The sequence below is a fragment of the Hibiscus syriacus genome, unplaced genomic scaffold (assembly GCF_006381635.1).
Source record: "Hibiscus syriacus cultivar Baekdansim isolate YM2019G1 unplaced genomic scaffold, ASM638163v2 tig00012483_pilon, whole genome shotgun sequence".
NCBI classification, from domain to species: domain Eukaryota; kingdom Viridiplantae; phylum Streptophyta; class Magnoliopsida; order Malvales; family Malvaceae; genus Hibiscus; species Hibiscus syriacus.
In genome coordinates this window covers 1-106,607 of record NW_024062281.1, presented here as the reverse complement: position 1 = coordinate 106,607, position 106,607 = coordinate 1, and the positions used below count along the sequence as shown (strand labels likewise).

The following is a 106,607-nucleotide window of genomic DNA, read 5'->3' as shown; positions in this document are numbered from 1 at the left end:
CATTACGCACACAGAATTTTAGCCTTGTATCTCTCACTCCCTCCCATTGCACAAAAGGAAGCACCATACAGAAACAGAAATACTGATGTAACAATTGAAAAAGCATCATATTTTCATATGTAATCAGAGTCGAAAATACGACAACATAAAGAAATGCTTGAAGGAAAATAAAGCATCATATACGCAATATTTATGTGGTATTACCCACCAAGTTTCTCTTGTTGACATAATTTATGATCTTCCCTGGTGGTGCTGAAATAGTAAGCTTTAAATTCCCTTCACCAACTTCAATGGCTGGTTTTTCACCCATCTGAAATTTGTATATAGATGATTTGGTTGATCCAGCTCCTGAAATCAGACAGAAACAGATTGCAACAATCTATTTGCATATTTAATAGCATCCATACTAGTTTAACTAGATAAGGAAAAGCTATATGAGTAAACCTGTCTGTTTAGAAATAGAGATGGTGTAAGTGCTGAAGCCAAGAGGTGGCACAGAGACTGTGAATGCAAGCCAATAATTAGGTACAGCATTTGGGTTGCTACCTAAATATGCCCTAGCATAATAGTTCCTTAGATCCACATAGGCATCAACTATTGGAACAAGCTGTGATTCAATTTTTCTTCCCTCAGAATCACGAACAATAACATCTTCATTAACAACCTACAGCAAACCAGAAAAACGAACGTGATTTCCTAAAAGCAACAAAGCCATATAGTCAAATAGAGATCTCACTAACATTTTCGTTGGTCCACTTTGATCACCTAATTAAATAAGATGCATGCCAAACAACAAGTCTGGCTGCTTTATTAGCAAATGGTTTTAGACATAAAGTTACCTGCATTTGAAGCAATGCTGCTCCACTTCAGTTATGAATGTTGGATATGGATGAATGTCCATCACGGATCTATTCAATTTTATAAGGTTTTTCCTTACCCTCATAACCATGTCCATCACGGATCTATTCAATTTTATAAGTTTTTTTTTCCTTACCATCACAAACATGACCACTTTGATTTCCAAAACTGGTACTTCATGAAAAATAAAGGGCTGAAGCAATAGAGATTTTAAGTATCACACAATTAAATTTACAAAGTTTCATGAATAGATAACATGTGTCAACAGAATATTATGCTACGAGCTCCTTAATTTGACGGAGGAGAAGGAGAGAGGAGTGCAAGGCAAATAGAAACGGAGGTACTTACAGGAAAACGTACTACATCCTCTCTTTTCCATCCCAAAGAATTGTAGATCACAACAATCTGTCAACGGAAAGAACATAAAACCTTATTTATCTAAGAATTATTTATGAGATTAAACAACATAAGACATGGAATATTCCTTCTTACCAAGTTCTTTCCATGAGACAGGTCAGTCTCTGATGCAGGGCAGTAAGTTATATTCAGAAGTGGGCACTAGCAAAAGATTAAAGAGGGTGATAAAAAGGCACATCTCACATGTAAATTTCATATCATAATTTAGATTGAAAATCAACTGTCTTACTCATGAAACTAAATTCCATCAGTCATAACAATTACCTGCTGAAAATTGGTGGTTGAGTCCCCACATCCCATGGATGACTTCGAATCAGTTAAGCAAGCAAGTGATGATGCAACAACGCTCTCAGCCTTAACAAAGATAATAAACAAGTTTACAAATTCAGACCAAAGTGAAAAGAAACAATATCCAAGAAAATTGTAAGGACCAAGTTCAGACCTCTTTGTAGCCTATTGATAGCCTTTTTGCATAATCATAGGCCACGTGCTGCTTCTCAGTACCTGTAACAGCATCATGATGTTGAGCAATAGCCAAAGCATCTGCCAATGAGTCCGTATTTTGCCGTGAATTATTCCTCCCTTTGAAAAATTCAAGTTGCCTTGCTGCCTGATCATATATTCACATATATGAACTGTGTATATGAAAAGATTAATTGAACTATAACATATTAAAATGGAAAAAGAATAGTACCAGATAGTAGCCACTCATTATTCTAACATAGAATTTTAAAGCTGGTCTACTTGTAAAGTATCCTGTCCAGTAAGCATTCACACGATCTGCATAACTGGTAAGAAGTACATTTTAATTTCTTAGAAAATACAAACCATGAGAACGAGGATTCTGAGATTCTCAAGGAAAAAACTCACGGAAAGTAGTCATCAATTTTGAGCGGCCAAGATTTACTTGTAGCATATTTAGCGTCAGTATACATGGAAGGAGTGGAGTAGAGAGCATTGACACGTCCATCCTGCAAGTGTTCATTAAAAACCACTTGAAATAATGGTTCGGACCAATAGTATGACAACCAAAGAGGACAAAAACATACCAGGTAAGGCATGCTTAAAATCCAGTCACCAGAAAAATGAAAGAAACTAGAGATTCTCACCTTATTCACATAATGAATAAGCTTGTCCAAGTTCCGGAACCAAGTATGTGCATACTGATACTTAAAATCTGTACCCATGGTCCACATTATGTGGTTTGTTCTGGTTATGTTTGCCTGCAGATGAAATATAAGCTTTTACAATAAGTATTAAATGAATGCTTTCAGGATCAATATGGACAATTAAATCAAAGATAGGATTCTTGAAGTTAAAAGACAACATAGTTTCCAGATATCTTAAGAATACACCAGCCATTCTGTGGCAGACTAGTAACTAAGGAAGATTATATAAAATAATGTTTAGTTTTAAATGGATAAAGATTAGGATACTTATTCCTCAAAAAAAAAAGATACTTCTCACAGCAGAAAACAGATTTTTGGTGCAACCAGTACTAGGGTGGGTACTTCTAAGTGAGGTCAAACTTAATACTTATAATGGCCATCTTCATGATTAAAACTAATAGCAGAAACTTTGCTAGAACAGATATTTGTCATCTCATAAACTAGACCTATAATTTCAACATTGCCATAGTATTAAAAAGGAGAAAGAAAAAAGGAAATATTTTACCAAGGAAAAAGATATCCTATGATTATCAAGACGAAATAGCATGAGAAGCAAAAGCAAAAACCTTAAGAGAGTTCCTTACAAAACCAAATTTCAATCAAATAGACAGCAAGGAAACCAAGACAGAAAATTCTTCATGCGGTAATTTAATTTCATTTACCTGTGCTATAGCAGCCGCAACAAAGTCATTAACTCTGTCTTGGACATTGTAATCAAACAGATCGACATTATCCTACATCAGATGCAACCATATTTACACTAGAACCAACTACATACTCAAGAGCCAAGAAACTGCCTAAACGAACATAATTCTATGAAGCTTACTTGAACAACAGGGGAATCAGCATTAACTTCAAAGTAGAAACCTGATGGAGGTTCATAATTTTCAGGGAATGCTCCAGCAAAAATCTGCACCACATCTAAGTGAATATTAACTGAAGAATAATGGAATTATGACATACACCCCCAGCCACATTTTGAAAGGTAAATAAATCAGTAAATGCAAAGTTTAAGTACAAGAAGTGACATCCGAAACTAATCATGTATACCCAAATAGAAGAAAACCAAATAATGAGTTTCACCTGAGCAGATGAGCCCAGGCTCTTAGAACCCCGCCAAATAACTTCGAGACTCTTCTCTTTTTTTCGCTTAATCCTGTCTTGGTAGTCTATGCGGCCAAAGAAAAATGAGTCGAACCCAACCTACAAAAATAAAAACACAATATCTAAACTATGCTGCTTGAAAGTGGGAAACACTAGCTAGAAGCAATAGTTATGGGGTAGACTTACATCTGCGCCCAATAAGTAAGCCTGTACTGCAGAATGTCCAAAAGGATCAATTTGCCATCCAATTCTTGGAGTGATACCAAACTCCTCTTTAAGGAACCGATGTCCAAGAGTTGTTTGATCAATCATATCTATATAATGTGGTACTGCCTCATCATGCATGCACATGCCCCCATTTCTGAAGAATCAGAGGAAGAGAATGTGGGGAAGTACGAACTCATTGGGATATGATAGAAAATAATGGGATTTTAGACATGCAACTTAGGGGGTTAAAAAAGGGTTTATGTCACGAATTACATGAACTCCAGTTGACCCGAGCTGACAAGTTTCTTGACTATACTCTGAGTTTGCTCACTCTGATCTCTCCACCACCGCTGAAAAAATGCCTGCACAAATCAAGTAAGACAATCACAACACGAACATGGCATGTGACACATGCAACCACATATCTCTTGCTAGTGCAGTCCGGCATAACCTTCAACTTTGTAATGAAGCGTTGTAGACAAGGAATACGAGAATAGAAGGTTGGGCTTCGAGGAAAAATTTATACTAAGATCAGAAAGATTTCATTTTTCATACATGCCTTTGGCAACCACATGCCACTCAATTGAAGAGAGAATAACCACCACCACCACACACAAAAAGAAAAAAACGTAAACTCTTGCCTGCTCAACATAAATGAATTTCCGGTTTTTGTCAGCCAACAGTGCCGGCACTAGAGAATCCAACACATTCTGCACACAAGCCCCCTAAAAAAGAGTAAAAAGAGAAAAATATTTATAAACAAATTGATAAATATATAATCTTCAAGAGAGAAACATAGAGTGGAAGGAGAAAGATCCCACCTGGATGGAATTGTTAGAGCCAACATAATATTGATCAACGGTTTTTAACCAACCGACATCGTCATGGGTGTGAGGAACCAAATGAACATTGATTTTCCCAGCATCTATTCCTGCTGAAGTGTTATAAACCATGTACTTGGATTCTGCACATAAAACCCCCAATAACAGCACCAGGCCGATCAACTCGACCATACCCATTTTTTGTAGTTTAGTTCTGAGTGGGTTCTTTGAGATTTTAGCAGTTTTCAGCCGCTGGTTTGAGTTAGGAGAATGGAAACAAGTTTTGGCTTCAAGTGTCAGGTGCTTTAGGCTTTAGACGTCATAAAGCTAAATGAAATGGAAAGCAACGATTTTCAGCAAACACTGGCTTTCCTGTAAGAAAGGGGGAAAAGCCTAGCAGGTGAAGACTCACACAAACATTTGTAAAGAAGATGGAACTGCCATTGTTTTCACTATTTTGTTTTGACTTCACTTCTTCATTAACATTAGCTGCACCGCAGTTATTTAATATTCAGGGTAAACTAAATATGTAGTATTTTATTTTATTTTTCATTCTGTTAAAATATTAATAGAATTTTAACAGTTTTTATCTTTTTAATAATAATATGTTATTATTTTACTATGACACATTAACATATAATTAATTTTATTAACAGTGAGTGACTAAAATAAAATTAAATATTAAATATAATTTAAAAAATAATTAAAAAATTCAAAATAAAATAAAAGTGATAATTGACCTACTAAATATATAATTTACTCTATTATTTATTATCTTATTATATGAACAATACCAGTGGTTCAGTGTGCTTCTTCCTATCCAAACCTATATTTTAAAAAATACTAACTAAATATATATTTTAAGATTTGAATTAAATATTTTTAATTAAATATTTAATTTTTGGATTGATTCTAATTTAATACTTGAATTTAAATTAATATCTTAATTTTATTTTTTTTCTAAACTAATACTTATGATAAATGATATATATATATATATATTAATTTAAATCCTAAAATTAAATTGAAGTATAATTAAAAGTATTCTAGAGGATGAGTATATATATATATGTGTGTGTGTGTGTGAACACACTACTAAGGAAAGATGTTAGGATGTGATAAGTATATTCATATTAGACTTGTTAAAAATATTATTTTTATAAAAAATTATAATAAATATATATATTTGAATATATATATATATATAAAGTTGTATAAATGTCATATGGAATAACCATACTTGTCATGGAAGAAGCATTTTAATTTATCGATTCAAGCACGAACCAAGTTACTTAAGTGGTTAAAAAATAGTTGTTATTTTTAGAGGTATGAAGTTTAAGCACCAACGTCAACAAGGATGTTGAGCATTCACTGTCAAATGGTTGAGAGTATTTATAACATATATCATCTTGTAATCATCTTAGTTTAATAAAAAATTATTTATTCAATAACTTAATTAATTTAATAATTTAGGCTAAATGGCCAGTGTTGCCCCTGTAGTAAACCAAATTTATCAATTTTCCCCTTATTTTTGCATCAATGTAGCTTTTGAAGTTGTTTCATTGCATCAAATTATACCGTTGACCATCTTTACTAACGAAACCGTTAGCTTCTGCTTATGCGGACGCCAGATGTTTCCACGTCAGCCAGTTTTACTGATGTGGCTTGAAGATGACATGACATTTATTAAAAATAAAAAATAAAAAGGATCAGTGTTGGCCCTGTAGTAAACCCAAATTATCAATTTTTCCCCTATCGTATTTTCGCATCAATTTAACCCTCGAAGTTATTTAGTTGTATTAAATTATATCGTTGATCGTTTTGCTCCATCGGTCAGTCACCAGCCACCTTCGAGCATCAGTGACCATTGCTCTGGCTAACGTCGCTGACCACCGTTCGAGACCCAAAATACATCATCAAAACTGGCTCACGCTCCATGTCATGGATCCAACCTTTAATCACTCAAATACATCGTTGATCATCGTAGATCTAGCAACAACCAATCGATTTTCTCTATAAAAAAGGCTTCCTCTCATCACCAGAAACCGTCTGATGGAGCCATCTTCACATCATGTTGCTCATCGATGTCATTCCAACCTTTTCACCGCACGGATCTTCCAACCGACGTCTAGATCGTCGAAAAATGACAAACTCACCCTATTGACTTCTCTATTTCTCTTATTCTTGCTTCGATTGGTGTTGATTTTATGATTATTACTTTTGCATATCGCTACATGAAAGATAAGGGTAGCTATGGTCGTTGTTGTTGTCATCCGTCGAGGGTGATACTGTTGCTAAGGAGGCCATCAACTACCTGCCATAGTTGTTAGTTTGGTGGTAGTTTACTGAGAGTTTAGGTAGATGAGTATTTAGTTGTAGGTCGTTGAACCATCGATTGGGTTAGTCAAGACAGTCAACGATATAATTTGATGCAATTAAATAACTTCGAGGCATAAATTGATGCGAAAATACGATAGGGACAAAATTAATAGATTGAGTTTACTACAGGGGCAACATAAACATTTTTATTTTATTTTTTTAATAAATGCCATATCATCATCAAGCCATGTTAGCAATATTAGGAAACAATTGGCGTCCACATAAATAGAAGCTAACGGTTCCATTAGGCAAGACGATTAATGGTATAATTTGACGTAATTAAACAACTTCGATGGCTAAATTGATGCAAAAATGCGATAAGGACGAAATTGATAAATTGAGTTTATACATGGGCAACACTGACCCTTTAGTCAATAATTTAATAGTCGATACTCAATAAAACAATACATTATAGTCGAAAAATCATTTTATAAATTTTAATAGTCGAATAATGATGAATTTGTATTTTATCCTTAATTATTACAATTATGTGAAGTAAAAGGCACACAAGGTCTGGGTTTTGACCTTTGCGTGTCGAATGAGCGAACTCTCGCATTGAATTGCTTAAATTAACTTGAGCAATTATATTGTTGGATAAATTATTAGTGTACCTATCTATGACTATGATTATGTTATGCTCTTTTTTATGGATTGAACTCTAAGTAAAATAATATAAAAATATGTTATGAAATTTTCAATTTACAACGTGTGAACCATCCTTGTATCCTTCCCCTTTAAAAAATGTTACTTTTCATCTCTCCTTTCATTTTCCTTCACCTTTTGCTACTTCCCACCGACCACTAAGAAAAGCACTTCATGAAGATAGAAATACTACACATTTTACTACTTTTGCCAATACCGCCTCTTCTCGGATGCTTTAATATCAAAAGTGGATACGATCATAAATGTATGAAGGATGGAAATGGGTTAAATCGGGTTAAGTCTTATTTTTTGCCCACCTAAATTTAATCTTAAAATTAAAATAATTTACACGTACGTATTCGATCTAACTCGAGTTTAGAAGGGGCTTCATCCAACACAAAATCCTTAGGTTTAAACATGCACCCGACCTATACATATATATAATTTTTATTAGGTGAAATAGACACCTAAATAAAAACAAAAATGAATATTATTATAATTATTATTAAATATATAAAAAATAATTATGATATTATGTTGAATCAAATCGAGTCAATTTTTTTACCTTAAACTCAAACTTGACCTGACTTGACCACACCCTAAAAGAATCCAACTTGGCCTAAACTTGAATTTTCAAAATAAAAAATTGACATTATCGAATCGAGACCCATATAAAATTGCCCTTCCCTAAATGTACCCTCGATCCCTTTTAACTATATTAGTCTATACGTACAACAATATTAAGAAAACAAATTCTCTCTTTCAACCACCAAAGATTTGTGTAATCACCTATTTTATCCCCTTCTATTATAATTATTATTATAAAAACCTTTATTAAAATATATAACCAAATATCCATTAAAAGCCTGGTTGCAAATCAAAACCTAAGTTTTTACCCATGACATAAAACCCAAGTGGCCCCAACGGTTAAAGCCCCACAGTAGTGGCCCATATGATTTAGATCCAAAAGATAAGGATTTTGTGATTTTCTCCCAGTCGTACAAATCACAACTGATGGATAAAGGACGGATCCAACGGTTCAGAACATTAAAAGATAGATCTGAAAGAACTCCTAATAGATGAAGTTGTAGTCGCCGCCATAACATTCTAAATCTATTTTTCGAAATTATCTTACTTTAACATTTAAATTATTTCCTAATAATAACCCTATACAAAAATAGGTGTCTACAACATAACATTCTAAATCTATTTTTCAAACTTATTTCACCTTAGCATTTAAATTGTTTCCTAAATTGTTTCTTTTAACCTCAAAATATTTTAAATTTAGTTGTATTTTTATATTTATATTTTATATTTTACATTTTTAAATTTCATTTTTAATTTATGTAATTTGGATTTATAAATTTTATGTTTAGATTATATATTATGGACTTTTAAGTTTTATATTTTATGCTTTTTTCATGTGTTTTTTAATACTATAAATTAAAGAAATAAAATAAAATAAATATTAATTGGGTATCTGGGACTCGAAAATGCGGGTATTCGGGTTTTACAGGTACCTACCTATTACGAGCTAGGATACATGTCGAGTTTTTGAGACCCGAAAGTTTCAGGTACCTGACATTTTAGGTACCCAAAATGAGGGTATTCGAATATAAACACCCCTACATATAAAAATATAATTTGGCCTAACAATTTTATCAACAAGATATGTGATTAGCATATATGTATAGTTTAGGGTAAAATTGAAATATTCAAAAAGTTTGAGGACCAATTTCAAATGATAGTCATAGTTTAAGGATAAAATTAAAATATTTAAAAGTTTAAGGACAAATAAAAAACAAAGATCATACTTTGAGGATATGTGATGAAATTAACTCTTTTTATAATATTCTAAAACCCGTGTCTGCACAATAAAAGCACCAATAAATCAGGCCAATTGACAAAGGAAGGTTCAAGGAAATGGTAGTTGGAGAATCTTTAAACCCCAAAAATAAATAAATAAATAAATAAATAAAATCATAGGTTTGCTCTCTCTTTGCAGTTATCTTTATTACTGGGAGGGAATAGGCTCCTCAACCACAAGTGTTGAGGCATAATAATATATATCTAAGTAGTACAATTCGTTACAAATAAAAGCAATCATACTAATATGGCGTCTCACCATGTGTTTAAATTAAACAATGAAAGTGGTAATACTAATACTATACAAGCAGCATGCCTTCCTGATTCATGCTGATGCATAATAACACAATTTAAAATGTTAATAAACTACTATTGCCTCTATCTGACTTCTTTGCTTTTCATTTTATTAATTATTTCAGTTGAACCGCCCAAAACCCGGTTTCTCTTGTCCCGCGTCAAAACCGTGGGAATATCTATTTATTAAGGGTATATTGTATATTTAATACCTAAACTATTACTTTTATTCCGTTTTAGTACTTAAACTTCATTTTTTTTCTCAAAACAAAGCTTAACGTCTAGTTCAAGTTTCATTTTTGTACTCCGTCATTAAAATATTAACGATGATATTGACGTGACACCATAATTTAATGTCACATCATCATTAAAAATTAAAAATATTACTTCAATAATTCTGTTAAATTTTCAACGACGAGTATCATAAACTAAATGTTAGGTACGATTTTGAGAAAAAAATCAAGTTTAGGTACCAAAATATAATAAAAGTAATAGTTTAGATATTAAGCGTATAGTTTACCCATTTGTTAATTATTCACGCAAATTGTTCTTGTCTTCCAACCATAAGTATCACAATGCAACAACAACAACAATATGCTTTTAGGATTAGGAGTAAGGCCATCCACTCTTCCGTTCCTTGAAAAGTCAATCATCCCCATCGTACGGTCAAGAAATTTACTTTAATAAATAATCTAAGCATTATTATTAAAACAATTCCAGCAATACAATTATGATTTTAACACTAATATATTCTACGCTCAACAAATTTATTAACATATTAAAATCGCACGATACTTTGAACCCACAAATAATAAAATTGAAAAATAAAATTTCTCTAATGAATTATTCAAAAATAAATTAAAATACTATAAGCAATTAATAACAATAACATAATTATTTTGCGCTGATTAACTTAAATTCAATTTCAAGATGTACAGATTATAAAATGGAATAAGAGGGGAATTCAATGCAAGATAAATAAATATAGAGCGATAAAAAAACGTTAACATTTAATGCCTAATTACCCTTTTAATCATTTTGTTTTTCATTGCTTACTGCTTAGCTGCCTCAATTCTATTATTTTAGGGGATAATGTTTTATTGGCAGGGTAAATTACAAATTTACTGATTTAACTTTTTTCTCTCTCCTATTTCACTCATTGTACTTTTAATTTTTTTCAATTTACTCATTGAACTTTCGATTTACTTATGTTTTTGTCATTATAATTTTTTTTTAGTATTTTGGTATGGCATGACATTTTTATTACTATCTAATAACAAATAATTTAAAATATAAAATTAAACTCAAATGTTTGTCATCCACTGTTCATCTTTGTTGGATGCTACCATTGAAAATTGTAGATGGTGGTCGTTCGGTCTCAAGTTTCATCAACTGCTTCGTCTTGCCCCCTTGAGTCCAAATATGACATTCATTTTATTGAAATGTGATTTGAAGTCCACAATTAAGGGATCAAAAGAAATTAAACGTTTCAATCAAGAATCACGTGTTTTGGGATATTTTCCGGTGAAATAACCACCAAATTCGGACCTTGTGTGTCAACGTGAGTCTCCCGATAAAATTTGGTATCAAACGACCATCGATACTAAAGGCCAAAGGTGGTCAACGATGACGATAAATGACAGTAATTATTTTAAATATTTTTAATTTTAATAATAAAAATTTATTTTATTATTTATTTTAAATTATTTTTATATTTAATAATATTTAGAAAAATATCATGTAATAAAAAATAATAAAATAATATACAGGGACAAAAATGTTCAATAAATAAAGTTCAGTAAGTAAATTGATAAAATTAAAAGTACAATTAGTGAAATAGGAGAGAGAGAGTAAAGTGAGTAAATTTGTAATTTACCCTAATTAGTATTGTATAGATATGAAAATTTTAAGGGTAAATTATATGTTTATTATCCCAACTATCACTTTTGTTTCGTTTTGATAACCCAACTATTTTTTAAATCATACATAATGTTTAATTTTGGTCACCCGCTGTTAAAAAATTAACAGAGATGTTGATGTGTCACCATAAGATAATATCATGTTATCATTAAAAATAAAAAAAATGTCACATCAATAATTCTATTAATTTTTTAACGACAAGTGACCAAAATATACGAAAATGTAATGTCATGTATGATTTAAAAAAGAAGAAGTTAATTGATCAAAATGGAACGACAGTGATAGTTGGAGTGCTAAATGTGTAGTTTACCTAAATTTTAATTTGGTCTTAGTCTCATAGAATAGATGAATAATTGAAGAAAAATATATAAGACAAAGCATTATCATAATATATATATATATAGGAGGACATTATCATAACAAATAAAGACCAGAAATACATAAGCAATTTTAGATTTACATGGAAGGTATGCGCATCAGTTTATTAGAATAATACCTGCAGGATTTGTTGGCTGGAGGAATGGGAGTGGGAAATTGAGATTTGTGTTTGGAAGTCGATAGTAGAATTCAGCACTCTATTTTCATTCATTAAGTTATAGAAGAACCCAAGACTCCTTCACTCCGAGTCTACTACTTTCAATGGAGCCAGAATCTGGAATCTCGATTCCTTCTCCTCCTCGAAATCCTTCCCCGGTTAGTCTTCACTTATTTATCTATTTCTTTGATTTTGAATCTTGTTCTTCCTTGTTTTTTTTAATTTGTTATCTGCTTGATGCATCTCGCTTAGCTTAGCTTTGCCTATCTGCTTCTTCTTAATCCCGCCAACACTTTCAATTCACTTTAGGTCGTAGCTTCCTTCTTTATTTTAGTCGGCTGTTTGATTGAGTTAGCATAGATTCTTATCAACGATTTACACACTATAAGTCTTTTTTTTTACTAACCTAACTTCTGCTCCTTTTCACCTTACTTTGCTTTCCATGTGATATGTTTTCTTTCTTTTTAATATAACATGTATTTAAGTTTGGAATATTTTAAACACCCCTCATGGATTGCCGCTTGATTATAGGAAAGGTTAAAAAAATCAGTTTTGTCCATCTTCTGTATTCCAGTTCAATTCTGTGGCAAAATTGAGAAACTCAAATGCCATGTTTTGTCTGGAGAACGGTGGAAAAGTTTAATAGTTGAGAAATGGGATTCATAAACAGATCACTTATCCCCAAAAAAAAAATTGTAAACAGATTGTAATTTGTTGCTCAACCCTTGTGTTTTAATTTTTTTTCCTTTCCTTCCCTTTTTCATTTCTACCAAATGGGGTGTAACTGTTTTATGGGATAAAATTTCAACTTTGACTATTTTCATATGCTATTGTGTTTTTTAAACCTCTTTTGGCTTCCTTCTCTTTATGCCACTGACAGCTCCTCTCCCCTTATATTTTCTAAGCTTCGAATTACACAAGTTTTGACCTGCTTCCTGAGGACATGAACAATTATTCTACAGAATCAGTGTGTCCTGTTCCTACTTCAACCATGCCATTAATTACATGTTAATCACTGCAACAAAAGTATCGATCTAATGTCTACTGTTGAAAACAACTTTTTGGAAATCAATATGAGGGCATAGTTACAATTTGCAATATGCATATGATAAATTTGGCTTTAATTCCTAATATTAGAATTCTTTCGTGATTTTTTTTCTACTCAATATTTTCTATTTGACCACTGCTTGAGTTGGAGTCTATGGTTTAGGTATGCTTTGGCATAAATCATGGCATTAACATTTTTTTTGAAACCGTAAGTTGTTAAGTACCTTTATCACTTTGCAGCTTTCGTGGGTCAATCTCTCCAGGAACCTAATATTAGCATATCAGAGCTTGGGGGTGGTGTATGGAGACCTGAGCACTTCACCTCTTTATGTTTACCGTAGCACGTTCATAGGGAAGTTGCAGAGTCATCAGAATGAAGATGCAATATTTGGAGCATTTTCCTTGATTTTTTGGACCCTTACACTGATACCCCTTCTCAAATATGTGTTTATTGTGCTGAGTGCTGATGATAACAGAGAAGGTGTGGTGAACCATTAAACTTCACAGTGGATATTACTCTCTTATAAAACTTTGGCTAAACATTCACAAGCTTATTTATATGAATTCTTATCAGGTGGCAGTTTTGCTCTCTACTCGCTGCTTTGTAGGCATGCTAAGTTTAGCTTGCTTCCCAATCAGCAAGCAGCTGATGAAGAGCTCTCTGCTTACAAATATGGGCCCTCAGCACAGGCCACTGGTTCTCCATTGAAGCGATTTTTGGAGAAGCATAAAAGGCTAAGGACAGCACTTCTTGTTGTCGTACTCTTTGGTGCTGCTATGGTCATAGGTGACGGCGTGCTCACTCCAGCAATATCAGGTAGTTATTAATATGACTAACTAAAATTGAATATTGCAAATTCTTAGGTTACTATCTTTGTGGCTGTGCATTACAAAGTTTTAATACTTTTTCTTTCCTGGAATTTTTCTTTAACATATGTGGCTCGTAAGTATAAAAAAATTATTGATGCTAGCTTTTATTATGTTAATATGATTGTGATTGAAGTTTCTCATCTTGAGAAGAAATTTTGATGAAGAGCTCTGCAGATATTTTGCATATAAAAAAACAAGAGGTTTCTATTAGTAACTTTGCTGATACTTCACCTTTCATAGACATAGTTCTAAAAGTTGACCCAAAACTAGAGGAGATGGTTTAGCGAATCCTTTCCCTCGAATTTGCTTGTCTGAACTGTGAATTTACTGAAAAAGAGGAGAAAGTTTACTGGAAGAGAAAATTTCTCTTCTCTTCATTCTGGTAATGCAAGTAAACAGCCTTGTTAATATAGGTTGTGTATACAAGAGTAGAGTCCTATTTAGATTAGTTCTACTAAGTTACATCTTTATCTAAAAGTCTTATCTTAGTAGATATTTATCTTATATCCTAACTAGATAAACCTAATCATAAAATACATATTAAATTCGGATTCATTCTACATGATCCATTTACTAAACCACCCAATCGATGTGGCTTGCATGCCTTATTAGAATTTTTACAGCTATGTTGATACATTCGGTGTGCATATTTCTCAATAGGACATAGTTGACCTCCAATGATTTAGTTTTGGGGGACCCTCGTCAGAAATACTTTCATGACCATATCAGTGCAATTGTGGACTTCCATAGTTGCACTTGTCAATAGGTTGCATGAATTCTACTGCCTATAATTTATTGTTTGCAGTAGATGCTATTTGACATTTTCAGATTCTGAGATTCCAATGATTTTGTTGCTGTACATGTATGTGTTCCTTTTCATCCTTAATTGGCTCTGCTAATGATTTCTCTCTCAATGGTTAAGGGGTTAAATGTTTTTACATATGCAGTTCTGTCATCAGTTTCTGGACTTGAAGTTACTGAAAGCAAATTAACCAAGGGTAATTCAACTCTCAATTTTGATCTTTTTTCCCTCTATTATTTCTATTAAGTCTAGGGTTCAACAATTTGTCTTGACATTTTCTTTTTCCCATAGAACTTAATAGCTTGGATTTATTTTTGAACCTAGGTGCACTTGTCGTGCTTGCTTGTGTCATACTGGTCGGCCTATTTGCTCTGCAGCATGTTGGTACTCACAGGGTAGCTTTTATGTTTGCACCAATTGTGATTATCTGGCTGGTTTCAATTTTTTCCATTGGCTTTTACAACATAATTTATTGGAACCCGAAGATTGTTCATGCAATTTCTCCATATTATATTATCAAGTTCTTTAGGGAGACCGGTAAAGATGGCTGGATTTCTCTTGGAGGGATCCTTCTTTCAGTAACTGGTAAACGACTACAGCATGGCTTTTATTTTAATTGACTTGATGGTTGTTGATTTGAATTTGCAATCATGTTCAATTTTTGGGTCTCACCAGGCACTGAAGCTATGTTTGCAGACATTGGTCATTTCACTGCCTTATCGATCAGGGTAAGAGTAATTCCTTCTTTGTTCGTATTATTTTTTCGCTCCTGACATGTGGTAGCAAACAGTGGATTGAATGTAAAAGTGTTCCATACCCTTGCCATGTAATCTTAACCCTCTTGCCATTTTAATCTCCGCTTTGGAATTTAATAATGAAGTAATGAACCTTTGACTGATATATTAGACTTGATAATTATCCTGATTGTGCAGCTTGCATTTGCATTTTTGGTATACCCATGTTTGGTTGTTCAATACATGGGTCAAGCTGCCTTCTTGTCAAGAAACCTGCAAAAGATTCCTAACAGTTTTTATGACTCAATTCCTGGTTAGTGCAATCTGTCATCAGCCGTTTTGCTTCTAAACATTGTTATAACATCCAAGTTTGTGTAATTTTTCATTTTATCATTGCAGGTCCTGTTTATTGGCCTGTCTTTGTAATTGCCACCCTTGCAACTATTGTTGGGAGTCAGGCCATTATAACTGCCACTTTTTCGATAATTAAACAATGCCATGCCCTTGGATGCTTCCCTCGAGTTAAAGTTGTTCACACCTCAAAACATATATTTGGCCAGATCTACATCCCAGAAATAAATTGGATACTCATGATACTTACTCTTGCCATAACTGTTGGATTCCAAGATACAACTTTAATTGGAAATGCTTATGGTAATTCATTCTCTAATAGCTTCTCCCATTCTCAAAATTCTTGATAAAAATATGATAAAATAATAAATAAACTTGTGCACTTAACTATTCGGTAAATTTATTATGGCTTACATAGAGTGTGAGTACTGTTAGTGGTCACATAGTTCAGATTCTAGAGATTGTTACTAACTTGCATCGACTCGGCTGTTGTACTTGTCTTTGGAAATGATGTTTCTTATTTGATCTTGGTTTTCAGGACTTGCTTGCATCACGGTGATGTTCATTACAACATTTCTCATGTCTCTTGTGGTAATCTTTGTTTGGCAGAAAAGTGTTTTGCTTGCTGCAGTGTTCCTTGTATTCTTCTGGTTTTGTGAAGGGGTTTACTTATCAGCAGCACTCACGAAAGCGCCTCAAGGTGGATGGGTGCCTCTTGTGCTGTCAGTCATCTTTATGATGGTTATGTACATATGGCACTACGGGACTCGCAAGAAATACAACTTTGACTTGCACAACAAAGTACCGCTGAAATGGTTGCTCGGGTTGGGTCCTAGCCTCGGTATCATGCGTGTGCCTGGGATAGGCCTTATTTACTCTGAACTGGCTACGGGAGTCCCTGCAATCTTCTCCCACTTTGTCACAAACCTTCCAGCGTTCCATAAGGTGTTAGTTTTCATTTGTGTAAAATCAGTTCCAGTCCCATATGTTTCACCAGAAGAGCGCTTTCTTATCGGCCGGGTGTGCCCTAGGCCATATCGTATGTATAGGTGTATTGTTAGGTATGGGTACAAAGATATCCAGCGAGACGATGGGGATTTCGAGGACCGTCTTATACAAAGCATAGCAGAGTTCATCCAGATGGAAGCTGGAGAACCACAGGTATGCAGTTCTGAGAGTTCATCGAATGATGGCAGGCTGGCCGTTATAAGTAGCAGGACCGTCCAATCAAGCTCGAGTTTGATAGTTACTGAGAATGAGGATTATGGTGGTATCGAGTCCATACAAAGCAGCAAATCCCAAACGTTACAGAGCTTGCGAAGTGCTTACCCTGATGATGAGAATCAAACAGTGCGGAGGAGGTGTGTGAGGTTCGAAGTAGCATCGAGTCCAGGTATGGATACGAGTGTGAGAGAAGAGCTGATAGATTTGATAGAGGCAAAGGAAGCAGGGGTAGCATATATAATGGGACATTCGTATGTGAAAGCGAGGAGAAGTTCATCGTATTTGAAAAAGGCGGTGGTAGACATGGGGTATTCATTTCTCAGAAAGAACTGCAGGGGGCCTGCGGTAGCACTAAATATTCCTCACACCAATCTGATTGAAGTTGGAATGATATATTATGTGTAGTTTAGTGTATAATGCAATCTAGTTAGTGCTGTGTAGCGTGCTGATTATTAGAAGAAGAAAAATCAGAAATTGTTGGTTAACATTATTATTGTTATTATTAGCCTTAATATAAAAATAAGTGTCCACATTATATTATTTTTTTTAAATTGTGGTTAAATTTTTTTAGTCAATTCAGGTGTCTAACGTTACAAACTTTACTACTTTAGATGTATTATTTGCAACGGCCGTTTAAAAACTTCGTTAAGTGACACGTGTTGAGTTTAGATAATTTAATATATATATATATATATATATACATATATATATATAACTGAAAAAAAAACTCTTAAAAATATTTTCTATTAAAAAAGCCAATTTTTTAGAAATATTTAAAAAAACCTAAAACTTTGAAAAACCTAATTCCAATCTCAATACTCACGTTCCCTTTTGTTGTCATTGTCGTTAGTCAAACCTTCGGTTGATTGAACTCCATCGATGACCAAGCCATCGGACGACCCAGTCACCCGATGAACCCCCACTCAACGAATCAAACACGATAAATCCCTAATTGAGACAATTCGACGACAATCACGAAAGCTCAAGCGACGATAGTTGACAAGGTAGATGGCAAGGGCATCGGCGTTGTGGTTGGCAAGAGAGAAGGTAAGTTTAAGGTTAGGGATTTTTGGAGATTTGAGTTTTTTGTTGTTGTAATTTTAGAAAAATTAGAGTTTTTTTTTAAATATAATAATATTTTTATTTTTTTAAAAAAAGAATTTAAAATTGTTTGAATGTGGCATGTGTCAACTAACAGTGGAATTTAACGTCCGTTACGAATTAGACACCTAGAGTAGTAACGTTTTTAACGTTAGGCATCTGGACTAACAAAAAAAAAGTTTAGACACCACTAAAAAGAGTATAATTTGAGTATTTTTTTTGTTAAGCCTTATTATTAGTTAATGCACTATATCTTATGAATACCACGTTGATCAATATTCATTTGTACAGTTCTCAAAAGTAGGGTGAACGTTCAAATAGACTCGAGTCGAGTTAAAATTTTTTGAGTTATTTGAGTTGTTGAGTCTCATTTTATAATTCAAATTTGATTTGAAGTTTTTTCGAGTTTATAAATTCAAGTCAAATTGAGTCGAGTTTCTGTTTAAATTTAATAGTAAATATTTATGATATTATTTGATTCTAATTTAAATAGTCTTCTATTATATTATATATATATATATATATATATTTCTTCATATTTTTTCATGATTGATAAACATAGTAAAATCTAAAAATCCTCAATCTGAAACTATAAAATTGTGTTGTTAATCCGATTTCATTCATAGGGTGCTGAGTCAAAAGTCGATAGCCTCTCATCTTGTACATAGTCCACCCCATTGAAACGAACTATTTTAATTCTTTAATTGTAACATACATAATTCAACTAGTAGACTTATGTCTTTATATAGTCTTTAGAAATCTAATTCAACTTAAAGTAGACTTTATCAAATATATATTATTTTAAAATAAATATTTTTTTTTTAAAATATCATTAAAAGAGTTATCTCTTTTAAATATAAACAACATATTTCAATTCTAATTAAGTTCTATTATAATATATAAATAATATATATTTTTTTCAGTGAACATCTTCTAATTTTCGACTCTTAATCTCAACAATCTATTTGCACTCATCAAACAGTCCTCAATCTGTGTAAAACTAAAAAAGTTTTACATTGTATAACACTATCTTATCCCTATAGATATATATGATCCACTTACTTAATATAAATTTTCAGTATATTTTTTAAAATTTTTACATATATTTAGGATCATTTGATGAGTAAAAATAGAAGACTGAGATTAAATCTTTATTTTTTTTCCAACGAATATCTTCTCATTTTCTACTATCATCTCATATCTATTTTCATTTATGTAAAACTAAGAAGTTTTATACACTATAATTGGATCATATTCATATATATATATTTAAGACCGTTGAATGAGTGAAAATAAACGTTGAGATTAACAGTAGAAAATGAGAAGATATTCACTCTAATAAAAAACAATGAGTTAATCTGATCAATCTATTTTCACTTATTTAACAGTTCTAAATTTGTGTAAAACTAAAAGAGTTTTACGTTGTGTAAGTGAATCATAACCCATATATATAAAGTTTTTGGTGTCAACAAGTTAAGGGATAACCTAAAAGGTAAAGTACACAAATAGTTATCCGACTATAGGCGTTGCTTTGTTGAGTCTTTTGACTATTAAAAGTTACAAAATGATCATCTAACTATATAACGTTGCTTTGTTGAGTTTCTTAACTATTAAAAATTACAAAATAGTCATCAAACTATTTATATGTTCCAAACATATCATTTTTCAATAAAAATTGACAGTCATCTAAGATAGACGTTAACATGATGCTTAAAATATGATAGTCTTTTAAGATTATAAGATCATATTTTAACATATCTCAATGAGTAGTTTAACGTCTAGCTCATATTGCCGTTAATTTTTTTAACAAAAAAGGATGAGTTTAGAACATATAAATAGCTGGATGACAATTTTATCATTTTTAATAGTCGAGAGACTCAACAAAATAACGTCCTACAATTAAAGGACGAGTTTATAACTTTTAATAGTCGATAGACTCAACAAAACAACACCTTATAATCAGAAGACCATTTATATATTTAACCCTAATATAAAATCTATCATTGTCTACCAAGCAAGCACATAGCAGACATCCAAAAAAAAAGCACATAGCGCACAGACTAGAACCACTACCACATCGACTGCTATAAACTCAATTCGGAATCAACAACTGATTGTTGAATTATTAGCTTTTATATATCATTTAGTATAAGAAGAAGAAGAAAAAGAAGATGATGGGCGTTTGAAATTGAAACCCTAGCCCTATACAGATTTGATAAATGTTGAGGAGAATGAATGGCGTCGTCTCTGCTCGGCCTCTCTTCTTCCACTTCACTACTGCTACTCCCCTTCACACCCACCCTCCGATAGACTCAACAAAACAACATCTTATAATCAGAAGACCATTTATATATTTAACCCTAATATAAAATCTCTCATTGTCTACCAAGCAAGCACATAGCAGACATAAAAAAAAAAAGCACATAGCGCACAGACTAGAACCACTACCACATCGACTGCTACAAACTCAATTCAGAATCAACAACCGATAGTTGAATTGTAACCCCCTAGACCCAACCTATGCGTTTCAACTAAGTCTAGTGGATCACATTCATGATTCTTAAAGATATTTTTCCGAAACCATTATTCAATCAAGGTAAAATCACATTATAAATGATGTTTATGAAATTATAATAATTTATACTATAAAACACAACCCATAAATATAATAAAAAAACCAATTAATTTAAACATATCTTAAAAATCCAAATTTACGATAAACCAAATATAAATAGCAAAAGAGTAATCATTATAAAATCAATACTTTAAAATAAGGCCCATGTTACCAAAATAGTGTCATCTTAAAAGATAAAACATTACAATACGATATACTTCAAGAGATATGTCGATCCTCCAAGTGCTCGATCAGGTGAATCTAACCAACAATATCTGAAAGGAGAAAACATTTTCGAAAAGTGAGCTAGGCTCAGTGTGTCCCAACATTACTATAAAATCATGATAGGTACCCTAAACAAATCATAGTCCAGTAAATCTCATAAAAATTATACTGCAGTAAATCCCATAAAAGAGTTACCCTAAAGGAACATCTTAGGGCCTGAGAGCCTACCCAAGATAGATTTCGGGGCCATGGGGCCTACCTAAGAACACATCTTAGGGCCGCAGGGCCTACCCGAGAATGATCTCAGGGCCGCAGAGCCTACCTAAGAGTCATATTAGGTCCGTAAAATTTTCCAGCTTGATCAGAGCTGTACTTTATAAATTCGTATTCCAAAAATTCAATTGCACCGTGACATAAATTCCATAAATCCATAAACATGGTAATCATATACCATTTCAAAACAAAATCAGATAGCGGTCATAATCCATAAACCATTACATTAAATCGGTGCATCAATAAAACAGTAACCCAAAGAATTCGGTGTACCACATATTAAAACAAATAAAGCAGTTCAGTAATAAATATGGAACACACCTCGATAATAGGTTCAAGTAGTAGATCTACTGATTGCTGGTCTCATCACGCTCTGCTACAATTTTCGAACCTAATTTATAATAACACTATATTACTAATGGGTAACATAATTAATCTCTAAAATCATAAAATTTACGGGTCTTTCGGGTGAATACTGGCACACGTGGTTTAACTGATCTAGAAGAGCTAGGTCGAGCTGTCGAACGATCCGAAGAGTCTCTTGTACCTTCAAACAATAATAATTTATCAACCTCAAGTCTTACTTAATCTATCAAAGCTAAAATTCTTAAGTATATAAACATTTTCCGGGTTTGACTATTAATTTGGAGGATTTTGAGTCTGAATTTGACCAAACGGATTGCGGAATCAGAATCAGGACGTCGAAAAACATAAAGTATGACTTTTCGAAAATTCAAATTCTTGGTCAAAGTCAAAGTCAATGGGTTTGACTGATGATTTGGAGGTCTTCAGGTTCAAATTTGGCGAAACTGACTTCAGAAACGGATTCGACACGTCGAAAAATGTTAGAATAGGTATCCTCAAATAAAATCAAAGGTTGTTTAATGGCCGGTCAAAGTTATGGTCAAAGGTGTTCAATAGACCAGAGTCAAATATTACGAAAATATCATTTTTTTAATAATTACCAAAATATAACCGTTTTAAATATAATTACCAAAATATCATTGTTTTTAAATAATTACCAAAATATCACTATTTTTAAAATAATTACCAAAATATCACTGTTTTTAAATAATTATCAAAATATCACTGTTTTTTAAATAATTACCAAAATATCATTGTTTTAAAATAATTACCAAAATATCATTGTTTTAACAATAATTACCAAAATATCACTGTTTTTAAATAATTATCAAAATAGCACCCTTTTAAAAATAATTACGAAAATAACACTTTTAAAATATTTTCCGAAATAGCACCTAACATAAATTAATTACAAAACTAACACCCGAAGCTTTCAAATTTTCCTCTTATAAACCCATATTGTCAAATATATGAACTTGAATCCAAGATAATTCTCCTTGCAATAAGAAAGAAAAATGATTATTAAAAATTATTTAATAATTCAATAACCCAATTGATAAAACGAGCAAAGAAGTTTCACCAGCCGGTCAACAAAACCCGAAACACGCCTCATCACTGATCAACCCTTCGTTCATAAAAAAAGCACAGTAAACGATCATAGATATGTAGCAAGAACTAGATTGAGATGAAAAATATACCGCTTTAAAATATCCTTAAGAAGTTTTTGTTCTCGATTCGGCCAAACGGTGGTTGAATACGTGGAATTTAGGGTTGGGTTTTCGTCGTTGGATGACACCAGTTTGATTTTCGACGACGGAGCACAAAATCCACGGCTAAAACAGTGATGAAAAATGGTGACTTAAGTTTCTCCTATTTAGGAATTTGCTCTCAACGGGAAGGAATTTGCAATAATGGTTAATCATCCGATCTTTAAAATAAAACAACCACTTATTGTTTTAAATAAAACAAATAGCAACATGGCTTAGTGGTATATAAAAAATATAATATCATGGCTTAGTGGTTAGTCATTGTCTGCCACTTCATGGGATAAGAGTTCTAAACCCTATGACCACCATTACTTAATTATAGTGCTATAATATATTTATTTATAATATTGTGTCAATTTATAGGGTGTGACAATTCTCACCCTCTAAAAGAAATTTCGTCCTCGAAATTTACCTTATGAAATTAGATGAGGAAACTGAGCCTCCATTGACTTCAATGTCTCCCAAGTACCTTCTGAGGGGCCTCGATTACTCCATTGAACTTTGATCATTGGGATACGCCTATTCCGAAGAACTCACTCATCCCTTTCTAATATCTGAATGGGCTCCTCCTCATATGACAAATCAGGTCTCAACTCTACATCCTCAACCTTAATGATATGAACTGGATCTGGATGGTATCGCCTCAACATAGACACATGAAATATATTATGAATACAACTGAGTTGGGGAGGCAACTCAAGCTGATATGCAACAGGCCATACCATCTTCAAGATATTAAATGGACCAATAAATCTTGGACTCAATTTACCCTTACGCCCGAATCTCAATATTTTCTTCCACGGAGATACTTTTAGAAAGACATGATCTCCAACCTCAAACTGGATATGTTTCCTCCTCTGATATGCATAAGACTTTTGTCTATCAAATGCCTCTTTCAGACGGTCATGAATCAATTTGACTGTGTCCTCCGTCTCGCGTACTAACTCAGGTCCCAATGTCTTCCTTTCACGCAACTCAGTCCAACAAATCGGGGTGCGACATCTTCGCCCATAGAGTGCTTTGTAGGGTGCCATATGAATGCTGGTCTGATGACTGTTATTGTAAGAAAATTCAGCCAACAGCAAAAAGTTCTCCCAACTACCACGAAAATCAATTACGTAGCCCCGCAACATATCATTCAGAATCTGAATCACTCTCTCAGATTGACCATCAGTCTGTGGGTGAAAGGATGTACTATAATCCAATCTTGTTCCCAAATCCGCATGTAGCGCCTTCCAAAATCTCGAAGTAAATCTCGGATCTCGATCAGATATAATAGACAATGGAACACCATGCAATCTGACAATCTCTGAAATATACAATCTCACCAGCTTGTCCAAAGTATAATTTACCCGCACATGAATGAAGTGAGCTGACTTTGTAAGTCTGTCAACAATCACCCAAACTGAATCCTTTTTCGAATGAGTCATTGGTAAGCCAGTAAAAAAATCCATAGTAATACACTCCCATTTCCATTCAGGAATCTTGATAGGCTGTAACAAACCTGATGGATGTTGATGTTATGCTTTAACTTGCTGACAAGTCAAACACCTAGCCACAAAATCTGAGATGTCCTTCTTCATGCCGACCCAATGATACCTCTCTCTAAAATTCCGGTACATCTTATCTCCACCGGGGTGCATATCATATGGACTACTGTGAGCCTCATTAAGAATAATCTGCCTCAACTCAACATCATCAGGCACACAATATCGACCCTTAAAGCATAAAACTTCATCATGATCAAAGGCGTAATCTGAGCTTGTCCCCTGCTCTACTTGCTCAAATATGGATAGCAAAGAGCTATCAAGGGGCTGCTTAACTTTAATTTCATCAACCAAAGTCGGTTTAACTTGTAATTCTGCTAACAGAGTGCCATCGTCATATAAATTCATCTTGGCCATTAAAGACCTTAACACCAATACCGCATTTCGACTCAAAGCATCCACCAATATGTTAGCTTTACCAGGGTGATAATCAATCACGCAATCATAATCCTTTAGAAGCTCTAGCCAGCGTCGTTGTCTCAAATTAAGCTCCTTCTAGGTCAGAAGATACTTTAAGCTCTTATGATCAGTGAAAATATAACACTTTTTTCCGTAAAGATAGTGTCTCTAAATCTTCAAGGCAAAAATCACTACTGCTAACTCCAAATCATGAGTTGGATAATTACACTCATGTGGTCGCAGTTGACGGGACGCATAAGCCACCACCTTACCTTCCTGTATTAGAACACAGCCAAGTCCTGAGTGTGAAGCATCACTATACATTGTAAAATCCTTCCCAGACTCTGGTTGAAACAACACTGGTGCTTGAGTCAACACCGCCTTTAATTTCTCAAAGCTCTTCTGTTGTGCCTCGCCCCAGTCAAATGACACGTTCTTCCTTAACAACTTTGTCAAAGGAGCAGCAATGATCGAGAAGCCCTCGACAAAACGTCGATAATATCCAGCCAAGCCCAAGAAACTACGGATCTCAAAGACGTTCTTGGGTTGTTTCCAATTCACAATAGCCTCGATCTTGCTTGGATCGACCTGAATACCTCGAGCAGAAATAATATAGTCGATGCTCTCTCAAGGTCCGCAGAACAATATTCAAATGCTCATCATGCTCTGTTTCCGTCCGAGAATAAACCAGAATATCATCAATAAAGACAACCACAAATTGATCCAAATATGGTCGAAACACACTATTCATCAAATCCATGAAAGTTACGGGAGCGTTCATCAAACCAAAATGCATTACTAAGAATTCATAATGACCATATCTAGTGTGAATGGTCGTTTTTGCAACATCGGACCCCTTAACTTTCAATTGGTAATACCCCGAACGAAGATCAATCTTAGAGAATACAGTAGCTCCTCGCAACTGATCAAATAAGTCGTCAATCCTGGGTAATGGATACTTATTCTTGATCGTCATCTTGTTCAACTTCCGATAGTCAATACATAGCCTTAGCGATACATCCTTCTTTTTCACAAACAAAACTAGAGCTCCCCAGGGTGAGGTACTATGCCGAATAAATCCTCGATCGAATAATTCTTGCAATTGGACCTTCAACTCCTTAAGTTCCTTTGGAGCCATGCGATAAGGTGCCATAGAAATAGGTGAAGATCCCGGATAAGTCTCAATCTCGAACTCTACCTTTCTATCAGGAGGTAACCCAGGCAGCTCCTTCGGAAAGACATCAGAAAACTCGCTAACTGTACGAATCTCCTCGATCGTGGACAAGGAACCTTTAGTGTTCAGAATACAGGCAATGAAAGTCTCATATCCCTTCCTGATCATACGATCAATTTCCATAGCTGAAACTATATTGGAGAGATAGCCACGTCGTTCCCCAATTAACACAACAGTACGACCATCTGAAGTCTTCAGAGTAGCTCTTTTGTACTCGCAATCCGGATTTACCTTGTGTTTATTCAATCAATCCATCCCAAGAATTAGATCGAACTCCTCTAAAGGAAGCTCCATAAGATCAGCGAGAAAAATTTCTCCTTAAACCTCCAGAGGACAATGCCGAAATACTTTATTCACTAATACTGCCTGTCCTACTGGACTCGTAACCGTAACATTATTATCAGTGTTCTCGATCGGAATCTGAAGGTTTCGAGATACTGAGCTCGATACAAAGGAGTGGGTGGATCCATTGTCTAGTAATGCAAAGTATGTAATAGAATAAATAGTAAATGTATCTGCAATAACCTTAGGCTCATCTCTGTCATCCCGACGTCTAGTGGCGTAAACCAAAGCTGGCTGTCTAGCCTCAGAAACAGTTGGCCCTCTATTCTACTGAGGTCGGGCTCTACTTTCTGTCCTGGACGCTGAACCACGAGCCTTTACTTGGCTACGATCTCTAATTGGAGTATGTACTATAGTCTGTGAACGCACAAGAGTCTGGGTAGCGGTCCGCTCAGACGAAGCTAGCTGAGGACAATCCCTCCGAAAATGACCACTAGATCCACAATGAAAACATGCCCCGGTCTTCCTATAACACTCTCCCGTGTGCCGTTTACCACAAAAGTCACAATGAGTCATTTGAAACGGAACCGAAGAACCACCTCTACTAACAGCTGAAGGTGATGAAGCTACAGGCCTGAAGCGTGTATTGCTTATCTGAGGGGCTGAAGTACGAGTCCTCTTACCGGACTGTGCGGATGATTCAGTAGGGCCAAAAGATTTCCTAGATCGCTCCTGATCAACACGCTCTCTACTAGAAGCTAAAGCCTTCATCTCCTCAGCATCCTTGGTTTTGCTCACCACCACATCAAAAATCTCATCTTGAAGGTCTACCACCTGCCTACGTAGCTCGTATATGAGTCCGAGGGCAAATTTACGGCATCGATCTCTCTCGGTAGGCACCAGACTGATTCCATACTTTAACAATTTCAAGAACTCTATCTCATACTCTGAAACAGTCATATCGTCCTGAACCAAGTCCTGAAACTGTTGTCGTCTCTGGACTAAGTAACGCTCCCCCAAGAATCGACTCCGAAATCGCTCCTTAAAGAAATCCCATGTCAAACGATCGGTAGGAACACTACTGGTCACTGACTCCCACCAGGTGTGGGCATTGCCATCTAACATCGCTACTGCCCCTAAATATCTCTTAGTTGGGTCCAAACCCAACTGATCCATGTGTCTTTCTATATCTTGAAGCCAATCTTCTGCTTCAATAGGAATTCCTCCAAGCTGTCCTCCAAAAGTCCTGACCCCATTGGCGATCATAGTTTGAGAAATAGGCACCTCAGATCCAACACCAGCAGCTCTGACCGCTTCTTGAATCAACTGTAAAAATTGTCTACCAAAATTCTCATCAAATGCAACTCTGGTAGAATCAGACTCACTATCGGTCGCTCCCCTGATCGGTGTAGTCATGCCAATCCCAACAGCAGGAGGTAAATTTGTCGGGGTTGTAGGAGCAGAATCACTTGTCGGAGGTGGGGGATTTACTCGAATCTCGTCGATCGGATCTGTAAATCTAGCCACTCGACCTCGTCCTCGGCTAGTTCGACGTCCACATCTAGCACTCATTTTGGTAGATCTATAGTTTACTACAGAAGATAAAATTTAGGGTTAGATAAGCACTTGGAGTCTCAAACACAATTAAAATCTTAAAAACTTTGAGTCATGGCCTTAGCAACAGGTTTTGTAACATATTTCAAAACCATATTTTTAATTTGGACTCATACACAGTTCGAGGTTTAAAAACCAAAAACTTTGATACCAATTAAATGTAACCCCCTAGATCCAGCCTATGCGTTTCGACTAAGTCTAGTGGATCACATTCATGATTCTTAAAGATATTTTTCCGAAACCATTATTCAATCAAGGTAAAATCACATTATAAATGATGTTTATGAAATTATAATAATTTATACTATAAAACACAACTCATAAATATAATGAAAAAAACCAATTAATTTAAACATATCTTAAAAATCGAAATTTACGATAAACCAAATATAAATAGCAAAAGAGTAATCATTATAAAATCAATACTTTAAAATAAGGCACATGTTACCAAAATAGTGTCATCTTAAAAGATAAAACATTTCAATACGATATACTTCAAGAGATATGTCGATCCTCCAAGTGCTCGATCAGATGAATCTAACCAACAGTATCTGAAAGGGGAAAACATTTTCGAAAAGTGAGCTAGGCTCAGTGTGTCCCTACAGTACTATAAAATCATGATAGATACACTAAACAAATTATAGTCCAGTAAATCTCATAAAAATTATACTACAATAAATACCATAAAAGAGTTACCGTAAGGGAACATCTTAGGGCCTGAGAGCCTACCCAAGATAGATTTCGGCGCCGTGGGGCCTACCTAAGAACACATCTTAGAGTCGCAAGGCCTACCCGAGAATGATCTCAAGGCCACAAAGCCTACCTAAGAGTCACATTAGGTCTGTAAAATTTTACAGCTTGATCAGAGCTGTACTTTATAAATTCGTATTCCAAAAATTGAATTGTACCGTGATATAAATTCCATAAATCCATAAACATGGTAATCCTATACCATTTCAAAACAAAATCATATAGCGGTCATAATACATAAACCATCACATTAAATCGGTGCATCAATAAAACAACAACCCAAAGAATTCGATGTACCACATATTAAAACAAATAAAACAGTTCAGTAATAAATAGGGAACACACCTCGATAATAGGTTCAAGTAGTAGATCTACTGATTGCTGGTCTCACCACGCTCTGCTACAGTTTTCGAACCTAATTTATAATAACACTATATTACTAATGAGTAACATAATTAATCTCTAAAATCATAAAATTTACGGGTCTTACGGGTGAATACTGGCACATGTGGTTTAACTGATCTAGAAGAGCTGGGTCGAGCTGTCGAACGATCCAGAGAGTCTCCTGTACCTTCAAACAATAATAATTTATCAACCCCAAGTCTTACCTAATTGATCAAAGCTAAAATTCTTAAGTATATAAACATTTTCCGGGTTTGACTATTAATTTGGAGGATTTCGAGTCTGAATTTGACCAAACGGATTGCGGAATCGGAATCAAGACGTCGAAAAACATAAAGTATGACTTTTCAAAAATTCAAATTCTTGGTCAAAGTCAAAGTCAACGGGTTTGACTGATGATTTGGAGGCATTCAGATTCAAATTTAGCGAAACGAACTTCGGCACGTCGAAAAATATCAGAATAGGTATCCTCGAATAAAATCAAAGGTCGTTTAATGGTCGGTTAAAGCCGGTCAAAGTGAGTCAAATATTACGAAAATATCACTTTTTTAAAATAATTACCAAAATATCACTATTTTTTAAATAATTACCAAAATATCACTGTTTTTAAAATAATTACCAAAATATTATTGTTTTAACAATAATTACCAAAATATAACTATTTTTAAATAATTACCAAAATAGCACCCTTTTAAAAAGAATTACGAAAATAACACTTTTAAAAATATTTACCGAAATAGCACCTAACATAAATTAATTACAAAACTAACACCCGAAGCTTTCAAAATTTCCTCTTATAAACCCATATTGTCAAATATATGAACTCGAATCCAAGATAATTCTCCTTGCGATAAGAAAGAAAAATGATTATTAAAAATTATTTAATAATTCAATAACCCAATTGATAAAACGAGCAAAGAAGTTTCACCGGCCGGTCAACAAAACCCAAAACATGCCTCATCACTGATCAACCCTTCGTTCATAAAAAAAGCACAGTAAACGATCATAGATATGTAGCAAGAACTAGATTGAGATGAAAAACATACCGCTTTAAAATATCCTTAAGAAGTTTTTATTCTCGATTCGGCCAAACTGTGGTTGAATACGTGAAATTTAGGGTTGGGTTTTCATCGTTGGATGACACCAGTTTGATTTTCGACGACGGAGCACAAAATCCACGACTAAAACAGTGATGAAAAATGGTGACTTAAGTTTCTTCTATTTGGGAATTAACTCTCAACGGGGAATGAATTTGCAATAATAGTTAATCATCCAATCTTTAAAATAAAACAAGCACTTATTGTTTTAAATAAAACAAATAGCAACATGACTTAGTGGTATATAAAAAATATAATATCATGGTTTAGTGGTTAGTCATTGTCTATCACATCATGGGATAAGAGTTTTAAACCCTATGATCACCCTTACTTAATTATAGTGCTATAATATATTTATTTATAATATTGTGTCAATTTATGGGTGTGACATGAATTATTAGCTTTTATATATCATTTAGTATAAGAAGAAGAGGCAGAAGATGATGGGCGTTTGAAATTGAAACCCTAGCCCTATACAGATTTGATAAATCTTGAGGTGAATGAATGTCGTCGTCTCTGCTCGGCCTCTCTTCTTCCACTTCACTACTGCTACTCCCCTTCACACCCACCCTCGCTTCCCTCTCCGGCACCGCTTCGTGAGTTCCTTTTTCTCTCAATCTAGAGTTTCTGCTATTTTCCCCTTGATTTTCTAATAAAATCTTCGGAGCTAAAATCCGAGTTTTCCTTTATTCTAGCGATGTAATGTGGTGGAGCCGTTGAAGTTCGACAATGGAAAGCCGCTTTTTCCTCTCCTCACCATCGACCCTGCATTGCCAACCTTTTTGTCTCCGAACTCCCATTTCCAAAACGATATCAACAAAAACGATACTAGGCTCCGTTTCTTTTCTGGCACTGCTAACCCTGCTCTTGCTCAGGTTTTGTATTCAACTCAAACACTTTCTTTCTTTCTTTCTTTCTTTCAGATTGTTTAGATTATTTATCTGATAAGTATCTAGATATACAGGAATCTGAGTTGTGTAATTGCTGTTTCTATATTGGATAGGAAATAGCATGCTATATGGGTCTGGAGCTTGGGAAAATCAAGATAAAGCGTTTTGCCGACGGTGAGATTTATGTTCAGTTGCAAGAGAGTGTGAGAGGGTGTGACGTGTACCTGGTGCAACCCACTTGTCCCCCTGCCAATGAGAATCTTATGGAGCTTCTCATTATGGTTGATGCTTCTGCTAAGAACATTACTGCTGTCATTCCCTATTTTGGATATGCCAGGGCCGACAGAAAGGTAACTCACTACGCCCAATTACTGTGTTACCTTCAGTTCAAAACTCGTCTATACTATGAAATGCTTGATCAAATGGAATTAAGTTCCAGATTTTCATTTGAATTATTGTTTTAGGATTCTCTCTATTTTGGTTTAAATTGTAAAATTCTGTATCATTTCTTACCGTTCTAAACGATAGAAAGTAAATGCTGTTTGATTCATATTAATTTCAAAGATGCTAATTGTATTAAAGTAAGTACAGCATCACTTTGGTTGAATTATTTTCCTTGGTTTTGGTTCTTCAAGTACAACATATTGGCTTTTTTTAGAGTTTCCAAACATCCCGTTCAAACATTTTCTTGGATCTAAAAGAAAGTAAGAGAGAATTCCATTTCCAATCATGAAACTTCAAATATCCTTTAAATGAAAAGGCACATCTTGAGATGATAACTGCATATGCATTCTTCACTAGACGCATAGTGCTGCTTGATTGGTTATTTTATCCACTGTTCTTCCAGACTCAGGGGCTTGAATCTATTGCTTCCAAACTTGTAGCAAATTTGATTACTGAAGCAGGTGCAAATCGTGTTCTTGCTTGTGATCTTCATTCTGTGCAATCCATGGTTTACTTTGATATCCCAGTAGATCATGTTTATGGGCAGCTAATTTTTTCACATACTATCTATATAGCTTTGATGTTCTATGTTTAGAGGTACAAATAGATACTAACTTAAGTATTTAGCAAAATTACTGTACGAATCAAGAATCTAAACTTTAGTATTTATGAAAAGCTTAAATGCAATCCTTCTATGAGGAGTTGCTTTTATATTTGTATTCTTTTTTTGTGTCAACTTATGAATTTTTAATGCAAAAGCTTTATCTGCTCCTGTATCAGTTCTTGACACTGCCCTGTTCTATGCCAGCAACATGTTCTTTATGAACTTTTTGCTCATTGCAAAATATTTCTTTTCTGCAATTCCAGCCTGTGATTCTTGATTATCTTGCTAGCAAGACAATATCTTCTGATGATTTGGTGGTAGTCTCACCTGATGTTGGTGGTGTTGCTTGAGCACGTGCTTTTGCCTAAAAATTATCGGATGCGCCTCTTGCTATTGTTGATAAAAGGCGTCATGGGCATAATGTTGCAGAGGTGAGATCTAAGTTTTCAGAGTTGTTTTATGCTTAATCTCAATGGAATAACATTTTAAACAGTGTAATTTCGCGGCTCTGCACTTTTATGTGCATTGGAAATTTTAGGAAGTTATTATAATAACTATCTTTAGCCCAATATTTGCTTCTAATTTCAAGCTTCGCTTTCTCGTTTAAACTTTCTGTGCTGTAAAATTAATATGGTGCTATTCTCAAATTGAACTTGAAATTAACAAACAAATATGAACTTATAGGTAATGAATTTGATAGGTGATGTGAAGGGAAAGGTTGCAGTGATGGTGGATGACATGATTGACACTGCTGGTATTCTTCTCTTTATCTCTGGGGAAAAATGTGATTTCTGATGATATTTCTTTGTGCGACTGTATCCCAAAAATCAGAATATATTAGCCTTGCCATATATTATTTCTTCTTTATCAGCGTTAACATGAGAATGCTAGTTACTGAATCTTCATTAGCTGTTAATTATTGAATTGTGGGTTTCACAGGGACACTCGCCAAAGGCGCAGCTCTTTTACATCAAGAGGGGGCCCAGGAAGTTTATGCGTGCAGTACACATGCTGTTTTTAGGTATATGGTGCCTGGATCTTTATCAGTGTTTAAATATGCGCGTAGGACACAATATTTAAGCAGTTCCACAATTTGGACATCTCTTAAAAGTTTGAATTTGTTAGTACTCTTGGAGCAGCTTTAGAATCCCAAAACTGTTAAAAGTTTGGGATTTATTAATGAACTATGTATCAAATGCTATTTAGGTAATGATGGTTTAGTTTTGTATCAAACCTTTTTTGTTTGTGCGTTGTATGATAAAAATGCAAAGGGAAAATTTGTGTATCCCATCATATTAGTAACTGTGTTGATTCGTTTGCCTGGTTTCAGTCCTCCTGCAATAGATAGGTTGTCAAGTGGCCTTTTCCAAGAAGTAATCATAACAAACACCGTCCCAGTGTCAGAGCAGAACTATTTTCCTCAGTTGACAGTCCTGTCTGTGGCAAACCTTCTGGGAGGGACCATATGGCGTGTTCATGATGACTGCTCTGTAAGTAGCACCTTTTATCTAATAACATTAACAACCAAATTTTGTTCCTTACCATAGCCAAAGAAGCAGCTTGGGCCAACGTCTACTCTACAAACTTGCTATGGGAATCTCATCAAGACTTGATGGTATAGTGCATATGAATGTTCCCTTCCACCAGTTCATATCTAAATTGTGATGAAACAGTCTACCGGCTGCAGTCTGTGAATCACGGTCAGCTTCAATCTGATGTTTGGTGGCATCTTCATCTCTCTTCACGCAATGGAAGCTCCTTATATACCCCCAGTTCCAAGGCAACGAGAGCAGTAGCTGAGGCTACTATCACTACAATTTTTGCACCTGCACAAGTTCATTGAACCATTACCTACCACCATCCAATATGCAGTTGCTCTAATTGATATCTCAACATTTTGGTCATTCTCTGGGAAGGATGAACTTGGTTTGTCCTTCCTACAACAACATAACCAAAAATCAAAGAGGGACACAAATCACAACACAGAAGCATATGATGGTTGGAGCAATACAGCTGCTAAAAGAGAATCAGAAAAGCACGTTGAAAACTGTTTTTATTTACTTAAAAAACAGTCCCTACACAATCCCTATGCAGAGGAAAAGGAGACAGAAAGTCGTCTTCCATAACAATTATGGCAATCCACGCATGGTGGATCATTTGTGAGTTTGAAAGAACATAATAAACAAAAAATTGAAAAGAAAGAACAATATTTGATTCATTCTTTTTAATATTTAGACAACAATACAAACAAGTACACTCAACAATTACTCCCTTAAGTTCAACATCATGTTTCCTAATTTTTAATCTTGTAATATGTTTCACCACAAATTTAATAACAGTAATCATTTCAATCAACAAATATATACATAATTTCAGTATAGTAAAATATTTGAACAAAATCAACGGCAAATGTCACAATAAAAGTGTCATCATGTATTTGTATTCTATGAAGATGAATGTGAAAGCTTGATAAGTCATTAGAAACAAAGTGTGAGGGCAAATTAATTCTCTCTAAACCTTATCCTTGTAAGGTAATTAAGTTGTCCTCAATTCTCACGTCAAAGCTCAAAGTCTATCATTGATAAACTGCCTATTTTGTCATTCATCTATTCTCGCAGATTTATTTTGGTTACCCATATATATATATATTTTTCATAATCATACATAAACTTATGTTTTGGTTCCATTTTGTTCACCTATCGTTAAAAAATAAATGATGATGTTAATGTGTCATCATAAGGTAATGACACATCATCATCGAAAAAATAAAAAAATTACCACATCAATAGTTTTTTTTATTTTTGACGATGGGTAATCAAAACGGAACAAAATCATAAGCTTAAGTATCATTTTGAAAAAAAATAGTTAGCTGATTAAAATGAAGCCACTAAAATAACTGACCAAAAACTATCATTCAGATGTTGGGGTGGTTGAGGCTGAAGCACAAAAAACAATTCAAAAGAAGAAGAAACACTTGTCGGTTACCGACCACAGCATTAACATTGGGTAGTTGGAACAAATTAATTGTCTTTGAATAGTAAAGCCAACACAAATATGAATTATTCATCAGCCTACCATTTGCTATTTCTGCATTATCTCAGCTCCTCTTTCACCCTCATAAATATGCATTTATTATTCCTTTGTTTTATGATGAAACTTACAATTTTTGGGCAAATAATTCATAGATGTACACCCCATGTTGTCACAAGCTGTTCTATTCTGTTGCATATAAAAGTTTAACACTGCAGTTTCCAGCAACATTTGATCCATAAAAAGGGAAAAAGAAAGGGACTTGGGAGAATTAAATGAAGCTGGAACTGGCTTGCTAAAAAAATAACAATGTCCTAGTGATGAATTTTGCTACAAAGGTTGAGCAAAAAGGAAAGAAGTTGATTGTGTTGACGGCCGGAGGCAATCGAAACCTCGGTCCTGCAAAGAGGGCAAGTGGATCCATACTGTAACCACCCATCGATGCAATCAACATGGAAGCAGTGGTTGCATCGAGGCAGCCACCGGAGCCTCTCCCCTTCTCCGGCTTCATATAGACACACACAACAATAGGGTATATTTTCTGATGCACCTGCAGCTTTCGTTGTTGTGGGATAATATCTGTAAGGGAAGGTGAAGAACACATTGAAGTTGGAGTTGAGCAATACAATTATAAGAAGAATGGCGAAGAAGATGATGAAGACAAAGGTATTCTTCCTGCGGCAGCAGATACTTGTACAAACCATCCAACTGCATAACTCGCTAATCAGTTCCAACTCACTTCTCATGCCTACTGCCTATTCACCACGTGAACATGAATGGAATTGCATTGAATATTTATCGTGTTTCACTCCCATTCCTTCCTTCATTACATTTACTCGTGTTTTCCAATACCATATACCATGTGTGTATATAGAGGCAGATGTATATATGTCCCAAAATATTGTTAAACTACACTAACTGTACTTATGCAAGATTTGCATATTTTCTATGTGGCGTTCAAGCATAACACAGACATAGTTGAATAGGTTTAAGTTAGGTTTGTTTACGGAAGTTGCTGCTTAAATATTGCCTTGTGGATTAACAGGAACGTGAATTGAAGCAGCCAATGTTTTGGCAGAGAGTGGAAAGTATGCAGCCTTCCCAAGCCCAAATAATCAGCCAGACTCTTGGGGTAGAAAACAGGTGTACCAACAGCACCACTGCTTCGGCTTTGGGTTATCAAATTTCAACTTGTACGTTGTCAGTTGCGACACGTTCCACTTATTATATTAGAGGGTGAAAGCTATACTTTTGTAAACATACCGTGAGGGACAGAGTAAAGATTAAATTATGAGGGGACAAGTTTATTTTTAAAATAAATAAGATCTAAATATAATAAAATCATAAAAATTAAGTGATTAAGGATTTAATTTTATTAATTTTAAAATTTAAAGGTCTTAAAATGTAATTAAACTAGACAAATTTGGGGTCAAAATTTAATTTCATTAATTTTAAAATTGACATTGTCTAAAATTTTGAAAAGACAAGAGCTTAATTATAATGATTTCAGAACTATCAATGGCTTAAAATATAATTATATCATGAAAATTGGGAGCCATTGTCCCTCTCACCTAAAACATGACTCCGTCCCTACATACCATACCTTAAGATGATACACACATACATAAATAAAAACATACCATTAATTTGATTTGACAATTCAATACAAATGTTGCAAGTAACCATCATAATTGATATTTTTTTTTATTTGTCCTTCCAATATGACAATCCATTTCTAGGTTTAGTTCTTTTTATAGTAATATATATGAAATTTACAGTTCCATGCGGGAACCCAAAGCTTTCCCCTTTTCTTATTACTTTTCTTTATTTCTTTCTTTCTTTTTTTGTTGACCAACCCATGTGACACGTATATTCAACTTTCCTAGAACACACTTAGTAAAATTATTTGTTAAAAGGAAACTGAGATCGGAATCAGTTATTATTGAAACGACAAAATCCGATTTGGCAGCGAAGAATTGTCCTTGTAAGATGACATGAATCTTGAAGTAAAAACATGTTTCGATGATCCGAGGAATTTGAGGCGAAGTTGAAGTCTAAGGCTGCTTTCATAATAAGTTTTCTTTATCCCAATTTAGTTATTTTATTTAATTGTTTATTTAATTGTTTATTTGATCATACTTCTTTAAACAATTTAAAACCCATTTTTATTTATTATTATTAATATTTATTATTTTATTATTTTCTTTTTATTTATTATTATCTTTTTTTAATTAAATCTTTTTAATTTTACCTGAAATTCTATTGTTTCCTAAAATAAAGAAACTGTTTTACTAAATCACAAAAATCACAATTTCTGTGGATCGACCCTACTTCTCTATACTACCTTTTCCTTTCTATTTAATTAAGAAGCCGAAATTATCTTGATAGCAAAACGAGGGTTATCACCTCTTCTTCAAATGTCTGTATGTCTTAGGCTTTTATTCTCTCATTTTCATAAATATGTGTGAAATTTCCCCCTTGTAGTGATTATGTATATTATTATAAAATAATAAGTAAACGATGTAAGGGAACAAGATTAAAAAAAATCAAGATTTTATGTGAAAAATACTAAAAGGAAAATAAGTATAGATAAAAGAGAGAAATTTATTATCATGACAAAATTATAATAGGGTCTGCGATTATAATTTCTCATATGAATTATAAAACGTCTTTTGATTTACAATAATCATAATTATTATTAGGGTAAAGTATAATAATGGTCACTAAACTTTTCAAAAGCTTTCATTTAGGTCCCTCAACTTAAAGAGCAAGAAATCTAATATTACAGCTAGTCTTCTTTAATATGAATTCTTATTTTCAGTCAAAATTTAACCAAAAAAAGTATAATCTTATAGGTTCTCTATTTCTCTTCGAATTTATTTCTGCTATTAAACGAGTAGCTTTTTAAACTGGATTAAAAAATTCGGGTCACAAATTCATAAGACTTTGTACCTAACACATGAATTTACTTATAATGAATAATTTCTCTAAATTTGAGGTATAAAATTATTTACGAGTATAGTGTATGTTACATCTTTCTTTGTAAATCTTTATTATTTTTAATGAGTGGTAATTAATTATTATTTTACTTATATCTATTATCATAGTTATAAATTGACGTTACAATTCAATCATCGATAATAAAGATGTTGATCTTCATAACAATGAGATTTTATCTTTGATTTCCTTTGATAATTTGAATGTCTTAAACTTATTTACAGTTGTCAAAAATCCTTTTATATTTCTTCTGTTGGCGTAATATTTTATGTTATAAATGAGAGAATCTTACGCAAAGAGTTAAATTAAATTAATGTGATGATTAATTGTATATAAAAATAATCGAGATTATTTAAAATTGTTTGGGGAAAAATGGCTCAACCATGAACTAATGTGATGATTACTCATACGTAGAAGTCTTTATTGCAATATCTCAAAGTACTGCCAGAATAATGGGATGGGTGAATGATGAGACCATGTTTAATTAGCTAAGCTTTATTATCTGTTAAAGCGTTTAATGTATCAACGTGTTTTCCAGTTACAGCGTGTTTTCCAGCCTAGAGTATCAACGTAGGGTTTAATGTATTGAATTTATAGAAATCATTTCTATTTATAGCATTGCGTGTTTTCCAGCTTAGTTAATTTATACAACAAAAACTTCAATTATTTTTGCAGCCCAGTTCAACCCACATCGACACAGTTGGTTGCTTCCTCCCTCTTTCTTTTCTTCCTCCTCCAAGAAATAAACATAAAAAGAAGTCAATACTCATCTCCCTTCCTATATCTAATTCAAAGAAAATATATCCAAATTGCAAACATAAAGACAAAGAGTTCTTATTATATCACTTATGGGGAACTGCTTTGGAACTCAACAAGTTGATCACCATATCCAGTCCACGAAGAAACTAAAAGACAGCAAACAAAATGGATCACTGCCGGTGCCGGCACCGAAAACAAACAAAGAGAGCTGTGGCGCTGAAGGAAGAAACAAGGAGGGAGGAAAGGTGGCCGTGCCCGAAAGCGGAAAGATTCTGATGAGCACCACCATGAAATTATTCACTTTGGCAGAACTCGAGGCTGCCACCAGAAATTTCAAGCCGGCGACTGTGCTAGGTGAGAGCGGTTTCGGTAGAGTTTTCAAAGGTTGGGTCGATGAGAAAACCTATGCTCCTTCAAAAGTTGGCGTTGGCATGGCGGTCGCCGTCAAGAAATCAAATCCCGATAACTCCCAAGGCTTGCGAGAATGGCAGGTATTTCTCTTCTTTTTCTTTTTAAAGAAAATTTGCTTCCTTAGCAAATTAAATTAATTTAAGGAAATATATTTCATTTTATCTACCCTTAATAATAACGTTTGGAGGGGGTTAAAATATTAAAAAAATATGGTCAAAATGACTATTTAGTCAAGTTTTATATACCTTTTTGTTATAAAATGTAATATTGGGAGTTAAAACACCTTAAAAGAAGAATAAAAATTAAAGTAACTACTTAATCAAAAGTTTAAGAGATTTTTTAATATTACGTATTTTAAAGAATTTATAATTCAATTTGGAATCGAGGAGATTTGAGGTATGAAAATGATGTTGATTTTGACAGGCAGAGGTGAAATTTCTGGGCAAGTTCAGCCATCCAAACCTAGTAAAGTTGTTGGGATACTGTAGGGAGGAGAACCAGTTCCTCATTGTCTACGAATACATGCGAAAGGGCAGCCTGGAAAACCACCTCTTCAGATATAACTCATTTTCTCTGTCTTTTATTTTGAGATATTGCAGAAACTTAAAGCTGTTTTTTTATATACAAAACTCAAATTGCAGCAGGAGGAGCAGAGCCTCATACATGGGGAACGCGGCTTAAAATAGCCATGGGGCCTGCCCAAGCCTCCAATATTTTATTGGATGGGGTAAATTCAAAGCCACCATGGCTATTTTAAGCCGCGTTCCCCATGTATGAGGCTCTGCTCCTCCTGCTGCAATTTGAGTTTTGTATATAAAAAAAACAGCTTTAAGTTTATGCAATATCTCAAAATAAAAGATAGAGAAAATGAGTTACATTTGAAGAGGTGGTTTTCCAGGCTGCCCTTTCGCATGTATTCGTAGACAATAAGGAACTGGTTCTCCTCCCTACAGTATCCCAACAACTTTACTAGGTTTGGATGGCTGAACTTGCCCAAAAATTTCACCTCTGCCTGTCAAAATCAACATCATTTTCATACCTCAAATCTTCTCGATTCCAAATTGAATTATAAATTCTTTAAAATACGTAATATTAAAAAATCTCTTAAACTTTTGATTAAGTAGTTACTTTAATTTTTATTTTAACTCCCAATATTATATTTTATAACAAAAAGGTATATAAAACTTGACTAAATAGTCATTTTGATAATATTTTTTTTAATATTTTAACCCCTCCAAACGTTATTATTAAGGGTAGATAAAATGAAATATATTTCCTTAAATTAATTTAATTTGCTAAGGAAGCAAATTTTCTTTAAAAAGAAAAAGAAGAGAAATACCTGCCATTCTCGCAAGCCTTGGGAGCTATCGGGATTTGATTTCTTGACGGCTAGGTTTGGATGGCTGAACTTGCCCAAAAATTTCACCTCTGCCTGTCAAAATCAACATCATTTTCATACCTCAAATCTCCTCGATTTCAAATTGAATTATAAATTCTTTAAAATACGTAATATTAAAAAATCTCTTAAATTTTTGATTAAGTAGTTACTTTAATTTTTATTTTAACTCCCAATATTATATTTTATAACAAAAAGGTATATAAAACTTGACTAAATAGTCATTTTGATAATATTTTTTTTTAATATTTTAACCCCTCCAAACGTTATTATTAAGGGTAGATAAAATGAAATATATTTCCTTAAATTAATTTAATTTGCTAAGGAAGCAAATTTTCTTTAAAAAGAAAAAGAAGAGAAATACCTGCCATTCTCGCAAGCCTTGGGAGCTATCGGGATTTGATTTCTTGACGGCGACCGCCATGCCAACGCCAACTTTTGAAGGAGCATAGGTTTTCTCATCGACCCAACCTTTGAAAACTCTACCGAAACCGCTCTCACCTAGCACAGTCGCCGGCTTGAAATTTCTGGTGGCAGCCTCGAGTTCTGCCAAAGTGAATATTTTCATGGTGGTGCTCATCAGAATCTTTCCGCTTTCGGGCACGGCCACCTTTCCTCCCTCCTTGTTTCTTCCTTCAGCGCCACAGCTCTCTTTGTTTGTTTTCGGTGCCGGCACCGGCAGTGATCCATTTTGTTTGCTGTCTTTTAGTTTCTTCGTGGATTCTGCATATATATGTGTGTAATCAATCACAGATTAAAGTGAAAGTAGGGAGAAATCTGAACGTACTTGGGGTTGATGACTTTATGGTGGACTGGATATGGTGATCAACTTGTTGAGTTCCAAAGCAGTTCCCCATAACTGATATAATAAGAACTCTCTGTCTTTATGTTTGCAATTTGGATATATTTTCTTTGAATTAGATATAGGAAGGGAGATGAGTATTGACTTCTTTTTATGTTTATTTCTTGGAGGAGGAAGAAAAGAAAGAGGGAGAAAGCAACCAACTGTGTCGATGTAGGCGAACTCTCTTGGTTGCTTCCATAGCTAGAAAACACGCAATGTTACAAATAGAAATGATTTCTATAAATTCAATACAATAAACCTACGTTGCGTTGATACTCTAGACTGGAAAACACGCAATGCTGCAACTGAAGCTTTAACAGATAATAATGCTGCAACTTGGTTGCTTCTGTACGTGGATATACTACCTAAATTTGGGACAATTTTTAAAACGAAAGTAAAGACCGTCAAATTGGGCTGAATTTGCAGAAGCATTAAGGTTCAGTTCTGCAATAGCAGTTTTTCTTGCCGTTCTGTTTGTTGCCATCAGTTCTGTTATGGCAATAACTGCACTCTTTGAAGGGAAAACCGAAAGGCCGAGACTGTTGCCTTACTTGGACAATGGAGCCTCATTTTTCGAACTCTTCACCGCTGTTCCAGTCATTGTAACAGCCCGTCTCATCACTTTTTGATTCAAGATTTCACCAAAAATGATTTCCCTTGCAAACCGCTATGTGGGTTTGAATCATATAAACCGGTGGCGGTGCTGTCTTAGCATATTGGCTCAGTTTCTTGCTTAGCCCTATGTGGGGAATTCATCTTGAGTGCGTCGCAAGGCAAGGATATTATTGTGTGGCAACAGCCTGACTTGATGCAGTTCACAAAGTTTGGTGCAGGCGAGGGCTCAGTGAAGTCGGTCGTTGCCATCGGCAACAAGGTTTTCACCGCACATCAGGACCATAGGATCAGGGCTTGGAAGGTGTCAAGAAGCTCAGAGAACGTGTTCAAGCTTGTTGACACACTTCCTACTGCAAAGGAGTACCTGGGAAACCTCATGAAGCAAAGCAATTATGTAGAAACTCGGCGGCATCATAAGCATTTATGGATCGAGCATGCGGACACCATTTCTTGTTTGGCATTCTACAAAGTGTTGATTTATTCTGTTCATGGGACAAGACCCTTAAGTGTTTGGAATCAATTAAGGCTCATGATGATGCTATCAATAGCTTTGTAGCTCGGAATTGTCTACACAGCATCAGCGGATGGTAAGACCAAGGCTTGGAGAACACAAGGGAAGACCTCCCATTCTTTGTTGGGGGTTTTAGAGGGTCATAAGGATGTTTCATTGAACATGGTCATTATTTCCGACGATGTGAATTGGGTCTATGGAGGAGGTTCCGATGGATACGTTACCAGTTGGGAAGGGAATGATGATTCTTTTACATGGAAATGGATAGGTGAGACAAAAGCACACCAGATGGCAGTTTTGTGTATGTGCATGGTGGGAGAGGTTTTGTTCACTGGCTCAACTGATAAAACCATTGGTATCTGGAAACGAGAGGCCTATGGTAAACTATGTAAAGTTGGGGTCATAAATGGGCATGAAGGACCAGTCAAGTGCTTGCAGGCATCACCACAGTGTAATGTTGGTGCTGGTTTCATGCTCTATAGTGGAGGCCTTGACAGATCATTCAGAGTCTGGTGGGTGCCTAAAGACGAGGAAACCTCTTAAGCAGCAAGCACTGCTTCTTTCTTTTATTTGTTTGTAGTGCTTGCAAAATCATTTGGTTCAGTTTTTTTTTTTAATTAATCCCTTGTACCGACTAATATAGATTGGATTATGCAAAGGTCAGTTATGGGGGTGATCCTCCCTACTCATTTTGCTCGTAAATATCAGAATTTGGACTCCATACATTGTTTAAAAAATTTAGTCCCTCAACACACTAGTTCCGTGAACATAGGATAAAATTCTTCCTAGTGCTGTGTGATCAAATTTTCTTTTTCACTGGGATTCTTGTTAACTGTGAAGTGATTTGAAAGAAAGTTTCAAGCAATACATTTGTTTTATTATTTCATGTACATGATTGAGAATATAGCAGGTTTGTGTTGGTTAATGAAGAATCACGTGTTTGCTAATCAAAGACAAGCAAATCAGGTTAAGCATAATAGAGATTGTTGGGAATTACATTCCTTCTCAATTATAATTAAAATTTGATGGATTTGATCAATAAATCAAACTATAATTTATTGGTTTGTTGGGGACAGAGTGAGGATTAATCAAGTGATGGAGCTTTGTTGAAGGGCAGCTTAACATGGTTCTCACTAGCTCTTGTTAGGGATGACAAGCTAATCTAAAATTATTGAATTTCGATCCAACTCAAGATAATAGTATTACTTTTCATTCAAATTTATAAATAATTGCTATAATACTCATTTTTCTATAATTTTTAGTTAGGTTCTTATTTTACATCAAATCGGGTCAAATATTTATACTCTGAAAATTTCAATTGAATAAGATTTGAGTAAAGTAAATATGCTCTTTGGGGCGGATGGGATGATTGATATATATTTTACGGATCATGTTAAATTAAAGTGGCCTGTATATATTTTTTGGATTGAATAGAGTTGGCAATTAAAAAAAAAACCTCACCGGTTACTATCTTTAGCTCTTACACAAACATTTATCAAGGCAATAATAAAGGAATCGTTGCCTTAATTGTGTTGTCCAACTAGACTAAGTTTGTCGGATTAGTAGACATGTTTGTCCTTTAATAGGGACTAATCAAATCGAAAAACATTCATCTAGCCTAACAATTAAGTATAGATCAAAGGAAAAGAGAAAGAAAGAAAAGCATGAAAGAACGAATTTAGTAGGGAAGAGTTGAGTGGCGGATTTAAAAATTAAAAAATGAGAGTCTAAAATTTGCTGCCTAACCCAACAGTTTTTTAATAATCCCGATGATTTCAAGATAATATCAATTCAGATTTTTTTAATTAATAAAATATATAATTATTCGAACTCATAATCTTTTAAAACATAACATTTTATTTTATCATTGAAATCACATGTAAAGAAAACAAACATGAAAAATCACCACCATTGAGCAGCAGATCTCGAGGCATATGTACACAACTTCCATCTGTTTGAAAGACTTCTTTAGTCTTTGTTCTGGATCATTAATATGTTTATAATACCCAGCCCAATGAAACTAAGATTTGGCTTTCAATTAAACTCTATTTTTTTAATTAAGCATTGATATTTGATTTATTGGCTAATTAATTTAGATTGGGTTTTACAGAGGTTTATTATGGTATGGGCAACCCTCTCAACTTAATTTGTTCTATTCGTAAATGTCAATGTTAAAACCTCTAATCTGATTTAAAGAATCTAATATCTTATTCTATTAGACCAACTGATAATTGATAATTAAACTCTACTTTAATTTGGAATGCAATTGCTTTGACATGGAAATTGAGCGGAAATAACTGAAGCGGAAGCGTAGAAAACATATGGAATTTTATGAATTGATTATGGAAAGTTGTTGGTTTTACTTTCCTTACTAAATTATGGTAGATGTAGGGGTGAATTCAGAAATATTTTTTTGTGTGGATATATATATATATATTAATAATATAAATTTATTTATATGTAAAGTGTGCATAAATAAAATTTTAGGACGAATAAATAAAATAATAGATAAATTTTAAGAGAAATTTTAAATTCTAAGATAAACATGCCCAACCTCACGTAAATATGGCTCTGCCACTGTAGATGAATCATATAAGTTTAAGGCTAAACGATATTTTAGCCCTCCAACTCGTATAAATAGACTAATGGGTAAAGTACACAAATGATAATTTATGTTTGAGTATTTTTTTTCTACTAAAGTTTCAAAATTAACAATTTGATTATTAATATTATCAATTTATAACAAATTCATCACTCTACGTTAACAGACGTTAACATGGATGACGGAAAGCTTATCTTATGTGTTAACAGCTGACTTGGCCAATGACTTTCACACGCAATAGAGCCCGTTTGGAGCGACTGGTCACCCCTTTGAATAAAGGAAACCAAATTCCTAAAAACTAATTCATCCTTTTTGAGTTTCATCATCTATTTTGTAAAGAATTTACAATATTTTTCGATTAAAAGGAGGCCAGATTTAGAATCATGAGGTTGAATGGAGTTTATCGATAAATTTTCGGTGCGAACAACTATCATCGATAACGGTAATAACAACAATCGAACGACCGTAGCAAATGATGATGGCGATAGAGCTGACAAGATTATAGGATCAATCCAGATAGTACAGAAAATCGTGGAAGCGAGAGAAAAAAAATTAAAGAAGAAAAGAGATTTTATAGCAACATTTAAACGTCTGTCATTTTGATACGTATGGAGCATAGTGACTCACTCCAGCTGATACTCCAACTCGTGAAGCATGTCCAGTAGCTGATCATGCATTATAGTCATGGAAGGTTGCCCAATATTCTATTTTATTTTAAATTACTTATTTTTATATTTTCTTTTCTATTTTAGTTTATTTAATTTTTTTTACAGATCAATCCCTCAACATTGCCTGGATTATTATTTTTATATTTTCATTTATTTGTTTGTTATTTTCATTATTTATTTATTGTCATTGACATATCTTTTCTTTTTGTAATGTCATTTTTAGGAGGTGTGTATTTCTATCGTATTTTATTATTATTGTTGTTTTTATATATATCTTTCTTTTTCCTTTTGCAGTGTCGTTTAGATTTCTTCTCCTTTTTTAGACAACATAATTTTTTGAAAGTATCAATTTTAAGAGTCGATGAGGTGTTTTAATCTTCTTTACAGGTAACTGATTCTCGAATTTGATTATGATTTTGATGTTGACATATACCAAATTTTAAGGGTGTTCGGTCTTATCCAACCCAAAACGATTAATAAAGGATTCGACACACTCGAACTGTCGAAAGAGGACTTACTAATATTCTTATATTTCTCTCTTTCACTCTCTCCCCCTTCGACCATTCCTTCTTCTTTTAGCCGAGTATTCGAAAAGGCTTGCTGTACGCATTTCCTGCACTACATAATTGCTTCTTGAATCTCGGAGATACACTTCACCAACAAATATCATTACGAATAATATCTAATATACAGCTCAAGCAATTCAGAGACAGTGTACGTTTATGTTCTGGTTTTCTACTGTTGTGCTCTATTCTTTCTTTTATTCAAAGGGATAGTCTTCCCTTGTGTGCATAAGTTGTACCCTGTTTTCGTTTGCTTCGTGTGACTTATGAACATTTTCTTAATTAAATTGATGAAGTGAAAAAAAAAACAATTTCATGCCTCATATTAAAAAAAAAATACTTTTCTCATACCTAGAGATGGCAAATAGATCGGGTTAAGTTTTTGGTCAATTCGACCTGACCCAAAAACATGTACGCTTTTTTTGATCTTGATATGATCTCAATCCGTCAAAAATATGTACATTCTATTTAACATCGATCTAATCCGACTCGAATTTTTAAATTATAAATCCGGCCCTGCCCGACCTGATATAAAATAAAGTTCAAATAAAAAAACTATAGAGAGATAGAATATTATATCAATTATCCATAAATATAATAAAAATTTACACTGTTACTTCAGGTCGTCGGGTCGAAGGGTTTTTACTCTCCACTTGATCCGATTCGACCCGACCGCACACCTATATAAAATCCGGTCTAACCTCAAATTAAAAAAAATCAACTCTATCAAATTGAGTCAAATCAACGTCAATTTTGAGTTAAATTGCAATCCATACTCGTTTCTCTATTTTTCTTAATTTCGTTTCATAAAAAGTATCATTTCACTAATTTAACCCTAGGCCTTTTACCTTTTACCTTCTTTGTTTTAATAAAAAAATAGTTGCAACTATCTCATTCCTATTTCTATTCCCAACCAAGTAAATAAAATAAACAACTAAAATTATTCAAAAAGGAAAGTTAGTTGGAAACGAAACAGAAAAAACTGAAAATCAAACACTGTCGAGCCCCGCCATTTCGACCACCATGGCCAGCCACTGTCACCGCTCAGCTCCTCTGCCTCCCACCTCTCATTCATTCCTTTCCAAGCTTCTCCTCCTCCTAACAATCCTCCCTCTGTCTTTAGCTGCCTTGGCCTTCGTTCTCTAGTGGCGTGGTGGGGGCATATTTGATCCCACCTCCGTCGTTTCCCGATGGACGTGACAGGAAAATAATGATTAATTAGGTTACTTTTTGGGAAAATCGTTTGTTTTCCAGCCTAATTAATTTATACAATTACAAGTACAATTAATATTTCATATTTTCTACGAACTCAACGTGGTCTTTACTTTTGTTTTAAAAATTGTCCCAAATTTGGGTAGAGTATCCGCGTACGGAAGCAACCAAGTTGCAACATTATTATCTGTTAAAGCTTTAGTTGCAGCATTGCGTGTTTTCCAAATTAGTTAATTTATACAACTACAAGTTCAATTATTTTTGCAGTCCAGTTCAAGCATTGTTTGAAATTAGGGTATGTGGTCAGCGTATGGAAACAACCAAGAGAGTGCACCCACTTCATTTTTTCCACATGAAAAATAGAGATCGAAAAAGATAATATCAACTTAGGGTTTATTGTATTGAATTTATAGAAATCATTTCTTTTTGTAGCATTGCGTGTTTTCCAGCCTAGTTATTTTATACAACTACAATTTCAATTATTTTTGTAGCCCAGTTCAAGCATTGTTCGAAATTAGGGTATGGGGTCAGCGTATGGAAGCAACCAAGAGAGTTCATCCACTTCATTTTTTCCACATGAAAAATAGAGATCGAAAAGAACAATATCAACGTAGGGTTTACTGTATTGAATTTATAGAAATCATTTCTATCTGTAGCATTGTGTGTTTTCAACCTAGTTAATTTATACAACTACAAGTTCAATGTAACAACTCGGAAAAATGGGATAAAATATATATATAATTAAGTAATTTGGTGATTTCAGAGCTTTTGGTTTTAAACACTCGGACTGTGGATGAGTCCTAAACTCTGATTTTTAAGAATTTTGACCTGACATGAAAATAATTATTAATTGGGTGATTTTTCGAGAAAATCGCATGTTTTCCAACCTAGTTAATTTATACAACTACAAGTTCAATTAATATTTCATATTTTCCACGAACTCAATGTGGTCTTTACTTTCGTTTTAAAAATTGTCCCAAATTTGGGTAGGGTATCCGCGTACAGAAGCAACCAAGTTGCAACATTGTTATTTGTTAAAGCTTCAGTTGCAGCATTGCGTGTTTTCCAGCCTAGTTAATTTATACAACTACAAGTTCAATTATTTTTGCAACCCAGTTCAAGCATTGTCCGAAATTAGGGTATGAGGTCAATGTATGGAAGCAACCAAGAGAGTTCACCTACTTCATTTTTTCCAAATGAAAAATAGAGATCGAAAAGGACAATATCAACGTAAGGTTTACTGTATTGAATTTATAGAAATCATTTATATTTGTAGCATTATGTGTTTTCCAGCCCAGTTAATTTATACAACTACAAGTTTAATGTAACAACCCAGAAAAATGAGATAAAATATTCATAATTAAGTAATTTGGTGGTATCAGAGCTTTCAGTTTTAAGCACTCGGACTGTGGATGAGTCCTAAATACTGTATTTTTAAGAATTTTGACCTGACGGGTAAATAATGATTAATTAGGTGATTTTTCGGAAAAATCACCTGTTTACCAGCCTAGTTAATTTATACAACTACAAGTTCAATAATATTTCATATTTTCCACAACTCAATGTGGTCTTTATTTTCGTTTTAAAAATTGTCCTAAATTTGGGTAGGGTATCCGCGTACGGAAGCAACCATGTTACAACATTATTATTTGTTAAAGCTTCAATTGCAGCGTTGCATGTTTTCTAGCCTAGTTAATTTATACAACTACAAGTTCAATTATTTTTGCAGCCCAGTTCAAGCATTGTCCGAAATTAAGGCATGAGGTCAGCGTATGAAAGCAACCAAGAGAGTTCACCCACTTCATTTTTTCCACATGAAAAATAGAGATCGAAAATGACAATATCAATGTAGGGTTTATTGTATTGAATTTATAGAAATCATTTTTATTTGTAGCATTGCGTGTTTTTCAGCCTAGTTAATTTATACAACTACAAGTTCAATGTAACAACTCGAAAAAATGGGATAAAAAATATTTATAATTAAGTAATTTGGTGGTATCAGAGCTTTCAGTTTTAAACACTCGGACTGTGGATGAGTCTTAAACTCTGGATTTTTAAGAATTTTGACCTAACAGGGAAATAATGATTAATTTGGTAATTTTTCGGGAAAATCACTTGTTTTCCAACCTAGTTAATTTATACAATTATAAGTTCAATTAATATTTCATATTTTTCACGAACTCAACGTGGTATTTACTTTCGTTTTAAAAATTGTCCCAAATTTGGGTAGGGTGTCGGCGTATGGAAGCAACCAAGTTGCAACATTATTATCTGTTAAAGCTTCAGTTGCAGCATTGCGTGTTTTCCATCCTAGTTAATTTATACAACTACAAGTTCAATTATTTTTGCAGCCTAATTCAAGCATTGTCCGAAATTAGGGTATGAGTTCAGCGTATGGAAGCAACCAAGAGAGTTCACCCACTTCATTTTTTTCACATGAAAAATAGAGATCGAAAAGGACAATATCAACGTAGGGTTTACTGTATTGAATTTATAGAAATCATTTCTATTTGTAGCATTGCGTGTTTTCCAACCTAGTTAATTTATACAACTACAAGTTCAATATAACAACCCAAAAAAATGGGATAAAAATATTTATAATTAAGTAATTTGGTGGTATCAGAACTTTCGGTTTTAAACACTTTGACTGTGGATGAGTCCTAAACTCTGGATTTTTAAGAATTTTAACCTGACAGGGAAATAATGATTAATTGGGTGATTTTTCGGGAAAATCGTCTGTTTTCCAGCCTAGTTAATTTATACAACTATAAGTTCAATTAATATTTCATATTTTCCACGAACTCAACGTGGTCTTTACTTTCGTTTTAAAAATTTTCTCAGATTTGGGTAGGGTATTCGCGTACGGAAGCAACCATGTTGCAACATTATTATTTGTTAAAGCTTCAGTTGCAACATTGCGTGTTTTCCAGCCTAGTTAATTTATACAACTACAAGTTTAATTATTTTTGCAGCCCCGTTCAAGTATTGTCCGAAATTAGGGTATGAGGTCAGCGTATGGAAGCAACCAAGAGAGTTCACTCACTTCATTTTTTCCACATGAAAAATAGAGATCGAAAAAGATAAAATCAACGTAGGGTTTATTGTATTGAATTTATAGAAATCATTTCTTTTTGTAGCATTGTGTGTTTTTCAGTCTAGTTAATTTATACAACTACAAGTTCAATGTAACAATCCGGAAAATAGAATAAAAAATATTTATAATTAAGTAATTTGGTGGTATCAGAGCTTTCCGTTTTAAACACTCGGACCGTGGATGAGTCCTAAATTCTGGATTTTTAAGAATTTTGATATTATAAATATCACCAAATTACTTAAAAATCCGGAGTTTATGACTCATCCACGGTCCGAATGTTTAAAATCAAAAGCTCTGATAACACCAAATTACTTAATTATAAATATTCTTTATCCCATTTTTTCGAATTGTTACATTCAATTATTTTTGCAGCTCAGTTCAACAATTGTCCGAAATTAGGGTAGGGGTTAACGTATGGAAGCAACCAAGAGAGTTCGTCCACTTAATTTTTTCCACATGAAAAAACAGAGATCGAAAAGGACAGTATCAACGTAGGGTTTACTGTATTGAATTTATAGAAATCATTTCTATTTGTAGCATTGCGTGTTTTCCATACTAATGAATTTATATTTGATTTCTAAGTTGTTGAAAATTCATGGAAGCAACCAAGATGATTCATTCACTACCTGTTTTTTTTATTTTCACACGGAAAAGACTAAAGAGATATCATAATGGAGAAATCTGACTTGTTTTCTTTGTCTCTAAATCCCAAAAACAATCGAAAACGTGTTTATCATGCCTTCACCCAATCAAGAAAGTTTTTTTGATATCATCATTTTCAGAAACATGTATAGTTTTCATTTTCCTTTTTCTGCAATTTATTATATTTTTCTATGAATTTTGTTAAATATTCATTTTACTTAAAGAATCGAAAATGCGTTTATCATGCCTTCACTCAATCAATAAAGTTTTTTTGATATCATCATTTTCAGAAACACGTATAGTTTTCATTTTCCTCAATTTATTATATTTTTCTATGAATTTTGTTAAATAGTCATTTTACTTAAAGAATTGAAAATGCATTTATCAAGCTTCACCCAATCAAGAAAGTTGATTCAGCAAATAATTTATTAGTTGTCTGACCTTACCCTAGGCCTTTTACCTTTTACCTTGTTTGTTTTAATAAAAAAATAATTGCAACTATCTCATTCCTATTTTTATTCCCTGACCTAAAAATATGTACGCTTTTTTTTATCTTGATATGATCTCAATCCGTCGAAAATATGTACATTCTATTTAACCTCGATCTAATCCGACTCGAATTTTTAAATTATAAATCCAGCCTGACCCGATTTGATATAAAATAAAGATCTAATAAAAAAACTATAGAGAGATAGAATATTATATCAATTATCCATAAATATAATAAAAATTTACACTGTTACTCTAGGTCGGGTCGGGTCGAAGGTTTTTTACTCTCTACTTGATCCAATTCGACCCGACCGCACGCCTATATAAAATTCGATCCAACCTCAAATTAAAAAAATCAACTCTATCAAATTGAGTCAAATCAACGTCAATTTTGAGTTAAATTGCAATCCATACTCTTTTCTCTATTTTTCTTAATTTCGTTTCATAAAAAGTATCATTTCACTAATTTAACCCTAGGTCTTTTACCTTTTACCTTGTTTGTTTTAATAAAAAAATAGTTGCAACTATCTCATCCTATTTCTATTCCCAACCAAGTAAATAAAATAAATAACTAAAATTATTCAAAAAGGAAAGTTTGTTGAAAACGAAACAGAAAAAACTGAAAATCAAACACTGTCGAGCCCCGCCATTTCGACCACCATGGCCAGCCACTTCCACCGCTCAACTCCTCTGCTTCCCACCTCCCATTCATTCCTTTCCAAGCTCCAAAGTACTTCTTAACTTCTGGAAACGGGAAAGCAGCTGCCCGTATTCAGGATGAGCTTCGTCCGAATGGTGCTCATAGATGGCACAATTACATTAAAGCTCCAAAGTATGGTGACTGTGTACTCACAGAAATCCATGATCAGATTACCTGATGCATTATTAGCATCACAAATAGATATCATCACTAATACATATCTCATGAATTATGCTTTGTACAATTTCTGTTTTTAAGAGAAATCAAATTAGACGAGGCTGCTGTTCTACACTACACGTACGCCAAATTTTCAGCCCTGACATCTAGACGTGACCGTTGTGGCTGCAAACCTACTAAGGAAGATGTCAAAAGGTGCTTCATGTTGGAATTTGATAGAGCTGTAAGTTTACTACCTTCTGTTATTCTTCTGAAGTGTATTAAGGAGTATTAGAGTATGGGAAACACAACAAGCTTAAGATACAATAGCTCGAGAGATTTGAGCCGGATATTTAGTTCTGTGATATAAAGACTTTTGGATTGACACTGACAAACCAATAGCAATATTTTGATTGATGTTTTATAGTGTCCCAACTCCCAAGCAATTCATAAGCAATATGTTAGTTCTGTGGTTAATATAGAACAATTGGCTTCTGGTTTGATATTATCTTGTATCTTGATTATCAACTGTTCTGTCATTGTCTACGTGAATGTTGTTCTTCGCAGGCATTTATAATTGCTTCAACCGCATCGGAGGAAGAGTTGCTTCACTGGTATAAACTTAAGCACAGCCTTCCCCCCCTTAGATGTGCTGCTTTTTGCACCGTTCAGCTTGATACTAATGTGTGGACCTACTGATGTAGAACTATTGGCTTCTGGTTTTTGCAGGTACCGGGAACACGTTGTTTGGGGCGATAACGACCTTAAATTGAAACTGCTGAGAAGGGGGATTTTAACTCGCATATACACTCCTATGGTAATGACAGTTATAGCATTTCTGAGAATAAGAAATCACAGGAAATGCAAACATTGTACGTGGACTACTAGCTTAGAATATGCATCTGTTAGGTATGGCTCATAAATATACCAGTAAAGAGGACAAGAGATGGAGCGGAGTGAGCGAAGCGAACATCAACTGTCCTTACAAAGAAAGTCTCGTTGTGGGGTTAAGAATTATGTGGGTTGGTGGTGCGGGGGCGTAGCCCCGCGGTACGGTACAAGGTTGATTTTGTAATTATGTACCAGGGTTTTCTATTATAAATAGAGATGTAACATAGACCTAAAATATCATTGAATAAAACTTCTAGCGCCGCCTAGGCACCGAGGACGTAAGCACATTGCCGAACATCGTAAAATTCTCGTGTTCTTTTGTTTTCTTTACCCGTTTTCGTCAACAGCATCAAAATTCTGGATCTTTTATTTAGTGTTACAGCTAAATATTGTTTTACAAGTAGTTTTGATGATTCCTGTCTTTGTTATAAATGTTATGGTTCCATGTCAGGCCATAATACAAGGTTTGCGGGAGTCGGGGGTGTTCAGATCTGTGATAGCAAATGCACCCACAACTGTTTCAAGGGACAAGTTTTTATCATCAACTGATAGTAGCAACTCATCAAGAACCGTGTCTTTTGTTTCAAGAAAGATTGGTAAGCAGGCATCATCTGGTAGGAAGGTATTGGGAATTGAAGCAGATGCAGCTGTTCCACCGTTATCACCTCCTTCCTCTATGAACAGACTCACAATGGCCACCACATTGTAGACAGCGTGGATGTTTCTATTTAAAGCAATTTTCTTGTTTATATGTATAGTGGGACAGATTTCGCTCTGCAACTTGGTGTTGAAGCATGGAATCTGGCATTGTAATTCTTAATGTGTAGATGTTACTTACATTTGAGCATGGCATTATTTCTTAGTCATTAGATGGAAATATAATTGCCTTATTGGTGATTTTCAAATCTTTTGGAAAATTTCTGTAATGGAAATAAGGATACAATGCCATGAATAAAGCATGGATATCATTCCTTTTATGCCACAATTGTGAATCTAAGATATTTAAAAAAAAAACTAGTTTCCTATCCGTTTATTCTTCTTGATATTGAAAATACATATTATAAATTTATACATACATAATATAATTTTGAAATTAAAATATAAATCAATAAGTTATTTAAGTAGACTTATACACGTAATTATTTATTTGTTGGTTCCCCTCCCATTTTCTAAGGTTTTGTCTTGATTAATCAGGTCCGACTCAGGTCGCACACCTAACTATGGTAGGTGAGTCTCCCTGTGTAAATGAAATCAAGCTGCCTACAAAGTCAAAATGATCCGTGGTGCCGTTTTAGGGAAAGTTTTCCATAACGGAAATAAGGATCGAATGCCATGAATGCATTGATATGTTTCCTTTGGTGCCAGAATTATGAAATCCTTTAAATACCTTACCTCCTCCGATATGATTCCACTTTGAACTAAAAGCATCGCCATTTGCCTCAAACCATGAAGTTCTTCACTACACTTGTTATCTTGTTTCTGTTTCTTTCATTTGGAAATCGAGTGGTAATGGGACAGAGCTCAGAGTGTGAGCAACCTTTTCCTTTGCCTGGGTGCAATCAAGATGATTGCAACAATCTTTGCATTAAGAAAATCGGGAAAACTGGGAAATTTCGAACTCCAGTTTATGGGGTTTGCTTCAAGTCTCAAACTTGTATCTGCCGTCAATGCTAAAACCTCATTTTGATTGAATAAACTCACTCCTTATTGCCCAAATATATTGACTGAATTTCATTTGCTTGCTCTGGGTCATTTATTATTCTCCTCCTCTCTGAAAGCATCAATTTCCAAATTGAAATTCTTCTCCAATTATTTAGATATTAGAATCAGTCTTCGGGGTCACGATTCATAAGGGATTGGAGCATGCTTTATTTTCTTATTTGGAAATTTACTTTAATGGACCAGCAGTGAGCAAGTGACCTTGCTATCAAAATTATTATAATTTATTAAGATGAATTTTAGAAAATTTAAAATTCCAATGTTTGTAGTAAAGTATAATATTAGAAAATGCCTCTTGTGTTTGATTAAATAATCATTTTAATTCTTTGTTCTTTTCAAGTATTTTGACTTAGGAGGACAAAAAATTCTTATATGGATGGAAATCGTTAGTCAACAAATGATCAATACTCCAAAATAGAGGACTTTTCTTCCCAAAAATGAAACATTGATCGTCAAAATGCTAAAAAAAATAGTTGTGACCAAGTGACTATTTAGTTAAATGTTATGAGCATTTTACGCTAAAATAAAATGTTTGAGGTCTAAATGCTCTAAAAAATAATAGGGTCAAAATAATTATTTACTCAAACACTAGAGATATTTTTTTACATTATACCATATATTATTTGGATAAATATTTTTAAGATAAATTATACTGTTATAACTTAATTTTATAGGATATGGTTATTAAATTCTAAAAATTTACGTTGAAATTAGTAAATTTTAATATTATTTTATTACCGTCACTAAATCAACTGTTGTTAATGACAATTGACCTGATATATCAACTTATTTTTTATTTTAATCTGTGAACTCTTAAAATTTACATTAAAAAACATTAATTTCAATATCGCTTTCACTACAATCATTATCGATTACGGTGAATGACAACTAATGTGACATACCCAACTGTGTTTTCTTAAGAAATATTCCTCTTAATAAAATGATAATGGTAATGTAAGTGATATTAAAGTTTAGTGACTATAATAAATGTTTTAAAATTTTAGTGATCACAGTGGAAGTGTATTAAAACGTTAGGACCAACACTATGGATTTAATTGTCAAGAGAAAGCGACATGGCTTCTCTAATATAAGCTATGGAGTCTCAGATGGCAATGGAAATCTCTTCCTCCATGTCGATGGCTCCTACATGACCCTTTACCGGAAACGAGTCATACGTAACTCTGCCGGATTCCCCATCCTTACAATTCGTGAAAAGGTATGATTTCTCTCTTCTTGCTATCTCATTCAATCTGGCACGTGAAAATACTTTATCATATGATCTCTCTGACACATTTTTCTCCCTTTTACTGCTAATATTTTTGACAAGGCAATCACCGGTAAAAAATGGATAGTTCATAGAGGTGAAAGTTCAGAGAGAAGTCAACTTCTTCTCACCGTGCAGCGATCGCGAATTCAACCAATGAAAACTAGTCTTGAAGTGTTCTTAGCAGGAAACACAGATAAAGATATCAGCAACTTCCTGGTTGTTGCTTCCAATTATCCATCTCAGTATATAAGAGTTTATAAAGGAGATACTATTACTGCTGAGGTAAATTGGCTTATTTTTTTTTTACCATGTTTTACGAATTAAATCAAATTTTGGTCTTTATAAAGGTTTTGTTTTTTTCCTTTTGTCACCTGTCAGGGTAAAAAGAGAATTTCAGGGTTACAGTTCATTCAGGAGTGGATTATGCATTCATTATAGTACTGAGTTATCCTTGCTGAGTGTTAATGACCTTATGTTACATATTTTTCTGCTTTCATCCTTTTCAAAGTCTTCCAAGTTCTCCATGTATGTATTTTCTTTGTGTACAAAAGAGGCTTAGCTTCGGGTGGTTGCATGAACCATCGGAGCTGAGCTTCAGGTTCTTCTCCATGTATATGCTGATATCAGATTTGACGAACTTGTCGATATATATCTTTGTTGAATGGATAATCCATCATATGTTGCAGCAAAACATGGTACAAGCAATCAGGAACAACTCACTAGTATTCAGGACAATCTATATGATCAATATGATTTAATCTGATGAGGCAATGAAGGAGATTTGACCTGTACAAGGAGCATATGACATGCATACCTCTAATGAGCTTAAATGTATAAACAATGTAATGCTTAGAAACGTTAGAGAATCATCTTTCCATAAATGATATGCCTTAAAATCAATAATAGGATTAAACAAGCAATAGACTACAGGCAATGAAGGAGATTTGACCTGTACAAGGAGCATATGACATGCATACCTCTAATGAGCTTAAATGTATAAACAATGTAATGCTTAGAAACGTTAGAGAATCATCTTTCCATAAATGATATGCCTTAAAATCAATAATAGGATTAAACAAGCAATAGACTACAACATGCCACTATTGGCTCTCATATGAAATTACATAGCATATGTAGCAAAAGCTTATGGGATTTCAAAAGTTGGTCCTTGGCAGATGAATCAGAACAAGAATGATGAACAATGCAAAATTATTTTAGAATGTCAAGGGGCCTAATATAAATATCATGTGCTTCAGTCATGTTGCATAGAAGATTAACATCGATCAAGTCTTCTCGGGCATACCGATTGGGGTTTCGGGTGTATAATCAACAAGTTAATTTGGAATGATCCATGAAATGTTATGGTATTGTTTGCAAGGATTCTTCGTTGGATGTTTGAGGACAATATACTCGGTGCAAAAGATCGAAAAGACTTGTAAAGCGTCCATTCTTAGAATCATGTTTTCAAAATAATACATTATATATCTGAACTTGTTTGATAGACATGTTATATGCTTATTGTTTACATGATGAGATAGAAAAAAATTGCTGATTGAGGGGGCTTGATTTTTATCTGCTATATTCTAATTAAAGAAACAAAAAGATTAAGAATGGAGGATACACCAGAATACAAGAACCTCTGCAGAAGGTTAGGTGAAAAAGCTGTGTATGTTGGAGGAAATGGCTATTATACTCGTTACAGCAGCCAAACTTATCATTACTGCAGATATAATCCGATCTCTTGATGTTGATATGCCATGAACATCCCTGCAATTGAAAAGGAAGAAAGGAACATACTTAGGAGGAATGTCTTTGAAGCTATAAACAAGATGCATTCAGGTCTCTTAGAAATGATACCTAAAAGCAATAGCGCCAGGGAAGACAAAGGCCAGGCTGACTGCAGAGGTCGATCCCATGAATTGAAAGAAATACCATATGTTAGGGATGGCTATGGCTGCCAAGTAAGAAATGGCTAGCAAAGTAAGAGTGAGGGACATGAATCTCATGTTATCCCTTGCCAGAACAGGCCTACTTGGGAAAAGGAATTCATCAATGTTGGCCCTTAATGAGAAGTTTAAGAGGGGAAACACCAGCATGAGGTGAAGGGCATAGCTTAATCGAACTATGTCATTGAGTACGGAACCGAGTGCTGAACCAGAATTTTGGTCAAAATTAACAAGTATGTCGAACATGATTGATTCGCCAAAAAGAAGGTATCCAAAGATCCCAACAGTGAAGTAGATGGTACCACATAGTATGAGTGAAATTCGGACTGCCTTCATCATGTCAGAAGGTTTGTCCATCTCTAAACCAATCGGATGAACTGCATTCATTCATTCATTAAAGGCATTTATGAGAATGTTAGGGACAGGAGCTTCGTACTTGGCTAATCTTTCATGAACTAACCAGAATGAAAACAAGCACTTATAAGAATGCCAGGGCGTCCTTACCATTGAAATGAAATGTGAAAGCTGTTACAATGACTGGAACAGCGGTGAAGAGTTCGAAAAATGAGGCTCCATTGTCCAAGTAAGGCAGCAGTCTTGGCCTTTCGGCTTTCCCTTCAAAGAGTGCAGTTATTGCCATAACAGAACTGATGGCAACAAACAGAACGGCAAGAAAAACTGCTATTGCAGAACTGAACCTTAATGCTTCTGCAAATTCAGCCCAATTTGACAGAAAAGAGTCTTGAGGACAAACTCAATATCGTGACATAAATGATAACTAATCGGTTCTCTATATAGAACTTACCTACACGCCTATATAGAACCAATGGAAGCATAATGAAAACAACAATGAAGAGCATTGAAACGGCACGGGAGTTCCACCAGTGAACGCCAAACCATTCTTGTAAGACCCCTAAATGCACAGATCCTTCAGGTTGATTTCCTGAAAGAACATCCCCTGAAAACACAGTTCTAATATATCAGAACAGTTATGATAACAGCTCAATCTTATCTTTCCCAAATCACAAACTAAATTGAGGAAAATTCCAAAAATAACTTGAACCACTCAAATAGTATTACACTCTTATCTACAATCTACAGAGCCATTCAGATAATAACACTTATCCAGAATCTATTCAACTCACTAGTTGCAAAATAACTTCAACAGGTTAAAATTAGCTTACCAAAATCAGACTAGATTGCTGAAATTCTGTGAAACCGATGGACTTACCAATAATAATTAAATAAATGATCAAGCAACCGAGATTATTCATGACGACGCATAACTGCACCAGGAACGATCCCACCGGCCCAAACGACTCCTTCATGACGCCGGCGTAAGTGGTTGACTTCCCAGCACGTGTATACCTCATCAGAAATTCGACCGATACGTCTGCTAGCCAAGCTATAATCACTATCAACAGAAACGCCGGAACGACTCCTAGCACCTTGAGAGTTGCAGGGATCGACATAATTCCAGCACCGATAATGGTAGTCGAAACATTGAACACCGCACCGGACACCGATGTATGCGTTCCCGCCGTCTTGCTCTCCCTAAGGAGCGGTGCGTTTGCTCTGGTGGTGGCCGAAGGAGACATCCGGTGGTATGGAATTTTCTCTAGTTTTGGAAAATTTGTAGTTGGGGTTATCCTGGGTTATAACACATTTATTGTGAAAAGAGAAGATATGGGAAGGGCAGTGAAATGACTAAATTGACATATGAAGAAAAGGACACGTGATTTAATAATAAGATAATGTAATGAGATTAGTGGGAATCATTTATGAGTAGAGAACAGCTTGGCTGCGTTTGTCTTATTCCACGAATATGTGGCGAATGGTAATTTCGAGTTGTCTGAGACTGAATTTTCTTCGTATAAAGCCAAAGAGATAATTGTTTCAAACTTTCAATCTAGTGTTTCGCTTTCAGGAGTAAAACGTGAGAATTTTATATGCAAACAACCAAGTGGTAAAAAGTTAAAAAAATCACATCTATTATTAATGATTATTCAAGTACGCATAAAAATGTGATTTTATGTTAAAAATATAAATTTATTAAATTTTAAGAATGTAAATTTATAAATTTTAAAAGTAAAAATAAATTATTAATACAAAATATAAAAAAATATTTAAGTTATATAAAAATTTCAAATATCGACCATCTCATTCATAAGTTATCTATAGATTCAAGTCCACCTTTTTTATACTATTTTTGACAACAAACGTACATCTAACTTACAGACGCAATTATTTGAATTCAAAATTTTTAAAAATAACAATATTTTTTTATATATTTTTAATAACCTGAGGTGATTACAAGATAATTTTTATTTAAAATTTTGTTAATCTGTTGACATGACATATATATTCTATGAACACCGTTGCCCGAATTCAAGACTTTTAAATATATCAATATTCTCTTTTATGAGTTGATTATTTTTAATTTGGTATAATGAAGTGTAATGATATGAACATGGAATTAATCAATTAGAAAAGGATGAGGGTTTCGACGAAAAAGAAAGTGGTTATAGTTCAATATTTCAATATATGCATGTGCATATGCTTCCAAACTGTTGGGCCTATTTACTTAAAAAGAGATATTATTGGTTATTCAATGAATTTCAATAATTCAGAGCAGGCAAGCATTGGTTAATAATGTTAAAAAAGAAACGAAGAAGCGTGGCAATCTTATCAAAGATGTTTGGGTTATATGTTCCAATGCCCAAACTTAAATCAGAAAGAGACTAAGCCATGCGCTGTCCAAACACTTTTTATTATTATTAATCTCATATAAATATAAAACTATATATATATATATATATATATATATATTCACATATAACTTTTAACCATTTAATATTAAACTTTTATATATATGATATTCATGATACTCGAACATACGATATAAAATAATAGCAATAATTTTTTAACCATTAAATTCGTTTGATTTGTGTGTATCCAAGTATTGTATATATAATCCCACAATATATTATTTACTTCACTGATCAACTTCAAACAGTGCAGGGTGATCACTTATATAAGCCGCTAACCTTAGGTTTCTGTCCATAATCTTTTCAATGTTGAAACACCTTATTGTTATTATTATTATTATTATTATTATGAGTTAATTGTATCATATGTCTTTAAATTATAATTTTTATTTTAAATTGGTCTACAAATTTTTAAATATATTAATTTCATTCCTAAACTATGACTCACATTTTAAATAGTCCTTAATTTTGTTAACATTTCAATTTTATCCCCATATTTACCCAAATATGTAATTAGTTTCAACAATAGTTTAACCTAGATTTTATTTTTTTCCAAACATATAATAATATAGCTTGGACCAACAATTTGATTAACAAGGGGTGTGATTAGTATATACATATATTTGGGATGAACTTGAAATATTCAAAAAGTTTAGGGACCAATTTAGAATGAATGACATAATTTGGGAATGAAACTAAAATATTCAAAAATTTGAAGATTAATTTGAAATGATAGTCATAATTTAGGAGTGAAATTAGAATGTTTAAAAAAAATAGAAACTAATTTAGAATGAGTTACATAATTTGATAATGCAATTAACCCTATTATTATCCGAATTGTCTAGACTATAATATATAATCACTTAACAATTCAAACTAAAATATCTTTATTTATTTTTAAAATAATATTGTCTTATTTAATTTATTTGATCGAAATGTAAGATTATATGTCTATTTAACAACATTTTTCTGTTAATTTAAAATTTGATCAAATTATTCAAACTTTGTTGGATTTGATTAATATTTTATTTTAAAAATTATTTCAATTAACGATTAAAAATTAATTAATTTGATTTGGCGGTGACCAAATTAATCGTTTAAACACTCGTACAATTAATATATTCAAGCCAACCTCACTACACCTCTTTAAACCCTTCTTTTCTATCGACAACAGTTTAAGTTTGCAATTTCATTTGTTTTGATTAATCTAGGATGCTTTTAAGTAGTAGCATCTGTTCTAAAAACTCTCAATTATTTGAGAATGACAACTCAAATATCCTACAATCTCTAATGTTCAAACCTGAGACTTTTAAGAATAATAATTATTCCTTTAACCACTAAGATAACTTAATTCGTATCTAATTTGGAAATTCATTAACACTACATTGGCCACCAATTTTCATGCTACAAATGGTTCATTTAACAGCAAATTGATCAAGCTCTCAACTAAATGCGTATAGGTAGTTGAGTTTGCATGGTGACTGTCCAATGTATGAAGAAAATGCAAAGGTATTTTATTAACAAACAGTTCATTTTCTTTCTTTTTTAGACATGAAAATTTGACTATGTGTTATTTTGTTTAGTTAGGTATATACTTTAAAGTTCATAATTTTTTATATAATTATTTATATCTGATTTATTGATCAATATGATTGTTAGATTAAAATCAATAATCGTGGGCATATATGTATAATGTACAATATAAAATTAAGTGATCAATTATGATACATATATCATAGGTATTAAAGTGTCATGAAATTAAAATTAGAATCGTTATAATGTACAATATAAAATTAACATGAATTTTAGACTCCCTTGCATGATGTTTTGGGGTTTCAAAAATAAAATAAAAACAAGTTTGGGTTTTAATTTTATTTATTTTTATTCCAATGAGTTATTTTTATTTTTGAGTTAAATGATGACTTATTTTACCCCTCTTCTATTTACCCACAACGACAGTTCGGACTTGAGATCATATAAGAACGTTTGTTTAAAGAATCGAAAGCTGCGGTAAATTGAATTTGGAAGCACCAATGTACAACTCACAGAATCCCGGCAGCGCGTTAACTGACACGCGCTTCTCAGACCTTAAGCCGCCTCTCTCTGAACCTGTTATTGAAGCCTTGTCTCTTGCTGGCTTTAATTTCTGTACCCCAGTCCAAGCCGCCACCATCCCGCTGCTATGTAGCTTCAAGGACGTAGCTGTGGACGCCGCCACTGGCTCTGGAAAAACCCTAGCTTTCCTTATCCCTATCGTAGAGATTCTTCGTCGATCCTCGTCTCCTCCCAAACTTCACCAGGTTCTTTCCTATTCACTGAACAAATTATTTTTGTGCTGCCGTGTCATTGGGTTGTATTATTTCTGCTGAGAAGAGACGGGGAAATTATTAGATGAAGAAAAGAAGAAAGCTTCTTTCTCTCAATCCCCTTCTTCCAAATGATAAAATAATTGCTTCTATTTGGTGCTTAGAATTTGCCTTATTTCAAGTTTTGATTTTTCCGCAGGTAATGGGTATAGTTATATCACCTACAAGGGAGCTTTCGTCTCAAATATATAATGTAGCACAGCCTTTCATTTCGACATTGTCTAAAGTAAAGTCCATGCTTCTTGTCGGAGGTGCTGAGGTAAAAGCGGATATAAAGAAAATCGAGGAGGAAGGAGCCAATCTACTGATTGGCACGCCTGGTAGACTGTACGACATAATGGACCGGATGGGTGTCTTGGATTTTCGTAGCCTTGAGGTTGTTATTCTTATTCAAATTGCTAGTTTGTTTTATCCTCACTATTTAATGTCAAAGACTCAAAAGGCTAGAAAGAAATGTTTCCGTTTAATAACAGTTGCTAAATACTGATTACCTAGATTTGTAGAATGTTAAGTTCTTCCATCACAGGTTTGGTTACTAATGAAAACATGAGTATAGTTTTTTATGCTATTCTTTTCATACACTCCATGCAATTCTCTGTTGCTTTTTGGTTGGTGCAGATTCTGATTTTAGATGAGGCTGATAGGCTTCTGGATATGGGATTCCAGAAGCAGATAAACTCTGTTATATCTCGCTTACCAAAGCTTCGAAGGACTGGCCTTTTCTCAGCTACTCAAACAGAGGCAGTTGAAGAGCTATCTAAAGCAGGATTGAGGAATCCAGTGAGGGTTGAAGTTAGAGCTGAGACGAAGTCACTCAACAATTCAGCTTCATCCGGGCAATTAGCTTCATCGAAAACACCTTCAGGCCTTCACCTTGAGGTATACTAAACTTCCATCTATTTCTGATTACCCTTAATTGATTGAACATTTTGGCTTTGCTGTTATGTTTTTCTATGTCATCCTTTAGTCACAACTTCGTTTATAAGGCCACCATGTTTGCATGTTCTAAAACATTTTCTTTTTAGCAGCTGAAATCGTATTGGAATTTTCAGTTACTTATGAGTTTGTTTTACTTTCATTCTGTAGTACTTGGAATGTGGTGCAGATAAGAAAGCATCACAGCTTGTTGATCTCCTCATAAAAAACAAATCTAAAAAAGTCATAGTGTAAGTTATACATAAAGATTTCCCTTATGGTTTTCATTTTACAAAAAGGACAATTAGGTTATGTTGGTTATCAAATGATTTATTTACTTATGCAGATATTTCATGACTTGTGCTTGTGTTGATTATTGGGGAGTTGTTTTCCCACGTCTCACGGCTTTGAAGGGATTCTCATTAATTGCTTTACATGGAAAGATGAAGCAGGTAAAATAATAGTGTCAGTATTGCTTGTCCATTAATAATTTGGAAATACATGAACTGATTATTTGCATCCTGATGTATTTACTCTTTTTCTGATCTATAGACTGCAAGGGAGAAAGCATTAGCTTCATTTACCTCTCTTTCAAGTGGCATTCTTCTATGTACAGATGTTGCGGCACGTGGGCTTGACATTCCTGGTGTGGATTGTATAGTACAGGTTACTTAATAACCGAAAGTCATTTTAGTTTTACTAATAAATACCTATTTAGAAATTTCAGTCGAGGAAGATTCATTAACTTTAAACTTTTGCTCGAGTGTCAGATAGATGAATCATGTCTGTGGCTTATGTTCTTGTTTCTTTTTGCAGTATGATCCCCCTCAAGATCCAAATGTGTTTATTCACAGAGTTGGGCGAACTGCGCGTTTGGGTAGACAAGGAAATGCTAGTGTTTTTCTATTACCCAAGGTGCATTATGTGCACAGATATTTCCTTGTTTGATTGTGTTGTTTTTTTATGGTTTTATATTTTCTGATTAGGATTTTTTATGTTGTTATGTGCTTTTTCCCACCATTTTAATAAAGTTGATCAAATTGGAGGCACTTTTGCAGGAGGAAGCTTATGTAGAATTTTTGCGCATAAGAAGGGTTCCTCTTCAAGAAAGGAAATGTTTTGATGATGTTGCTGATGTTGTTCCTCAGGTAAAGAAATGTATATTTTGATAACATCTTTTCCCTACGTACTGTATTATCATTTCTTCATGAATTTTTTTTTCTTTTCAAAAACTTGTTTTAGATACGGTCTGCTGCAATGAAAGACCGTGATGTCATGGAGAAAGGGCTTAGAGCATTTGTTTCATTTATCCGTGCTTACAAAGAGCATCACTGCTCTTATATTTTCAGGTTCTAACTTTGGTTTGCCATTTTAGTCTGTTGCTGCCTGTCTTCCTCCCTCTTTGTTTAGATTAATATTTGTTATCCAACAGATGGAAAGAACTCGAAATTGGGAAGTTAGGCACAGGATTTGGTCTATTGCAGCTCCCATCTATGCCTGAGGTGAAGCACCATTCGCTTTCCACCGAGGGTTTCATTCCAGTTGAGAACATCAATATGGAGGATATTAAGTACAAGTAAGAACTCTTTAGAATCTCCCAACTATGAGTTATTGATAGTTAATTAATGGTTTGATTATAAATTCGAACAAATTGCTCTTTTTATCAATGTTCCAACTGCGCTAAGCTTGGGCTTTACCTGTTGAACTTTTGACATGTAGTCCAACCTTTATATCTGAACTATTCTAGTAGCTAATTATGGTGATTATATAGGGATAAATATCGTGAGAAACAGAGGAAGAAAAATTTGCAAGTAAAGAAAGAACGAGAGCAACAAGAACCAAAACCCCAGAAGCCTGGAAAAGCTTCAAATGCTGAGGCCCCCATGATGAGGAAGAAAACAGCTAAACAGAGACGAGCTGCCCAAACAGTTGAAGATGAAGAGGAATTGACACGGGAGTACCGACTGCTAAAAAAATTAAAAAAGGGGGCTATTGATGAAACTGAGTTTGCAAAGTTGACTGGAACTGAAGATTTAGTTTGAACTTTGACGTACTTTTACAGATTGTTATGTTTTTCTTGAAAACTAAATGCTCTTAACAATGGATCTTCTTGGAAAGACATTGGAGACAAACAACAGCAGATTCAATATCTGTACCGATGATATCCAAATCGATATAAATGCTATAAAAATCTAAATTTGTTTATTCCACAAAATTCGATTCAACATAAGTTCCGGCTCTAGTAAAAATCATCGAGCGGAAGCATAGGGGGTGACATGTAGCTTCTAATAGTAATAATCATTGCATATCTCTTAAAAACTTAGAAGGTATCTACCGTGAAACGTTGGGCCACAGGGCTAAGCGGAAAACTACAGAAAGCTTTTGTAACTGGTAATTCTTTTGCTCTCTCAGAAACGTAGGTAGTATATAACATTTCAAATCTTTCTTGATTTTCAGACAATACTAATACTTTCGTTGACTTGCATTTCAGGTGTACCAAAGATGAAGAGGTCCGAGCTTGAAGCACCCTGTGTAGATTTCAGCAATGTAATCGGTTCTTCAACAATCGGGCAGTGTACAAAGGGACACTGCCTAATGCTGTCGAAATAGCTATGATCTTCGTCCCAGTTAATTCTGCCAAAAATTGGTTGAAGAACTATTTTACATTAATGGTTTCAGATTGACAGGTTTCAGAAGTGAACCACAAAAATTTTCTCAATCTTCTTGGGTATTGTGAGGAAGTCAATCCTTTCACTAGGATGATGGTTTTCTAATAAGCTCCAAATGGCACTCTTTGAGCATTTACACAGTAAGTACTTAATGCATGGTAGTTAGCTATAAAATGCTGGCATTACAAATGATCATATGTTTCCCCACATACCATGAAGAAACAACTTTATGATTTTCAGTGTAGCAAGCATTTCCCAATTATCTTTTCCTTAGAGCTTAAAGCCTTGAAGTAAAAGTTGCGTCTTTCTAATTGATATTGCATTTAAAGAATATGGGCACTTGGACTGGTCTATGAGGTTGAGAATTGTGATGGGCATGGCTTACTGCCTCGAGCATATGCATCAGCTGAACCCACCTATACCCCATAACAACTTGTCCTCCTCAGCTGTAAATCTAACAGAGATTATGCAGCCAAAATCTCAGATCCGTGTTTTTGGAATGAGTTGACTGCATCAGAGAGGGAAGCGGACAGAACAAACTTTTCGAATACTGCAGTAGCAAGCCTAGAAAGTAACAACTTTTATACCTTTGGCGTATTATTATTTGCAATAGTAACGGGTAGGATGCCTTGGTGGATAATGGTTCATGCGACGACGAGGCATCAGACTATTTGAGAAGGGAGCAAGCCCTCATAGACATGGTTGATCCTACTCTAAACTCCTTCAACAAGTTCCAACTTGACAAAATCATGGAGGCCATAAAATCTTGGGTCGGCCCTGAACCTGGATGCAGGCCGGATATGAGACAAGTCAGTGCAAGATTGAGAGAGATCACTGCAATCACACCTGATAATGCAATCCCAAAATTCTCACATCTTTGGTAGGCAGAGCTTGAGATCATCTGCTGAAGCAAGCTAGAAGTTGAATGCAAGTCATGGAAAAGTTTAGGTTTCAGTGAGAAAATACATAAAAGAAAGCAGAAAGGCATAATTTCTTGATTTCTAATTTGTTCATTTGTAACCTTCATTTTTTGCAATGATTAATCGATTTGTTGTCCAATCTGTCTCTGCCAAGTAGGGGTGCACAAAAAATCTGAATATCCGATTTTGCGAAAAAAATATCCGAAACCGGATTTGGGAAAAACCGGTTTTTTTAAACCGGATTGGATTTTTTTAAACCGGTTATTTTAACCGGTTTGGAGAAAAAAACCTAGACCGGTTTTTTTACCGGATAAAAAAACCTGTTTGAAAAAAACCGGTTAAAAAACTGGTTTTTATCCGAAAAAAAAAACCGGTATGGGTTTAAAAAACTAACCGTTAATATAGCCGTTTGTGACCATTTTTGACCGTTTTTTTCTTTAAAAAATTACCATTTTACCACCCTAAACATGTATAAATAGGTTGGGGATGTATTTGGTTGATTACAACTTTCTCAAATCTTATTACACAACACTTAAACATCTCTCAAATCTTATTTTTGTAATTTTTTGTTCATCATGAGTAACACGGCTGAATCTTCCGTCGGGGGAAACCTTGAAGTCGTGAGAGTGATCGAACACACTCGAAACAAAGATATTTGGGATCACTACGATTTATGTGAGATGTCAAATGGCTCGAGGAGGGCGCGTTGTAAACTTTGTCTAAAGTTTCTTGCATCGGAAGGAAACACAACGTTGAAGAACCATTTGACAAAATCATGCAAGACACTTCGCTCAAGATCGGATCCTAGTCAATCGAATCTTACACCGCAAGGTGGTGTTTTTGTTTACGACAACGAAAAATTACGAGAAGCGTTTACAAAGTTCGTGATTACAAAAGCATTGCCGTTCGACCACTTTGATGATGAAGATTTCACGACAACAATTCAACAACTAATGCAACCACGTTATACTCAAGTAAGTCGTACTACCCTTAGAAGAGATGCTATAAAAATGTGGCGTACGGCGAGGGAAAAAATGATTTTAGGATTCCAAGAACACCGTTATGGTGTGTCGCTTACATGTGACGTTTGGAGTTCCCCTCATAATACCGGAAATTATTTTTTAGCCGTTACGTCACATTGGTTAGATCAAGATAATTGGCAAATGATGAAAAGAACAATCGCGTTTGAATTATTCGGTGAGCCGCATACCGGTGCTAATTTATTTACACTTTTAAAAAGGGTAATTTGTCTTTATAAATTAGAAAATAAAGTTTTTTCTATATCCTTTGATAATGCATCGAATAATACAAACGCGGTTCTAAGATTGAAAATATTACTTTCACCGATTTTAGACGGTGCGTTTTTTCATACCCATTGCGTTGCACACATAATTAATTTATCCGTGCAAGCCGGTTTGGAGGTTATTGAGCCAATTAGATTAGAATTTAAAACAATGATAAAATCGGTTCTTTGTAACAACAACAAAAGACTAAATGATTATAAACGATTTTGTAAGTCTGTTAATAAAAAAGCTTTGGGTCCTAATTTGGATTGTCCAACTTGTTGGAACTCAACTTGGATGATGATGCATACTGCCTTAAGGCAAAGGGAAACATTGCAAACATTTCACGATCGGCTTTTCGAGAGGGGTCATGTCCCAAACATTTATCCGGATTCGAGTTGGGAAACTATAGCCAAAATAACCGATTTGCTTGAGGTTTTTAAAAATGCAACAACTTTTTTATTCGGTGTTTATTACCCTACTAGCCCGTTGGTTCTTAATCAAATATTTTTGTTGGCTACCCGACTAAATGACTTTGAATTTGAAACCGAAGTTTTTCAAGAAATTGGCTTTGCAATGAAGGAAAAACTTTTAAAATATTTTAAGGAGATTCTCCCCATTTTTACTTGTGCCGCCGCTTTAAACCCAACGTTAAATGTTGGTGGGGTTGAAACACTAATTGAACAAATTGCGTTTGCTTTTAATCTAACCGATGATGAACCCAACTTTGTCCAAAACCAAATAAATTATTTTAACAAATGTTTTCGAGACATGTTTGCAATTTATTTAACTAAATACGGATCAAGTAGTGTAATACACGATCAAATGAGAATGAATGCGGAATCATCTAGTAGACGTCCAAGTAACATAAATTTGAATCTTTTTAACACTCTTGTAAATTCCCAATCCAAACGATCACGTACTACCACCCCAAGTAGCGAGTTGGGAAATTACATGTCATGCGATTTTCTATCAAAAATGACATTTGAAGAGTTTGAAAGTTTGGATATTTTGGCTTGGTGGAAAGAAAAGGAAGCACAATTTCCAATTCTAACCGCCATAGCCCATGATTTACTAACCGTCCAAGCTTCTATGGTAGCTTCGGAATCCGCTTTTTCTGTTAGTGGCAGGGTTATATCGCAACGGAGATCAAGACTAAGTCCCGAGTCGGTGGAAGTATGCATTTGTTTAAAGGATTATTTAGATGGAGCGGATCGTAAGCAACATATCACCACCCTAGAAGATGCAATTGATGCCGGTTTGGAAGCAAACTTACACATTGAAGAAGTCGAACTTGGAATATCCCCTCCAAACGAAAAAGGCGAAGATGATGAAGAAGAGATGGCAATGTAGTTTATTTTATAACTTTATTTCAATTATCGTAAACTTTGTTTCAATTATCGAACTTGAAGTTTTTAAGTATTTGAATTTATCGAACTTGGAAGTTTTTAAGTATTTGAATTTATCAAACTTGGAAGTATTTAAGTATTTCAATTAAGTATTTGAATTTATCGAACTTGAGGTTTGATGCTTTCTCTTTGATTCTCTCTTGATTCTAGTTGCTTGATGTTTCTTGTCTTTGATCAATGGCTTCTAAGCTTGCTTAAATACACCTTGAATCACTTCTGAACGTTAGTGATAATTAATGAAGATAATATAGCCGTTTAAGTGTGAAAAACATTTAATAAAAATGCTTGGAGCGTGGGGGAATCGGTACCCTCTCATAGGGAATCGGTTTCCTCTCATAGGGAATCGGTTCCCTAAGTGTAAAATTCAAATATTTCGACCGTTGAATAGGGGGGAATCGGTACCCCTATGGGGGAATCGGTTCCCTCCGAGCATTCTGGAAATCTCGGAGCCAAACCATTCAGTGAGGAATCGATACCCCCTTGGGGGGGAGTCGGTTCCCTATGAGCAATCTGGAATATTAAAATCAAGTATTATCTATACAAAGTTGAGCTCCAACGAAGATCAAGGTAAATGGCAAAAGGCACACAACACATTAAATATCAAATTGTCACATTGAGAAACAAGATGGAAATCCAATCTACTTCGAAGGTTTCTTATTTTTCTGAAGTTTGTAAACTGCCCATAACAAAGGGCACATTATTCACTAAAGCTCTCTCAAGAAGTCAGTCAACATCTTGCATGCCACTTGAGCTAGTACTCAGTTGGGTACTCAAGGCTGTTACATTCAAATACATATGCCAAGTCAGCATAAACGCACAAGCAAGCAAATACACAATAGAAATATATCCAAGCTCTCTCTAGCACAAAAATTTATTTCTCCTAGAAGTCCAATGGCATACCAAACATCTTGTTTATATCATCCATTGCTTCTTTGGTAAACACAGTTGGCTCAAATAAATCAGAATCATTTAATTTGCCAGATGATTTTGCAGGGGGCTGAGGTTCCTGATTTTTCAAATCATCATCAGGAAGTATAGAAAACCCACCAAGATCTTGTTTCTCAACGGGTGCTTTGTCTTGCTTCTTTCTTGTTGCCCTTACAAAATCTATTGGCCTTCCAAACATGTTATTGATGTCTTGCATAGCTTCCTTCAAGTTGATCGTAGGATCTACTAAGCCATGGTGGCAAACATTTTCAACAACTGGCTCATCAGAAATGGCCGAACCAACAAACCTGTGAACCATTGTATCCTCTTGAATCTTTGGTCGACCTGCACTTCGTGCATCAATATCATCCGAACTTTCAGGAGAAATATCTTTAGGATTTGGAAACACAAAGATGTTGCAACCTTTTCCTGAATGTTGAACCTCAAATTGTTCTAAGTTTTCTTTCTCATCATTTCCCTCTCCAGCCTCACTATTCCCTTCATCATCATCAACATATATTTCAAATGCTTCCTCCTTAGGCTGACAAATTTGAGCTTTACCCTGCAGCTCCTTTTCTTCATGTTGAATTGATGAGTTGCTCCCACCATCCATATCTTCATCAAACACCCTAAATCCTATGTTCAAATCACGATCTTCTTTCGGCAGCCTTCTGGATGATCTCCTCCCAACAGGAGCCGTCTCTATAGGTTCTCGAAACATGCTATTGATTGCATTCATTGCCTCTTTCATGTTTATTGTAGGATCAACTAGTCCATGATGGCAGGCATCTTCAGCTTCAGATTTCCCAACAATGGCAGTATCGACAAACTTCACAACAACTGTATCATCATTCCCAATTTTCCTGGGTTCATCCAACTCCCTTTCCATCAAAGCTCTCTCCCTTTGTCCCTCCACTTGTTTACCATTATGTAATACTGAAGACCTCTTATGACGATCCTCAACTATGCATTTGGCTTCACTGCTTTCTTTTAACTCTCTGCATTGGAGAGGCTTTCTAGCTGTTCTTCCTCCCTGGCGCCACCACACACCAAAGCAATAGTCGGATTTTGAAGAACAAAACAAAGACAACAAAAACAAGCACATTAGAAAAGCGAAAAATGGACAACCTGCATTTTCTTCTTCTTCTTATGTCTCTCCATACGATTCAGGAATTGCTCATATGCTTTTTGCAACTCATCTATCGGCTCTGCAAGGCTGTTCAAATTTTGATGGAAACTAAATAAAGCACCAGTTCTAGTTTCCAAAATTACATTATTGAAAGAAAACAAAACTTTAATATCATAATCAAGTGATTAAAAGATGGAAATCCATAACTGTGCACAAGTTTCTCCGTTGCATTGATCACAACACACAAAGAACTGCATCATAAAACTAAACAAAATATACCCCGTGGAAAAAGACTTCTCATGAATTTCCCTCAAAATTTTCATTAGAAGTTTGAGTCGGGTTTCAGTTCATCTGTTCCGAGTCTTCATTTTCTTTTGAGTATACAATTTTATTATTAGTCTAGATTGGTTACAAGATAATATCGGTTCGAAAGACTCTTAACCATTTCACAATTGAACGCTAAATATAAAAACTTTTTATAAAAATTAATTGTATTAACGTTGAATTCATACTCATACCTAACACATACACCAAAATCCGATTTTAAAAGACTAAAAAGCTCATGATCAAACCAACCAAAAGCAAGTAGCAACTACCAGTGCTAATAACATCTACAACTACTAATTTGGCAATTCTAACCTTCCATACCTAGCAACAAACTTTAAGCGGATTGGCAGCTTAATCATTGCAGCTATAAGAAAAATTGAAAGGAGAAAAAAAACCCTTACTTTTGAACACCCAAATGATACAATTTTTCAGCCTCATCAAATTTCTTGTTCTTCTCATAGTAAAGTGCATATGCTTGGTAGAACAATGAACGTTTTGTCCCTATTTGATTCATCTCCATTCTTCTCAACAGCACCCTTGGATCATCCATAAAATCCATCTACTCACCAGAACAAACCAGTCCAAATAAATAAATAAAACCCAAAAACCACATAATAGTAAATTTCCATAAAGAATGAACATTGAAGATTCGATTCGTTGAGGTCGATTGCTTATTTACCAACTGTAACCAAACCCGGAGGTAGCGTAAATCGTCATGGTAACGGCGGTCGGATTCGAATGTTTGGGTACATTTTTGCAAGAACCGGGGTAGCTTCTCGCTTAAAATCTGGGGTGGGACTGAATCTTTTATTTTCTTTATCCCTCTGCGGAAAACGAATCAAAAAGTTGATATAAACAATTATAACGTTTCAAAGAAAGAAAAGCGAGGTGAAAACACAGTACCGCAGCCAAGGGAGAAGAGGGTCTTTGCCAGAATATGATTTTATTTCAGATATTACTGAAGAAAATAGATTGCTGCTCATTGTCTCGCTCTTTTCTCCCATTTTTTTTTTCTTTTGCAGTGAATAAGGTTTAGCTTTTCTTTGTTCTTTTGGAATAAGAAGGCTTAGCCCTTAATCCCGGGACAAAGGGTTTTTTGAATTTTATGTTAAAAGGCGCGTAACGTGCCGGCAGATTTGTGATATTAGCATTTTAAAATATAGATTAATATTGATACTTAAAAGTGGTTTTATTTAGGGGTGTACAAATTAAATTGCAAACTATAAATATGTATATAATTATAAATTTTGATAAATGGTTAACCGATAATAAATTATATATTCTTTTAAAGAGAATAGAATTAGAAATAAAATTAAAATGATTTTTCCTTATTTTTATTAGAGCAAATTTAATCAAACATGGATTAATAAATATATGATTTTAAATTGCAAACTATAAATATGTATATAATTATAAATTTTGATAAATGGTTAACCGATCATAAATTATATATTCTTTTAAAGAGAATAGAATTAGAAATAAAATTAAAATGACTTTTCCTTATTTTTATTAGAGCACATTTAATCAAACATGGATTAATAAATATATGATTTTAAATTGCAAACTATAAATATGTGCATAAAATTTTAAAGTGCAAAAGAAATGAATATACTACATAATATATATATATATATTATAAAAAACAAAATGCATCTACAAATAAATAAGATTTTAACATATATATATTCATCATCCTAAATTTTGTGAAACTTTAAAACTTTTATGTTGTGTTGTGCTTTAAAAAATTTATAATAAGTTAACCTCTAGTTAACTTGTAACTGAATCGTTAATAACGGTTAACTATTAACGATTAACCATTTCTTAATATTTATGTTACAATTAACAAAATTTAATAATCGTTTTAACGATTAACTGACCGTTTAGGCTAAACGGTACGATTAACTGACCATGACACCCCTAGTTTTATTCATGTTTAAAGGAAAATAATTATAGCTTCTTAAGAAAATTAACAATCGTTGAATCTTTTATAGAAATATACATTTTTCGGAAGAAAACAAATGTAGAAAAAGTTATGAATGAAACCAAATTTTGGTCGTCAACAAAAACTAAAAATATTAAGGTGGTTGTTATGGCCAAAATTAGCCTAATATTGTGGGCGTCAAAATCAATTAGTTCAATTGGGCAACCTGAAATTTATTTTATAAATATCTATGGCATTTGTTATAGTATGGACTTATAGGGCAAATTCGTCACCCCAACATACGAGTTTGCCTGAAAATTATTTTTTAACAGACTTAGGTATGTGGGTTCCATGGGGATGAGCCTTTTAATATTTTTCTTGGAACTCGTTACTTTCACGTGATGAGTTCTAGTAAAATATATTACTTTTTTGCATAAATAGATTTTTTTTTGAAAAATTTATCCTAACTTGTAATATTCTAAAGAATGACGTGGAAAATTCAATAATCTATGTAGTGAGATATGGTTGATCAATATAGAATTTGTAACTCCAACACAATAGGAGCAATTTCTTTAACCACTTGATTAAAACTAAAAATACTTGACGATGCTCAAAAAAATTTATATGAGATATCACATTTGTTTTTTCGTTATAGTCTATTTAAGATACCAAGAGAACATGGATGAATTATAGGCCTTTCCTCTAAATTTTAGGCATGTGATATATGGATTAAAGTGTGAATTGGGTCTAGTAGTTGTTTTGCACTTTTTGATTGCCTTACTTCTGAAAAGTTTAAAGATAATCGATTTTGTAGTTTGCTTGAACTTGTGACTTGAACTTGACATCCCGCAAATGATTCAATATGCAACACTCCCTCGTCTTCTTCAAAGTGTGAAAAGTATAATTTCATCCCTTTCACATTCAATTCGTTCCTCATACATGGATCCTTGATTGAGATCTCCAGAATAGTTTTTTTCCCCGCTGCGCAACGAAACAGAAACAATAGTGAGCCAAATAGCATGATTTAACTGTTCAGTGACTAAAAAAGATAAATCGAAAATAATAGTGATCAAAATATAACTTTTTCAAAACTAGTGACCAAAATAAGATAAATTGAAAACAGAAAGAATCAACTTTTGTAGTTTATCCATTTTTTATATTAAAGATTTACGCTTCTCGATGTTTGCATTTTGATGGTAGTTAGTGGTTTGCTTTTATGGTTTATGCAAATTCGTTAATTGCTATGTTTGTGCCATTACGAAAAGTTCTTGAAGCAGTGAAAATGGGTTATGAGTAGCTAAGAAGGTAGTTTAGGAGTTGAGTTATGAACATGATTATGTTGTGTGGCAAATTTAATTGGCGGGGTCACACAAGAGGGCATGGAGAGGGTTTTGAGAATCAATGTTTAAGTTGGTGAGATTGTGCATTGAAAAATGTGTAGTCCGTGCTCAAAAATGGTTTAAGCTTTGGATTTTAGGAAATGGAATTGGTTTAAGAATAGGTAAACCACTAAAGCTGTCTGTTTTTGTGCAGTATCTACTATGGAAAGATCATAGCCGTATGAGTACGTATCTATGTCCAGAAGAAAATTGTTTGAGGAAAGTAAATTTGTTGACTAGTAAAGTGATCAATAACAGTAGAAGATAATAGAAGGGTGGTTTTGATGATCATTTCGGTAATTTTTGGGGTGTTGAGATGATATTTTTAGACGTGAACCGTCTCTTCTACTCTTCCTGAATATATTTTCGGTCATTGGTATTGATTAGACGTCTTAAAAAGTGAGGACTTATACTAGGAGTCAGGACACCAGGTGTGTCTACACGTGGTCGTTGGTGATGTTAAGAAAGTGTGTTCGCAGGAATAGTAGGTAATCGACACGTGATTACTGCATGGTGTAGTTCGCGTGTCTAAGAATTTAGAATTTACGTTCACGTTCTTGAAAGTGGTAATCATGTATGTGTATGCGTTGGTTGCTTCAGACAAATCCAATCCAATATGAGCTTAATTATGGGAACTCACTATCATTCTAGTTTTATAAACACTGGTTAATCGTGTTCTTGTGTATCAAACATGTCTTAGGCATGTTCATCATCTTATCCACAAAACATGCCTCACGACATTGTTGAAACTTGGTTCTGCCTTGGACTTTACTTGGTTAAATTACAACTAAAGTTGAACCTTTGTTTCAATATCTCTATCATTTAATGAAGCCTAATTCCACATCTCATGTTTTGTTCTTCCGCAGTGTCTAACAGAGAAACTAAAGGTTTCCATATGTATTCTAAATTATTGAATTAGAAACTAAAAAAATAAAGAAAGAAAGAAAAGGTAAATGAAATTAAAAGAGAGAGGGATTGGAGGTTTGTTTGTAACATCTATTTTCATGGCTTTTGATCAGCTATTATGCTATCAATGTAACTCCTAACCTCCTCTTTAATAATACGTTGCATTATGGTTAACAAGCAGGTAGTTTCCTCCATAGCCGCTCTCTTTTTCTCCTCTCCGATGCAACCAGCGTCACCGCTTTCCTCACCTTTCACCACCACCTCCTCCTCCTCCGCTTCCACGTTCTCTCCTGGTGGAGACAGCGTCAGCAACGTCTTGGGCCCTGATAATCCTAAATTCTCATCCTCACACACCACAAATCCTAAACACTGCTTTTTATTTCCAGACTCAGACTCGGATCCAACCTGGCTCGGCCGTTTCACCCCTGAGTTCGACTCCAATGACCCGGACGACAACTCGGTTTCTCGTTTCCGACGTAAAGTCGAGTTCCAGTGATTTTTTATAGCGTTATCAGTACGTCCTGGCAACATCCTAGCGATTGTAGCCCATTTGTTTCCGTGAACAGCATGCGCTTGTATGATAACAGAATCCTCTGCAGCCGTGAAAGGACGGTGTTGCACGGCTGGACTGAGTTGGTTGCACCACCGTAGCCGGCAAGACTTGCCGGATCTTCCAGGGATTGCGGAGCTAATCATGGACCAGTTCCTGGGACCATGTTGTTCCACTAGCTTAATCAGGTTAGCATCTTCTTGTGGGCTCCATGAACCTTTGACACGATCACCTCCATTGATCATCTTCAGAACAAAAAGAATCCCAAAAATCTAAAATCAAAGCGAATTGCGATATTTTTGTAGAAAAGAAATAGGGTTTTAGTTTTAAACGGTTTCAGAGAGGTTGGTGGTGTGAGCCACAAAACCGCTCCGTTGAAATAACGACTTCGGGCCATGGTTTAAGCGTTTTAGTTTCAGTTTCTCTCCTTGATATTTAAAATAATAATAAAAAATAAATAAATCGTTTTTAAATTAATAAATCAGTTTGTTGTTTTCATGGATAGAGACATAGTGTTGGTTTGGAAGTGGGGAGGAAGTTATAACCGTTTCTTTTTGAAAATCTGAAATAGTTTTTTAAATTATGTGTGAAGATAATTTATACATCCATTTTTATATTATATTAGCATATCTAAGCGTGTGTTAGGTATTTTATAATTTTAGATAAACTATACAAACAACGCTCCGACTATAGGGCGTTGTTTTGTTGAGTCTTATAACTATTATAAATTACAAAATAATCCCGACTATAGGATGTTATTTTATTGAGTCTCCGACTATTAAAAGTTGCAATATGATCACCTCAACTATTTATATGTTCGAAACTCGGTCTATTCTGTTAAAAATTGACAACCGTATGAGTTGTGCATTAACTTATTGATTGATATATGATAAAATCATATTTTTATGATGTTTATTGACATCACCGTTACTTCCAAGCATTTACTCGACATCACAACATAATGTAAACAAAGAGTTAATCCACACAATACAACTCAAATGGTTGTATGATCAAAATTTATCATATCCCAATCAACAATTTAACATTCATCTCAAACGACCGTAAATTTTTAACAAAAGATGACAAATTTAAAATATATGAATAAACGTGTGACCATCTTGTAACTTTTAATATTCTCACAAAATAATGTCATCGAGGAACCATGGTGTAACGTTTAATAATTAAGGGACTCAGCAAAGTAATACCCTCAAAGGACAAAACTAGTATATACATGGGAGGAGCTTGCCCCATAACCAGGCAAAAAATATTTTTTATATTTAATTTATATATAAAATTTAAGATTTATAGGATAATTATGAATTGCCTCCTACTTTTAAAAAAATTATATTTTACCCCTCTTAAATTGAAATCTTAGCTCTATCCCTATCTATAGTAATGGGACCATCTAAGTGCTTTACCCTATAATTTTTTATTTCTTATTCTATTTTAATATATTTATTGTTAAAATAAAAGTCAATCTGAAATGTGGATAGGTGGTGGCTTAACTAGGTGAGCTTGGTAATTGCATGATTTACATCATCAAGCAACAAGCCTTTTTTAATAAATAAAAAGTGTTTATATTTTTAAGGTATATATCATAATTTGAATTCAGAAAATAAAATTAATATGAATTTTTAATGATGTTAAAAAGTGCTGTGAAAAATACTTTTAAAAGTATTTTTGAAAAGTACAATTTAAAATTTAATTGTTTAGGATTATTGTTAAAAATTGATTTAAAAAATAAAATATTTATTTTAAACATTATATTTAAATTGAAAATATAATATTTAAAAAATGTATACATGTTTAACCTCGAGAAATGAAGTGTACAACCAAATTTCTTTTGAACAAATGATCAATGACCAAGTATTCAAATGCAAAATAACTTAGATACTTCTTTGGATATAAAAGTATAATCAAATTTCTGTTAAAAAAATGACCAGTAATCAAATACGCGAATGCAAAATTGAAAAAGAACGAAGGCTAGTTGCAAACAAACCATCTAGAAATGAACGTAGTTATTAGGACGAATTTAATGTGGATGTCACACATTGATATGCACCACTAATGATATATACCGTTATGCACTATTAGTATAAAAATAATAAAACTCATAAATAATTATTAAATTTTTAGGTAAAGTATACAAATAGTCTCTGACTATAAGTTATTGGTTGTTCAGTTTCCTGACTATTAAAGGCTATAAAATAGTCCCCCGACTATAAGATACTATTTTGTTGAGCTCTCCGAGTATTAAAACTTACAATATAATCATTTGATTATTCATATGTTTCGAATTCATCATTTTCTTTTAAAAAAATTGACATTATTATGAGCTAGATGTTTAATTGTTGATTGTGATATGATAAAATCATATTTTATTGATGTCTATTAATACCGTTGCTTTCAAACTCTGGCTCGATGTCATAATGTTTCAAGCATTGGCTCGATGACATAATGTAAACGGAGAGTCGATCAACAAAATACGACTCAAATGGTTATGGGATCAGATTTTCTCATACAACAGTCAATAGGTTAATGTTTAGCACAGACGATTGCTAATTTTTAATGGAAAAGGACGAGTTTATAACATATGAATAATCGAATGATCATTTTGTAACTTTTAATAGTTAAAGGACTCAACAAAACAACACCCTATAGTCGGGTGATCAATTTGTAACTTCTAATTGTTGAGAGACTCAACAAAACAACACCCTATAGTCGGGTGATCAATTTGTAACTTCTCAATTATAATTAAATTTTATTTTGATATTTTCCCAATACTTTTAAGTAATAATTTTAAAAATAAATCAGAAAAATTCTTTTTTTTAAATATAAGAACAATTTATTTTAAAATTGAAAAAAAGTTATAATTTTGTGATTTTTTTATTCACAATTTTTTTATAACTAGTTATTTATTTAATTTTGATTGTATTTGTAAAATTAAAAAATATATAATTTGGAGATCCAGAAGTTTTAATTATCATCAAATTATATTTTATTAAGCAATATGATTCAAGCATTTAACTTTTTTTTAAGAAGTTTAAACACAATTTAAAAACAATACATCCAAAAAGTTATAGTACATTAATAAGAAAAATACATCCAAACTTAAATAAAAATAATCGATATAATCCTTAAATTTTAATAACGTATCAAGTAATTTATATGGTATGAATTCAATATTTATAATATGAAACTATAAGTTAATATTCAACTTATTTATATCTATTTTATTTTCGACTTAAAGAACCTAATAAAAATTATTTTAATTAAAATTAACAGTAAAATAAAATTTTAATTACAATTGAAGAGTTAAATGAAATATTTTTTTATTAATTTAGCTTGATATAATGATGTTGTGCCCATTTTGTAACAAAATATAAAGTTTAACGTCTATCATGTAACTTTTAAAAATTTAGTATCTAAAAAGATCATTTTAAAATAGTATAATATTCATTTATGAATTTTACTCTATAAAAATAGTGGTGAATATCAATGTATGATATTCCTAAATATTTTCGTAGTTATTATATATAAAAATCTTTTACTGAATTAATATCGTAATCTAATTAAATATCAATTTAATTAAAAATTCAAATTAAAAATTTAAAATTTGAATACATAAATTAACAAAATTTTATAGCTAATTTATTTTTAAAATAAATAACCACTTCCTTATTTATTTCTTAAAAAAACTATTTAAACTTTAATGGTGTATGTATATTTATTTAAAATAAATAACCACTATCTAAATAAACAACCGTTTAAAATAAATAACAAAATTTACATGATTCATCAACTTAAAAAAACTATTTAAAAATGTTATAGTATGTATATTTATTTCTTATTTTTTTTATAAGGATGAGAAACATTTTTGTTTTTTCTCACCCAAGTAGTGGTAATAAGATCTAGCTCATGTATAGTTTATTGTGTAAACTGAGAAAGCAAGAACAACCTTTGCCTTTTGCTTCTAATACGAGCATTGGATGCATCAGATGGTGAAGCAATCCTACTCAGAACCACATTCAATGACTGCTTCAGAGTGGTTGGTGAAAAACCTTCTTCATCAACGCTGTTACAGCAAAGGATCAAATTGCTTTTCATTCTTCCACCAACACTTGAAATGTCAGCTTTAATGGTGTTTAGCCTTAGCCCTTTGAGTACTTTGATGAGTTCGGTGAACACTTGAGGTTGATCATCACAACAAACCGAAGCCCTGATGAAGATCTTGTCTCTGCTACTACCCATCACTTGTCGAGTATTGTTGGGGCTTATGTCTTCTGGAAGAACCCAATCCACTGTTACTTCATCCATTTCTGTCGGAATATTGGAAGCTTTGCTGATTTCTGCCGCTTTTCTCTTTAGATCCTTCACTTGTTCCACTGCGCCTTTCAATAAAGCTGCTTTATCCATCTGTAAAGAAAACCCAAGATTTGATTGAATTATCTTGCAAATATCAAGTGTTTACAATTAAGACAGGAAGAGAGTACCTTGTCAGACATGGGGATGAGTTTTCTGAGAGCTGAAAGCTGTGCATTAATTCGATCCCGGCGACGTTTCTCGGCTTGTCTATGGCTGTTGTAAACTGTTGAAGTTTTATCCTCTGCAACTCCGTCAACTTGTATCGTCCATGGGATTACGAAAGATGAATCTCTGCCTATTTGATCACTGAAATTAAACCGATTCTCAGCATCAGACCAGGTGGAAGATTGGTAATAATCCTCCATGGTTGAAAAGGTTGTAGAAATCCAGCAATCTGGAATCCAATCTACCTGGTGGTTTAAGCAATTGTTGAAGAACACTGTTTTCTGATCAAATAATGTGTGGTGTTCATATTCGGATGGTGATTGCCTGTTATATCTTGTGTAAATTTTGATTGGTCAAAAGAAAATCTTGTTTGGCCTTATTTGCTTGTCAGTAAAAATATTTGATTTCGATGAAATTTATCAAGCCAACTAATATCAAGATAAACACGACACGATCGATGATGGTACGGGGAAGCATTTAAGTGCAAAGCTCGTGAAGAATGGGACAACAAAGAGAAATGCGCGGACATAAATGCGGAGAAAATGAGAGTTTGGATGAACTGTTATAACAGTGATTTAAACAAATTTATCTAGAAACAGCATCTTCTTTATCTATCAACGACTGTGAAATTTGTCGAATTATATATAAATTTTCCCGATGTAAGAAATTGAAATGATAATTTTGAGTTCAAAATTGGACCTTGGAGTGATTGTAATGGAAATGGTATAGATAAGTTTGACAAGATGGATTGGTGATAAGAAGGTTGTTATAAATTGGATAAGATACGGGAAGTGATTGAAAATAATGATTATGGGAAGGATGAGAAGTATGGAAGATAATGGAAGCAAAGGTTATGGGATAAGGTTGGCGTGGGAACAAGATAAAGCCAACACTATGAAAAGCAAAGACCCAAATTTTAGCAGTTCTTGAACTTGTTATGGAAGTAGATGGATCGTAACTCTCTAGTTATAAAGAACTAGGAGTCAGCTATATGACAAATGGGGACTCCTTGCCTTTTACAATTCTTGTTTAATTTTTTTAAGTCCTAAAAGAACTTTCTTTATGCTCGACAAGAGATCTTGTAGAATCGACTAAAACAAAATGGTTAGAAAATATAGAAAAAATATGTATAGGCAAATGGGTGACTTTCAAGAAACATGACGGAATATGTGAAAGTAAAAAGAAATAAAAAAGGACTATATTCCAAAAATATTAATGAAAACAACCTTCTTGTATATTTTTTTCCGTTTCAGATAATCTCTCTCTTTGGAAACTTCTTTTTTTATTGTTTTTTTTTTGAAATCCGGGAGAGAGAAACTAACAACTTACTAAATCGTCAAGGCTTGATACCAAATGATATGAATCCGATTATAAAGTTTATCGAATTATACATAAATTTATTCGGTCGTGATTCTAGTAAGAGATTGAAACAATGACTTGAGTTTAAAATTGAACCTTATAGTGATTGTAATGGAAATAATGTAGAAGTGCACTAAGCCCTGTGAAAACAATCTTAATCTATACTATAACTTCCGATGTGTATATTTACTAATTTGCGAACACCTAAATCACACAACAGTAGCATTGATTCAATGGTTGATGAAGGGGGCGAATGGAAATGGGATGCGTTAATAGGGACGCTCCCACAGAAGGTAAGGCTACTATTAGCTGCCACGATGCCATGCCACCTCTATCTTCAAACAAAGCAAATATTCCAGGCTGGCTGCATGCGGCAAAATTCTCAGGAATAGCGATAGGGTAAGAAGACTCATAGCCTCTAGAGCAAATTGTGGAGTGTGTGTAGCAATGGAGGAAAAAGTGGATCACGTGTTAAGGGAATGCCCTAAAGAAAAAGAAGTCAGGCTGAAGGTGATTAAACATGTGAAACTTGTGGAATTTATGGCTACAAAAACAAAGAAATGGATCAAAATTAATCTGGACAAACCAGGCTACTTTGCGATAGAGGAGAACAACTGGGGTTTACTATTCTGATCTATCATATGTTCCTTATCGCTAACTAGGGATGTAAACGAGCCGAGTTGAGCTCGAGTATTGCTGAGCTCGACTCGAACTTGAAAAGTTTAAAATTAGGCTCGACTCGACTCGAAAATTCGTGAGCTAAAAATTATCACGCTCGGCTCGAACTCGAAATATAATATTGAAACTCGACTCGAACTCGAAAAGACTCGAACACAAAAAAATTCATGATCTCGATTGAAGCACAATTTTGAGCTCGATTCAAGCTCGAACTCAAACTCGAATTTGAACCTACAAAATCTTATATTACATTTAAAAATGTATTTTTAAAATTTTATAATTATTAATAATGTATTTATAATAATGTAATTTTAAAAAATCTAAAATTAATATAACATTTTTTCGAGTAGCTCGCGAGCTTTTCGAGTCGAGTATTAAGTAGCTCGTTTTAGCTCGTTAAGAATTCGAGTCGAGTTCGAACTCGAGTCGAGTTCATTCGATTCGAGTGTTGATCGAACTTTGATCGAATCGATCTCGAGTAGCTCGCGATCTGTCTCGTCTCATTTACAGCTATAATGGCTACAACGAAATGCAACCATTTTTTATTCGGATAGCCTTGGGATAGAAACAGTTCTGGAACGTAGTAAGAGCATGCAAGAGGAGTGCCAGGCAACGATCAGATCAGCAACAACCAAAATAAATCGAAAGGAACAAAAAGACGACAAGAAGGTATGAAATGGAAATCCCCCCTCATGGATGGTGCAAACTCAACACGGACGGATCATGTCAGAATTCAACAAAGCTTCGCTTCGTGCGGAAGGGTGATCAGGAAGGAGAACGGAGAAAGGTCTGTCGGCTTACCAAAGCACTAGGTATTTGCTCTGCAGTTGAATCCGAGCTGTGGGGTGTATACGAAGGGCTACGTCAAGCATGGAGGATAAGTGAAAGAAATGTGATAATAGAAGTTGATAGCTTGGAAGTGGCTCAATAACTTCAAAGGAAGCACGCTCGAGGCCCCTCTTTTACTTTGCTGAACAAAATTTTCGAACATATTGATAGGAACTGGAGAATAGTAATCAACAACATCTCGATTGTACAGCCTTAGGGCAGACTGATATTTCATAATTAATGGCAAACCTTTGTTACCCAAAAAAAAAAGGTATATGTATATAATTATGTTAGTTCCATGAAAAATTAGTAGTTTGATCATCATTTTCAATAATTTTATAGTCATTGATCCATACCTTCATCACGGAAGCCGTATGTCTATCTTAAAATTCAAGTTTTCTTTTGTTAATTAATTATTTTAATGAGCTTGCTTAAAATTTATTTATGTCTACCTCAAAAGTTTTATTTAACTAATATTTTTGCGCCTACCCTAAAAAATATTTTTAGATCTGTCATTATAATCATTTGATTAAAAACTAAATTTATCATTATAAAAAGACATTGACAAAAATACTCATAAAATTTGACTAAATAGTTACATTTTTTTTTTGGAATATTTTTTGCCCAAAACATTTAATTTTGTGGCAAAAAGATCCCTTTGTGTATGGTAATCATTAGTCAACATATAATTAATGCTTTAAAATAGAGATCTTTTTACTTTAAAATGAAACATTAAGAGAAAAATATTTTACAAAAATAAGGGTTAAAATGATTATTTAATCAAATATTATGGGTCTTTTTATCTTTAAATTAAACGTTAGGGGTAAAATACTTTTAGAAAATATATTTTATCAATGTTAAAAATATTTTTTTGGTGTTATACCTAAAAGATACAATATTTCCATTTTGGTACCCTCCGAGAAATAAAAAAAGTATAAATTTAAATAGATACTATATACAATAATGGATTTGCCAAGAAGAAACTGAAATCCATATGTCAATAAAACTTTTTAGAAGTGTAACATTGCTTATAAATTTAAATTTATAAAATTTTAAAAAAAATTGATATAAAAAATATGTATCGAAATTGTATCAAATAATTTCTAATATTTTTATAAAAGAATTTATTTGATACAATGAAACTTTAATTTACACAAATATTTCTATTTTAATATTATGTTTAGAAATTAAATACTAGATGTAGAATTTTAAATTGTAGGACTCAACAAAACATGAGTATATGATTTATGTTTTTTTTAAAAAAAAAATACTATATTTTTAATGTACTTTGTTTATCTCTTAATTGAAACTTAAAAATTGAATCATTAAAAGATAATTTTATAAGTTTAAACATGGTTGATTAACTAATTTGTTTTAGCCTCCACTTAAAAAGGAAAAATGTTAGTATTTACATAACATTTATTTACTAATTTAGCTTTTTCTTTTATCAACTTTTCTCTAACAAATGGACGTAAAACAAGAAAGCCTCAAAGATAACAAAACAAACCTATGTTATGTTCTTGTAAGATGTTAAGGTTTAATTTATTCCACAAGAAAAGCATGAAATCCGTTAAACCAAACAATTCATTTCCATAGCATTGGACAAATGATTTTTGTTTAGGATCTATTTAAACCAGATGTAATTGATTCTTTCTACTCATTCATTAGCATTACGCAGTTTCTCTATACATCTTAGAGAAATTGCAACAATGATATAACAAACTATTAAGAATTAAAAAGAGAAGATGGCACAACAAGATCTTATTGTTTTTGCATTTGTTTTAGTGGTTGTTGTTGGGGCATTTGCTGGCGATTCATCGCCTTCACCAGCCTCTTCTAAAGGCTCTTCACCTTCTAAGTCTCATGCATCTTCCCCCAAGTTGTCCTCCAATAGCCCCTCTCCATCATCGTTAAAATCCGGTGGAGGGTCACCCAAGTCATCTCTTTCGGAAGCCCCAAAAAGTTCTTCAAGCTCGTATTCTCCCAGCCCTAGCCCCAAGTCAAAGAAAGGATCCTCTTCAGACTCTGAGTATCCGAACGAGGAGGTGTCTTCCCCTCCTTCACCACCCCATAATGATGATATTTCTGAGTCTCCTGCTCCTACCCATAAAAAGAAGGGTGTTAAATCTGACAGTGATAGCCCTAAATCTGATGATTCCGCATTAGAATCAGCACCAGAGCATGCACCCTCTAATGTCGTTGCTATCGAAGCCACCAAGATTATTAGTGTTGCAGCTATTATCGGTTTCTTCCTCTTCTAAGCTTCACATCCATATGTTCATCGAGAGCCTTGATACGGTTATTGGGTTTATCATCCCAATTGGATGCACCAATAAATAATTGAATTTATCATCTTAAAGAATATTGTGACATACAAGATGGTATGTTAACATATATGTTCATATCAAAGAAAAATGGTCATAACATTACCAAGCTATCATACTTTGTTCACATATATAAACATAAATTCGATATTCGGTACAAGCATACATTGATGAATATACATCATAAATAAATGAATTAATTATGACAACACATCACATCATCGGTATCCAAACATGCAATATACATAATACACGTGTAGCTTTAGGCGAGGAACGCACCTCTAGCTCCACTATCAACTCTACATACCGAGTGGTACACCGTCCACGATCGGTGGTAGTACAAGGTTCTACATCGTTAGAACCTAAACATTTGAAACACTGTATTACTATTCGAATAACTCATATTCTACGATTTCAAAAAATCACCATTTTTAGGCTAGGTCAACTTATGCATAATCCCAATTGAATATTTAGAGTCTAACTAAAAGGGAAGAGATATATCGACTACCGCTTGAGTGAAGTTAGGTCACCTTCATCAAAAACAATCGAATATCAGTTCAAATTCCAATTATATAGAGAAATTAAAAAACCAAGTCACAAAGACCATATTACCGAAATTACAACTGATGGAGTAGACTTTTGCAAATACCACATCAATATTCAAAACATCAACATGCATAACTTATCCGGGAAGCTTCTGCCAAACATAATCGCCACAATCATTGGACATGGGATCCACCACATGGCGTTGAAAAAAAAAACCTATATCATTCTTTGCATCAATTTCCTCAACAATGCTAGAGGACAAATCATTATTAAGAATGAATAATTGATGAGCAAATGACAAAATCCAGACTAATCAACTCTGGGGTTTTCTTTGCAAGGCATTTCTACTAGTCACGGTAGAGAGTAGAACACACAAGGCTTGGGCTCGACCAATGCCTAGGGCATTTCTACCGGTGGTGCGATGCGCAATAGATAGGGGGGCTGAGTTGGGTAGAACTGCAATGGGCATGGGGGCCGGTTTCATGGGCGATGCATGATGGCGCAGCAGCACCTAAGGGAGATGCGAGGACAAGAAGAGGAGATGGTTTTCCAACGGCGACAAGGTTTAAAAAGAAAAAGGAAGTAAAGAGAAAAAGGACTTAGGAAAGTGGTAGTCAAGATCTCACAATTTCTCTATTGAGATAAGATTTTTCAAAAAATTTGAGTCCGATGATGATGATCGATAGATCGAATATGGTTTTAATGGCTTCATCCAGCTTCATTTTGAAATACTTATAATTGAGTGTGAGAATGCTTATTTTAGATTTATTCACTTGATTAGTACCTTAATGAGTAACATTCAACTTGTTCCAAATCTTTTTGGCATTTGAGAAAAAAAAAAGACTATTATACTCATACAGGTCAGGTGAACAAAAGAGGATGTGCATGATCTTCGCTTTTGATCTTTATTGTTCTATTTTGACTTGTTATTTGGCATACAAGGAGATCTCATTTCTTTGGAGGAATAGATGATTCATCAATGATAACATCCCAAACGTCGGTAACTTGAATGAATAACATTATTCTATTCTTTTAATAAGAGTAATTTGCACCATTGAAATAAAAGTCTTGTGATAGAATGAGAATCTTCAGCATAGTTGGAAACGAATGTTGAAGTCATCTTTAAGGTTCATGTAGAAATTGATAGATCTACCATAGGACCTTCTTAAGATTATTAAACTGTCAATAGACTCTCTTTAATATCAATTGTTAGCTCTTTCAACAACTAAAATATGTCAAGGAAAGGGGAATTGATCTTAAAAAATGAGTGTAAGCAATTGAAAGATAGGATAATTTACACAATAATTTAGAGTGGTTTAACTTTTAAACTATGTACGCATCTACTACATTAGCATCCACATTAAAGATTTCTCAAATTCACTAGATTTGCACAATTTTAAAGACGAGATGTAATCTTATAAATACCTCAAGATTTGTACTTCAAAATATTGATTGCACACTCTCCCGAAAAACAAATACAAACTTAACAAAATAAAAATATCACAAGACAAATATCACAAGACAAATTATGTTTACACAAATAAGCTTTCACCTAAATAACACTCGATCAATATAAACAAACAATTGATATTTGCTTTCAATAATGTTTCTTTTTTGTTCTTGAGATTCTTTCAGCTTGTTATATTGCTTGTCTTTGGTTTCTATCCATTATGAACCATTGAGGATGCAATAGAGTCGTTACTTACAAAGAAAAATAGCATTTATAGATGAGCGATCGATCCTTTTAAGAAAAGGGTTCGAAAATCATATTAACATAATATCAGAGGACGTTACTGTTGAGAATGAAATGAGTAGGACAAAAAATAAATAAATGAAGAATGAATATAACATTTTAAAAACCACGGAGTATAATTGGCAAATATCAAATTCCATAATAATGATAAATGTGAGGTGAAGTATTATCGTATATACTCATCTGTCGGTTCCAATGACCGGAACAAAATCATTCATACTACAAAAAAAAAAATACAAATATGCATGAAATCCACGGCTTGCCCTTTCTATCAGAAGCCAAAAAGAGAAGAAAAAGAATGCCTCTTGCTACACAAAAAAAGAATATTACATGACATCGACACAAGCCTACAAGAGACGAAGGAACACAAATATAATGAAGGCGTTGAAGCGTGAAATTTTACCGGAAATAGAACTACGTCAGCCTTCTGCCTCGGTGCAACAACACGGGATTCACTGCTCCTAATAAAATCTTCAACAAAACAAACATGATTGGGTCTTCAATAGCCACCCATTGGTGGCATGCCATATGGTGGCATCGGAGGCATCCCCATTCCTCCTCCCATAGGTGGCGGTGGAGCAAAACCTCCTCCCATGCCAGGCATTGGCGGTGCAGGCAAGGCAAGAGGTAGCAACTGAGCGTACATGTTCTGCCACACAAGGCATTTTAATCAGGAACAAAATATTTCAACCCTTTAAAGATCTAGCGACTAGGGCTATAAATGAGTCGAGTTGAGCTCGAGTATTACTGAGCTCAACTCGACTCGAAACGTTTAAAGTTTAGTTCGACTTGACTTGAAAACTCACGAATTTAAAATCTTCAAGTTCAATTTGAAATCAAAACTTGAAGCCCGACTCGAACTCAAAAAAATTTGAACTAGAAACATTCTCAAACTTAACTTGGTTCAAGCTGGAACTCAAGTTTGAACCTGAACCTTGAGTACATGAATGTTTTATATTGTATTTTTTATATTAAAAAAAAACCTATAAATGTTAATATTATTAACAATTAAATTTTAAAAAATAAAAATTTAATATATTATTTTTTTGATTTGCTTGTGAGCTTTTTGAGTAGGGTATCAAGTAACTGGTTCGGCTCGTTAAAAACTCGAGTCAAGCCCATTGGATTCAAGCGTTGACTGAGTTGAACTCAAATAGCTCACGATCTGTATCGCCACATTTACATCCTTACTAACGACTTCTGGCAGCCATAGCAAATTGGGAAGTTGAGTATACCTGTTGTGCAATGACTTCCTTCTCTTCTTGCTCTTTAGCCTTTACTTCCTTTTGAGCCTCGATCTTGTCTTTGATAAGTTCGTCCACTTTGCAAGTATATTCACGGATAAACTGGGAAAATATGGGAAATCGATTAAGGTTCTAACCCGACATCTTGAAATTAAGGATCTTGAAACCAAAAAGTTTGTGGTAGCTAATAAAAAGAGAATCTAATAATAATACTGAAGATGCAGCAAAACAGCTACCTGCAACAGGAACGGGAATGAGAAGTCGATCATATTGTTAACCCAAGCCAGCTCAAGAGCAACATCTGGTCGAACTAAGTCATAACACACAAAGAGGCATGCTGCAAAACATTCCTTCTTTCCCTGTACAAAGAGTATCAACACAGAAATTATATCCAATTCAAATAATAACCAACATTCTTGTAACAATACTTGGAAGTAAAATCCCCATTGTGCAAAAACAAGCCTATGTTAAAATTTCACTCTCTGTGTCCCGTTCTACGGTTACCAAGAAACTCATTTTATACTTGCATCCTAGAGGAACAAGTGAAACTGAACAACTTAACATAGTTACACATACTGCTTGACCAACGTATAAAGCCATATTTAGGAATGAGTTAGTACCTGTTCAATGAAATAAACAAGCAACTCTTCGGCAAGTTCACGTTCACCAGACTGGGAGGCTGTTTCCATTGCATCTTTGTAAAGGTTGTCTTTCTTTGATAAGGCAATGGACTGCTTCCATCTGCCTGCCTTTTTGTATATGTATGCAGCAACACGCCTCATCTCAAGAAGCTCATGTTTCTCAATCTACTCGAGTAATTCAGAAAAAGTTACCAGAAACAGACATACAAGCATATAAAAAATGTAAGAAAACGATACTTTACCTTTTGTGCAAGGCCAATCTGATCAAAATTATCATGTAAGTCAATGGATTCTCTCAGTCTATCATAATCTTCTTCCTCTACATAAATCTTATTCAACGCCTCATTTACTGCTTATACATTGTTGCTCTGAACAGCAACCATATATGGCTTCACAAGTCGCAGGTGACCAGCCTGAAATTCCATAAGGAAATAATTGTCAATCCAAGATGACTAAAATAATAATGAAGTAATTTAGTAGTATTTATTCCAATAATAGATCCTTTTTTGCCAAAGTGGAACCTTTCTCATAATGTCCACAACTCGAGTATGATCTACACGAAGTGCAAGCACGTTCAGCATATCATTGATGAGATCTGGATGTTCTTGCAAGTAGAAGTGGACAGCCTTGTAATATAGCTCAACGCTAGCTACTTTGACTATAATATCTTTGAACTGCATATGATCCCATGCCTCAGGAGAGTGGTTCATCACAGTAGTTGCAGCATTATCGAACTCATCATATTGAATATATAAGAAGGTAAGTTCCTTCCAATGCTGCTGCTCATCACATGCTCTTATCAGCTTAGGAATATTGAGACGAGTAGAGAACAACTTAATGTGCTCCATAAGCTTCTCTGGACGATATCTGGCATACAGAACACCCAATTCGGTAAATAACCCCATGTGTGCACGTTCCAGTCCTAAACCACTCTCCATAAGAGAGATCAACTCATTGAAGCATCCTCGATTCTGGTAGTATTCGCTGACTTCTTCCAAGTCATCCACCTACAAAATAAACAAATTCAATGGTAAAAATCATGGACAAACAATCTCCTACAGCCTACCATGAGGAAAAGAAAATGGAACTAAATCTTCAGATATAGCTACTTAGTTGTTTGCGAAAATTGTAATCCAACATAAAAGTAAACTCACCTGTATAATAACATTAAGACCACATATCTGTGCCAATCGGAATTCCTCTGCATCGACGCAAGCAAAGCAAACCTCCTTCCATGTCTTGGCACTGTTTGCTTTTCTTGCTGCATCAACAGCACCCTGGAATTGTTTAAGCCTCACAAGTGTAACAGCCAACTTGGCCCAGTTTGATATAAGCCCAAATATTATTTTTGCAGCCTCATATAGGGCTTCATCAAACAAGCGATCACCAACATTTTGAAGATTAGCAACATTTGGCATGAGAATGAATTCTTCTATTTCTCCCAGTCTATCAGTCTTGGCATATGCATAAATGAGTTCACTATCCACTTTGGGCTCCTTGACCTTCTTCCTAACCATCAGAAGGTACCTCACTAAATCAGAATAGACGTCGGCATCCTCAGAAGCTCGGATAACATCAAGGAACTGAGTAGCATCATCTGCACGAATAAAAGATTCAATTGCATCGCTAACCAGCCCCTCTCTCAGTTGTGCCTTTGCTACCTGACTCCAAACAGCATCTTCTTCAACTCTGAATGCGAACTCCACGGCCCGATCAATGCTTCTAATGTTATCCAATAAAACATTGACTGCCTGAACATTTAAGTTGAACTTCTTGAAAATTGCAAAAGCTTCCTCGTATAGTTGGGCCTCTACTGCCACTTCTCCAACTGCAGGTCCATCAAAATTATCTAGTCTATTGATATAATCCATAACTCTAGAAGAATCTGCCTTAATAGCTGTCAAAATAAGTAGATTTTGCAGATTGAAGTTCCCACTGAATGCAGAGTTTTGGAGCACAATCTTCTCAAGAAGCTCAATCAGTTCATGGGGCAGGTCAGCTGTCATGAAAGCTTTGACAGCTGCAGAGACTTGTTCTGGACTCTTGCTTTCCGGCAAAGCAGTTGACACAACCTGATCAATTAGCTGTCTTCTGTATTCATTTTCAGGATTTAGAACCTTCTCCCAAAGATCATCATCCATCCTCTCAACAACATACCCATGACCACATAACAATGAACAGATAAGCTACTTTAAAACAAAGATCCAATACATTATCATAAATGAACAAAATAGTTATATACCTAGCCTGCAATTTGAACAATGAGTTCTTATTCGTAACATTGATAAGTTCATCATCACATTGTCCTCTTCGGTAGGACACAACCGCCAGAGTGGGATCGCGCTTCTCACAGTACTTACCAACAACCCGGGAATCATAGTAAGGATTGGTTGTGAGGAAGTGCTCTGGATTGTTATTGCTGTCAATGATGATTTTACCCAGAGCATTGTGGACATGCACATCTTGGCTTCCCTCACTCACAAGATGCTCCAAACAAACGAAGTCGATTTCTGGAATCCAAATGCAAAAAGAAAAATAAGAACCTCGTAGTACTGAAATGGTAAACAGTAGAAGATGCAGAGAAAAGAAAATAACCTTTTCTCACATTCATCCACCAGGGGCTCCACCGGAAGCAGCGAACGGACTGAGAGAATGAGACCCTTTATAAAATCTTCAGGGCATTCATCATCCAGCAACTGTCCCACTACCAAAGGAGCATTCCCTGGCTTCACCTATCAAAACAAGCAAAAACGTTCTCAATTAATCAAGTTTAAATTTGATTCATGTATTCCAGAAAACATATAGTAGCGAATATCAAACATACCTTCTGAACATAACCTTCAATGTATCGGAGCATGCTATTGGTGTAAAGGTAGTGAGTGAGATCAGGAACAAACCCAAATCGGTCACAAACATTAATTAGGGGCCTTGCATCAGGAAGCTTGGCTTCCATCAGGAAGTTCTTTGTCTTTTCAGCATCATAAAAGTTCGATTCCCTGGTTACACGCTCAACCTCCTTTATTTGACCAGTTTTAGCAGCTGCCTCGATGTACTTAAAGTGTATATCAGGGTCCTCACTGTCCCATAATCAAAAGAAAACATAATAGTGATAAATATTAAAAATAGCTGTGATTTGAGGACAAAGTAATCTTCTTGTTTGCTAAATAGCTTACCTTGAGCTCAAATAAGAGCCCAAGAAAAAGTACAATCCTTCATACGACTTAAATTGCTCAAAAAGTTTTATGCAGGCATCAACACCCAACTGCTCACAATACTCCTTGGCAACCTGCACACACACAACTTAGCTTTTGGGAATTCACTAAATACTATGAACATGCCATATGCAACAACACTTTACCTGAACGATTATTTGAAGATTGCCTCTTAGATTAACCAACAAAAGATCCTTCATGCACTCCAAAGCCCATTCTCGTGAAAGAGTTCCAAAAAACTCAACAAGTGACTGAAAACAGAAGGTTGGGCATAAAAAATATATTAGGAGGTGCTGTCCAATTTTACCATGAGTTTGAGACAGACAATTTTTACCTGTGGCTCAATAGCATGCGTATTCACAATGACACGTTTAATATCAGGCAACTCGGTGTAATGCTGCAGATAAAGGTGTTATATTATTGATTCAGTCTAGAAATGGCAGACAACGAAACACATTATTTTTAACAAGAAAATTACCTGCAGAGCTCGCACAAAGAGACCAGCTTTCTCACAAAGTTGTGCAATTCGGGGACGATCATAGTGACTGAACATTCCAGTAGCTAAAATGGCATCAGCAACATTAGGAAAAGTTACTAGATTGATTTCCAAAACCTGCAAGGAAAACAATATTATTATACAAGTATAATTTTTTCAGAAAAATAGAAGTCAAAATAGATTAGCATAACCAGAACATGAAAGATATAACCTTTGTTTGTAGAAAACCATGCTCTGGCAGATTTGGCTTCAAAACATCTAATAGAAATGCAGTAGCCTCCCGTATCAAGTTCCTCTGAATACAAAAAAGGATAAGAAAACAAAGTTACGTATTTCATAGAGAAAATAATGTTAATTTCACAAGTAATTCAATAAGCAGCAGACCTGAAGAAAAAGATCAGTGATGGTGTTGTAATCAACTGGACAACCTTCCTCCATTTGAGACATCATCAATGCAAAATTAACAGCTCCCTGCAAATGAAACAAATGATAACTCAGATCCCTCTCAAAAGGTAGTTTCTACCCGAAATCACACGGATCCAAATCCAATCACATAAATAAGTACATAATATTAACATCTACTAGTCATAAAACAATAAAAAAAGCTTTTAACTTGATCAGAATATTCATATAAGTTGAAGGCTTTAATACAATTGCTAGTATGATTTGACATGCTTCAACAAAATGGCTCAAACCCTGAACAGTACAGAAAATGGAAACAAACCTGTGGATCTGTACGAAGAATTGTTTGCAAAAGGAACAAGTAGTCTGGAGTGTACCCAACCTGGGGGGGAATTTAGTCATGAATACTTGATGAATGTAATCACTAATGTCAAGAACAAGCTGGAGAAATTATCACCCAACTTGATAGGCTGTAAATGAGATCATTCATTATCATACCAGAAAATGCCAAGACAAAGGAATTAGCAATCACCTGCTTTGAGTAAATCAAGATTTTGTCAAACTCTCGACGTTCAGCAAACGCTGCAACAACTTTTGGAGTTGCCCTAGCTTTAATATATATTTTCAGAGCAAGATCGTTATCCACAGTCTACAGAAAAAGCAAAGTAACAATTAGGAAAAGGGAAAAAAAACAAACTAGTACCACTTTCTTGAAGTAGAAACTTAGACAAAATTGATTAAGATACTAATAGATTTCTATTCCAGTGGTCACAAACCAGACCTTCACAAGGTCTCCTAGTTCCTCACTACATTCTAATTTATCTTCAGCCAACCAATTCTCCAGAAGGTTCTTTTTGTTTTGGTTCACTACAAGCCGAGATAACTCCAATGACTCAAATGCATTAAGCTTCCCTCTTGTTAAAAGTGTACCAAAGTACTGCAACAGTGGCGGCGTCTGCCCAGCTTGCACAGGAACACTCTACAACAATAGGGTAAAGAATTCTGCCTCAGATAAAATCAACCCAGAAACAAAAAATCAGTATCTATGTGAACAAGAAAGAAAAATGAGACCTGAAACTTGGCAACTGTGTCAGGTGTGCGAAGGATCCCTTGTGGAGACTCTGCCGCAAGCTCAGCTGCTTCTTTATACTTTGTCTGAGTAAACAATTCTTGAAAACGTTGAACAACCTGAGAAATCCAAAATCACAGTCAACATCCTAGAAACCAGAAAGAACTACGCTGAATAAAAATAACAAAAAAAAACTGAATTAACTTATACTAGACGGTACTGTTAACATGTAAGAGCAAATATGTCAACACAGAATTTAATCATGTAATACATAATGAAAGAACACAATAAAAAATATCGGACTAAAGCAAATCAAGAAATGAGAAGACATCACATCTTCATTCTCAGCATTGCTGCAAGATCAAAAAATTGCAGTAAGATTGAGAATAGATTATTCTCGGATAGATCTAACAAAGAAAGTATCCTCCGAGTCCCAGTTAAAATAGATCCCCTTAGATATTATTGTCCAGCAACTAAAACCTATAGTTGACAATATCAGGCACTTACTCCTCTCCAAATGCAAAGATTCACAAACCATAGACCATAGGAATATAGAAATTAAACCACTTACTAAGTTCTCTGCACCAGGAAGGTTTCCTCTTTTAGCCAGACTGACAGCAAGCTCCAAATTGTTCAACTGAAACAGAGGACAACCAGAAGTAGTAAGCTGATATGTGTCAGCCTATTGATGCCAGAAAACAAAACAGAAAATCCATATAACATACTTGACTGCTAACAAATGGCACTATTGTTGCTTCATTTACAGTTGCCAACAACACCTGGCCTCGCCTGTTGATGGCATAAAACCCTCCGGCTGCAGTAGCTTCCGAGGTTAAAAATATTGGGTCCGGACTGATTCTATTTCTGTATAGAGCAGATGCTGTTTCTAGATCATAAACAAACAGCAACCCATGCTTGGTGATAACAAAGATCAAACTATATTTGTGGGATATCTGCTAACAAACAGAACCTTGTCTTATATTGGCACAATGATAAACAATTAAGGATAAAATCTAGGAAATATTGTGTTACCTGCATTGCGACTGGAAAATCATCCTGAAAATCTGGTGGGAAGAATAGATCTGCCTGTTTCTTTGAAAATGACGGCCTACCTGCCAATATATATATATATATATATATTCTTTAGAAGAATGGAAACATAATAGACCAAAGTAACACACGGAATATCATATCTACACAATGGATTTAAGAAAGAATAGTTTATTTTAAAGCCAATGCGCAATAATGACCACATCACAATTCTAACTTTCTAACTTGGAATAGTCTTGATCATGTTTTAGAGCTTGTAATAGAAATAAAATCAACAGGGTTTCAGAATTAAAACCACAAAAATATTCCAAAGTAGTGTCCCAACCAACTGAACATGCCAAAACATCAAAGTAATTCCTGATCTTGGTTTTAAAAAGCATAAAGCGCCTAGGGTCCTAGACGCCGAAGCGCTAAGCGAAAGCGCTCGCTTTATGCACATGAAGCACCAGAAAGGCCGAAATTCACAAAAAAATACAGAATATTTATAAATTATCTTATAAATACTTAAATATCAAAGTGTCAATGCATATATTCAAAACTTATAAGTTCTTAAACACCAAAATATTCTCAATTTACTTATAAGTAATAAACACTTAAATACTTATATACCATTAACCATACGACTATACGAGCATATTAATCTCAAAAGATGGTCTACACCAAAAGTAGTCTAAAGTGAGATGAATAAAAGTATTTTTCTAAACCCTCAATTCCTTATAACTAAAAATCCTCTAAATCGTCATTGTCATCAACTCGGACAACACCATCTCCTTCATCACTAGACACTCCAATATCTTCTTCCATCTCCTTCATCAACTTGCACTTTTTACCCTAGCCTGCCTACACTAAAAGCCGATCTAAGCCTGATAATCTAATAGCCCGCTAAACCCTAAACAAGCCCAAAAATCGTATCTTCTAAACTCGCGATTAAGCGCCGATTAGCGCTTTGCTAAAAGCGCTGCAAAAGCGCCGATTACTACCGCTTAATGAATTCGTAGTGCTTTTGCTATGCTGAAGCGCCAGGGGCCTCGCTCGAGTCGCTTAGCACTTTAATCGCGCTTAAGCGGCGCTTTTTTAAACATAGTTCCTGATCTTACTTCTATTATTCCAGGCACTAGAAAACTTGATGTCAACACTGTTTTATTTCTTAAATTTATTTTTCAGATTTAGCATTCAAAAAAGACTTTCAGTTTCCTCTCATATATAACGAGGACAGGACAAAAGTATAACAGACATAAGCAGACCTGGCTGGGCACCAAGCTCAATTACATGCAACTTTGATGTAATCTGACCAGCATTAGAACTCTTAGTGGCAAACGAAATAAGAATAGAAGGATTCTCATTTCCTGGAACCTGCTCAATACAAACAAGCAGATATTATAAGCTGCTTGTTAGATCTATATAGAGAAATTGTGTAAAGTGCAAGAAATCCCCATACCTTAAGTTGTGCAAATGAAGCAGCATGTGCTTCAAGAGCTTGGCTACGCTGCTGATCAACAGAGAAAAGTTGCATGTTCCCCTTAACCAATTGTGGCCTCTGAAAGATGCAAGACACGTAGATCAAAATCAGAACTGCATACTGGCAACAAAAAATGATTTTTCAAAAGAGAGAATTTCATAATCAATAATAGAGCAAATTCTCAAAACCAATTGTGGCCTCTAAAAAGTGACCTTACCTGTCAGAGTTATCAAATTCTCAAAACTAAATACAAATAAAGCAGTAGCAGCTTCTTCAAAGAAAAAATTAAACAACCTTAGAAAGCATTGATAGAGTAAACACATACCTCAGGTGCACCGAGGGCAATTCCAATTAAAACCAACCACTTCTCTGAAGGATCACACTTATAGTTTATGATCTGATTGTTCATTAAATTTGCTGTTCTCTCAAACATCTTAATTGGTTCGGAATCACCTGCCAGGATTGAGATGCAATGAGATGGATAACGCCAAAGAAATTTATACGATAGACAAAAATCAAAAGATATTGTTAGAGCTGAAAGAGCCTGTCATGCAAGATAAGCTAACTGAATAACATCTAACCTTCAATTGACCAATGATACACAGAGGTCTGTGTTACCAGGCCAAGCAATTTTGGGGTAATCCATTTCCAAAATACAACCTGGACATTAACCATGGACAGTTTTCTAAGCTCATGATTTGAAGTTCACTCTCAACGGAAAAAATAAATATAGAGAGGCAGGTAGGAATAATTGAACATTACAAGAATTTTAAACAATAAAAAAAATGTGATGACAAATAAGTTTCACCTGTTCAGGCATCTGGTGAGATTTCATATTTGCTTTCATCTCTATGTTAAATATTTGCAAGTGATCTTGAGTTGTTCCCGGTAGTTGAGCTACAAAATCAATGTCAAAGTCTCTAAGCATAAAGAACAGATGAATGAAAAATCAAAGGTGACAGCAATACTAAAGATATTGAATTTCCTGCTCCATAAAATTGAAGCAATTTACATGAATGTCAAGCACTTTATGAGTAGAATTTCAAGCATATTTTCTTCTCTAATTGGACACAATTTAAGCAAAATCTGCTACAGGAAAAGAGCCAAAAGGCACTTAGAAGTGCTGATATTTTTCCTAGTAAACTAAACAAACAGATGGCAAATACAGATTCTCAAAAATACATACCAATAATCCAATATAACACTATAGTAGAGAGGTGTTAACTACTACAAACACTAGCATTCGTTCGCATAACACTAGCACTCCTTCGCATACAACACGATAGGGTAAGCAGGGTCCTTGCAGTTAACTGGTAGCACATTCATTTGTTCAGTTTTAACAACCCAATCAATTGGAAACATGATTAACGTGATCCAATACAAATAACTAATTGCTGGTAGTTATAGTAACTAACCTTTCAAAGCAAGGATTCTAGAATTCGGATTCATAAGAGCAGAGTCCGCTGTAATAGGTCGCCTCAACGGCTGCATTGGCATACTCATATCAATTATCACAACACTGTTTTGCGGAGCGGTTTCTCTAACACAAATATACTTATCAGATTCCATAGATACGTTCGTGAATGTGATAAATTGAGGACTAATGCCAATGCTCGGCAACGGCAACCAAAATATATAATTTCAGATCCCTCAAAACCGCCACTATATCCAGAGTATAAAGGAAGTTTCAAACAGATCTAAGCATATTTTACAGATAATGGATCTGACAAGGTTTACGAAGCATTAGATTAAGCTTAATAATCGATATAAACGATAATTCAGTTGAATTTTCCAGCTGAAATCGAAACGAGTGAGACGAATAAGAAGGAGAAGGAGAAGACTGACAGTCAAGACCTCCTTCATGGCGATGGGAGCGTTCGCGGCCGCCATGGTGACTCAGATCGACGGATGGAGATTCAAAAGTTAGGATCAGGTCTATGGCTGAGATTGAATCTTAGCTAAGAGATCTGAAGCAGAGAATTAAAACAGTTGAAAAGAGAAAGGAAATGAAAGAGAAGAAGAAGAGCGATCCAATCCAAGGCACTTCGAGAAGCAGGTCGTGTAAAAATTGTGCCTTACTGGTGCCGTATTTGCTGGCCCTTGGGCTTTTATATGGACATCAAATTCGGGTATAATGACCCGACCAATATTTCATTTGATTTCATTTTCAATGAGAGTTAGGGATGGTAAAAAAAAAATTCAAATCCGTCGGGAAAAATCGAAAATCGAATTAAACGGGTCTGGTTCGGAGATAATAAACGGGGATGGGGACGGGTTTGGTAATTCCCTCCCTGAATACACGGCCCGATAAATATTAAAAATAATTATTATATATATATATATATAAAATATTAATAAATTTAATTTAAATTAAAAATATTTATATATTTAATTGAAATATATATACTCGACCCGATACTCTTTTAAATAACCATTTATGTTAAACGGGGATATTCGTTTCCCCGCGGTTTTCCCCGATTACCCGATGGGGATCCCCGTTTAAATCCCTGCGATTTTTTAAACGGGGACGGGTACGGATTTTTTAAACGGGGTGGGACGGGGGACCAATCCCCGACCTGAAACCGTCCCGTTACCATCCCTAATGAGAGTTTACCAAATCAAAATGAAATGGAATTATTTCAATCATGATATTCACGTAAGATCATATACGAAAAATATTCAAAAGATAAAGTCACATTTTACTATTTAAACTTAAATAGATATTATTTTAATTTAAAATATTCAAAAGGATATAATTATCTTTAATATTCAAAATTAAATACGTAACAAATACCTTTTAATTTCATATATTCAAAGAATAATTGTCCTACTAATATTCATTATTCAAATTAAAATTATATTTTAATTTATAATATTAAAAAAGATACATGAATTTAATTTAAATATTAAATTCATCAATAAAATTCACTCATTTTCCAACAATAATAATTTTTCGGAAGACGTATATATAAATTTATGATCCTCCAATATTAAAGGATAAAATACGAACCAAGTTTATTCAAGGGATCTCAACATGAGAATGCCTCTCCCAGTCTCCCTTATTCCATTTTTGAATGATTTTTTTATTATTATTAAAAAGAGCCATAATACTGTGAAGTTTGAACTCCATTTTGTTCATAAAACTATTCATGTCAAACATATTTAAGACATGAATATTAAAGTATAATTCTCCTAATACGTACATTTGGAAACACACTTATATCTAATATATATTTCATGCGACAGTTAACCCAAGTTCAAGAATTCTTTAACAAATCATTTTCAATTCCTATTTTAAACGAAAATAAATTGTAGGTGATCAAGAGTGTAAAATGATATGTGCGTAGAGGAGTTCATTCCATGTATCAGGTAACCCTGGTAGGCACCAATGTATACAATCTGCGTATGTAGCTGGATCTGCTTGCTGCTCTGGTGTCATCAACTGCCCTTGCCGGGTTGTATAAACCGATGTATGTGCATCTTTCCGATACTCGGACATGGCCGTAATATTGACGAAGTTAACAGGTACTTTCATGGATTGAATCACATCTGCAACTATCCCCAATACTCTATGATCTGTGCCAACATTTGGTGGAGGAATCGACAAGTTCGCCATCGGAAGACTCTCCTTTGCACATAAAATCCCATCAGGATTGTCCCAATCCAAACTCCTGTTTTCAATCAAAAGATGAACAATGGCAGAATTAAGTATAATCTGAATAATAAATTTGTTTAACAAAAAAGAAGTTTCAAGGATATGTTTTAACTTGAAATGAGTAGGTGACATGCTCATGAAGTAGACCGACGTGAACTTCGAATCGACGTTTTCCTCGACCCATTTAGCCCATGTTTTCACAACTCTGTCATAAGCTATAGGCCGTTCGACTTCAATGTATTCCACCGGTTCTACATCAAACGATCCTTGCCTTTTCATCACGTCGAAGACGATTTAAGTTCATACAGATGGTTAAAGTTTATAGCAGAATCAAAAGGTTTCTGATATATACTTACAGGACTTTCATATATCCGGAGTTCATCCACCAAATATATGAGTTGAAAATCAAGTAATCTACACCTTTCCAATCATCTCCATTGTTCTTGATCGATTCCGGCTTGATTATACGGTCTTTAATACTGTGTTGCCACGGATTGTCCGAATTCGATTCGACGAGAAATGGTGCCCAATAGAACTCCACTGTGGTGTTGTACTCCTATGCAGCATTCAAGACATAAATGTCACATTCAGAGGCCTTAAAAGGATGTTAATTCACAGCAGACGAAATTGTTGAAGGAATCAATAATGGAGCATGGGATATCATCTTCAAGTCATTAATGAGCATAAATTTTGCAATGAAAACTTAGTTTAATCTGACTAATGGGTAAAGCATACAAATGGTACCTCGACTATGAGGTACTACTTTGAGTCCCAAATATGAGTTATTACTTTTGAATCTCGACTATTGAAAATTACAAAATAATATCCCGATTATAGAAAATTCTTTTGTTGAGTTCTCCAACTATTCTTATATTTTAAATTTATACTTTTTCAGTTAAAAGTTCATGATCGTCTGAACTGGACGTTAACTTATTATCTGGGATATGATAAAATTTGATACCATAACCGTTTGAGTTATAGACACATTATGTCATGTCGATACCAGAGATTTAAAAAGCAGTTCACAACTATAATAACGTTCGCTATATAGCAATAACAGTGTCGTCCGATACGATTATTGCATGACAACAATATCTGTAATAGCGTTCATTATATTTACAATCGCGATAAATGCAACCCAACCAAAACGCGACCGTAAACGTAATTTAAATCCCTGGTCGATACCTAATGTTATGCCAGATAATTTTTAATAAAAAATAACAAGTTTGAAACATATAAATAATCGGACGACCATTTCATAATTTTTAATAGTCATTGACTCAATAAAACAAATCCTTCTTAACTCAACAAAACAACACCTTATAATCATAGACTATTTTATAACTTTTAATAATTGAATGACTCAACAAAATAACACATTATAATTATAGATTATTTTATAACTTTTAATAATTGAATTACTCAACAAATCTACATCTTATACTCGAAGAACCGTCGGTGCACTTTTCCCCTTATTAATTTATGCATAAAATTGTCGGCAAAACAAGACCTCAACAGATAATATTTCAGCCGGAATGAATGAATTTGAGTAAAAACTTGAAACTTTTACAAAGATCTGGAATTGAAAGTAGTGAAGCAATATACCTGAATGCGGTAAAAAACTAAAGAACCGGATTTTTCATGGCTCTTCTTCCCAATAGAAATACCAGATTGAAGAAGTAGACAAACCATGGATTCCCACTGGTTTCTATTCAGTGAATCCCCCACAAACATAATCCTTTTACCCCGGAGTTTCTCAAGCAATAATCTCGCTTTGAATCTCAAAAAATCAAGAAAAGAACAGCTCAGAAACTAAGTCATATAACCAAGAAAAAAATGTTATCAAGTGATAAACTTACTTGGGCAAAGAACAATCTCTGGGTTTCCATCTCCAGTTCTGATAAAGAGAATCTGATCTTCCATTTTTAATGCAAGTAACTTGTTCTGAGAGAAACTCACAGTCATGTTCTTTGTATAATGGATGGGTTATATTATCAAAAACCCATTTCCCATTGAAGAGATCACAGTCTTTTGGTGGTAGCTTAACTTCTTCTTCATCACGTTCCTCAAGGTTTCCTGGAAATCTGAACTTTCCCAAGAAAACTGAATTTGCAACGTGTTTGAAATCTCCATTGTAGATGAGCAATTTGAATATGAGTATCAATATCAAGGAACCCAGAATTTTATGGCTGATATTGCAGCTGTGCTTCATTGCTCAGAGATAACGGAAACAGCTACCCCTGAGACAAAAATCAGTTTTTGAGAGCAATCAGTGGTGTCAGACAATTACTACTGCTTTAATTTTTATATATTATTTTTTAGATAAATATATAAATTTATTTATATATTAAAAAACAATACTCAAATACAAACAACACAATATCAAAAGCTTAGGGGATTTTATTTATATATTATTTTTTAGATAAATATATAAATTTATTTATATAAATTTTTTAGTCTTCTCATTTGAACTTTTAAGTCGATGTTTAGGGGATTTTATTTTGTCTTTTCCTTAATTTCCTCCACTTTCGCCGGATTGTAATCACTTCCCACTTTTTTACTCCATGCCATGTGTATATTAGGTGGCTTTTTACCACCGACAGTTTGTGAATTTTATTTATATTTTTAAAGTATCAATTTTAAAATTATATAAATACTTTTCAATTCTATAATTACTAATTTTATCCTACTTTCCTTGGCAAATTCCCATATTGGACTTGTCTGGCTTCGAGGGTCCACTTCTTCCCTTGGATTGGAAAGCAGAACTCTTACTGTAGGAACCTTGTCTCCATTTAGCTGTAGTATTGTTGTAAAATGGCGATGTGCCTTTTCGTCTAAGTTGCTTCTCTACTTTCATAACCATGTGGACCATATCGTCTATGTCAATATAATGTTATAGCTCTACGGTGTTAGCTATTTTTTGGTTAAGTCCCACCAAAATCTTGCTATGGTGGCTTCATGTTTGCTTGGGTCATAGCAATTTCTATTTTTTTATGATAATATTTTACGCTACGGTTGCTTTGGGTAAAATCC

At 34.1% G+C, this 106,607-nt stretch overlaps 11 protein-coding genes and 5 pseudogenes across 12 annotated transcripts; 9 read left to right on the top strand and 7 right to left on the bottom strand.

Moving 5' to 3' along the window:
- Positions 1–26: 26 nt before the first annotated feature.
- On the bottom strand, positions 27–5,003 carry LOC120205462 (probable alpha-mannosidase At5g13980). Its single transcript, XM_039205331.1, has 17 exons — positions 4,985–5,003; positions 4,577–4,790; positions 4,397–4,480; positions 4,029–4,117; positions 3,735–3,909; positions 3,528–3,647; positions 3,271–3,354; positions 3,107–3,178; positions 2,385–2,498; positions 2,146–2,246; positions 1,970–2,063; positions 1,718–1,885; positions 1,540–1,629; positions 1,351–1,416; positions 1,207–1,263; positions 445–664; positions 27–348 (listed from the first exon to the last, which is right to left on the bottom strand). Exons 2-17 carry the CDS (start codon positions 4,772–4,774, stop codon positions 191–193), a joined length of 1,890 nt encoding a protein of 629 aa, XP_039061262.1. The 5' UTR covers positions 4,775–4,790; positions 4,985–5,003; the 3' UTR covers positions 27–190.
- A 7,141-nt stretch (positions 5,004–12,144) lies between these two features.
- On the top strand, positions 12,145–17,687 carry LOC120205461 (potassium transporter 4-like). The gene is made up of 9 exons (XM_039205330.1): positions 12,145–12,370; positions 13,500–13,740; positions 13,834–14,076; positions 15,077–15,127; positions 15,256–15,516; positions 15,607–15,659; positions 15,864–15,978; positions 16,065–16,319; positions 16,555–17,687. Exons 1-9 carry the CDS (start codon positions 12,317–12,319, stop codon positions 17,643–17,645), a joined length of 2,364 nt encoding a protein of 787 aa, XP_039061261.1. The 5' UTR covers positions 12,145–12,316; the 3' UTR covers positions 17,646–17,687.
- Positions 17,688–30,861: 13,174 nt separating this feature from the next.
- On the top strand, positions 30,862–33,903 carry LOC120205460 (annotated as a pseudogene).
- Positions 33,904–39,222: 5,319 nt separating this feature from the next.
- LOC120205451 (probable serine/threonine-protein kinase PBL10) lies at positions 39,223–40,225 on the top strand. The gene is made up of 2 exons (XM_039205322.1): positions 39,223–39,624; positions 39,968–40,225. The coding sequence occupies exons 1-2, from the start codon at positions 39,223–39,225 to the stop codon at positions 40,223–40,225; spliced, it is 660 nt and encodes a 219-aa protein (XP_039061253.1).
- A 1,281-nt stretch (positions 40,226–41,506) lies between these two features.
- LOC120205450 lies at positions 41,507–43,453 on the top strand (annotated as a pseudogene).
- Positions 43,454–47,723: 4,270 nt separating this feature from the next.
- LOC120205449 lies at positions 47,724–54,636 on the top strand (annotated as a pseudogene).
- Positions 54,637–55,373: 737 nt separating this feature from the next.
- Positions 55,374–57,237, top strand: LOC120205448 (protein LURP-one-related 14-like). Its single transcript, XM_039205321.1, has 3 exons — positions 55,374–55,570; positions 56,682–56,862; positions 56,974–57,237. Exons 1-3 carry the CDS (start codon positions 55,374–55,376, stop codon positions 57,235–57,237), a joined length of 642 nt encoding a protein of 213 aa, XP_039061252.1.
- Positions 57,238–58,500: 1,263 nt separating this feature from the next.
- LOC120205456 (amino acid transporter AVT6C-like) lies at positions 58,501–60,484 on the bottom strand. Its single transcript, XM_039205327.1, has 5 exons — positions 60,091–60,484; positions 59,665–59,817; positions 59,364–59,567; positions 58,771–59,236; positions 58,501–58,680 (listed from the first exon to the last, which is right to left on the bottom strand). Exons 1-5 carry the CDS (start codon positions 60,455–60,457, stop codon positions 58,563–58,565), a joined length of 1,308 nt encoding a protein of 435 aa, XP_039061258.1. The 5' UTR covers positions 60,458–60,484; the 3' UTR covers positions 58,501–58,562.
- A 3,152-nt stretch (positions 60,485–63,636) lies between these two features.
- LOC120205454 (DEAD-box ATP-dependent RNA helicase 18-like) lies at positions 63,637–78,682 on the top strand. 2 transcript variants are annotated; one of them, XM_039205325.1, is made up of 12 exons: positions 63,637–63,927; positions 64,133–64,369; positions 64,612–64,872; positions 65,080–65,159; positions 65,255–65,360; positions 65,461–65,574; positions 65,725–65,823; positions 65,967–66,056; positions 66,151–66,257; positions 66,341–66,484; positions 66,680–66,973; positions 78,673–78,682. In XM_039205325.1, the coding sequence occupies exons 1-11, from the start codon at positions 63,661–63,663 to the stop codon at positions 66,948–66,950; spliced, it is 1,776 nt and encodes a 591-aa protein (XP_039061256.1). In that variant the 5' UTR covers positions 63,637–63,660; the 3' UTR covers positions 66,951–66,973; positions 78,673–78,682. The 2 variants fall into 2 exon arrangements, with proteins under 2 accessions (XP_039061256.1, XP_039061255.1); XM_039205324.1 differs by lacking the exon at positions 78,673–78,682 and having other exon boundaries at positions 66,680–67,038.
- On the top strand, positions 67,009–68,485 carry LOC120205447 (annotated as a pseudogene).
- Positions 72,070–74,584, bottom strand: LOC120205455. Its single transcript, XM_039205326.1, has 5 exons — positions 74,476–74,584; positions 74,252–74,396; positions 73,974–74,131; positions 73,245–73,332; positions 72,070–73,149 (listed from the first exon to the last, which is right to left on the bottom strand). Exons 1-5 carry the CDS (start codon positions 74,574–74,576, stop codon positions 72,070–72,072), a joined length of 1,572 nt encoding a protein of 523 aa, XP_039061257.1. The 5' UTR covers positions 74,577–74,584.
- On the bottom strand, positions 77,841–101,934 carry LOC120205458 (transcription factor MYB73-like). Its single transcript, XM_039205329.1, has 3 exons — positions 101,907–101,934; positions 96,620–96,627; positions 77,841–78,608 (listed from the first exon to the last, which is right to left on the bottom strand). The coding sequence occupies exon 3, from the start codon at positions 78,571–78,573 to the stop codon at positions 77,875–77,877; it is 699 nt and encodes a 232-aa protein (XP_039061260.1). The 5' UTR covers positions 78,574–78,608; positions 96,620–96,627; positions 101,907–101,934; the 3' UTR covers positions 77,841–77,874.
- LOC120205457 (transcription factor bHLH51-like) lies at positions 82,238–83,139 on the bottom strand. Its single transcript, XM_039205328.1, has 2 exons — positions 82,822–83,139; positions 82,238–82,744 (listed from the first exon to the last, which is right to left on the bottom strand). The coding sequence occupies exons 1-2, from the start codon at positions 83,056–83,058 to the stop codon at positions 82,256–82,258; spliced, it is 726 nt and encodes a 241-aa protein (XP_039061259.1). The 5' UTR covers positions 83,059–83,139; the 3' UTR covers positions 82,238–82,255.
- LOC120205446 (early nodulin-20-like) lies at positions 87,469–87,984 on the top strand. Its single transcript, XM_039205320.1, has one exon. It carries the CDS (start codon positions 87,469–87,471, stop codon positions 87,982–87,984), a length of 516 nt encoding a protein of 171 aa, XP_039061251.1.
- LOC120205453 lies at positions 90,463–101,734 on the bottom strand (annotated as a pseudogene).
- Positions 101,935–103,149: 1,215 nt separating the features above from the next.
- LOC120205452 (protein ESKIMO 1-like) lies at positions 103,150–105,835 on the bottom strand. The gene is made up of 5 exons (XM_039205323.1): positions 105,434–105,835; positions 105,180–105,354; positions 103,931–104,130; positions 103,687–103,845; positions 103,150–103,590 (listed from the first exon to the last, which is right to left on the bottom strand). Exons 1-5 carry the CDS (start codon positions 105,784–105,786, stop codon positions 103,239–103,241), a joined length of 1,239 nt encoding a protein of 412 aa, XP_039061254.1. The 5' UTR covers positions 105,787–105,835; the 3' UTR covers positions 103,150–103,238.
- Positions 105,836–106,607: the final 772 nt, after the last annotated feature.

Coding starts and splice junctions, on each gene's coding strand:
- LOC120205456 (XM_039205327.1), bottom strand. CDS start 60,457: ATGTCTCCTTCGGCCACCACCAGAGCAAACGCACCGCTCCTTAGGGAG. Junction 59,818..60,090: donor CATTTATTTAATTATTATTG/GTAAGTCCATCG, acceptor CTGTGTTTTCAG/GGGATGTTCTTTCAGGAAAT. Junction 58,681..58,770: donor CCTGGCGCTATTGCTTTTAG/GTATCATTTCTA, acceptor TTTCAATTGCAG/GGATGTTCATGGCATATCAA.
- LOC120205451 (XM_039205322.1), top strand. CDS start 39,223: ATGGGGAACTGCTTTGGAACTCAACAAGTTGATCACCATATCCAGTCC. Junction 39,625..39,967: donor AAGGCTTGCGAGAATGGCAG/GTATTTCTCTTC, acceptor TGATTTTGACAG/GCAGAGGTGAAATTTCTGGG.
- LOC120205462 (XM_039205331.1), bottom strand. CDS start 4,774: ATGGGTATGGTCGAGTTGATCGGCCTGGTGCTGTTATTGGGGGTTTTA. Junction 2,247..2,384: donor TTATTCATTATGTGAATAAG/GTGAGAATCTCT, acceptor GAACACTTGCAG/GATGGACGTGTCAATGCTCT. Junction 1,264..1,350: donor TGTCTCATGGAAAGAACTTG/GTAAGAAGGAAT, acceptor TTCCGTTGACAG/ATTGTTGTGATCTACAATTC.
- LOC120205457 (XM_039205328.1), bottom strand. CDS start 83,058: ATGGAGGATTATTACCAATCTTCCACCTGGTCTGATGCTGAGAATCGG. Junction 82,745..82,821: donor TCATCCCCATGTCTGACAAG/GTACTCTCTTCC, acceptor TTTTCTTTACAG/ATGGATAAAGCAGCTTTATT.
- LOC120205461 (XM_039205330.1), top strand. CDS start 12,317: ATGGAGCCAGAATCTGGAATCTCGATTCCTTCTCCTCCTCGAAATCCT. Junction 15,660..15,863: donor TCACTGCCTTATCGATCAGG/GTAAGAGTAATT, acceptor CTGATTGTGCAG/CTTGCATTTGCATTTTTGGT. Junction 16,320..16,554: donor TTTAATTGGAAATGCTTATG/GTAATTCATTCT, acceptor CTTGGTTTTCAG/GACTTGCTTGCATCACGGTG.
- LOC120205448 (XM_039205321.1), top strand. CDS start 55,374: ATGAAGTTCTTCACTACACTTGTTATCTTGTTTCTGTTTCTTTCATTT. Junction 55,571..56,681: donor GTTTATGGGGTTTGCTTCAA/GTCTCAAACTTG, acceptor TTAAAACGTTAG/GACCAACACTATGGATTTAA. Junction 56,863..56,973: donor TCCTTACAATTCGTGAAAAG/GTATGATTTCTC, acceptor ATTTTTGACAAG/GCAATCACCGGTAAAAAATG.
- LOC120205446 (XM_039205320.1), top strand. CDS start 87,469: ATGGCACAACAAGATCTTATTGTTTTTGCATTTGTTTTAGTGGTTGTT.
- LOC120205452 (XM_039205323.1), bottom strand. CDS start 105,786: ATGAAGCACAGCTGCAATATCAGCCATAAAATTCTGGGTTCCTTGATA. Junction 104,131..105,179: donor TAGTTTTTTACCGCATTCAG/GTATATTGCTTC, acceptor AATGCTGCATAG/GAGTACAACACCACAGTGGA. Junction 103,846..103,930: donor TCCGGATATATGAAAGTCCT/GTAAGTATATAT, acceptor CGTGATGAAAAG/GCAAGGATCGTTTGATGTAG.
- LOC120205458 (XM_039205329.1), bottom strand. CDS start 78,573: ATGATCAATGGAGGTGATCGTGTCAAAGGTTCATGGAGCCCACAAGAA.
- LOC120205455 (XM_039205326.1), bottom strand. CDS start 74,576: ATGGGAGAAAAGAGCGAGACAATGAGCAGCAATCTATTTTCTTCAGTA. Junction 74,397..74,475: donor CCTCTTCTCCCTTGGCTGCG/GTACTGTGTTTT, acceptor CGTTTTCCGCAG/AGGGATAAAGAAAATAAAAG. Junction 73,150..73,244: donor AGAAGAAGAAGAAAATGCAG/GTTGTCCATTTT, acceptor TGGTGGCGCCAG/GGAGGAAGAACAGCTAGAAA.
- LOC120205454 (XM_039205325.1), top strand. CDS start 63,661: ATGTACAACTCACAGAATCCCGGCAGCGCGTTAACTGACACGCGCTTC. Junction 65,361..65,460: donor TACATGGAAAGATGAAGCAG/GTAAAATAATAG, acceptor TCTGATCTATAG/ACTGCAAGGGAGAAAGCATT. Junction 65,575..65,724: donor GTGTGGATTGTATAGTACAG/GTTACTTAATAA, acceptor TTCTTTTTGCAG/TATGATCCCCCTCAAGATCC.